Source organism: Crocodylus siamensis, chromosome 4 (genome assembly GCF_052110815.1).
Source record: "Crocodylus siamensis isolate JL-2025a chromosome 4, ASM5211081v1, whole genome shotgun sequence".
Classification (NCBI taxonomy): Eukaryota; Metazoa; Chordata; order Crocodylia; family Crocodylidae; genus Crocodylus; species Crocodylus siamensis.
In genome coordinates this window covers 37823935-37945830 of record NC_143398.1, presented here as the reverse complement: position 1 = coordinate 37945830, position 121896 = coordinate 37823935, and the positions used below count along the sequence as shown (strand labels likewise).

General features: G+C 42.9%; 1 protein-coding gene across 5 annotated transcripts; it reads left to right on the top strand.

Annotated features, from left to right (window-relative positions):
- The first annotated feature begins 408 nt into the window (after positions 1-408).
- On the top strand, positions 409-68561 carry IL17REL (interleukin 17 receptor E like). 5 transcript variants are annotated; one of them, XM_090042127.1, is made up of 18 exons: positions 409-3564; positions 28959-28992; positions 36705-36854; positions 37726-37835; positions 40162-40276; positions 41993-42037; positions 47233-47369; positions 48259-48330; positions 51754-51808; positions 56450-56613; positions 56893-56940; positions 59086-59143; positions 59532-59677; positions 61489-61554; positions 62618-62675; positions 65043-65159; positions 66483-66537; positions 67358-68561. In XM_090042127.1, the coding sequence occupies exons 1-18, from the start codon at positions 3463-3465 to the stop codon at positions 67395-67397; spliced, it is 1572 nt and encodes a 523-aa protein (XP_089898253.1). In that variant the 5' UTR covers positions 409-3462; the 3' UTR covers positions 67398-68561. The 5 variants fall into 5 exon arrangements, with proteins under 5 accessions (XP_089898253.1, XP_089898256.1, XP_089898254.1 ...); XM_090042128.1 differs by having other exon boundaries at positions 411-3564; positions 47230-47369; positions 65043-65086; XM_090042126.1 differs by having other exon boundaries at positions 411-3564; positions 47230-47369.
- The last annotated feature ends 53335 nt before the right edge of the window (positions 68562-121896 follow it).

The window sequence follows — 121896 nt, the reverse complement described above, 5'->3', positions numbered from 1 at the left end:
TCCTGGGGGCAGGGAGCAATCTCCCGCCCCCTGCTGCCCAGCTGCACATCTGCTTCTGGTCAAGCATCTATACATGTTCTACTGCACAGTTACTAATCATGAGTAAATTTGCTATTTGCATTTGTAGGTAGCAAATTTACTCACGATTGGACCCAGTTACTGTACAGTAAGCATCTGCACGTGTAGGTATGGACACTTACTGTGCAGTAATTAGCTTTACTGTGCAGTAAAGCATCTCATGTAGACTTGCCCAGTGTGAATGATCCTAACTGTAGCAAACACAGGCAGGGGGTTGGACTTGAAGATCTACAAGGTCCCTTCCGACCCTACTTCTATGAAACACAGAATTATAAAGTCACCTGATATCAAAAGAGATGTGTATATCAATTACATTAGTGCAAATAAAGATGATATTCTTTCTACTAGAATTCAAGTTTGACATATGATGAGTAAGAGTTCAGTCAGAATGGCTCTAGATATGATTGAGTAGTATTAAAATGTGTTCTAAACACATGCTGTCTTTATTTGAGATGAGACCCTCACTACTGTCCACCCAGAACTGTTCAGAATATTACAAAATTGGGAGGGTTTAAAACCACTTTATTTTCCCCTTCCCTTTGCTTCAAGCTACTTGGTGCCTGGTATCTCATTTGTAATACTTCTGGTGTTCAGTCAATGCTGCAATTCTGTTTTTGGTGGATGTATTCTCACATGTGTAAACATAAAGACTGTTGGAAATACAGAAGTATAAACCTACTACCAAAGAAAAATGCACAAAAGTCATACCTATAAGACTATTAATAGAGCTGGCCTCCTAGGCAACTGAGGAGAGAGACACACTGAGTCAGGAGCAATAGAGCAAGCCAGAAAGTGAGTGCCTTGGTGATAGGGACGTTACTTAATCTCTGATGTGGGGGACTTGAACACTGTCTGAGAAGCAGGGGAGATAGGTTCTAGGACATCTTGTGACTGAGAACCTGGGTCTCCTGCTTCTAGTGTGAGTACTCCAGCCACTGGGATATTGGGCGACAACATTGTGGCATGGCTCAGTTGTTGTCTACCAATCACTAATTTGTTTGTCATGTACATGAAAAAGTGTCCTGGGAGATCCTATTTTGGTAGTGGGTAAAATAGAATTGTAAACTGTACAAGTGCCAAAAATAGCACGTATATTCTGGGTAACTGCCATTTAAGCACATAAAGTGAAATAGGATAAAACGCTAATAGACTTATGAAGTGTATAGCAAAGCAAAGAAAAGAACCAAACCTAGATCTCCCAAGCTACAGCCAGCTCCAGACTACTGGATCATCCTTCCTCTGTAGCCGCACCTCATATTAGACTAGGGTAGGACCATTTATGAACTATTTGAGCTTGTCTTGTGGGGTAGGTACTTGACTGCAAGAAAGGCATTTAGGAATTAACCTCCCCTTTGGATGCAGAGACCAGTGGTCCACAACATGAGGGATGATGCTGACTGCTAATGAGTCCTCTGACAAAGCTCAGACTGTGTGTGTTTGATGGGTCATGGCTTCTTCAATTACTAGTCCCCTTAGGGGGAGTGTGGAGGTGCACAGGGATGTGGTATATGTATTTGTCTCCATGCTGCATCTTGTGTTCACCTGGTGTTAGAAAAGTCCTCTAGCTGTTATACCCTAGTAATAGCCACTGCCATCCTGATTCCGTTCATCCTGCTTCCGTTCAGGTGACAGTGCATGTTTAGCTGGAGGGAGCACACAATTAGGTAACTTTTTCTTGGCAGGATGTGCTGAAGCTTTCTGTGCAGGGAAGGAGGATAATGAGGTGACTTGTGTAGAGACCAGTGTCAACTCCAGTGCAGCAGTCATCTGTTTTAGTTCAGAAAATTCTCTATTAGCTCTGGCAGATTTTCATAGAGGGAGTGTGGTATTTGTCAAAGGTAGTACAGATAGGGCTACCAAGTATGGAGATGACCAGGACATCCCTTCATGGATGATTTCTGGAGTACTCTCCCAGTATGGAGTAGAAATACCAGAGAACTTCCTGGCAAATAGGAGGGCTTTGTTGGTGCCTCCTGCCAAAATGCCTCTTATACAGACAATTTCTTGTTGAGTGACCTATTACACCATGTCATTGGCATTACACATCACTTCCTAGATTGTTTTTGGGACATGGCCCAGGGCAGAGTTCCCATGTTCTGGGGGGACAATTAAAGATGTCCCAGTGGTGAAGCAACATGACTTTGCCCATAAGAGAGATGAGTGCACAGATAAAAGCAGTGCTGGCACAGAGTCCTGGTGTTCTGCTTTTAAAGTAAACTAAGATTTATGCTTTGAGAAGTTCTCACTGGTGTGTCTCATGGTGGAATATGGGAGTCCCCCCTCAGTTCGCTAATTGAGTCTTTCCCTTTGATGTCCAAGTTCTAGGGGAAACATCTTTAGGCAGATATGACACTATGACAGCATTTCTATTTCCAGGTGGAGGGTTCAACACATGATGTGATCAACCTCTTGCTGCTGTGAAGCAAGCCAGCTGTGTACCTTGTTTCCTGGCTTCAGGTAGAGTAGTGAGTGTGCCAGTCTTTGAGCTACTGGGGCTGTGTAGCATGCTCTCAATGTAAGATAGTTCCAAGAAGGGCATTCCAGTTCCCTTTATGTTAGAGAAGTAGTCAGACTTTGTGACTCAGCTCAAGCCTGAGCTGGTTGATTTTGGTGTCTTTAGGAAGGCACATACACTTTCTGACTTGGTTGAAAATCTAATAGAATGAAAAGGCTTCTAATCAGAGCAAATAAAGTGCAATTAAATTCTAGACTAACATATTCTTGATAAAAAAAATCTGCCTTCTGTACTGAAGGAAAACACGAGCCAATATTGTAAAGCCATCGGTCCATTACAGCTACATCACTTGTGGACTCAGACTATTGAAAGTAGCTCTTTAGTTTCAGTGGCTTGCCTGTCCGAACATAAGAAAAGCACTCCTGTTTCTCCAGGTTTTATACATTGCAATCTCTGTTCATAGGAAACCTAGGAACAAAACAGCAGATCAGGATGCAATTACATTGTTACTGATTTTGCATAGTGCTTTTCTATATTCTGCTTGACAGTAGGTATTGTTAGTTCTTAATTTTCATGACAATTGTATTTACACACAAATTCAACAAAAGAAATTTGCTAAGACTTGTATAAGATGATGAAATCCAAAAGGAAATATTTTACTATGATTGTGCAGATCTGAAAGCATTCTTTACTATCTTGTACACAGGAGCATATGTTTTGAATTGTGAGTAAAGCTTGCTTCATAGCCCAGACAATCAGCATACTTCTCAGCACTGGTAACAAACTTGTAGTAAGAGGAGGAGCCTAGCTCAGAGGTAGTGTGGGTGGGACTAATACATATTAAAGTTTTGGCATGAGAGAAAGAGTTGCCAGAGTTGAAGGTCTATTTCTAAAAGATTAATCCAAAGCTGTGATTTTTAAAATTTAAGATGCTAAGAGTTAATGTTCAGATTTTTATTATAATAATTTTGGGGACCTCTGATTGCCAGATAATTCCCCGGATTGAAGAATGTGGACTTGCCTGCTCTCAGGTAAACTGTATCTGCTATTAATATATGCTACTAAAATATTTGTAAATATCTATATGGTTTGTCTGCCTTAAATACCATCCTTAAACTTGCTGTAATTTTGAAGTGCAAAAAATTTATGTATGAAAATTAAGTATGAAAAGTTGACATCATCCAGGAATAACTCATTAAGAAACTTTAATGTACAGCATTACAATTTTTCCCTTCAGTCTATTATGTATTATGGGGATAGTGATAAAAAAGTATTTAATACCTTTTAATTACTTTGGTAACACAATTCTTATAACTAGGCTAGTTTAATGGGTACTGAATTTTCAAAGGTGGAATTTTCAAATGTGCCTAAATGTTTTATGAGTACAAATCCCATTCATTTGCACAAGAATAAAGAATTAGAGTTGAACTGTTAAATCTCTTCTTTGTTGGGAGAAGTGCAATGTCACTTCTATTGATTTTAATGAGTTACATTGTGATTGAAAGAAAGCATGTATTCCTTGTAATAGCTTTTCATTTTGTATTGTTTCCCTGTATGCCCACATGGGGGCAGTATAAAGATGTCCTGATTTTATAGATTCCAAAAAAAGTAGTACTAAAAATTCTAAAATTAAACACAAAATGATTAGATGATTGAAATTAAAATAGGATGCAATGATAAGGAAATTGTGCTTAACTATACTTGTCATGTTGACATTAACAATTCAGTTGTTATTGAGAAGACACAATTTGGTGCCATGAAACCAGCATTGAATTGTATGAACAGAGGTCCTGACTGAAAGTGTCATGGTGTTGTGAACCATCTAGGGGTGGGACTAAGACATACATTAACAAGCTTCATCAATATGGTTTAGTGATAAAGAATGATGAATATTAAATATATGCTAATTTGCCTCTTGTTTTACACAAGACAATATACAAGTGCCAGTAAGATAAAGCACTATGAGAACCCACTACCATATTTACATTTTTTGTTTGTGATTCTGAATCAAAATTGTATGTGTTCCTTACCTGGTCATATATTATGTTATCACTGCATTTTATTCATGTGAAAAGAGGGTTTTTTCAGAAATAACTGTATATTTTACAACTATAACATGTATTTTTAAAACTTTTACACCTATGTCCATTTTTGGCTTCCTTTATCCTGCCAAACTGGGAATAATAATCACTGCTGGCATGTAAAACAATGATAGTATTATGTCTTTAAAGTATTGCCTCAGAACTTTTTCTGACTAATACTGAAGTCTAGGATGATTTTAAAAATAAATCATATATTTTTGTTTAGATACATTGGAAGTGGTTTACCAGAATAGTGAGTGGTATCAGTTTAAAGGTATCTGAAATGGTTAAACAGCATGATTCAGTACATTTGCTGAAGGTAGTTTTTTCTGCTGGTTTCATTCTGTAGTATTCTGAATTCATTTTTTGCTTTTAAGACAAACATATTTTCTTACTAAGACAATCACTCCTCTTGGAGTTGGGACAAATTGGCTCAGGCTTTCTCTCACTTGGTCAGCACTGCCAAGATAACATTTGCAACTTGGTGCATGGCATTAGAGCTATATGACCAGGGATCTAGGCTTTCCATTTCCCATGGTAAAATGGAGAAAACTGCAGATTTTCCCCTTTACCTGAGGAAAATGTGGATTTTTCATTTAACAGGAAAAACTACAGATTTTGCACTTTTGCAAAGAGCTCTCTGCAGGCTGGCAGAGTTCCAGCCTGCAAGAGGCTGGGTGGGAGTGGGAGGAGGGCGGTCAGGCAGGGGGCACTGTATGCATGTATATGCACACAGCTGCCCGGCAGCCTGAAAAGCAGCTCCAGCAGGTAAGTCTGGGCAGGGGAATTGAGGCCCCATAGGGAGGGAGGAAGTTTGGTAGGGCTGGGGCTGCTGCCTAGCTGGGGGGTGCATGGGGCTTTGGACCTGGGGCTGGAATGTGGGGAGCAGGATGGGGCCATAGGCAGCTCATCTGGGAGGTGGGGCTGGCTCCCTGCTGCTGTGTGCCAGGGGGCAGGGGGAACGTGTGCACGGGGTAGGGGCAGGGCTCAGCATAGGCTGCCTGCTGTAGCTTGGGCTCCCTGCCCTGCTGCCCTCCCCTGGGGCCTCTGTAGCACAGCGGGTGTGACTGTTTGGCACGGCAGAGCAGGGCCATGTGAGGAAGCTTGTTGCTGCTGCAAACTGCACACTGGCCTGGCGACACATCCCCCGCGCGCCTTGCAGAAGCAGGGGCATTAGCATGGGGTTGTGTTCCTTGCTGCTGCTGTGTGGGCAGGGGATGCATTGCCAGAGCAGCATGGAGCTTGCATTGGCAAGGACCTTCCCTGCATGGTCCCACTCTACCCTGCAGTGCCGGGTCACGCCCACTGGACTGTGGAAGCCCCAAGAGAGGGCAACAGGGCATGGAGCCTGAGCCTGCAGTGGGCAGCCTGCACCCATCCCTGGCAGCTGGGGGCCCCCTCTAGTAGGGCTGAGGGGCAGGGGGCCCTGGATGGGGGATGAGGGGCACCATCAGGGCCAGGGTGCTGTGGGGCAGAGTGAGGGGCACCAGCAGGATTGGGGGGGCGGGGAGAAGTGAAGGGCACCAGCAGGGCTGGTGGGCTGTGGCTTGGGAGTGAAGGGCCTGGACCTGCAACTGTGAGCTAAGGAGGCAGGGGGAGCTCTGGTTTTCCATGATAAAAAACCCAAAATCAAATACCAAAATTTATAGGTATTTAGAATTTATTTTATTATAGTGATTGAGGCACTGGTAGGCTTCCAAATTGCTTTAAAATTGTAAATATTTCAGGAAAACATTGTGTTCAACTGATACCTATATACAGGTTTTCCTCGATTTATGCTGTACATGTTCCTGGAGAACGGCGTATATAAATTGAATTCACATAAGGCGAACCCACTTTACAATGTAACAAATAGAGATAGGTTCCCATGGCAGTGAGGGAGGGAAGGGGGGAGGGAGTGAGGCTGGGACTAGAGAAGGGGTGGGGGGAGGGCTGCTACTCCTGGGGCTGCATAAGGCAGCAAAGTAGAGGGAACATAGCGGCACTCACCCCAGCCCCGGCTGCAGCAGCCCTGGGAGCGGCCGGTGCCAGCTGCCTGCAGCTGCTGGGCTGCACCATGCTTTGCCTGTCCCCACTCACCTCTGCTCCTGGGCTGCGCCATGCCCTGGTGCAGGCAGCTGGTGTCAGCTGCTCCTGGAGCCACTGTAGCCAGGACTGGAGTGAGTGCTGCACCTCGTGCTGCCCAGGGCTTTGCTCATTTTCATCCCCCCCAGCCCATGCTGGAGTGGCCCCAGGAGCAGCCGACATAAGCTGCCTGCACCATGGCACAGTGCAGCCCAGGAGCTGGGATGAGCCCAGGCGTGGGGGACAGGTGGAGCATGGTGCAGCCTAGCAGCTGCAGGCAGCTGGCACCGACTGCTCCCAGGGCCACTCCAGCACAGACTGCGGTGAGTGGGGCCACAGCTCTTTCCCCTCCCCCCACAGACTTACCTGCTTGGGCGGGGGGGCATCTATGCTGATTGCATTAAAGCAAATTTACCTCGCATATAACAAATTATGGGTCTAAATATGCTCATTGCATAAGAGCGAATTCACATATAATCCACATAAATCAAGGGAAACCTGTATATAGTGGACTTTTATTTTAATCATGGATTTGGGGGTTTTAATCAGAGAATTAGCAATTTTTTATCAGGGAAACCAGGGATCCCTGTATGAGACACTTGCTGATCTGGAGAATTCCAGAGGATGCTTTTAGACCAAATCCTCTTTTTCTTTGAAAGCTTTCTCAGTGTTTTCTCCTCTATATCCCCACATGTTGTGACCCTTTTCCCACTGCCATTGCAACAGCTTCAAGTAGAAACAACCTATCTTGTGTAACTGTCTTTACATGGGGGCACATGTAACCACTGAACTGTTCCAAAATATCAGTGATTGGGAATGAGTTAAAAATTGTCACAGGCTTGTGCAGGCTTCAGGTGTGTCCCAGCCCCCTCTGGCAGCTAATCATGCCACAAATTAGTGAGGCTGAAGGGGGGATTTAATAGCAGCCTTCAAGGACCTGAAAGGTGGTTACAAACAGGATGGAGCAAGACTGTTCCCAGTGGTGGCAGATGACAGAACAAGGAGAAATGGTCTCAAGTTGTAGCAAGGGAGGTTTAGGTTGGATATGAGGAAAATCTCTCATGAGGAAGGTAGTGAAACACTGGAACAGGTTACCCACAGAGATTGTAGAATCTCCATCCTTGGAGGTTTTTAAGACCCAGCTAGACAAAGCCTTGTGTGGGATGATATACTTGGGGATGGTCCTGCTTTGAGCAGGGATTTGGATTAGATGACCTCCTGAGGTTCCTTGCTACCTTAACTTTCTATGAGTTAAAAAATGGTTGTTCAACTTCTGGCCCTCAGCTGTGCCCTGCATAGGTGCACACTGTGCCTAATATACTATCGAGGCCCCATGCCCTGCACACTATGCAACCTGGAGAAACCATGTGTCCCCCTGCTGCACTGTGTCAATGCCCCTGCACTGTGTGGGGTCCTTGGGTCCCCTTGGAGCCCCAGGGCCATGGGCTCCTTTAGGGCTGCTCCACCCTGTCAGGGATAGGAGTACAGGAAGTGGAAGCTGGAAAAGGGAGGGAGAACCTGGAGACCCCATAAATGGTGGGAGTAGTGCAAAGATTAGGAGCTCAGGGTCCTTAGGTTAACCCCGTGGTGGCTAAGTGCATCTCACACGCAACCAGTTGGACAGCCCTGAGTCAAAAGAAAATCAGTATGAGGGAGTCTTGGCTTTTGAGGTTAGCAGTTTACAGGATCAGGCTCTTAATTGGATACTAGCAACTTAAAATTCATGTTTCTGTCTAAATCTTTTTGAACCTGCTTTTTTTTAAATAGCCTCCAAAATGATGAAATTGTAGAGAAATGTTGTTTTTGTCAGAGTGCGTTCAATACCACTGACTGACTACGCAGGCATTAATCTTCCTCTCTGGCTGAATAGCTCTTTTAGAAAAGCAACAGAAAAGTGTAAAGGATTTGGCAAAACCAAGAAAACTGGAAAGCAAACTTAGAGTGCCTAAAACTACTTTCAATTTAATTTGGACTTCATAGATTTCATAGACATTAGGGCTGGAAGGGACCTCGGGAGATCATCGAGTCCAGCCCCCTGCCCAAAGGGCAGGAAGTCAGCTGGGGTCATAGGATCCCAGCAAGATAAGCATCCAATTTACTCTTGAAGGTGTTCAATGTAGGCGCTTGAACCACCTCCGCTGGCAGACTGTTCCAGACCTTGGGGGCTCGGACAGGAAAGAAATTCTTCCTTATGTCCAGCCGGAAACGGTCTTGCAGGAGTTTGTGACCGTTCGACCTCGTCATCCCTTGGGGCGCTCTGGTGAACAGATGTTCCCCCAGATCCTGGGGTCACCCCTGATAAACTTATAGGTGGCCATCAGATCACCCCTGAGCCTGCGCTTTTCTAGGCTAAAGAGTCCCATGGCTCTCAGCCTGTCATCGTAAGATCTGTTTTCCTGACCTCTGATCATGCGCGTGGCTCTCCTCTGGACTCTCTCAAGCTTCTCCACATCCTTTTTGAATTGTGGAGCCCAAAACTGGACACAGTACTCCAGCTGCGGCCTCACCAAGGCCGAGTACAAGGGGAGAATGACGTCCCAGGATTTGCTCGAGAAGCTTCTATGGATGCAAACCAGCATTTTGGTCGCTTTACTAGCCGCAGCATCGCATTGCAGGCTCATGTTCATCTTGTGGTCAATGATGACCCCCAAGTCTCTTACTTCTGTAGTGCTATCCAACGTAGCACTGCCGAGCCTATAAGGAAGCTGCAGGTTTTTCCTCCCAAGGTGGAGAACCTTGCATTTTTCGGTGTTAAACACCATCAGGTTCTTGTCTGCCCATTTGCTGAGCTTGTCCAGGTCAGCATCACCCGCCTATCTTCTGGCGTGGATGCTTTGCCCCAAAGTTTGGTGTCATCGGCGAACTTGGCCAGTCCACTCCTGACTCCAATGTCCACATCGTTAATGAAGAAGTTGAATAGTATGGGTCCCAGGACAGAGCCTTGAGGGACCCCACTGGTCACAGGGCACCACGATGAGTGACTGCCATCAATCACAACCCTTTGGGTCCGACCACGGAGCCAGTTTCCCAGCCAGCGGATCATGGTGGAGCCAAGGCCACAACTGGCCAGTTTGGCCAAGAGGTGATCATGGGATACCAGATCAGAAGCTTTTTTGAAGTCAAGATATATGACATCAATCTCTTCTCCCTTGTCCAGGTGAAGGTCACCTGGTCGTAGAAGGAAATGAGATTGGTCAAACAAGACCTACCCACAACAAACCCATGCTGGGTATCCCTTAGAATGTTACCCTGGGCCAGTCCATCAAGGATGGCCTCCTTAATAAACTTTTCTAAGATCTTCCCCAGGATAGAAGTCAGGCTAATGGGCCTGTAGTTAGCCGGATCCACTCTCCTCCCTTTCTTGAAGATTGGCACCACATTGGCCTTCTTCCAGTCTTCGGGCACTACACCAGAGCGCCAGGAGTTTTCAAAGATCCATGCCAGGGGCTGGGCTATGACGCTCGCCAGCTCCTTGAGTACCCTGAGGTGCAGATTGTCAGGGCCGGCTGACTTGAAGGTATCCAGCTTCTCAAGGTGTTCCTTCACGAGGTCAGCATTTATGGAGGGTAGGGGATCCCCATCACCCGGATCTCCCTGTCCCATAGCAGGCATGGGCGCCCCATGGGACTGATGAAAGACTGACACAAAGTACCTATTTAATAGGTTGGCTTTTTCCTGGGCGTCAGTTATCAGTTGTCCCATCTGGTTTAGCAGGGGTCCAACGTTGCCCTTGCTTTTCCTCCGGCTCCCCACATATCTGAAAAAGGACTTTTTGTTGTCCTTGATGCTTGAAGCTAGTTGGAGTTCAGTTGCAGCCTTGGCTTTCCTGGTTTGCTCCCTGCAGGACTGGACCAGTGCAGAATAATTCTCCTTGGAGGTGAATCCCGTCCTCCATCCTTTGTAGGCTTTCCTTTTTAGCCGCAGGAGGTCCGCTAGGTCCCTAGAGAGCCAGGAGGGCTGCTGTGCCTTCTTGCTGCCTTTCCTCCGTGTTGGAATAGATTTAGCTTGTGCATTGAGGGTCGCTTCCGTGAGAAGCAACCACTCTTCTTGAACTCCCATCTCCCTGGGGTCATGGTCCCTGAGGGCCTGACTGACAAGCCTCTTGAGCTTGTCAAAGTCGGCTTTTCTGAAGTCAAGGACTTCTGTGTTGCTGACTGACTTGCCAGCTTTACGGCGGATGGTGAAGGTGATCAGCTCATGGTCGCTGTCACCCAGCTTCCCATCGATCACTAGGTTGCCAATTAGGTCGTCCCCCGTAGCCAGTACCAGGTCGAGCAGCGCTTTGCCTCTCGTTGGCCCATAGACTTCTTGAGTCAGGTAGAGGTCATCCACGCACGAGAGAAAGCTTTGCGACTGCTCGGATTTTGCTGAGTGATCTTCCCACGAGATGTCCGGGTAATTGAAGTCACCCATGACAACCAAGGTCCTGGAGCAAGCGGGACTTACTGACAAAATGTTAGAGTGGCTGTGTTCCTTGAATATTTGCAGTCTGCTACGAGTGCCTTTGGAAAATGAGGTGGAAGTGTAAAGTATTGGTGCTGCTTCTAAAGAGGGATGTGGGTATTATCTGTTATGAGGCACATGACACTGGGTGCATCTACATGAGATGTTTACTGTGGAGCTGCCTAATTAGCTCAACAGTAAATGTCTCAGTGTCTACACATGTATTAGACCACAATAAACGAATAAACCCCATTGCAGATTAGTACTTGTAAATTCAACTACTATCCTGCCGCAGAGTTTTTCAGTGCACAGCAGTGCACAAGTAGATGCTGACCCAGCTGTCTGGAGCATGAGGGTTCTTCCGTGTTGGGGTTGCCTGCTGGCTAACCACACACTGAAGCATGCTTGTGTCCCAGCCAGCCCCCCTGCAACATGTTGAACACAGTCTGAGCAGCCCTGGGCTGGCAGGTTGACCCCCTGGGTGCCCTGACAGCTGGGGCCAGTCCAACCCAGTTCAACATGCTGTGGCACCCAGTTCAAAAGTGATGCCCTGGGGCAATAAAGTCTAGCGTGATATGCACTGGAGTTTATTGCTGCTAATTAATTGTGCATGTAGATGTACCCACTGAAAACAAAAGTAGGGACCATTTAGATTTTAAATTTCACTACCACTTAATAAACCACTTGTAGTTTACCATCCAGCAAGCATCTACTATTATGTATTTTTCATATTTCATTACTATTATAATGTGTCAAAATTGCCAACTTCCAGATGGATCTAGGAAGTACAGAGACAAATGATATTTAATATTCTTAAAAGAAAATATTTAAAACATCTTGAAAATGTTCAGCTGGAGAGCAGATTAGCAGTCTTATTGTATATTATGAATAATTTCTCCTCCCTTGTTTTAAAGGCCTTGGCTTCTGAGCTCACTTTCATATCTCTGCAAACATTGTTATCTAACACACTTCACCCGTAAACACCACCGGGGATTCCCAGGCTGTGATTGTAACTGAGTCCATGTCCCACCATCCATATTGCCTACAAGCTGTGCAGAAAGAACTAGGTGTTTGTCAAACTCTGCTCTACAGCTGGTAAAAAGCAGGAACATTACACAAAAACATTTATAAAGCTGAAAAGTATGAGGTCATATCAGTACTATCTTCAGTTAGATTCAGAATGCCTGAGTAGGAGGGATAAAAGAGGAAGCTTTAAATAAGAGTTTGGGATTTCCATGTAGTGATAAAGGTTATCAGGTAATGCCTTTCTGGGGAATTCTCTCTCTCTCTCTGATGCTGCTGCAGTGTGTTAATATTATGCATGGCTCACTTCATTAACCTTTGTGTTCCTCCTTCCAACACTCAAACTGTTGGAAGGAACTACTTTAATCAAATACTACATGCTGCTGTCAATATTGTAATGCCCTTTGGTCAGATACATACTTAGTGTAAGTTTGTATAGCTTCGTTCTTTGCTACAGTAAGTAATGAACATTTTATAAAAGCTTTTAAATCTTTAACTTGTAAATGGAATTGCTGAGTAAAGGGAAATGGAAAGGAGAAGTTAAAACAATGAATGTAAAGGTGCTAATGCCTTGATGGTTCATTTGTTTTCCACAATTGAGGGAAGCTGAGAGATCTTTCAGTGTATGAAAATTGACATATATGGAAAATAAAAATGTGAACCATCATCAGAGATGTGGTTTTGCAAGAGACTTACGTCAGCTTGGAGTGAAAGAGGAACATGGGGACTACTAGGTATGTACTATTTTGTGTGAGTGCACTGAAATCCATTGTTTGGAGGAATTATTTCACTTAAAATATTTTCTTTGCTGAACTCTTCTGGGATACAGCATAATTCAGGGAACAGCATGAGTGATTAGCGCTCAGGAGACCTGGATTCTGTTATCAGCTTTGTCATTGATGTACTTCTGTGACAGTGGTCATATCATTTCACCTCACTTTGTCTCATGCATAAAAAAAGATAATAATACTGACACATATGTGTGAAGTGCCTTAATGAGGTATGTTAAGTGTTTTAATGAAATAATCACCTACCAAAGGGTGCACACCTAAGATGATCAGTCATCTAACCTCACTAGCTCATGTGTCAGCTGCCTCAGTTTCCCTTCTTATTGGTACTTCACAATCACTTTCAGCCGTGTTGGTGTAAGGACATACTGAAAGAACCTTTTCTGCCTAACAGCTGGAATTTATTAACGAACGAATCTAGCTGACCTGGCCTCCTAGCCACAGACTAAAATTCTCCATTTTGGGGATTGAAAACAGTTCACTGAGACAACTCTATGCCTGCCTTACAACTCAAAAGTTTGTCCACAAACTTGACAAACAGTGCTTCTTTTAGTAGAACAACAGAATCAGTCATTGTGTTTCCTTATGAAACATTTTGATTTTGTTACTTAATATTGCTTTAGTTTAAGAATAAAATGTCTTTAAGAAAACCAAGAAGTCTTTGGTGAAACAAAAATCTTTTGTGAAATCTTACACTTAGTGAAAAATAACTTTCTTTTCATATGTGTTTCACTGGAAAACTTTTTTTCTAGATCTAGTGGATATTGAGTTTAACTCAGTACTCTATAATAATGGAAACTTTGGTAGGGTTCTATATAGATTTAGTCATGTCTCTGGAGGTATCAAGGTTTTTCATAGTTTAATGCACTTCAGTGAAATAAAGTGATGTCCAAAACAAAAGCTGTGAAATATTGAGGACATTCCAATCTGAGCATGCTCTTTGTGGCTAAGGCTTAGCATCAAAGTGATAAAATGATACATATTGGGATATGGCAGTGACCTCTCCATTGATATCATGGCCCTAACCCTGGCTTTGTGCCAATGTTTGTCTATTAGGACATTCTCTCTAAGGAGTAATTTTAAAAGGGCTGGAAATTCAGCTTAATTGTCCACCTGGAGACTTCGTGTGACTACTTAGATGGTAATTCAAAACAAGACTTAGTCTACTCTAAATTATATCAATAAGGACAAGGCTTTAGCTCCCAGTATTTCATATTGTGACCTTTCAGCATGTAGGCTAAAGAGTGAGTGCTATAAGATGTATGGGAGTTATGTCTTCACATAAAACAAACCACCCCCTTCCCCACTTTAGGGCCCAATTTATGCTTTACAGATGATCCACAGTGATATAACCTAAAGGGGAATATTCTGATCTGGTTGCCTTGAACTTTATGTGGTAAACTTCAATGAGTTCTTGGAAAACAAAATCATTTGGATTTGCCTTAACTTGCTTGTACACCTCCAAAATGTATGAGTCACAGACAATATTATACAGGACTGTATGCACATTCATTGTGTTCTCTTGGAAAAGTGTTCAGGAAGTAGAATCTGTTTCAGTAAATGCATTTTACTGTCTTCAATTTCATTCTTCCCTTTAGTCCCTAATATGCAAACTTCCTTAATTTCCTCCCCTCAACAACTTCCTCTTTTACCTGAGCAGCTGTTCCTATTCCTGCAATTTTGTGTCTCTCTCTAAATTCTTAATCTGTGGGTTGCAACACTATTTTTAAATTGTGGCTTCCTTCTGTTGTAAAACTCTTTCTTAGTCTATTTTATAGTTTTTATTTTAGTGTTAGATGGGAATGAGTTCTTGATGCTTTGTGTGTGTGTGTACTAAAACTTTCCAATAAGTTTATGGTACCCTTATTTAATTTGAGACTCTGAAAAATAAGATAAAACCTTCTTTTGCAGGATGGACCATTAGCACTGCAGACACCTAGTGCAGAATGTAGTGGACCAGCTATAAAATCCATGTTTCTGTGTTTGGCAGTGGCACTATTTAAAAAGAAAAATCTGGTTCCATCTGTCCACAACTTCTGTGTATTCTGCTTTGTGGAAAGGGAGACATTAGGGATTTTAGATATTCTGATATTACAAGTATTTATAAAACCACAACTAGGAAAAAGCTCTATCTTTGTGAAACTACAATGTATGTAAACACAAAGCAATAGCTTTTAACTAGTTGCATTCTGCAGGACTTTGCTTTTTAGCTTTAAAGGGGGGATATTAGAATATTTTGTATATCTGCGAACCTAATTTAATCCCTATCCTGCTCCTGTTAAAGAGGCAATATTGATTTCCATGTGAATTTTACAAGATTTGGCCCTTAAAACTTTCTCTAAATTAGTTTTATTTGGGAAGTCAGATATTTCTGAATAGTAAATAGGAAAGCTTATATCTGCAGGCAAAAGTGTAGCATCATCACAAGGTTCAGATGTAGGTAAGAACACCTAGAAGAAAACTAATAATAAATAAGACCCAAGACAGATTTTTCAACAACTAATCATATCAAACCAACTTGATTTCCTTCTGTGATAATAGGCCTTGTGGATAGGAAAGAAATAATAGATGTGATGTATCTGGATTTAGTCCAGATAATGACTTCTGATATTCTCTCACATTACATTCTCATAAGCAAGCTGAGAAAATGGGGTCTACATTAATCTTCTATGATGGATGCAAAGCTGGTTGGAAAACTACTCAAAGAATAGTTATCAGTGGCTCATTTTCAAAGTGAAAGGAGGTATCAAATAGGTATCTGCATTGGGTTTGTCATAGGCCTGATTCGAATTAATGTTTTCATTAATGATCTGGATGATAGTATAGAAAATACACATACTAACTTTACAGATTATACTACACTGGGAAAGTTTGCAAGTACTTTGAAGGATAGGGTTAGAATTCAAAATGATCTTGACTAATTGAGTATATTATTCAAAATCTCTTTAATGCACCTCAGTTAGAAAAGTGCAAAACACTGTAAATCAACTACACTGATATCAAATGGGAACAATTGTCTAGGTAGCAGTTCTGTGGAGAAGAATCTGGAGGTTACAGTGAATCACAAACTGAATGCGAGGCAACAGTGTCATACTGTTGTTTAAAAAAAGAATACTTATACTGGGATGTATAAACAGTAATGTTCTATGTAAGACACGGGAATTAATCTTTCCTAACAACTCAGTCCTTAGTTTGAATACCGAGTCCATTGTTATACCACATTACAAGAGAGACATGAACTAGTTAGAAGATTCCAAAACCACAGCAGCAAGGATTATCAGGGATCAATAAATTATGATCTTGAGAAAAGATTCAAAGCATAGGGTTTATTTAGCGTATAGAAGAGAAAACTGAGGTGCGACATGATAACAGCCTTCACATATGTTAAAGGTTACTGTAAATAAATAGGAAGTTAATAAATGGTTTTCCATGTTTACTTGAGCTAGGACAAGAAGAAATCATCTCGAATTCAAAAAGATACATTTAGATTAGGAAAAACATTTCAACTCTAAACCTAATTAAAGATTGGAATAGGTTCTCTACCATTTTTGAAGGCTTTTAAGAACAAATAAGATAAATATCCATCATAATTGGTTTCAGGTGGGGGAAGGGGGAGGAGCAGTGGAACAGCACAGTTGCACCCTTTTTTGGTCTATGTTATAGGAGCAGTGCCAGGGACTTTTTTTAAGACTCTGCAGCAGGTCAGAATTTCTCCTCCCATTCTCTTCTGTGCTCAGCAGCACTTCTCCTTTCCTCTCTCTGCTGCTGCTTTCCCCTGCTGACCCTGAAGGTATGGTGTGCTCCAGAGTGGCTCCTTCCCCACTTCAGCTGTGTTGTGCAAGAAGCCAGACCTCCTGCTTTACACAAATAATTACAACATCTTAGGGATAACGGAGACCTGGTGGGACACCATGGGTCTAGATGGCTATATCCTGTGCAGGAGAGATTGAGTAGATAAAAGGGGTGGGGGTGTAGCTCTCTTATGTTAAGGAAAGCTACACATCCCTGCAAGCTGATATTGGTGACCAGGGTGGATGACTGGAGACCATCTGGGTTAAAATCCATGGGGAACATGGCACAGGGGCCACAACGGTGGGAGTCTACTACAGACCTCCCACACAAAGACAAGAGCTTGACCAGGAGTTCACCTGGGAACCGGCTGAGGCCGCATGCTCCAGGACCATGGTTGTTATGGGAGACTTCAATGACCCAGATATCTTGTGGGAGGATCACTCAGCAAAATCTGAGCGGTCGCAAAGCTTTCTCTCATGTGTGGATGACCATTACCAGACTCAAGAAGTCTATGGGCCAATGAGAGGTAAAGCACTGCTCAACCTGGTACTGGCAACTGGAGATGACCTAATTGGTGGCCTATGATAGATGGAAAGCTGGGTGACAGTGACCATGAGCTGATCACCTTCCCCATCTGCCATAAAGCTGGCAAGTCAGTCAGAAACACTGAAGTCCTTGACTTCAGGAAAGCCAACTTTGACAAGCTCAGGAGGCTTGTCAGTGAGGCCCTAAGGGACTAAGACTCCAGAGGGAGGGGAGTTCAGGTAGAGTGGTTGCTCCTCAAGGGATCCTCAATGCACAAGCTAATTTTATTCCATCTTGGAAGAAAGGCAGCCCCCCTGGCTCTCCAGGGATCTAGAAGACCTCCTGAGGCTAAAAAGAAAGGCCTACAAAGGATGGAGGATGGGATTCACCTCCAAGGAGGAATATTCTGCACTGGTTTGGTCCTGCAGGGAGAAAACCAGCCAAGGTCTGGAATAGCCTGCCATCAGAGGTGGTTCAAGCACCTACGTTGAACACCTTCAAGATGCTTATATTGCTGGGATCTTATGACCCCAGCTGACTTCCTGCCCCTCAGGACTCAATGATCTTCTGAGGTCCCTTCCAGCCCTAATCTCTATTAAATCCATGAAACTTAATTGGTCCTTTTTTGCCCCTGTTCTCCAGGGCCAGGTGCAGTTCATTTCCTTATTAGCCATCTGATCTCTGGTCCTTTACCTAATCAAGCCCTCCTGGTAACAGGGGCACAGGTTCCCTGTTATAATGTACAGTCTTCATTTTCCATGTGCATCCTCTTTCAAGGGACATTCACTTCTTGAGGAGTTTCCTTGCACCAGATATTGTAGATCAACACATTCAGAAATTATATGGATCCAAGAAAGGTTGCTAATCAAAGAAGGCCTGTTGGAGAAGATATTTGCAGTCCTGTTACATGGAGAAAGGGTATATCTTGAATGCTTCTTCAGTTTTGTGCATGTTGGGGAAAGGGGAAATAGATTCGCTGTTGGGTTGTCCCATGTCAACTTTAGAGATCATGCCAAATTCCACCTGGAAAGTCCCAGGCAGCCAGTTCAGTAGAGCCTCATGCAAGGCCTGTGGGACTAAATGCAGACAAAGGTACTAATCAACCTAATTAGGCAGAATTATGTCCTTAAACCTAGAAACTTTATTTTCTGCTCTGTGCTAGGTAAAATTTCAGTTTGTTATCCCATGAAAAGTCTTAGGGAGGTTCTGTGACTGAAGCTCTCCCTCCCTCCCTCCCTGATTTTCCCTTGCTTTACAGAGAGAAATTTCCAAGAAGTCTTTATAGAATATAGCTTATTTTCTCCAAAACAGTACATCTACAACATCTCTGCCCACCTGCATGTGATGGGGACCAGTGGCCCTGCTAAACCTACCTTTAATCCTTGTTCTGGATTAGCAATCTGGGTGGGCCATAAAATGGGACTGTTATACTTCATATTGCTCCTCTTTACAGCAATATACAGGGAAATGGCAACCCTGTCGTTGGGTAGCTCTTCAATACGTAAAACTCCCAAAGGGGAAAAAAACAAAACCATAAGTTAGAGCAGTTCCCAGCAGGAAGAACTGTTGCTGTCAGTGATGGTTCAAAGGTTATCGACAGTGTTTGATTTGTTGTTCCCTGTCTAAGGCTGCAGAGTATGTATGAAGTAAAGGACTATAATATTTGCTTGAGTCATGATTAGCAGATGCATCTGCTGTGTAGGTTTCCCTGCTCAGTTATCCCAATGTATCTCACCCAGTGATGCAGCATCTCTGGTAATTTTGACTGAGGAGCAGCAGCTGACAAATATTCTTGTGATCCCAGATTTTGGTATGGTTTTGTGATAAGCACCAGAAAAGCTCGCATGAGTCCAGACAATTCATCTTCACTTGTGAATCAAGTCAGGACTTGCAATTAGGTCTCCAAACATAAATCCCTACAGTAGTGATCCACTGCACTATCCAGATCCATCAATTTATCAGGTTCTTCTCTCTCTTTCTCTCTCTCTCTGTGTGAAATTACCCACTGTTTAAATTCAAAATGATTTATCTCAATATACTTCTAGATTCCTTTGGTTATATAAATACAGGGACACTATTACTGTTTTCTTTCCATTCTGGCCTACAGATTTGTGAAGAAATCTGATAAAAGACATAGCCACCAGAACATTCAGCACCTTAATGCTTGACAAGGGTCAAGCACCAGTCCCCAAGGGTGGAGTATGTGAGCTGGTTGTGCCTTCTGCCAACTGTTTTTGAGCAAGTCACAGCCATACCTCTTCTAGGGCTCAAAAAAGGCAGGTTCTTCATTTGGAGTCTTTCTTTAAGGCCAGGTACAGACATTACACTTTTACCAACATAAGTGATGGGAAACCAGTCTATACCCATAACAGAACAGAAGTCCAGCACACACGGACTGGTTTAAAAATGGTGGAACCCAGTCTAAGACTTGTCTCATGCACCAAAGAGTGAATGTGTGTTCTATTAGCTACACACCAAGTTCATGCCCCACCACCCTCAACAAAGGAAACCAAAATAAAATAACCTTGCCTCTTTTGGTGCAGACCATAAAGGTACTCCAATTTCTCCCAGGAGCAAGAGCCTTCTTCAGCCTCTCCTTCCCTTTTTAGAGCTAGGGCCCTTTTTAAATGCTCCCAGCTGGAAATCTGTCCAAGGATCTGATTCCCTCACAAATTGCACTTCAATGCAAAACAGGGCTAGCAGCTCCTTATGAATCCTTAAACGGTCTTTGCACCCTGTCAAACCCAGAGTTAAGCATTAGATTATCATAGGGAGAAATAGGTGACCCAGGAAAATGTACCCCCTCCTTCTCCCTGCATACTTAGTAGGGGTCCGCTTAGAATTTGGTCACAGGAAATGTTAGGCGTGGAGTTATGTTTGAACTTTTGCCACCCATCTGGAGTTTACACACTTGAATTGCTGCATCTCAGAAGTGTTTCCATCCCCCAGGATCCAGAGCCCAGACTCCTCACCTGGGAGTAGGTATCTACAGCTATTTTTTCAAAGACCAGAGCAGAGTTCTCTCTCTCTTTAAAAATAAATACATAAAAAACCAAAAACCCCAGCCACTGGTGAATGAAAAGAAGGGCCCACTTGGTATACAATCGTGCAGTGCAGTGGTTTTCAGCCTTTTTTTACAATTCAGCCTCCCCGCAATAATATTTCTGAATTTATAATCACCCAATTTCAAAAATGTATTTCATTCAATTATTGCCTGTGGAAAAATAAAGCAACTATTCTGTTCCAAAGAACTCAGAGGGTGCATCTACATGTGCAATACATTTGAAGCAATAAACTCTGGAGGAGTTTGAACCAGAGTAAGTTACACCTGAGTGCAGCATCTACATGTATGCCTGGGACAGCAGCAATTTGAGCTGGGGCAGAGCAGTTTATGCCAGGGCTGGGAGCATGTGGGGGTTGGGGTGGGGGTTGGGGTTGGGCAGGGTCAGCCCTGTGTTCTGGGTGGCAGTGTTGGGTGATGTCAGAGCTGGCTGGGGCACTAGAGTGCTGTGTCTATATATGCATTTAATTGCAGTTAATTACCCCATTATAAGACAGTACTGTCCCCAACCATACTACCTTATGGCAGCTTTAATTAATTTACCGCAGCCTAATAGCATCACACATGTAGACAGTGAGTACTTACTCCATAGCTAATTAGTCTACTCCAGGTAAGTGCACATGTAGATGCAACCAGTAAGGCTACAAGAAATTGGAATGTTTTTGACACACTGAATTTCTATTTGAAATCTCTGGGTTTATCTTGTGAATCATGCATTGGTGTTTTACACCTAACTGCTAATATTGCCATAACACACTGATTAAAAATCACTGGCTTAATGGTTAGACTATCCACTGAAGACACACAAGACTTGAATTCAACACTCTCTTCATTTTAAGCATTGAGGCTCACAACTTTCATCTCTCAGAATAATGCCCTAATCACTGTGGATAGTCTGGTGTGAGGAAACTCTCTTCTCCCTTAGTTGAAGCTGCATTGCCATGGTGAAAAGACTTGTAAAATTCTTGGAACTAGAAAGAAAGTAAGCAAACAAACTGAATGTCACAACTTCAACAGGTGACACGAAGAAGGCCACTCAGACCAGCTTTTATAATTTGGAGGTTTGAATCCCTTAGGCTGGTAAGGGCATTTAAACTAAATCTTCCACTTCTGGGTGAGTGCTCTAAGCTCTATACCAGTATATACAAGATATCTGATGGCACTGTTTCATTCAGTCAGGTACAAGTACCTGATACTGAAGGATCAGATCCTTTCAGTATGTGTAGTATGTGTGCTCAGGGCACATACACTGGCTTGGGCCTTTTTTTGAAAACTTGTTTGTGGTTCTCAAGGGCACATAGGCAGGAACCACTGTTCAGCTTGGGGTAGTTCTGGGTATTTGCAGAAAGAACTGCAGGTATCTAGGGAACTCTCAGATAAAACAGGAATGCACCTAGTAAATGTAGATGTCTCATGGGTTAGGTGGCTGCTGAGCGGGACTGTTTGTGGATCGGTTTTAAACTTAGAGAGCTAAAGTCTATTCCCGTTCTGCTTTAGGTCCCTAAATCCTTTTTTGGATCCGGTCCCTAGACCTGACATAAATCATACTTTGCAATTGACCACAAATTTTGGCTTTACATTTAGCATTTCACAATCTCCCAAACCCGAGGAATGTAATAGTAAATGCACATACAAAATTTGCCTTACTTGGAAATGTCATTAATAACTGTTTGTATAGTTTAAGTCACATAGGCAAGAAGCAAGTTCTGCATTCTAGGCTTATTTGGAGTCCTCTGATGTTAGCAGAAATAATTCCACTGACTCAGTTTGGGACTAAAGCTATAGTCTCCCGTTTAGGAATGAATGAAAACAACATGACACTTGTTTCATACAAAGAGTAAACCACCCCATGTAATAGGCTGTAACCTGGGAGAATTTTACAAGGTTTGTCCTCCTGGTAGAGCAACTTACCCAAAGCCATGTGTACAGATGTCACAACCTCAGCTAGGCACTGTGAGTATCCCTCCATTCACTGGGATGGCCCCCCCCCCCAACTCACCTGCCATGACTTGATGGAATTTTAACTGAAAAGGAGGGGTTCAGTGGTGTTCAAAACCTGGACCCGTGGGCGGGTGGTACTCACTGCCTTGTCACAGTTGGTCCTGAGGCTCTTCCTCCGCTACACTCCATCCACTCGCCAACTGTCAATGTTGGCATGCCGCTGTGTCAGCCTGCGGTCCCAGCTTCTCTTCTTCAGTTGAGGGACCCTAGTCTCTTTGGTCCTGGTTCACAGTGCAGGCTCGTGGTTGCAGCCTGCTCTTTGCTCCAGATCCTCAATCCTACCTGATCCCAGTGCAGGGCTTGTACTTGTGGTGACCTCCACAGGCTCAGGGTTGAATAAACCCTGCCTGTGCATTAAGGATGGTGAGGAACTCCAACTCACTCTTGGGGAGCGTGGGATTGACAAGACTTACCTGGTTCCTGGACACTGCCCTTGCCTCCTCCCTGCAGGACAGGGTGCTTTGTAATTGCTGCTTGCCCGGGTCATACCCCAGCAAGCTTGTCTCCTTGCTTCCTGCCTACTTTCTCCCTACCAGCTTCTGCCAGTGTTTTTAAATCCCCTGCAGCTGCCGCCAAGCTTGGTTGAAAGCTGCTTGAAAAGCTTGTGCAGCACCAGCTTGCATGACCTGCATGATGACCTCTCAGGTAAATTTTTGGGGCTAGAGTCCTTGGGTCTATCTCCCAGAACATTGGGATTTGTCCCAGCCACTTCCAGTCCCCAGGAGTGGCTCCTGCTGCCACAACAGACATTCAAATTCTGAGGCCCTGAAGAGTGCTGACACTGTGCAGCTGGGGAAGGTGGGATGGGGGGCTGGGCATACATCTCAGTGTGCTCTGCAGGCTTCTTTAGTCTGCCTGGCCACAGATGGTAGCAATGCATAAAGCAGCTCTGATTGGCTAACCCTGACCTCCCATGGTCAGCTTGTGTTTCCCTGCAGCACAATGTGGGAATTGTGAAAGGGGTGCACTCTGCTCCCTGCTGGAGCAGCAGAGTGTAGCAAGCAACATACTATCTCCTTGGAGAGGAGGGAGTAAAGGGGGATGTTGGAGGACTCTCTTCTGAGACAAGCAATGGCATGTACAGGCATTTGCTGTCCCAGGAAAAATAGCAGACATGTTTACCCTGAGGCAGCCATTTTTGCCCTGAGAGAAAAAATCCTGAACATCTGTATGCTTGTGGTTTCTCTCCCTGTACGAGGCCATAGAACTTTGTATCCTTTTGTTTGGAACAGATTTCATCATTACATAGTAGATGTCTTTGTTGTGAGGGATCTTCAGTCACTTACAGTATAAAGTGCTCATCTCACGAATATAAAGGTGATGTTTAGGGAGACTTGTTACACCTTCAAAAAGAGAAAACAGTTGAACTGGTCAGAATTTTTGATATTCCAGTTGTAGAGTCATGCAGGTTATCTGGCCTATTCTGTATAGAATTAGTTTAGTTTAATTTTATCTATTATATATGATTCTATTTAATCATTTCTTACTCAGTGGTTCTTGATCTCATGTTTCCTAAGGTATCAGTACAAATATTTGTTGCGGAATGCTGTTACTGGAGGTAGAGTTTTTCTCCAGAATCCAGCATTGATGTATGTAACAGAATGTGTTGGATCCTTGCTCAAAATTAGCATCACTCCAGCTGGTCCAATGCAACTAAGAAAATGTGGCTGCCATCAGTTCTTTTTTGTGTTTATAATCACAACACAATTATTATATATATTCCATTGTTATTACTCTTGACTGTGATACCTAAAAGCAACATTGTTTTGACCAGCATTTCATTTGTGAGATGAAAGCGTGTTGCAGTAAAAAATTTCCAGATGTGAATTTATTGCAATGTTGTACTCTTTCACAGGATCTTGTCTCCTAGAATATATATATATAGTCACTGTTGTGTTTAGAGGAGGTACTAGGCAGGCTATGCACAGTATGTAAGGGACTGGGTTGTAAGCAGTTTGACCTAGTGGCTAGGCTCCTGAGGGAAGGCAGGAGCCAGGGGTATAGTCTAAAATATGAGATGAGTCCTGATTTGGGAGCAGGTTATCAGATTCAAGGAGAGAACCCTGGGGCAGAGAGCAAAACACAAACTGTGTTAATGTTTAGGAGGCTGAGATCACGTTACCAGGTCCAGAGAGAAATCCAGGGGCAGAGTCCAAAACACAGGCAGGGTCACAATCTGGAAACTGGATACTGAGTTACCAGATCCAAAGAAAAATCCACAAGTCAAAGTCCAAGAAAAGAGCCAAGCAGAGTCAGGAACCTGGAAAGCCAGAGAAGTTTACCAAAGCAGACCTGAATCAGAATTGTTGGCTGGCATGGAGCCTGTTGGCACAGCTGGAGATGAATGAAGAAGCTGCTCTTCTAGCAGCCAATCACAAGGCCCAGCCAGTGACCAGCTGGAGTCATTAACTGGTCTAGGGCTTCCAGTCAATGCCCCAGATATGTGTGGCTCACTAGGCAGTTAGTCCAGGCAGGGCTGCCTGTTAGGCCCCTGACATAGTATAGCAATACAAAGGAATTCTGATCCCATAATATCAAGATAGCACTAACGGGAAGTGCTCCCTATCTCTGAAGAATACTCCATTTGGAATGGGGGAAAACTGATTGGGCTAGGAATGCTCAGTGCTTGGCCCACAGGCCAGATCTGGCTCCCAGTGCCATGCTGTTCAGTCCACAAGCTGTGGAGAGCCCCAAGGGCTGTGGCTTTGTGGGCTAGATAGGGTGGGGTGGACTGAGGTCTGATCCCAGCACGCAGGGGCCAGCTGAGGTGTGGATCCTGATCTGGCCACACACACCTCATCTTGGTGCATGGGATCCGGTCTGACCTGTCAACGGGCCCTATATGACTCTTCTGGCCCACAAAGTCAGAACGTTGAGTAGCACTGGGCTAGGAAGTTTCATTTTTGGCCAGAGGGATGTGACATGCAGGGGTGCCATAAATTCCTTTTAAGGGTTCTGCAGGGTACTATGCAATATTAGCACTGGTGGGTGTGCAAACACCAACACGATTCACAAGTTGAATCCAGACATTTCAAATAGAAATGTTTTTGTGTTTCTACTTTTTGCTCTCTGTGAATCTCCCTGTCTCTACAGTGAGGATTAGCCTAGGCTAAATGCATAACTCTATGCCTCGTTCTGACCACTGCTGGCGGTAACTAGTCTGTTTTCCTCTGCCAGTTTACTGCCTTGCTGGCAGTAAATCAGGAATCAAATCTCTAATTTTAACATTCTGATAAAAAAACAAACCCTGCAACATCTTAGAGTGGCTTGTAGAAACAGCAATGTGGAGTTAGGATTTTGCTATACCTTTAAGGGCACCTGTCCATGTTGCTTGGCCCACAGCCCATGAACTAACATCACCTGTTGCTTAACTTGGCCCTGTTATATACTTTGTTTTCTAGTATCTGATTGCTTCCATGATATTTAGCAATAAAAGCAGTACACCTTACTGGGATGTCAAAAGAAAATGGTCAATCAGTAAAGTAATAAAATCTCATGCAAACAGACGCCCCAACCCCTTCTTCCTACCGGAAAAAACCTTAAAGAAAGTTTTTTGAAGTCATTACGTCAATTGCAGAAACTATAAATCCTTTAGCATTTTGTACTACGTATGTTAACCAGTGCAATCTGTCTGGATCCCAATAAATATCTTCACAATTTGTTTTACTGCCTGTTGTTTTCCTTAGATTTATTATTTTCTAGTTTCTATTGCATACCTTTTATCTTCATATGTTTAACAATTTCTTGCAGGACAGGTTTCATTATGATATCCCTGGGTTTCCTTTGGTCCAGTTTCCTTACATTTGGTGACATAAACCACATATTGAATTTCCACACCACTTTGGATCCGGAATTGGAGCAATCTTGGCAGGCCCCAAACATATTGTTATTGCACTGAATGTGGAAAGAGCAAATTAATATTGGTCACAGTCTTCCTTAAACTATGGTCTTTAAAAAAAAAAATCTATCTTTTCCTGCACACAGCTGTCCTCCTTCACTTGGATCTGCTCACAGCCCTATAGGTACCACCTTCTTTGGAGTGCCAGGTGCACCTTTTAGCAAGGCCAAAGTTACATGTGGAGCATGCAGCTCAGTCTTACTGTGACCTCCTGGCATTTGTCATGTGACAAACAGGGCGTTTTGTGTTGTTCCAGTTTTTCTCTTGCCCCAACTCCTGTGGTTGTTGGGAAATATGGGGATATTTTTTCTGTCACCACAAAAAGTCCAAGCATTCTTCTGCTAATCCCACTTTCCCTTCTGTACTCCTCCCCCACTGCAAACACAATTAAAAGATATTACACCTCTCAATAGTTGCTAGGTTAGCTAAAATGCTGCCAGCTGGCACCACCTAGTATTCAAGACACTGCAAGTTAGCTGTATCTATTCAGATAACCTTCAGCTACAATTGGGTAATATTGTAGATGGGGGAAACCCTAGAGAAACAGGAAAATCCCTAACTGTTTCTTCACTGTTTGCTTGGGCACTCTGCCACAGTAGTGGTGAATCAGAGACACTATGCACATATAAGAACAGCAAAATGTAGCAGTGCATAGGTACTTCCTTTTGCATAAAGAGAGACCCAAAGTATTTGTGGAAGAGGAAAAGTTTCTTATTTGGGGTTATTATTTTAAATTGGAGTCAGTTTAGATACGTTCTCAAAACAAAGACACCAGAAAATGGGAGACAGGTAATTTATCTGAATGCTCCTTTCGTGAATTCTCTTTCTCCACTCTCTGGCAAAATGATTGTAAAGGAAAAAGCTCAGGAAAGGTAATGAAAACAAATTACTTTTTAATACCAGAAATTTGCTTTTAACCAAGTGCCCAACTCTCCCTCCCCATTGTCAGGTGTTTGTGTAAATTCTATTGATTAGCTAAGTAAACTTCCTCAAAGAAAAACAAATTTACGTTCCACACAAAAGCAAGAAACTTCACTGGACAAACTTCTCTCCTGAGGGAAAGGCTAACACTTGCCAGACGTTAGTCACATTGCATATAAACTACTTAAAGGTGCTGAGCTATTCTTCCTAATGACCACAATATAAGAACTGATGCAGATTTCAGTACAATAGATGTATTGTGAGGAGCTCTGCACCTGCATGGGGATGATACCAACACCTCTGCAAACTATTCTTAATTGCCATTTGGGTAGACTGAGTTGGGAATCTGAGTCTGCAAAATGCCAGGTTGTTCGAGCATTTTCTTTATAAGAAAATATAAATATTTTTATAGAATGCATTACAGTAGATCCAGTCTTGCACATAAAATGTCCCACGTTCTAACACTTGCATTACGTCTAATCTCCAGTAAAAACTGAGTCACTGCTTTCTGACCAACCACCATGCTTAGTGACTTGATTGGGGGTTCAGCACTTCTGAAAATACTTGACTTAAAAATATTAAGTGTAGTGTAACAATTGTATAAAGTAAGGTTGATTTTTTCTTTAGGTTGTCTTTCCTAGGCAGAGTTGTAGTCAGCAGTGTAGGGATGCAGCCAGGCACCCAAAGCAAAGTGGAAACAATGACTTCCAGCTACTGTTGCAATTGCAAACCTGAACATGCAGCTGTCAGCAGCAGTGGCTTTTTTTCCCCTTTCCCCCATCAAGTTGGCGCCTCCGGGGGTTGCCCCTGTCTTGCCCCTGCTTGTCACTGGTTGTAGTTATATAAAGGTAACAACAGTCTCAACATGTAACTTTCAGCAAACAGGCCCCTCACGTCCAAAATACATTTATCAGCAGTATCATTGTGTGTGAAAGTTTGATGAAATCTTTATTCCATAAAAGCATGTGGCTTTATGTATTTGTTAATATAAAAGAAAGGTTTTTTTACATCATCGTTCTGGCACATCTGACTTTTATAGTGGATTTTTGACACACTACCAATAGCAGCACTCAGAAAGTAAAGAATAGGTAGGAGGGAATGAGAAATAAAAAAGACTAAAAATCACCCACTGTTTTGTTAGAAATTTTCTAACCTCTGAAAACAGCCATTCCTAACTCAAAAGCTGCACTGGTGATTAGGAAAAATGGGGAATGTAACAGAATGAGGCATAATATTGTCTCAGCTTCCTCCATCCCATTAGACAATCTTTTTCAAATATCTTCGCAATTTCATTATCAAGCCTTAGTTCTTGACCTAGACTTGATTGATTTTAATACTGATTCTTCATAGATGTAGGTGCTCTTTACAAATTTTTGCATAGCATGAATAATGTTGTTATTTATCTCCAAAAGTGTATTAAGCACCTTCGAAGCAAATTCATTGGGGTTGCCTGCTCATTGATGATGTGCAATTGAAATCCAACTAGTCCATAGTAAAATTTATTCTAATACTAAATTGCATCACCTATTTACCAATTCATAGTTCTGTGTTTTGAAGGGATTGCTATCATTCTTATAAGGAACATTATTAGAAAGTTAATACCAAGTTTAGAAGTTGATCCTGGACCCACTGAATCAGTGGGAGTAGGATGTGGCTATTATATGGTAGTGTGTGGTTGAAGACTTGTTTCTGTAAAAATAATTTTGTAATCAATTTTGATGAAGCTGACTTGTTAAAATCTGTTTCTGTTTGTGTGCGTATACTCACTCACCAATATCTTTTATCCTTTAAAACGGTTATTTTAAATGTCCCTTATTTTTATTTTCAGGGCATTCATTGTAAAAGCAAACCTGCCAGTGAATGTAAGTCAACCATACTTTTACTATTCTTCAAATCCTTGTATGTTATACATTCTTTTTCCAAATCATATCAAGGCTGTGTTGTTATTTGACATAGTATACTTACAGCCAGTTTCCAATAAAGTTTCTTTGAAATAAAACATTTTAGAATTGCTGAGTAGAGTAAATTACTACAATACTAATAATTTCTTGACCTCTGTGCATTTTGCTCTGTAATTTTACTTTTCCTGTACAGCTGTTGCTAGAATTTCTCAAGCCAACTTACTTGGGTATGACTTTACCAAGAGACATTATTATTAGCCATAATGAGAAATGTTATATGAGGGTGGGTGAAAAGATTCCACAAAGTTTTGGAAAGAATAAGTTTAACACACCCAGTGACTACTGTACCATGCTGTTGCTAGCATGAGTGAAGTCCCAAGTGCTTGTGAGACACCTTCCAACATCTTTGCTATTTGTGTTAGGTATCTGAAAAGGGAATTGTATGAACTGGTAAAAGAAATTGCAAGGAAAGGGGACTGCAGATGGTAGGAGAATTGGTGATTTGATTCCCTATTCTGCCTGAGCAGTACTGGCTGAGGAAGCCTTTGGGCACTGGAGTTAATGCCTCACAGGGTAGGATGTCTGTAAAGCTGCTTGTACATATGATTATGTTACAATATACATGCAAGGAACATTTCCCTTTGTGGGGCTTAATGGAGTCACACTTTACATGTATGCAAGATTTTGGGGTTTTAAATGAGTTTGCATCATGACAAACTAAAGTACATCCCAATGAAGTTTAGTTTGCAGCATTGCAACTTGGAATGTTGCATCTCTTAATCTGTCAGCTTGGCCCCTGGCTGTGGGAGAGGCAGGCAAGCTCCGCTGCAAAAAAGGGTCAGGTGCCTTACTGCTTCTGCCTTCAGCAGGTGCCTGTAGCCACGAGAACACCTGATGCCACCTGGGAATGGGCTGGTTTGCCCCAGGGCCAGAGTGAGGGGTGCAGGGCCAGCAGAAGGGCTGCTCAGTTTGCTACCAGCTTGCCCTCTGGCTGTGAGAGAGGCAGGCCACCTCCACTGGGAAAAAAAAAAAGAGGTTCAGGTCCCTCACCACTTTGGCCTTCAGTGGGAGCCTGAGGCTGCTGGGACAATACCAGGTAATCAGTAACAGAAAAATAAAACACATCATTTCAATTAAAAACTCACCAGTTCAATTTAGGGGGCATAGAATGCAGTCCTGAAGGACTTAACTCTTGTCATGTGTACAAGCACCTTAAGAGCTGCTAGGTACCAGAGTTAGAACTGGAGACCATCTTCTACTGGTTCGTGTACAAGTACAGAGATATACACCGTCCATTTGCTGAGGAACTAGCAGTCCAATGATCCTAATCCTATCAGCATATCTACATGAGTACAAAGTGCCACCCATGCAGAGATAACTGCAGGATTGTGCTGCTGTTTGAACATTTTAATGGTTTTTATTACCAGATCTGAAAGAAGTTATAAAAAGCATTTTTTTCTTCATTCTGTCTCACTTGTACATCTGAGAACGCAGCCATTCCACGCACAGTGATCTCCATAATTCTACTTCTGTAGTCACAGATCTATTTTTATTGTATATTGTTTGTACTATACAAGTCCTTAAAAGTGTCAATGCTCTATGTACTGATTTCTATATGTAGTCAAAAGATGGGCAGCACCGCTCAAAATTTCCAATCTGGAATCCCAGTACTGGAAATACTTGAATATCCCATTGCTTTCATAGACTTTCCATAGGAGTATGTTTTAAGTAGACATGTAAAAGCTTTAGGACTGAAGCAGTGATTTCCATCTTTTTGTGTGGGTCCTTTGCACAGCAGTATGAGAGAGAAAATAGTATTAATCAATAGGTAATTGTGATTATAAACCCCATTCGCCACCAAAAATTGGTACGTAAAGAACATAAAGCAATTTTAGTAGTTGAAACGTCTTTTAATTAAAGGAAGGAAGGAAAGACAGAAAGAAAGTGTTGAGATTTCAGGTTATTGGTATCCTTTTAATAATACAACATAAAATGTGAACTTGTAACAAAATTTTTGTCTCGTTTGATAATTATTCATCCCTCAGTGTATGACTACACTGATAATTAATTAGGGTTGACTATTAAGGCTAATACCCACTGGACACATCTACACAAGATGCTTAACTGCGCAGTAGCGTGGTTTACTGCTCAGTAAATGTGCACATCTACATGTGAGCATGCTTACTGCACAGTAAAAAGCCTTCATTGAAGCCTGCAAATGCAGGTATCAAATTTACTCATGATTAATTAATGTGCAGTAATGCACATGTAGATGTAGATGGGACTTAGGAGCAAATCTGCTCCCAAGTCAGCCCTGCTGACTAGGGGGCTGGCATGAGGCTAGGCCCAGGGTGCTGGGCTGGGAGCCTCTCCTGCTCTAGGGCTGGGCTGCCTCTATAGCAGCCCCTGCCTCAGGCCTTTAAAAGCCTGCAGGCATTTTGAGCCCTAGGGCACACTAGCAAGGAGGCTGAGAGTACTCCAGGCCCTGTGTCCTCCTGGACAGGCTGCAGGCCAGCTGCCTCAGCCTGGCGATGCTGCCTGGCACTGTAGTACAGTGCCTTCCAGGCCCACACTGTCCAGGCCTGCAGGCTTCTGCAGGCTGCTGTAGGCTCCAGCCAGGCCTGCCAGCCCACAGGCCCAGTTGCAGGCAGCTTCTAGCTGCAGGGGCCAGCTCCAGCTGCCTGCAGCCCACCCCCAGCAGCTTGCCCTGAGCCTGCAGGTACTGTGGAGCATTGCCTTTGCTGTGCAGCTGCCAGTCCCACGCCAGGCCCCTGCGCTGGGGCCTGCAAGCAGCTGTCCAGTCCTGGCAGCACAGGGACAGCCACATGGAGGCCCAGGAGCTCTGGTAGCATCTGCCTCGCTGATGCCTATGCCCAGGTGCATGCCCACCATTCGGTCACAGGAGGAGAGTGGCAACCTCATGGTGCTGTGGGGCAAGGTGGAAGTGCAGCACCACCTTGAGCAGGGTGGGTGCTCCCACACCCAAGTCTATAAGGGGCTGTCAGCTTGGATGTGGGAGTGCAGGCACAACCAGTCAGCATGGCAGTACCGCATAAAGGTTAAGGCCTTGTGGGCACTCGTATGTATGAAGGCCCCACTCAGCTGACACTCAGATGTATGAAGGCCCCGGGGTGGTCCACAACGGGCTGCAGCACCATGGAGTGAAGCCCCTCTGGCTGTTATAGGGGTGGTCTCCATGGAGTAGGCAGGTGATGGGGATGTGGGTTGTATCCAGGGCCCTGATGCACTGGGGGAATCCCAGGGCAAAGAACCCCTTCACTACCACCAGGGGGGTCATGTATGCAGAGTACAGTGTCCCCAGCATATGGCCCCCTCTGTGGTGACCTTGCCCACTCCAAACAGGTGGCCGATGTACTGTAGCATGGCAGGTGTGGCCAGCTTGAACAGGGCAAGGGCCAGGAGGGTGTTCATAGGGAAGGGCAGCCACATGCTGGTGTCCTGCTGCTCCAGGTGTGGGTAGAACTGCTCCAGGAGGTCCTGGAAGGTTGCCTGGGTCATTCTGAAGGCCTCCAGACACTGCTCGTTGTCCCAGGTGTGCTGGACAACATGCAGCTACCAGCTGTGGCTGGCCTGGTGGGGCTGGAGGTCCAAGAATGCGATGGTGGCAGGGCAGTAGCATCCTGGAGTCTGTCACTGGACTGCTGGGGTCTGGTCAGGCTGATGAGGTTGAGGGGGAAGATGCATGGCAGTGGCCCTGGCACGGTGCACAGTGGGTGGTCAGGCATTCACTGCTTGTGGGGAAGCTGGGAGGGGCAAGACAAATGTGACAGGAGCTATCTCACAAATCCCTGTTCCTGACTTCTGGTTCTTCCGCATCCTATTTTCTATCTCTGCTACCCCTATATAGAGACATGCCTGGAAGGAAAGACAAGTAGTTCAAGGACCAATTCCTAGAAGGGCTGCATTTGAAGAATAGGAAGAACAGTGTGCTGTGCAGCAAGCCACAAAATAAACTATAGATAGGTATAGGCAGATCATATGACTCAGACTGAGAGCCTACAGGTTGACTCCAAATGTCTGTCTGTGTTACCTTATCTGACCCATTCTACCCAAAAGTTTAAAACAGCGTATAAAAATATTAATTGAAACCCCTTCTGAATTAATTATGTGGCAGAATCTATTTTAAAAGGACATTGCCAATTTGAAATCTAGTCAATTTTGAAACTGGTGTATATAGCAAGTACATGTCGTTCCCCATTAAAACATGTTAAACATAAGTTATCTTGTGAAAGCAATAATAAGTTGGTTTAAAAGTGATGAATCATCATAATGCATCAATCCAGGAGATGCTATGATAAATGAAATGCAAACTGCCTTTGAATACCATAATGGTAAAGTAAAGCAGTACTATTGGATATACCTACAGATACTTTAGGTATCTTTAGTACACCTTTCATAAGGGAGAAATTTCAAGAGCTGCTCTTGGATATCAGGAGGGAGCTAGAAAGTAATACATTTGTTCTGTAAGAGATTATTATTGTTTCTCCAAACTGAACTTCTTGCCCAAGGCATCAGATTAGTCCAATAATAAATTTCCAGTGTTTTTTCATTTCACAACTATACATTTTTCAATCCAAGTATACAAGAGGTTGAGGTGAGTTGTCCAGTGTTTCTGATTTGCTTACTGCATCATCAGATAACAGAGACTCAGCTGTGCCTGGTCTGATGGGTAGAACACAAGAAAACTATCAACATCTAGAAAAGCAAGACCTTGCTATTGTATAGATGACCACAGAACTGTCTGTTTTCATAATTAGCAAGCTTTTATTAGCCTAATACTGACAGTGAGGATTTGCAACTGTAATCCAGTTATATTTCATAAGCATAACACTCAGGCCAGATATATGTAGCTGGCACACTGTGAAGAAAAGAGTATCTTTCAGATACAGGCAGTCCTCGACTTAAGACATTTTGAGTTGCAACGAATCGCACTTACCCTGTTTATAAGTTGACACCCTGTTTCGACTTTTTGATATGTTTTGACTTTACGACGCTTGATCTGATTGCAACCCCACGCCAGCGAACAAGTGCGCTGCGTTGCCCATCTCCCTGGAGAACATCTGTCCAAACTTCCTTGGACATTTTCTTTAAGAAAGCAGACAAGACTTTAGAAAAACTTGCAGTCAAAACTCCTGAGAAGACGCCAGCCAAGAACCCTTCAAAAAGTCCAGCAAAGTTACCTCAGAGAAGTCCTTCCAAATCAATATGATTGCTATTTACAATATAAATACATTAATGTAACAATATTACTCATTTATAATTGAGTACAAAATTCTGGGTTATTTTTTGGTGAAAACAGGGTATTGGGTCTTGCTTTAGGAACCAATCTCCCATTTATTACATTGTTCCTATGGGAAAATCAGTTCCGAGTTACAATGTTTGGACTTAAGAGGCAGTTTTTAGGAACCAATTGTGTTGTAAGTCCGGGGACTGCCTGTATCTGGTGGTGCAGGTGAAATCACCAATCAGAAGTGTAAAGCTAGTGTCCCCTCTAAAGTCACATCTACTTGTCTATACCTTGATCTACTCTGAAGTAAGTTGTACTCAGATGTGCAAAAAACCAGTATTATACATAGGAGAAAAGTGTTGCATTATAGTTACTATGGAGTCTGGCTGCTAGTCTTGAAGAGCTAATGTAGACTTTATTGCTTTTTGGAACCATTTATTTTTGGTTGAAAGCATTAGAGCCTGGTTGCTTTGAACTGGTGTGCCAGAATGTACAGGAATTTATATTGCACAGTGCAGTGCAAGAAGATGTCTCTAGATTGTATAGGAATTATATTCTAGTTTCAGCAAAAAAATGGAATGCCCCTTGAATATTCATCCTGCTATGGATAACTCTGAAATATGCTGACATAAGACAAAATGAGGTTAAAAAGCCTGATTGTTCCACTGGTTTTACGTCAGTCTTTCTCTGTTGACTTCAAGAAAGTTCTATTGGCCTAAAACCTGCAAGGGATTGGGGCATGGGCAGTCTGCCTAACAGTTAGATCACAGGAAAAAAAACAGGGGCCTGGGATTGACTCAGAGGATGGGGGCCATAATACCCAACACAGGGGAGAATCTAGCAGCAGAGTCCACAATGCATAGGCCGAGTACCAGTCTGAGGGATAATCCACAGAGCAAAGTCCAAGACCAGAACCTAGCTGTGGTTAGGAGCCAGGAAGCAGAGCCACAGAGAAATCCAAAGCTGAAGTCCAGAAATAAACCAAAGCCAGGGTCCAAAACCAGGAGAACCAGAGTGCACAAACCAGGAGGCTTGCTACAGGAGAATTAGATCGAAGCTGGCAACTGGTCTGCACACCCAGGATCCCTGCTGGCATTAAATCAGGGGTGGGCAAAATATGGGCTGCAGGCTGGATCTGGCCCTCTAAGGGATTTTATCTGGCCCACAGAAGGTCCCTCAGCCCCATACGGCCCAGGCGTGGGAGGCAGCCTTGGCTGTGGCAAATGCTGCTGGTCCTGCTGTCCCTGGGTGCGCAGTAGGGTTGGGGCAGCGTGGCACAGCGGCCAGACTCAGCTTCCCAGCAGCCCTGGTGCTGCGGGCCCCAGCCCCACTGCCAAGCACCCTGGCCTGTGCGCCCCATGCTCACCACTGGGGGTGACAGATGGAGCAGGCAGATGGGCAGACTGCCCTCATGGAGATTGGCCTAGGACCTCTGTGGGCAAGGCACATGTGGCCAGGCAGATGGGATGGGGCTATGGGTGGGAGGGAGGTAGTGTTTGGGAGTGGGATGGATAGGCAGGGCTGGGGTAAGATCACAGGGTGGTGACAGCATGGGGCTGGGGCCCATGGCAGAACCATGATCTGCTCCCCTCATTCTTGCTGTGCCCCTGGCCCTGGTCCTGGCCCCATACTGTCATCACATGATCCTGGCCCCAGTCCTGGCCACCCATCCCACTCACAGATGCTGTTCCCCACCTGCCTGCAGCCCCATCCCATTCACCCATCTGAGTGCCCCCTACCACCAGGAGTCCCAGGCCAGTCTCCATGGAGACCCCATTTGCCCACCCACCCACTCCATCTGGTACCCCCAGCAGTGGGTGTGTGCTGGATATGATCAATTGCCCCCTCCTGCTCCTCCTTCTGCTTTTCCCGTTCCCCACACCTAGTCAGCATCACCGAATCACAACGCTGCACTGGTTCAGCATCCCCCTGCCCTGGCCCACAACAGCTTGCTAACACTCCCTAAGTGGCCCTCCAGCCCAAATAATTAAAGCCCAATTAAAACAGAGATGGCCAACCTGCGGCATAGACAGCAGGCACGGAAAGCCTCTGTGGCACGTGGCACATTGACAGTTAAGGCAAGAAGCAGAAATCAAAGCAGCAAATATAAGGTAGGGAGTGCAAAGGAGGAATCAGAAAGTAGAGCAGCAGATCATACAGGAGAAGGGGATCCAAGTGGCATTTCGGGAGGGTGTGGAGCTAATTTGTGGCATGCCTGCCAAAACGGTTGGCCCCCACTGAGTTCAAGTGTTCTTCTGTTCAGGCAGCTGCTTTGGGGTGAATTCCTGATTCAGCTGAAGTTAATAGTAACATTTCCACATAATAGAATCAAGATTTCCTCTTTGAAGTTATTGGATTCATTTGTATCCTTCAAAATGGCATATGGCCAGTGAGATTTATATATGTATGTTTTTAATATTCACAGCTGATATTTTTAACAGTTTCTGCCGAGTTGCTCCAACCACTTCATCTGCTACTGCACTGAAAAGCATGAAGCTCTCGACAGTAATGAAGTGTGTAAAGGGAAGTCAATGCTTCCTTCACTTAAATGTTAAAGGAACACTCAGTCTCAATGGTAAGACAACTGAGTTGTTACTGGATTATTTTGTTTTTGTTTATTTTGTTTTACTTTTTGTTTTTGGCCCAATTTCATTCTATTAGTTTGGGTATAAGCCAAATTGAATTAATCGTATCAGTCAGGTTCTGTGGAATAGCTTATGCATGCTTTTACAAAAACCCTACGGTGAAATTCTGGTCCCAGTGATATCAGCAGGATTTTTGCCACTGACTTCAGTGGAGCCAAGACTTAACTCCAGATATGTTGTACCCAATAATTTCCCTTATCCAACAAAATCATGGGCCTTTCTATCTTGTGCCTAGCAGCAGTGGGGGGCAGTGGCATGGAGTTGTGTCCCCTGCTGCTGCCCGGTGGGCATGATGTGCCTTGCCATGGTGGCATGGCTGGTGTGGGGCTCCTGGGTGGAGGGCAGGAGGATGGGCAGGCTGCATCCTCCTCTGTCCCCCCCCAGGGTCCACTCAGCTGTGTTCGAGCCATGAATGAGTGAATGAGTTGTATACCATAACCATTTTGAATTAATTTAATCATTGATCTAATCTTCATATTTTGTTAATGGACCTATGTAGACCAAATCTTTCAAACTTCTATCTATTCTATTTATAAGCTTAACTTGAAGTGAATATATGCTACTCATAGGCTTAAAGTAAAGCATATGCCTAAAGGTTTGCAAGATCAGCCCATTCATTTCTAACAATTTATGTTCTGTCTGATATAATTATAAATACTTACGTTTTACATTCAGATGAAGTATATGCATCTTAAATGTAGAATAAAAGACTCTGAATGTACTGTACTTGTTTGCTTTATCTTTTGTTTTTTAAAGACGGTGCAAGTAGACTTTTAAAATCAATTTTATGATTAATTTCAGAAAATATTCGTGGGCTGGAAATTTGTTATCTCTCACTGGACACACAGCAGACCAGTTGCATGAATGTGAGGTTTTCTCGAAAAAAAACCCAGCAGCCTCTTGGAAGGAAGGTAGACTGTGTTTCAGTTGTGTATAAAAATGTTATAAGCCTTTAAGGAAACCCCCCAATGTTCATTATAAACTTATATTTTCTATATCAGACCAGGTGTAGAAAACTGAACATGAAATTTAAATTTCTATAAAGATACAGGAAAACCTGCTTATAGCAAAATATAATTCAAATCTTATCACTTTTTTAACATGTAAACTCTCTTTACCATTTCTTTATCACGGTGGATGAGGTACTACACTCTATAAAGACTAAGTTTATGATCATGCTCTATATATTTTTTTCTTTTGTGCAAGCAATATTGTGGGTGAAATTTTGCACCTTCAGTTATCTACAGGGCACAATGTTATTTGGGCCTATGAGTATGATTTTATGAGTTACTTATTTTTTTCCTTTAGGGTGATTGCAACTGCAAATAAATTATAATGTAAAACTGCTCTTTTAAGTATTTGCACTTACAATTTGCAAGCACCAAAAGCTAGGCTTTAAATCTTTAAGTATATGTTACACTTTATGAAAAACGAGAGATGAATTTTGTCTTTAGTCATTGGTAGGTAGCTAGGTTATTAATACCACAAAAGGGGTTGTTTTTTGTGCCTGTATACAGACCATTTTGGTCACATATAAGAAATGAGGTCTTTTTCTTCTAAATGGTATTTGGCCACTAACACTCCAATAGCATCCTTTGAACATATGCATCTTAGTGCAACACAGAGCTGCTAAACAGCCAGAAATATTGAACTTGGGATAGATTGTAAGTATATCCTTCTGAAAACATATTTATGGATTTTTGGGGGGAAAATTACTTGGAAAATTATGGAATCCTTTTGAATCCACTAGGTAGAGTAGTTACCTCAAGTGATTTTATTTCTCTTGTCTTGGCTCCTACATTATTAACTTACAGAAGAAATTTACATGATTACTGTAAACATCTATTATTAATCCTTATGCTAAAGATTAACATTTAATGAACAAATAATGACCTTTGGGTGATTTCTGATGGAAAAGTCATAATTCATACTGTTGTATGTTTAGCAACCTATCCTAAAAATATATATAGCCAACATAAAGACTTTTCTAGAAGGGAATGTGGGAATTGTTGGCATCAGTGAGCCAAATGGCAAATAAAATGGCATCAGGGAGCAATGGCCATAAACTATTAGAGGATGGTTTCAGGTTGGATGTAAGGAAGGACTTTTTTTATGGTAAGGGTGACCAGAATCTGGAATAGACTTCGCAAGGAGGTGGTGAAGTCCCCAACCTTGGAAGTCTTCAAGAGGAGACTGGACAGGCACCTTGTTGGTATCATTTGATCTCAGCAGTATTTCTGCCCAGAGCAGTGGGGTTGAGCTTGATGATCTTCTGAGGTCCCTTTGAGCCCTTCATTTTTATAATTCTATAGAGCTGGGGTAAAGCTTTTGAAGATACCTAAATGGCTTTGCAGTTTGGCCTCCTAAGTTGCAGAATCATTATGAAAAAGTTAGCACTGGTCATGAAAATAAAAAGTAAAAGGTGTTTCATAGACTCTATCATCAGGGTATTTCTTCCTAACTAAGCATTAGCTTTACTAGGGCTTATAAAATGCAATTTAAATTGGGATTTTTAAAGAGGTCTAATAGAATGGAGGTATCCACTCCCCACTGAAATTCCAAAGGTGATTCCAATCTCAGCCTTAATATTTATCTTCATTTAGCTTTTAAAAGCATTTGATAATTCATGGATATTTGTATCCAGATGAGTGTGGCCATGCAATATGTGGTGCCGCAGACCTGTCTGGTGCCATGCACTGCACATTCAGGTGTTCTCTGTACTGTAAGGTAGCAGGGAGATCCCATGATCAAAAAAAACCATGTGGAAAAAAAAGCGGGATGGCGCATGTGCAGGCAGTGCATGCTGCCCAAAACTGCCATGCTCCAGCTACTGACCAGACTCTGAGCAGCAGTGTAGCCCTGGCTGCAGCTACCTGAGGTCCCCAGGACCCCAGATAAGGCTACTGGCCTCAGACTCCCTTACCCAACCTGGGGTAACCTGCTGTGTGCCAGAAGGTATGTGGCATAGGCGTTCCCTGGGGACAACTTGCCCCCAGGGAAACAAATGTCCATGCTCTTGTGGATGCAGGCATATAAGTGCAACAGTTGATCATTTCTTCAATCAGAAATTGATACTCTTGAAAATCCTTTCTGAAAAAATTCTCTTTGTCATATTGTTTGTCATCAGAAGCTAGTGTAAACCAAAGAGAACCCATGTTTAATCCTGTAATATTCTGTAGTTTGCATGCCTTCTGAAAGTCATACATAAACTTGATTTTACATACATGTTTTGAACAGGTACAAGTACAGTTTAATTGCTTTGAAGTCAAAGCAGCGCAGCACATCTATGTGACTATGAAAACAATACCAAATTACTGTGAAGTAAAGCTGAGTCAGGAATACTATGTTGAAGGTAGGATATTGTCCATAACATGATGTTTTGGTGGTGGGAAAACATTGAGGCCAGGTCCTGTTGTGGGATAAATTCACCTAAATGAAGCCACACCAGTTCAGATATACCCTTTTTATATAAGCTGAAGTTCAATCTGGTCTTTGTGAAACCCAAGATTGATACATGAAAGGGTGTGAAAATCCAGAACTAAAACTGTACCTTCATAACTGCACTTATACCTCTGGCAGCTTGAATGCACAGGTTCAGTCAGGAATCCACTTTTACCTAACTGTTTTGCATATAATTATGCATATAAATTGGAGACTCTAGCACCACATGAGAATTTGGCTTAAAGTCATTTTTTGAGATTCCAACTGAATTCCAATATATGCTTTCAAGGGTAGAATTAGACCTTGGGGGAAACTTTACTGAGAAATTCCAAACAAACATGAAAGCTTTTCTTTACAATTAATTTGTCTTCTACCACTTGCTCCAGTGTATTTGGGTATTATAGTAACAGTTCCAGACTCCCAAATATTTACTATTTTAAAATTTGATAGATGGTATTGCATGGATTAAATTATATGCTGTTACATCTTACTGCGTATGTAAACTCTGGAGTATTCAGCAAGTATTTCAACATCTTATTAAATTACCACATTTGTCATTGTGGCCAGATTTAGACAGTACTCTTTTACTAGTATAAGTGATTGGAAATCAGCCTATCAGAAACAGAAGTTCAGCACACAAAGACTTGTTTAAAAATGGCAGAACCCAGTCTACGATTTGCTCCCACCACCGAAGGGTGAACGTGCTCTGTTCACTACCAATCTACACTATACTGCTTACAGAAAATCTTGTAACTTGGATTGATTCTGCCTCAGGCATTTTAAATATCCGTACCTAGCCTATATGTAAAGTGTACTTTGTGAACTTAAATGGAAAAAAATCCCCCAGCTTTTAGAAAACTTAATATAAAAACACTTTATATGGAAGAAGGAACAAAGAAATACACTGAAGAATTGCTACTGGCAGTATATGGGAAAAAAGAAAACAAAATATGGTTCTAATATTGATTTAGGCACAAAGAGAGGGGAAAATTAAGATTAGGAAACAGATTTGTAATTGTATGGATTAGGTTTAGTCCTCTTTTGAATCAAGCTTTAAAGCACTGAGTTCTGTGTACTTGTTATCTGCCAGGAATTTAACTGGCCTTTATTCCTGGCTAACTTCCTAGCCATTAAATAACATATTATTAAAATAAGCTTGGGGTGGGAGAAATTAACATGGGAAAAGTTCTGAATTACTTATTTCAGATAAATTAATCTGGAAAGCTGTTGGAGATTTATTCAAGGGAGGAATGACTAAAATTATTAATGTGTACGCTGCCTAAAGGGGGTCAGGGTGTGGTTTAGTAGCCCAAATTAGAAATTTATTTAAAGTTTTGATTAGGATATATAGTGGGAAAAAGCTAAACCACTGAGACATCTGCATTACTTCCTGTGAGGTGATCAGTGTATGGGAAAGAAGTATTTGCTGTATGCTGTTTTCCTCTCTGAATTTTTACCGGGTGTAAATCTGTCTTTCAAAACTAGTGAGATGATCCTCAGGAGTACTAGATAAATTTTCTGTTGGGAGGTACTTGGGTATTATGGTGTTGGAAGCTGTAGAGGTAGCTTGTAGAAACATAAATATCTTGTAGGTATATAAATAAATATTCTGTTTTGTATTTTGCAGACTGCAGAAACAATGATGTGGGAAAACATATTCCATCTTGTTCGGGTGAGTTCAACTCCATTGATTTTGTATATTTATGTAGTCTAACAATGCAGGAGAAATATATAGCTTAGAGCTGTCAGTACTTCAAGTAGCTTGTACGCTGATATATTTCCATAGTTCCATAACAGATATGAATAGATACATAAAAATATAAAGATAAAATGAATATATATATCACTATTGCCAGTGCAGTTATTACAGAATTGGCAGAGCTTTGGATATGGTGGAAAACGTAAGTGTTTATGAATACTCGTTTGGAAGGTTTAGCTAACAGATGAAGTAGTTAGTGCCCTGTTTAATATTTAAACTTATAAACACATACATGTAGGTTAGGTCCTATCCATGCATTCTGAGATACTTGTTGCAGCCTGTGTGCATTTCATGAATAATCCTGTAGAAATCAGTCAAATGAACAGGGGCTATTATTGGACTGCTCAAATGTATAAGGCCTACAGGAAAGATTTATATTGAAAGGGACATAGACAACTTAACATACTGTGTTTTCTTTTTAGTAGTTTTTTCATTGCCAACTATTGTTATGAGTAACATCGAAATTATTTAAAACCAAATGAGATTAGGAAACGTTGGCATGTCTTTGTGTTTTCCACCTACTTTTTCAGTTTGAGATCTTAACAGCATTGCAGAGTCAGTTCCTTAATCTGAGTTTTCTTTAATCAGTCTGTTAAGCAACATCCTTTCCTGTTGTCAGTATGAGTCTTTAAACAGCCGGGGGTTTGAGGGGGGGAGGCAATACTGCTCCTCCCCTTGAAGTCTTAAAATAGGTCCATATGATGAGAAAATCTCTTGCATGTTTACATATGATGATGTGCTACATCATTCTATGTTTTTATCTTGGTTACTGCATATTTATAACATAACATTATTATTCCCTGTCTGACATAACCTTTTGTCAGCATAAGTAGATTCAGGATCAGCACCGTACCTAGACTCTTGGCAGCCCTCAGCAAACTTTTAGTATTGGGCCCCCCTTGATAATGATGATGATAATAATAATAATAAAAAAAAATTAAAAATACCATTTTGGGGCCCCCTTTCTGTCCAGGACTCAAGCAGCCACCCAGTTCACCCATGCCTGTGTCTCGTCCTGTCCAGGATTTAGTAAAAGGGAGTGCGGGAGCAGTGACCAACACTGCAGGGATGGTTGTAACTCCACTCCCTGCTTCTCCCCTCCTCTGGCATTGGGCAGACTACTCTGTGGGAGCAGCAGATTGGGACTTGTAAGTTCCTAAAACACCTAAGAATTCCCCTCCTTCTCTTCCATGCTCAGCACCACATCCCTTTCCCTCCCCTCCCATTGTCCCTTCTCCTCCCCCGCCATTGTCTCCATTGTCCCAGGCTGATGCAGGGGTGGGAGCTTCAGAGCTGTGCCTACCCTGCTTCAGGCAGGATCAGCTGAGGATTACATCAGTGATGGTGGCAGGCAGGTTCCCTTTCTCTGAGCCTGCACCAGACTCATGGGGAACACCTGGGGGCACTGGGCAGGGAGGAGGAACCTTCCCACCACTGCTGCTGTCCACAGCTGGAGCAAGGCAGGAGCAGCGATGAAGCTCCTTCTGCTCCCACATCAGCTGGGGACAACAGGAACAGCAGTAGTGGTGAGCCAGGGGGCAAGGGAGATTGGGAATGGTATGTGTTGCTGAGTATGGAGGGAAGCTGCTTTCATGAAGTAGTCTAAACGGAGGGTTAAGTTGCACCCCCACACCTGATCTGCTCCTTCATGTCAGGTTCTGTAAGATCATGGAATCAAAGAATTTATCGTAGTGCCTTTGTCCACTAATGGAGGGACAAGACTTGTAGATAGGCTTACTTCTTATATCACAATGGAAAATTAGTTACATATGGCCAAGTAAATAAAATTGAATACAGATTTAATACAAATTAAGAGTGTCCATTTTTAAGAGTGTCCATTTACCTTATACTTACCTTACTTACCCAGCATGTAATATTTCATGTATGCCTTAAAAAGATAGCGATGGATTTATAAACTGAGTATAATGAGAACAGTCCTGTTTTGAAATCCTTTCTTCTGGAATCTGCCTATTTATTTTCTTCCTTCATGACTCTAAAGGGGAAAAAACAAACCAAAACCAGACCTGCCCTAAGAAATAAAAAGTGTAAACAAACAAACAGCCTGCCCTCCCCCTGCAAATGGAAAACTTGAGTGCTTCTGTGGAGAACATCAATATATTTTAAAATAGTGGCAGCTTTGTAGAGAATGTTTAAGGGGCAGGCAGAATGGATGGATGCCTAACACTGGAAGAACAAGGCTGTAACTTCATGTTTAATAATATAATACAGCAAGGCAGAAAACAGGATAGAGTTACATCTTGGACTAACTAATTCAGAGGTGTATTAACTTTTGTAAGCAACAGTTCACTTCTCCAGGTGGTGTAAAAGGACTTCCAGGGAGCAGGCATTCAAATAGAAAGAGTGAATTAAAATGCAAAGGACAAGGAAAAGAGGGGAAAGGGGGAGGGCCACTTCTGAGAGAGGCAAACAGCAGTAAAGCCACAGGGATATAGGGGTCATACAAGATAATCCAGATAATACACTAAGAAACCATAGTCTCCATTTGGACTGTACTTAACACAATCTGTGGATGATCTCTTGTTCAGTAATTTCATGATCACTGTAGTTTTTAAAGCCTGATTGTTTAAAAACAGCTACTTCAAGGTCTGTGATAGAACATCCAGGAAGGCTGAAGAGTTCTGACACAGGCTTTCGGGAACTGACGTCAGATTGGTGTCCTGTCCATTCCTTCTTTTCATAGAATTGTAGAATCATAGAGAAGTAGGGCTGGAAGGGACCTCCAACCTTCTGTCTGAGGCAAGATCATCTGTATTCAAACCATTCTATACAAATCCTAACCTCTTAGCAAAACCACACAGTCAACTATGACACACAACCCAAGACATAACACCCTAGCCTGCCACGGGTAAAGCAGGGGAACCACAGCAGCCAACATCCTGCCACTATTAAGGCTGTTAAAAAATGTGCTCAAGAGATCTTAGGAAGAGGGCCATGCCCCCTGCTACAGAGAAAGGCAACCCCTCCCCCCGCCGTCCATACTGATTTGACCATATACTGTGATCAGTCTGACCCTGAGTGAAGGGACAAGTGCAGAAAGAAATCCTAGCTAAACCACTCTAGACCGATTTTACAGAAAAGGCCTGGACACATGATACATTTGCATTAGTACAAGTAACTGCTACTTAGACTGTCATATAAAAAGAAGTGGTCATTCACTGGACAACCCTACTCCTGTGTAACTTACTTGATTCTGGTGTAGATCTATTCTGAGAAAATCAGAAGTAGTACTACGCTAATGTTGGTTAAATTGATTTAATTGTTGTGTGTCCAGAGCTCACTCAAGATAGCCATTTGATAAGGGCAAACAGACTCTTATCTGTTCCCCTTCTACTTAGAGGCAAGACACTATCAGAGAACCTACAGCGATGAAGGGATAGGTTCACATTTATCTGCTTTAGTTACTGGTGGTAATTTAAAGTAATGTACAAAGTTGATGCAAGTTACATTGATGTAAAGGTGAAGTTACATGTTACACTTAGACCATAGTCAATCTATGGAATATTAAGTAGTGTTAAAGGAAGATGATACTGTGAGCAGTTGTACATTAAGGGTTAATACCTTTCCTTGCTTGCACAGTTCTGACTTGTTGCTAGAGGGCTGGTGAGCAGGAGTATGGCTAGGAGTCAGGGCACTTGGGGTCTGTCCCTGCTGTGGTTGGGGCGGGGGGACCTGGGAGCAGTGCATCTTGAGATGCTGGAGGACTACATAGTGCTCATTTTATCTCCGTGCAGTAGACTGAAGTTACCCTAACATGAACTAGGTAGCATGGCCCAGAGTTAACCCTGGCTTGAAGTGGTTTAATTTTGAGATGCTCAGAAGGCACTTAGAAAAGTTAATGAGTTTAACATGGAGACACTCACATTTTAAGGTCCCTCAGTATGGTGTAAGTGTAACTTCACCATAGTAAGTAGATACTATGAAGAAGTAAACTGGGGAATGGAGTGTTAACAAATTTGCCCAAAATGAAATTTTTCCAAGACCATGTAAGGTCTGGGGACAGAAATGAGAAATCTTAACTGTAACTCCCTCCCCCCATCCCACAATACTTCTGCTCTGGTAAGGTTAGTGTTACCTTATACTTACCTTATCTTATCAGTTTCTGTGCTTTTCTTTATGCAGGATCATTAATAAAAGCCGTGTGAAGTTACAGAAGTTGTTGAATCAAAGAGTGTAATCTATAACTTCACCCTTTATAAGTGTGCCATGTGTCTGGATCTTTAGATTGAAAATTAACCAGCCAAACAGTTAGCCATCCTGCTACCTGAATATTTGGCAATAAATGATAAAATCTGTTATTGGCCTAAGTGTTAACTGCACATATTTTCTATTAACACTTCTCACCACAGAATAATTAGTTTGGGGAACTAAGGTGAAAAACACTTACCTTGATTCTTCAAATTTTAGAAATTTGAGCCCTATTAAGTATAGTTAATATTGTCCTGTCTAAGAATTAAACTAGATACTTTTGTACTTATACTGAAGTTTCTTAAAGGAAGAAGATATTTATGTAGACATAACTGTGCATAGAATAAAATCAAATATCATACATGGGAATTTATAATATTGCAGAGATTAGGCCTTGAAATTCAGCTTTGTGGTATATCCGGTCATGATTATAGAAAATAAAGTAGTGATCATAATTAATCTGTATATTTCTACAATAACCATATCATAAATGTCAGCCTGGAAGAAGTAGTATGGTCTTGCAGCTGTGATGATCAAAGGGGTATACGAGGAGTAAGATTCGTGTGGGGAGGTAGAATCTTTTACTGGATCAAATTTGTAATCAGGTGACATGTTAGACAAGATTTCAGGCACAAAATACGCTCAGCTCTGGAAAAGGAGCAAATACTTCCCAATTCCTCATCTTTTTTATCAGCACGATGGGGTTAAACAAAAGCAATTGTTCTAACTATATTTAGGTTTGGCTGTCTGCCGAAGTTGGTAGGATAAAAGATATGACCTCACAATATGATAAAAGATAGGACTTCACGAGTCTCCCTTCTCACAGTGTTGATTCACAAAAGAAACAAAGAACCTTTAAAAATACAGTGAAATAATTCCATATTTTTTTCTTATCTCAGCAGGGAAGTTGGATTACAGTGTGGACAGGGCAAAGAAAGTCATATCTGTGAATATATCCCATTTTCCTGGAGACCAGGACTATTATGTTCGCTTATGTCACAAATGGTTTATTTGTGAAGATGCAGGGGCATTGGCTCGGGTAAGACATTTATTACAGGCTGAAAGAGTAGGTTGAATTCACTGAGTGACTCATAGTACTCTGGAGGGTAGGACTAGGATTTAGAATGACCTGAATAAACTGGGAAATGGTCTGCAATCAACCAGATGAAATTCAGCGAGGACAAGTGCAAAGTTCTGCACTTGAGACAAAATAATTGCATGCATAAATAATTACATGTACAAAGACAGATAGGGGAATTACTGGCTGGGCTGAGGTTGAAGATTTATGAGGAAACCTTGAAAGAGCTAGCATTATTTAGTCTGCATAAGACAAGACTGAGTGGGGATTTGATAATGGTCTTCATATACCTGAAAGGTGATTATAGAGAGGATGAAAATGGGTTTTTCTTTGTGGCCATAGGGGGCAGTATTAGGAGTAATGGCCTCAAGCTGCAGCAGAGGAAACTTAGGTTGGCGATTAAGAGGAATTTTCTCCCTATGAGGGTGCTCAAGCATGGGACCAGGCTGCCTAGAGAAGTTGTGGAATCTCCATCCTTAGAAATTTTCAGGAACAGGTGGGATAGACTCTTGGGTGGGATGATTCAGTCAGGGATGATCCTGCAGGGGGCTTGACTAGATGATATTGAGAGGTTCCTTCCAGCCCTACTTTCCTATGATTCAGAGGAGTAAAATTACTTAGGTGCCTGAGAAAAATAAGGGTTTTCTCTGCTGATTTTTTTGTTATTGAACCAACTATATAACTGGGAGAAATGTTAGACAAACTTTTGGGCACAAAGTGCCTTTCATTAGGCCAGGAAAGAGGCCTACTTTCAGATATGATTATTGGTTAAATACACCCCATAATTTTTATGCAATTTTGTTAATAGGTAGCAGATATACTGGCTTCACCAGCCTCTCTTTCATTTCAGATAAAAGGGAAGGAGTCTTTGAAATCAATTTCTTTGCAGTACTCCAAGTTACTGCCTTGTCTCTGCATTGAGGTAAAGTATTCTGATGCCTTTCAGCATACAGTTGGCTTAGAACAATTACGCCAAAGGTGCAGAAGGCGTCTGTGACTTGTTTTCTAAGTAGGAGTGCACCAATAGAGATTTTTGGGGCCAGTACCGATGGTTGATTTTTAACAAGCCATGTTGGCTGGTACTGATCTAATTCCAATATGCAGCTCCACAGCATGGAGAGTGGCATCTGGCTGGTAAGTCTATTCTGGGGGAGGGGGTAGGGGGAAGGAAGGGGCGTGGGAGGAGGCAAATAGAGTCCCCCATGGTGAGGAGGGAGTGGGGCTGGGTTGGGTGGGGCACAGGACAGAGCTGTGGCTCATCTGGGTGATGAAGGGGGGTGGCTCCTGCTGCTGTGTGCACACTGGGAGAGCTGGAGGTGGGGTATGTCCCCAGATCTGTGCATGGGGTGGGGCAGGCTGCCACTGTGGCCTGGGGCCACAGCTGTGCTGGGCTCTTCCCAGTGGGGGGGTTGGGCCAGGCTGTGCTTGGGGCAGGTGGTGGTGCTGCTGGGAGTGGGGGCTACGGTGAATTCTGGGGTGGCTGCAGCCTGCCCCACCTTCCCCTCCCAGTGCCACTGCTGCCTATCCCAAGTGCAGCCCAGCCCAGCCCCCCCCAGCCCCCCCACCAGGAAGAGCCTTGCACAGCCCTGACCCCAGCCCACAGTGGCAGGCGACCTTGCCCTGTGCATAAATCCAGGGGCACACCCCTCCCCATGCCCTCCCAGGGTGCGTGCAGCAGAGAGAGCTGGCCCCACCTCCCTGTGCCCCCTGGATGGAGTGTACACCACCCTACCCAGGCTGGGCAGCCCCAGCCCCAGCCCCAGCCCCACTCCCTCCCTCACTGCAGGGGCCTAGATCTGCCCCCCACACCCCTTTCCTCCCTCCTTGCCTCTTTACCCACAACAGACTTACCAGCCAGACCCAGCTGTTCTTGACACTGTGGGGCTGTGCTCCCCACTGATTGCAGATACTCTCAATTTTCCTCATATCGGTGTCAATCTAATATGGGACCAATGTATTGGTGCACCTCTAATTCTAAGCAATAGAGGAAACAAATGAGAGGGAAGGGCTTCAGATTTAACTGGATGAACAACTTCCATTAAAAAGAAAAAGCAGCAAACATACCAAATAAAAAAAAGATTGACCAGCAAACGAAGTTATGTCTTAGAGATCATGAAGTATAGAGGTAAAGTGAGAATTGCCAAAAGTCAAGCTGATTTACATCTTGCAAAGGAAGTTAAAACAAATGGGAAAAAGAAAAGGCCCTTCAGAACTATAAATAAAAGGAGAAGAATGAAAGAAATGTGAGCAAAGGGTAGAGTTTAAAGATAAACTCCCAGAAGTATGGCCTCAAAGTTAAATTAATTCTGTGCCTCACTTTTCAGTAAGGATAATGATGTTGAATGTGGTAGTAAAAGCAAGAGGGTTGATGAGAATTATGTGTGGACATAGGAACGACTGTCCAAATTGGAACCAACTTCCTGAGAGCCTAATGTACTCAGAGCTGGGGGGAATGGTATGTATCTATTTCAGAATATTTAAAGAACTGGCAGATGAAATGACTTGTCTGGTGGCAAGGTTTTTTTACTAAATCTATCTAGTTGGGGTTGGGGAGGGATGAGGCATGTACTGTACAACTGGAAAATGCCAAACCTTGAGATTAAGAAAGGGAAAAAAGAAGTAAGAAAAGGCCTGTTAGTCTGATCTCAGTAGTACATTAGACTTTAGAACAGATTTTGAGGTAAGGAAAATGAAAAGCTTGAAGAAAAATGAAAAATGGGATAAAATCCCATCAAGGGGAAATTGTGCCAGCCTACCCTAATATTCCAAGTAAGGGGAATATAGTTGTTCTAGTATATAAGATGTAGATGTCTGGATATCTAGAAATAAGTGATTTGATGGCATTTGGGAAGTTAATAGAGGAGATGGAAAAGATGGGGCTTAGAACAAAATACAATGGGTTGTAATTACAGAGGAAGAATTGGGCTGGAGAAAAGTTACTAGAGGCATTCCTGAAGGATTGTTCTTGGGACTGATCTTATGTAGTAATGAGGTATTATCAATACAGGAGAAAATTGAAGTATCACACAAGAAAGACTGGATAACTTGAGTACTAGGGTTATAGAAATGGGATAATATTTGCAACTATAAAGTGTGAAGTTGGCAGCTGGGGCAATATGAGGGCGTGTTGCTACAGTACTGCTCCCCTGAACTCCATCCCTTCTAGTCACCTGCTCCCAGCTTCTCAGAACCAGGCACAAGGGTTTTCTATCACCCAGTCTGCAAGCTTGCCTCTCTGTAGCCTGTCTCCCTACAAGCAGGCCCACAGCTCTGCTTCTCTATGAGCTGCCTGTCTGCACTGACTCAGCCCCTTATTTCTGCTGCCTAGCCCAGCTCTCGGTAACAGAGGCTACTGATTCTCCCAATTCATCAGCAGCCTGCTCAGCTCTGCTGCAGCTGTTATTTAACATCCTACTTGGAGCCCAGCCCTTGTAACCTATTTTTTTCTTCAGTTGCTCAAGGTAGTGACCTGTAGCTTCTCTGCAGCTTTGCTCTTTCTTTATTCAAGTACAGGGGTTAGGGACCCCACTTATAGGGGGTGAGCATTACTAATGGACAAGATCTAATTTATATTAAGAGCAATGTTAGCACAATAAAAATGAGTACACATGGTTATGAATAAATTTAGACTGGAATTTAGATGGGGGTTTCAGTGAGCACGCTTAGGGAACAGCCCATAAAAGAACCGGGGTAGAACAACCAGTTGTTAAATTGTGCTTAATAAATTTGTAAAAGAAATTATGATGCAGTGGTCTGCTGTAGCAGGGGACCAGATTTAGTGACCTTCTAATTACCTTAAGTCTTATGTCCTATGCTCCCATATCCCAGCCTGGGACGTAGGAGGACATAACAGCAACACTAGTTCTGTCAGTGTCTTTACAGTAAATTGTATAATGTGAGTGGCCAAAGCCTGAGGAGTGTTGAGCTAATCTATGGGAACTGGGACTGCTCCTGTTGGTGTTCAGTTTGAAGATTCTGAACCTGCTGCCTAAATAATGAAGCCATTGCCCTACTTAATGGCATCATCTTCAATGGAAAATGGACTGGCATTCAATATTTTAAAATCAATATTACACATTAGAAAAAATATTGTGTCATTCCAGGAATTTACAGATTGATACTATTGTAGTGAAATACAAATTATAATATCAAGTACACTCAATGAAAATCAAACACACAGTGATACATTATATAAAGGAAAATAGCCCAAAAAAAATCAACAGTTGTTTTTCATGGGGTGGTGGGTGCTGCGTGCTTTGTCTTTGGATCTTTCAGTGAGAAATTTAAAAAATAGCTGATGTGTGGGTGCCAATGACCTATCTAATGGTATCTCTTTGGGTTGTAGGGCTGGGAAGCAGTTCCAGATGCAAGGAGGATACAACTTTGCCCTTTTAAAAATGGCAAGTAGAATGTTTATGAGCCAGTTCTTGAAAAAATACTATCATCATATCTTATTTGAAATGTATTTATAGCTAAGATGAAACCATTCAGACTGCAATATTTCTGGAGGTTACTGCTTTTATTTGTAATGCAGAAAATCTTTTAATAAGGTTGTAATTCATTAACTTAATTAGAGCGTTACTAACATAAATACTTTTCATAAAATAATTCCTTACAGGCATTGTGTTTGCACCAGTACCAATGCAGTATAACTTTGCTGACATCAAATAATTTTTTTCTATTCAACTAATGGTTTTTCTTAATTCTAATGCAAGAAAGCCAGAAGAAAGCAATCCTATGAAGCTTGCCTTTCGAAGGGATTATGAAGGAATGGCAGTTAAAGCCAGACTTGAAGGAGGGGCCTGACAGAAAAAGGAGAAGGAGGTTGTTGCAAATTTAAAGAATTCACAAAGAAAGACAAGTAATTTTGTGTGCGAACTGCTGACAGGAAGGAATAGAGATTAGAGCTGGAATAGGAGATGAAATGAAAATGGAAGTGAACATGGGCAGCCTGAATCTCATGCAGTCATAAAAGGAAACCAGTGGAAACATCTGCAGACAGTGAGCTAGCTTGAAAACCTGTTATTTATTGGGCAGTTATTCACACAAGTGATTCCATCAAAGTCATAATCTGGCCTGAGGTGACAGATGAAAATGACATTTTGCACATTATGCAGATTTTCACTATCTGGTGTGATGAGAGGCATATCAAATAGATAGGCAGCAGTAAACCCCTCAGGTTTTTTTAATTGCATTTAGTTTAGGGTTGACCACACATCCTGGCCTGGCTGGGCAGTTCTGGATTTCATAGGCCATCCTGGTGTCCCAGCTAGTTGGCCAGAATTGAACCAAAAGTCCCAGATTGGTGGTGCTACCTGTCCTGCACGTGCCCAGCCCAGCTCCTCCAGAGCAGTGGCTGAAGGCTGGTGGGGACAGGCTGGGCTGAGCACTGCTCCTCCTGCCTGGGGTTGGGATCAGCTGGGGCAGGGTGAGGCTGGCTGGGGGAGGGGACTGGGGCTAGGGTCAAGGCCAGAACTAGGGCTTGGCACCTGCATGGAGTGAGCTGGGATGGTCACCCACAAGCAGCATCCTCATGCCCTGGTTCTGTGGCTGCTGCCAAGGCCTAGGCTGTGCATGGTGGCCCAAGGCGGCTGCTGGCGAAGAGTGGGCTGGTGGACCCTGGGGACACCCCACAGGGGTTGCTCCCAGCCATGTCCAGCCTCTGTGCATGGGGATGGAGCCTGGCTACGGTCTCCATGCTGTCCTGCCCCTCCCCATTCCACCATCAGGGTTCCTGGGAGCTGCAGGGTCACGGATGTATGTGTGTGTGCCTGTGCTTATGTTTGTGGCTGTGTGTGTCACAAGCCTGGGCATGCTGCAGCTCCTGCCCTCCATGGGTGCTGAGGAGCCCCAGCCCAGAGCTGTGTCTGTGTGGAGCGAGACATCATCCACCTTAGGGTGAGTGCCCTGTATTCAACTCCAGTGCTGCAGGGGGGAGGCCGAGTCTCTGTGGGTTGCTGCAGTGCATGGCTGCTTTCTGGGCATAGCCCGGTGGCCCTGGGAGCTTCATTAGGGCTCAGCCTCCACCCACCTCACTCCCTGCAGTGCCAACAGCTCCTTTCTGCAGGTACAGCTTATACAGTGCTTTGGGATTCCTGCCTTTTCTTGTAGTGACTGTGGGGGCGGGGGCGGGGGGGGGGGGGGGGGGAGGGAAGCTGGTGTGTGTGTGTTGCCTCCCATCCCAGATGTCCTTCAAAATAATATGGTCACCCTAATTCAACCCATGTCAGTAAGCCATCCTTTCACCTTGGGCCTTGGCAAAAAAATTCATTAAGGGATTCGAGAATTTATTTTTTAAAGAACAATGCAGGCAATTAGAAATGGCAACCGATAACAGTTTATCCAACTATTAAACTGACATATGTGCTCTCTTTGGAATTTATTTCATGCTATGGCTGGGCTGATATGTTAAAATAGAGGCAAGCGCTGTTCTAATTAGCCCTTTGAGTTCTGATTTATTCTGTTGTGGCTGAAACTAGCATTTGTAACACCACAATCACTTTTACAGCTGAGTGTGACATGACTAAAGGAAAAGGCAAGGAGGATGCCCTTTATAAAAGAGGTTTCATGTGAATACAGTTTTTAGAGCTTGATTTTCCCCTGAGGCTGCAAATAACAACTACAACCGATACCTTTGTATTAAGCCAGGCTGGAGAAGTGAATGCAGAATCTTTATTTTTTTTAAACACTAGTGTGTCACTTTTCCATCCCAGTCATCTCAGAACTCTTTAAACAGTAGCATAGGGCTGTGGAGTGAAAAGTATCGGTAGATTAGCATTGGCAGGTTCCAGGGCTTATTGAGGATTAAGCAAATTTGTTGTAAGCGTCAGATATTTTTTCCAACTGACAGTCCCATAAACTTAACCTGAGATTTGAGGTCAGACAATCCTTTCTGGCTCATACGTCATTGGGGTAATTTGCAGAGGTACAACTTAATGCAGTTTTGTTGGTTATATAATTGGAATTTAATTAACAGTTGTGTAGAGAATAGAAGCTCTCCCTTACCTGTGTTAGATCCACAGGATTGACAGGTTTAAAAAAAAAGAGGTTGTAGATACCTAGTTTGTGGCTGAAGTTAGTTGATGTCAGAAATTGCATGCGAATAGGAGATCATATGTGGAGCATAGAGGTACTTTTCTTTTCATTGTCATCCTACCGAGTGGAATCACACTGTAAAGATGCATTACAATTTCCCTGAAAAGTAATAAGTCAGCGGTGGAACCAGGAGTGGGTGAATGGGGCACAAGTCCTGACTGTTGCTGACTTAGTTGGGGTGCAAGAATGCAGCTACTGTCACTACTGGTCTGGCTGTCAGTCACACTGCCAATCTGTATGGGTGAAGTTGTACATTACATTTAAAACATACTAATTCTTTTGGAATGGTGTTAAAGGTAGAACATGCTGTTAACAATCGCACATTAAAGGTTAATACTGTTTGTTGCCTGCACAGCTCTGACTTGCCACTTTAGGGTTGGTGAGCAAGGGTGTGGCTAGGAGGCAGGACACCTAGGTTCTATCCATGCACTGGTTGTTGGGGAGAGACCTGGGAGCAATAAATCTTGGGATGCTGGAGGACTGCAAGTTGTTCATTTGATCTCTGTAGAGCAGACTGAAGTTACCCTACAACAAGCTAGGTAGCACAACCCAGAGTTAGCACAACCCTGGCCTGAAGCAGCATCTTCATTGTTGATGAACCCTCATGGTTGAGGATGATCACTCCCAGGGGTCAAGTGAAGTGGTGTAACTGAATCAGAACTCATGGTAGAGGTGATATCTTTTATTAGACCAACTAGATTTTTGCAAAAAAATTAATTCTTTAATTGCAAACTTTTGGGCACAAGCACTTCTTCAGGCATAGGAAAAAAGATTGTAAAGTTCTCCCAGGTAGAAATGAAAGTTCATGGCTATTTTTAAATGTGGAACACTATATACATGAGATGCTGTAGTGTTTTAATCCTTATACTTACCTTATTTTATCAAGTTCTCTGCCCTTCTTTATGCAGCATCATTAATAAAGGCTGTGTGAAGTTACAGAAGTTGTTGAATGAAGATGTTTGGCAGCCTTATTATTTCTTATATAAATATTACCTTTTATTAGACACTCAATTGTTGCATGGCATTGATTTTAAAAAAAGCATTCTTGCTCTGTCAGTAGTTTCAGTCTTTTGACACATTCAATATATTAAAAAAATTGCAAAATGATGAGGTTGGAAAGATTCTGATCAGAAAACAAAGTGTTTTGTGGCAGGTCAGCTGTGTGCACCACAAACCTTTTTGTGCCTCATTGGCATTGTAGTTTGTTTCTCACTTCCATTCTCTCCTTTTGTGAGACTCTTCAACAAAACTGCATTTCTCTCCAGGATGGGTATTATTTGTGTTCACTTGTACATGTTCAAGTAACTTGTACATTATTTGCCAACATATAGTTAATTGTAAACTTCCAAGTTGAAGTGTATTTTAAGTTTGCACACTGGAAATTTTCCGTCCTCATTTTATGAGGGAACAAAACCAATTCAAGACACTTAGATTGAGTAATCACCATTAAGCAAAACAGCTCCAGTTTTCAGCAATAGTTATTTAAAATTTACTCAGGATACAGTCTGCCATCTATACATAACAAAAAATCCCAACATAAATGTTGAATAAATCTGAAATCATAGTCTGCTTTGGTATTCATGGAATGGAGAAGGTACTATTTATACAGAACAAGGTATTTATTTTGAATTGTTCATGAAGCTCTGGTTATTATTAGGATCCCTCTGCATTTACCTACTAGTTTGAATGTATTTGATATAGCATAGATAAAAATACACATTAAATCTGATTCTCTAGTACCAGGCCTTTTGCATAGACACCCAGTTACAAAATGGATGTAAAACATAGCCATCCCAATTGAACCCAGTTTGCGTGGAAGGAAATAACAACAAAAATAGAATAGGGATTCAGCAATTAAGACCAAATGGATTGATATTTGAATAGTTTCTGGATTGTTGAGCTTCACTTTATTCACCCTGCATAATAATTCTACTGTTTATACCTAGATACCAAGGCAATATGGGATAACATTATGTATAATTCAGCCACACAAACACTAGCCTGGGAACCAGCCTGTCCTGTGGAAGTCAGAGTTAGCCTATGCGGGTTAATGAAGTCTAATTACCAGTGTGTGGATCTCCAAAACTCATCATATACAGTTCCAGAAAATGTGAGTATTATGTAGTTATTTTAGGATTGTGAGATCAATGGCTGTAACCAAAATCCAGTGCTTAACATAAGTAGCTAGAATATGGAATAATGAATTGGCCTGTTCTTAGTATTACTACCCTTTCCTGTGATTTAATAATTGAAATGTTGTTTAAAAGGAAGATGTTCTCTATTCCTTCCCAATGAATTATTTTTACAAAATGTACTCAGTTCATAGGTTTGTTCTTTCTGTGGATCCTGGGTTTTAAAGCTTACTAATTATGAACCGTCTTTCTTCAAGCACATAAGATATTCTCGTGTGGACAGCCATCCAGGACTTTGCATGAAGGTAAATAGATTGATTTTCTTGTAGATTCCATTTATGTCCATTCTCCTCCCTTTCTGAGTATCAGCTACAAAAAATGAACTGCCAGCAAGCTTTAGGATGAATACTTTTTCTCATCTAATTGACAAAAAGGAAATAGAAATGAAGGGAATTCAAAATGTGAGTATATGAGGAGGCTGTGTTAGGGAAGGCAGTTAAAATGATAGAGCTAACATGGGATCATATTTGCTCTTTTGTCCTGATGGTCTTTAAAGTGGATGGCACAAGACTGCTCAGGATTGGGTTTTCACAATAAAGGAAACTCAAGAACCAGATATAGCTATTCATTTACCATGTTTTTTTTGTATTTAAGATTCACTACAGCTGCTAATACTGAATAATCGTTCTGGGCCTGATTTTTCCACTGTTCCATGTACCACTGGGCACAACTCGTTTGCAGCTTAGTGATTCTGCTTAGGTGGTATTCTGTACCAACTTTGTTCAGTTATAAGGTGCCTGAAAGTGGCAAGCCAAGCCTTCAGAACTTAAGGATTATTTTACATTAGTTAAATTAGGGGGTAATTCCATGGAAATCAGTTGAGATCAATCCATGTAAAAGCTTTATGAGAGAGAGGAGAATCAGTCCTAGTACTGCAAGGCTCAATTGTAAGTAAAAGACTTGTATGCATATGGGGTTACTCAGCAATAGCTATTCAGAATAGCTGATTAACTCCATGTCTGGGCACTTATATTTTTGAATAACAGTATCTACAGTTGGTACATGTTTACATGGCACAATACAGTGCCCATGGCTGGTCTGAATGAGGTAACTCAGGTACCACAAGCCATGTGGCCACAGTTTTCTCATTGCAATTTCTGATACCTGAGCTAGCTGTAAATGGGGTATCTCTGCACCTAGCATACCTATGGCAGGTTGAGGGGGGTACCTGCCCCAGATGTTGACTATGATGGGTGCCAGAACTTCCCCCCACCTCATTCCCCTGCTGGGACTCCTTGCTGTGGCAGAGGAAGCCCTTCACAACCAATGCCCGGCCATAGGAGCTGGGCAGGGCAGAACCACACCAAGCATTGTATCGGAGGTCAGAGTGGGGGTGACTGGAACAAGTAGAATGGGCTTCTGCCCCCAAGGAGCCTCTCCAAGAGCAGGCATACCCTTGCTCTCAATATGTAATAATTGGTGAGGGGGGAGTGAATGGGGCATTAGGATCTGGGCAGCACCTGGACAAGTAAGTCTTCCCTTACCCTCTCCCATGCTGCCTTCACCCCTATTCCCCCTGTTCCCTCTACACTTTGGGGACTCAGTGAACTTGCAATGCCTCTGCAGCCCTTTGGTGTGCTGGGTAGATATAACTGTGGTATAATTGAGGTTGGCTATTGTACTTTAAACTCACTTGTAACTTAATATGAAAATGTAAATGTTCCATGCATAATGGAACATATTAGGGCTCCATGATGGGAACACTGATGCATGTTAAATGCCTTGAAAATAACAAGTGGTATTTGTGTTACATTTTATTGGATCAAATCTTGCTGCCCTTATTCAGGCAAAATGTCCAATGAAGGTTAGTAGTTAGCTCTTGATTATTGTTGTTTTATGCTATTAATCAATGGAAATGATTTAACACAGTGGGACTGCATAGATGTAGAAAGTTAAGCCCAAAAAGTAAATGTTTGCAGAATCGAGGTCTGAGTGTGTTTCATAGCTTGGAGTAGTAGGGAAGTTGTGGATAGTTCCATTGTTGCATTTGGTAATAGGGGGTTCCTATAAGCATGCAGCGAGGCTGCTCTGACGTGCTGTAAATCCAGTGCACCAGAGCAGGTTTGATTAACTGAGTCTGCTTGAAGAGTGGAAATTAACTCCCTCCATTGTCATGCATATCAGTGTCCCTGCCCTGAGAAATGGCAGCAGGGTGCTTTAAACTAAAGCTTGTTCGATGAGCTTCAGTTCAAAGTTCCCTGCCACTATTTTTCAGCAGAGGACGCTGATACATGAGATGCCTGGGTGCTTTTAATTAGCATGGCTCACTAATTAAAGTGCTCCCCACCTCCCAGAGCATGTCTATAAATGTTCTTGGTGACTATCTAGTCGTCTAGCCACAAATTCAAATAGCAAAATTCTGTTTTTCTAACCAACGTCTTTACTTGCAGTTTACCACCAAGCAGGGGTCATGGATTAGATGCCCATTTGCTCATGGAAAATTCCCAGGTAAATACCTGATTTATTTAAATTATATCAAAATTCCATTCCATTTTTAATTAAATAAGTCCCACAACTACTCCCTTTCCAGTAAGTAAAGCTTCCTCTTTAGCAAAATAATCATGTTCTTTTATCCTGTGAATTGTATCAGTGCTGTTTGACAGTGCACTCACTATACCATGTGTAAACTTCATAGTAAATTAAACATTGTCAAAATAAAACATAACCTGGTAAAATCAAGATAGTTAGTGGTATGATAGTTGATAACATTTGAACTGATATACAATTTTATTTTAAAAACAGTATGGACTCTAGTGCCCTGGTGTTGTAAAACAATAACTTATTCTTATGTACATGAGTAGGTATAAAAGTAACAGTTGTTCTCCTCTTATTTTAGTATGGAAAATGAGAATTTCTGGAACAGAAGAACAGATACAGGTCTCTTTCACATCACAAACCAAGGCACAATTGTCAGTGTTGGTGTGTAACCAGATGGAGCTGTCTTCCTGTGAATCTTTTGGGACACACTATTCAGTTTCTTTGGTTTGTAGATTTTATTTCTTAGCTGTTCCTGTTAATAAGGCTGCCTTATCATATTTCATCTGATTTATTCATTGTGCCATCTATGGCTCTGCTGCCTGAACGCATTTGTAAAACCCATGCTTATACATATTTCTGTCTTACATTAATTTTGAGATTATAACTGTACTGAAGTGAAATGAGTCACATCAGTGAAAAAAGACTTTGGAATGCTTAGTTTAGCAACCTTAATGCTTGTTAACATTGTTTTTGGGATGTAAAATATATATAGATATGTATTCCTGAATGGGTCATTAATGTAGTTAAGTCCAAGATTATAACTGCCTGTATTAGATTCATGCTGCTTCAGGGGCACACAGTGGGTCATCTTCCTTTGATGTTTTTGGTAAAGATGGTATCTGTGCTCTCCACTCCGCCAGTTAGGTGCATATATATTAGGATACAGATTTTAAGTGCATGACTACATACTGTACTATTTTTACTTCAGGACTCCTGCCTTATTTAGAGTATGGCATGGATGCATAAGTGGGCAGAATTAAAGTGGGGCAGGCAACTGTAAATCTGATATTTCCTAATATTCAAACACTTGCAACCTCAGTAGTGTTCTCTGAACATATTATTTTTTGTTTCTGATCTATCTTTCTGTTTATTTGAGCTCAGTAGCATTGTCACTAAGGGAATACAAAAGCCTCAGTTGTATAAAGTGGAAGAATTACTGTGTGCTGGATGCCACTTGACTTCAGTGGGTTTTTGTCTGAAGAACTACACAGTCCAGACTTGTTAGTCTTCAGGATGTTTAGGTGACAGAATAAAAGGAATAATTAAGTAATATTAGGTCATGGGCAGATATTGCAAAGTGTTTAGAAATGTCCATTATCTTTATTGCTCCTAAGGTACAGGACTGTTATGTTCTTTTTACGTTGGATGCGATGGTAGCCCACATAAATTACAAGCTGTCCCTACTGGAAGATTATGCACAGTTTCCACCAGAGTTTCAAGATGACTTAACCCTGAGCCATTGTTTCCCTAAACAATTATTCATAGTTTAAATAATAACATCTGTGCAGCAATACAGTGGTTAAGGTCACATTCATTTAATTTATTCCTGACTTCAACAGGAGTTTTGTCTAACTGAGGACAGAGTCTGTAGTTGTAATTGCCTGATTAAGCACAGGTCTGATTAATGTACTTTTTTGAACACAAGCCATAAACCACCAAATTTAAAAAGGCAGAACAATCTTTTAGGACAACTTTGCCCTCTGGGTAATCCTAGTCCTGGAGCACAGCCTCAATAGCTGGCTCTGTGACGAGGAGGTCTGCAAGAGCTGCAGTGTGGGGGACATTCCCTTCCAGTGCACCTAAGATGTGGTTGTAGAAGTGGAGGCATTGTGTGCTGCTGGTGTAGCCTTCCATCTGTAATGCCTGGGCTCTTTTCTCCCTTGCCTGGCATCTGGCCCTTCTGGGGAAAATGGAAGAAGAATCTTTCACAATCTTCTCTCTTGATCCACTGTTAAATTCACCTTGATCATCAAGGCACAATGCTTTGTTATGCAATGTTCTGGGTTAAGAGCCCTCTTCACAGGTTTCCCAAATCTCCTTCCTTCCCTTCTCCTGGCCCCCCACCTTGAATAGCAGAGCTGTTACAGTTGCATTGCGCCGTCGTCCTCCCCTGCTTGAACGAAAGACTTGACCACATGGTTTAATGCAGTAAATTACATAATATTTGTGACAAAGGCAAAGACCTGGGAAGAGTCGGTGCGTTTTCATTGCTTCCCAGATATGGAATTAACAGCTTTCCATTTTATTCCTGTCAGGGTGGCTCGGATTCTACATCTATCAATATTCCGGGTGAAATATGTAGCTCAAAGGTTTGCATTCAGGTAGGTTGTTTGATTTTGACACATACTTAGCACTAAACAAACAAGTTGGCAGGGAAATAAAAAACAGCAGGCAGTGCTTTGGCTGTCACTTCTCAGCCAAATCTGACCTGGGCACAGTTGCGACTTAATTCAAATAAATAATGCAAAGAGCATTGCTTTATAGTTTGAATAACCTGCCTCCACCTCCTGCTGAGCTGGTATGAATTATTTAAAACAAAGGCCATTCTCCTTTATCTCTTGGATTTGTAGATGGCAAACTGGGATATTAAGGGCAAACTACTATTAAATTAATCACTCCATACCTATGATTTTTCCTAGTTAAAAGATTCATCACAAGGACTCTGTGAATAACAGATAAATGTACCCAGAACTAGGAGCATAGCAGAATATATTAGAAAAAATAGGCATAAGCATGCCATATAAACAAGGGCATGCTGCACAGTAAGTATGATGTTACAGGTTAAACTTGTTATTCTTGCAAACAGAACTGGGAAGTATTTTCTGGTATTTTTTGTGAATTATTTGTGCAGCTGAATTTTACTAACACAAATAGAAACTGAATATGAGGCTCCAAGGTTTGATTTCCCCTAAGAAGCGAGTGTTCCAGGCAGGAGGTAGCACCTAGGGGGTGAGAGCTGGAGTGCTCTCGCTCTCCAGCAGCCAGCCTGAAAGGCTTTCATTGATTTTTCCTTCTTGTTTTAGGCAGAGAATGACAGCAAGAAAATGAAGTTAATTAGAGTCTTTTTGGCAAGAAGCATCATTTTGATTCTCCTCAAATTAAAAAAAAATTGGCAAAATTGTGCAAAAGTCAGTTTCTGTCAGGAAATCATTCTAAAATATCTTGACCAGCTCTATCCTTTATAAATCCCAAAGTAATTACCACTGACACAAATATAAGCCAGAGCAGAATTCTTCATATGACTATTTTAAACCAGGCTTTAAAATATATATATAGATACAGAAAATTCAGTAAATTAACCAACTGGTGTTTATTTTGTTAAAATGAATGGTCATTTACAATATTGTCAAAACAGAAATAACTTTCCTCCTTTCCTTTTACAAGGCCTGGAGGACAGACGTAGATTATTCTGTTCCACTACAAATCTGCGATATCCAGTGTGGTATGTACTGTTAATGTTCATTTACTTGCATTTTAAGAAGACCTTTGATACAGTATCTCATCCTATTCTCATAAATAAACTGAGAGGCTGTGACGTAGATGATTACATGGTCAGGTGGGTGGCAAATTGGCTTAGGGGTTGCACCCAGAGGGTGGTGGTGGATGGGTTGGTAATGACTTGGAAAGATGTGGGCAATGAAGTCCCACAAGGCTTGGTCCTTGGACCTATGCTGTTCAGTGTCTTCATCAGTGACTTGGATGAGGCTGTGGAAAGCACTCTGTCCAGATTCGCAGATGATACTAAATTACGGGATAAAGTTAACACACTAGAGGGTAGGGAACGAATCCAGGCAGATCTGGACAGGTTGGAAAAGTGGGCAGAACAGAATAGGATGCAGTTCAACAAAGACAAGAGCAAAGTGCTGCACCTTAGAAAGAAGAAATCATCGGCACACTTACAGGCTGGGGGAGGACCTGCTCAGCAGCAGAAAAGATCTCAGAATTATTGTTCACTCCAAGATGAACATGAGTTGTCAGTGTGATGAAGTGATCAGTAAAACTAACTGGACTTTATCATGCATTAGCAGGTGCATGATTAACAGGTCCAGGGAGGTGATACTTACCCTCGATGAGGCATTGGTCAGGCCTCATTTGGAGTATTGCATCCAGTTTTGGGTGCAGCACTTCAAGAGGGATGTGGACAACCTTGAGAGGGTTCAGAGGAGGGCCACTCATCTAGTTAGGGGCCAGCAGGCAAAGCCCTACAAGGAGAGATGGAGGGCCCTGGATCTCTTTAAGCTCTTCAAGAGAAGGCTGAGAAATGATCTTGTGACTGTCTATAAATTCGTGGGGGGAGGTTGGGTGGGGCAGCAAGGAATAGGAGATGCTCTGTTTACTAGGACACCTCTTGGAGTAACAAGGAACAATGGCCACAAACTGACAGAGAGCAGATGTAGGTTAGACATCAAAAAGAAGTTCTTTATGGTAAGGGTGGCCAGAATTTGGACTGGGTTTCCAAGGGAGGTGGTGCTTTCCTCTTCCTTGGGGGTCTTTAAGAGGAGGCTAGACATGCACCTGGCTGGGGTCGTCTGACCCCAGTGCTCTTTCCTGCCCAGTAGGACTCGATGATCTACTGAGGTCCCTTCTGACCCGAACATCTATGAATGTCAAAATGAAGAATTGAAATAGTGGAGAGGAATTTGCCAGCAAAATCAGAAGCCTCTGTTCCAGAGATTGACAGTCCACAAGGCCTTTCACTACTGCTCCTGCTGTCAGGACTGCTCATGCATTTTGCATCAGGCAGTCACTGATTACAAACCAGAATTAACTCTGTCAGCAGAGGCCACAGGGCAGATTTCCTGCTTCCAGAGGGCTATCCTCATTACTAGGTTAGAGTCATGCTTTTTTATTCTCCTTCTGGCCCTATGAGTATTATATCTTAGCTTCCTAGGAGCCCAAGTATTTAGGATTCTCTCATGGCAAGTGGGACATGAAGGTTTGAGTCCCACCAGGTCAAGACATTGCCTCAGGACTTTGTGGGGACCAAGAGTGAGTGGGTAGAATGTGCTTCATAGCAGTATTGTGAGACGTGGCAGGGAGGTGGACCTGACCTAAATGGAGAGCTCTGCTTAGACTCTGTCCATCCCATATTTATTTATCGGCAAAGGAAGTCCAGCCACAAGAAAAGAGTTATTGATGGCTTAACACCATAGACTGCTTATATGAACTGGTTAAAGCAGATGGAGAAACATGAAGCCTTTTGGAAATACAACTTTAGCTGCACAATTCCTAGAGAATGTACATAGGGCAAATCTATCCCTTTGTTTTTTAACATGAGAACTATTATGAAGGGACTTCCAATTAAATGAAAAGGTGAAAAATTCAAAACTCATGAAAGGACTTTTTTTCACGTGTGTGATTAAACTATGCTATTCACTGCTGCTGAAGATTCTGAAGCAAGGTATTCAAGGAATAAGAACTGAAGAACTGGAAATGTATATGCATATGAAGAACATCCCAAAATTATAAAAAAACAGTTTATGGAGGGATATCAATCTCATACTTCAGGGTTTAAACTAATGCCTACATTTCTGAGATCCTATATTGCGAGCATATTATCCCATATATGCCTGCTAAAGAGTTCTTACTTCTCCTTCTGGTTGGTGGTTGTCAGTGTCTGAGATAGGGGAATTTTATTACTTTAACACAGTATGGTCATTTCTGATCTTAATTATTGTTTGAAGTCATCAAGAATTCATTTTTGGGTTGACAGCAAAATGGTACATTTCTGATGGACAGAGTTACTGTGATGACATTTTTTGCTTAAGCATGCATTTTTGGTAACTACAAATATGTTTTTTTCCCCCAGCATTATCTTCACGGAGTCGAGATGAAGATGAAAACTCCTTAAAGGTTATATCTCTGACAGCAATAATTCTATTACTTGCAACTATTCTGACTGTTCTTGGACATAAATTTTTGACAGGTATAAATCCACATAGGGACAAGAGACTATTAATTAGAGATCAGGACACATATTTCTGAGATTTTGGTTCGTATAACATTTAAAAAACAAATTAGCAATAATCATATATTGTGAAAATCTATTTATCTCCCCTCAGACTCATTGGCTCCTAATTCCAAGGAGTCACTCATTCCTCTGTATAGGACAGGAGGAACGTGCGCAAGTTTTTCAGCACAGCCCAAGGGCTGCTAAATCTGGGTTCTGAAGGAACAAGGGAGAGGAATCATATGGCAAAATTCATGGCCTCTGGCTGACAGTGCTCTCCTGTTAGCTCCTTTCTTCTTAAACCAATGCACTGTTAACTGGAGCATCTGAGATGATCAGGGCAGCCATGGTATTGCACAAGGCAAAAGGCAATTTCTCACATACTTTTTATTTTGACATTTTGGTACTGCTTCGTACTGAAATCCTGAAAGGAATGAAAGAGGGCTATGTGTTTGCAAAGTACAAATAAAACTGTACAAAATACGTAGCGTAAGAACATGAATGCAGGTATCAGACTCTGCCCTTCAGCATTTTCATTTCAAGATAAAAATTAAGTGAAACAAGACTTTCTCTGTATTTCATCTAAATAATTTCTCTAAATGGGGGAAATAGCTGTAATGGCCAGAGTATGCACTGCTGGAGTTTTTGAAGAGGTGCAAACCATAAGAATACTTGACTGTAGTCAAGAGAGACACTTTATTCTTCCCTCATTATTGTTGCTCCTGTTATTGCTAGATTACAGATATGGCACTATGTTTCAAAGATGATTCATGTTACTGATATGAATTTCTCACCTTTTCTGAATCTAAATACTGTGAAAACAGTATTTGTTCAAGATTTTTTATAGTTTACTCTGGCTTGGTTTACTTGGGATTAAGAAAATAATTCTTTGTATATAATTATATGGCCAATTTATCATATATGCCTTTATAAAATATGCTTGTCATATACAACTGCAAAAGTGTTATGCTGCATCAGTCCTCCCCAAACAGCATTAAAGTTACTTTCACTGTACTTTACTGACACTCTAGGATCAAATGATTGCAAACCTGTATATACAAAGGGCATTCAGATAGTATTCAAGATGGTTCCTCTCTTTTCCAAGGCAAATAATGTTTTAAGACACATGGTTAATTACATTTTCCTATTGGTAACATGAGTTTGGAATCATCATTACATTTTCTGATATTATTTAAATTGTTAAAAAGTATCAGTCCTGAATAAATTAAGTATCCCATTCAGTTACTGTGAACATAAATATATAAAAATGGTATCCTGTATTTATGATTTCTTTTTTAGTTTTTCATCGAAGGACACATGAAGGCAGAAGTCCAGCACATATCATGAGGTGCAGGTACTTGACAATCCTTTTTAATGCACAGAATGTGATTCTTTTTAAAAGAGTGTTTGTGAAAGATATATCAGTAGCTATCTTCCATATAAGTCCTGAAGATGTATCAGTGGCCCTCTGTCCACAGAGCAGAGGTAATGGCGTGCAGGCTTTGTAACATCTGTTTTGGTAGGTGCATAAAAAGCTAGTGTTGTAGATCTCACTACACCCAGAAGCAAGCCCGGGCTCTTACTGTCATTAAAGAAGCACTATTCCCTGTTGCAACCAATTATTCCTCCCCTGTTGCCTGCACCTCAGTACAACAAGATGGTGTTAAAACTAGCTGGAACCTGCTGCTGGAGAAAGGATAGGACAACATAAAAAAAAAAGAGTGAGAGAAAGTGAACTCCTTTGCAGGGAGCTTGGAGGGAAGTTCTGGAGCATCCCCTAGGGCCCCTGTACTGCCAGGGGGAAGCTGAGAGCAGGCACTTCAAGCTTGGAAAAAGCTTATAAAGCTTACTTAAGAACATCTTCTCATCTTCTCATCTTACTTAAGAACATCTTCTCATTGTGCTTTAACTTGAAAAGATGTTCCTTGAGCTGAGAGAGTACAGCCTTCTTCACACTGAGCCCAGTATAAAGATTTAATTTTTTAGGTCTTCTTTTCTGTTTGTTTGTTTTGTTTTTCATTTGGACGCTTATACATTACTTGGGCTGTAGGAGTAAAACAAAGTCCTTAAGTTATTGATGAATGACTGGGAATGTTACAGGCCCTAATGATAGATTTTTGCAACAGACTGTTTCAAATGAGAAAAAAATGACAATCTTTTCTTTCTTTCTTTAGTTCATCCACTGGAATGAAGAGTACCCAACCCTGGCACTGATATTGGAGTTGAGTGAATCGAGCAGAACTCTTTCAAGATCCTTAGCAGCCTTTTCAATAACACCTTAATGGTACTTTATAATTGGAAATCTTTGCTCAAATATGTCATCCTCTCTCATGCAAAGAATTCCCATCACCTTCAGTGGAATTATTTCATAAGTGAAAGGCTTTGCATGTTCAGCCTACAATATGTTTTTTCTTTTTTTTTTAATAACTTCAAATGAAGGAGTATTATGCATTCTCTCTCTTCCAGGGTGTCAAAAACAGCAAGATCTGTTGTGGGTAGGAAATCAAGTTCACACTTTCCTGTTAAATTAATTGTTTCTTTAATATGCCAGAAGTGGGCAGCTTTGGTACCTCAACTGCATTAGTATGGGTATTTTAAGATTTGCACATTTCTGATCCTCCCATTCAAGCTATGAGCACAAATTGCTGGGAAATATGGACTGGAGGGGATTTAATTTAAACATTGTTAAATATAATTTATCTCTACAGAACTGTGCCTTTCTTTATTTTCTGAAACCTTTCTGATGTCTTTCTGATGTCTTTATCTGGGAAAATCCTGCCCTGGACAGGTTGATCTTCCTGAATTTCAGGAATCTCAAATTTCTTTGATAACCGAATTCAGTATTTTGTGTTGTATTCCTTGGACTTAGATGTATCTTTCCTGGTTTATTTTTCCCACTTTGTCAGAAAATAAATTTAGCAGCTTTGTTAAATAATTTGAAAGTTAAAGCAACAATGCACACTTTCTCTCTGGGCTGCTGGATTCTGCTCCCATTATAGTCAATGGGAAAATCCCAACTGACTTCAGTAAGAGGAGGATCAGGTCTTTATTTTTCAGGTATTTAAAACTCTTACATGGAAATATAGTCCTAAAAGAAAGTATTTTGTTAACGCAGTGAATTTAAGTGAACTGTTTTTGTTTTGTATAATGTTAATATTTATACTTAACAGTTAAGAATACAACCACATGCTGTAAAACTATAGTTTCTGTCTCTTATTTCATGTGATGTCCCCATCAAACATTCTTAAATCCTGTTGCATAACAGGGAAGTGAAAATAACCAAGAAATGAATAATGGTGATGTTGAAACCATGTGGGATTGCTTATGTGGGGTTGGGAGCAGGAGTGGGACTGAGTAGAACAAGTTGATCAATAAAAACATTTTCCATTGGTCTACATTTTTTCTTTAAGCGTTTCAAATGTTAGGGTTTTCTTTTTTCCTATTTTTTTTTAAAGAAAATAGGTGGTAAATTGAAAACATGTCTGTGAAGCTGAAACATGTTTTTTTAGAGGCCTAAGAGAATAAAAATAGCACTTTTCCTTTGATGTTAAAACCTGTGTACCTTTGTAGAATTTTCTGAGCGAGAAAGGTAAAGCCCTTTGCAGCCCTGGAGTCTGAGAAGGAGGGCTGTGCAGACAGCCTTTTAGAGCCCTTCAGGTATTTGAAAAAGTAGTGCTTTGCACTGTGAAACAGGTCATTAAGAGAGCTCCTGAGGTCATTTAGTTCAGTGTTTCTCAACCTGTGAGTTGTGAGCCAAAAGTGGGTTGCAAGAATATACGAAAGGGTTGTGAACAAACTTTAAAAATGGATTCTCTTTTAAAGGGGGAAGATGTGGGAAATGCAGGTTTCCCCTTGCAGGCTGGCAGAGTTCTAGCATGCAAAAGGCTGCTTGGGGGGAGTGGGAAGAGTGTGATCAGCCAGGGGGTGCCATATGCATGTGCGTGTGCACACATGCACATGGCAGCTGGGCAGAGTGGAGAGTAACTCCTGCAGCTCCATGAAGGTAAGTCTGAGGCTGGGTGGGGTGGGGCATAGATAACGCATTGCCTGGATGGTGGGGTGGGGCACAGGAGACATGTTGGGATGGTGTGGGGGGGGCACATGCCCCCTCCTCCAAATTTGTACACTTACAGCAGGCACAGGGCTACAGCAGCCTAGAAGGCAGGACCCAGGTATGGGAGGGCAGAGCAGGGCAGTGAGACTCATTGCTGCTGGCACCAGGACTCCCATGGCAGCTGTGATGCCAGCAGTGTGAGGAGTAATGGACTCATATTGCCAGCCACTTGTATGCTGGGATGTGGCTCTATCCTGCTGCCAAGGCCTGGCCACTGCTGACACTCTGCTCAGGCCAAGGCTCTATCCTGAAAGGTAGGTGGCGTAGCGGGCAGTGCAGGTGGACTGATAGGAGTGGCAGCAGTGGCTGGACCATGGAAGTGGGGTAGAGCTACAGCCCAGCATCCAAATGGCTGGTGGTAGAAGATGAGGGCAGCACAGCTCCCAATTTCCATCCATTACCCCTCATGCAGCTGGTGTGCGGTCCTAGCTGTGGCAGCAATGAGTCTTGCTGCCTGGTGCAGGGGGCAGCAGGTTGGGAGTGAAGGGTTGTTTTCTACTTAAACTATTTACTGGGTTGGGATTGGCCATGGCTGTTTACAGATGGATCCTGGTACAAAAAAGGTTGAGAAATATTGATCTAGTCCAGTCTCCTGTACGAAAGAAGGATCATCCATGTCTCAACCATTCCAGCCAAGTGTTTGTCTAATCTGCCCTTAAAACCTTCCAATGAGAGATCTCACAAACTCTATAGGGTCCAGTGCTGAAACACCCTCAGACTTAGAAAGTGCCTTGTAATGAAGGCAAGCTGATTAAGGTTGCACAGTATAGACATTCTATACATCTTTATCACATTGGTGCAAATCCTGCCTTGCATGCTCAACCTTTCGAATGATGTCCCTCACCCTTGGTATGTGTGAGCACTCTCTTCCTCTTCTTGCCAAAAGTGCCCCTATGCAAAGTCTATTGAGTGGGAACAGACAGTTTGGTCCAGAATACTCCTTACTGCATTAAAATCTACAGCCTGTATCTGTTGTTTGGCATGTGCCTAGGGCATGCAGAGCACCACTCTCTGGCTCTTAGTCTTTTGCATGCCTATTGTTGTGTTCCCAGTGTTGCTCTCGTAGGGTGTGTCCAGATAAGCACGCACGTGCGTCTTGCCCTGCCTCAAACCCCTTTGAGGCGGGGCAACTGGCACATGCGGGAACGAAAAAATGTTCCCCGCCTTGCAAGTTTGCAGCATGGGGAGAAAATTAGACCCCTGGATATCCAGGGGTCTAAAAAAATCAAAGTTTAATCAAGACAACCAGGGGCTGGGTCCTCCATGGAGATGCTCTGGCTGCCAAACCAGCTTTATGGTTGGCCCCTCGCCCTGGTGCTGAAACACACGGCCAGCCAGGCTGCATGTTTCAGCACCAGGGCTCTGGTGCTGGTGAGTAAGGGGTTGGGGCGGGGGCTGGAGGAGGGGGGAGGGGACAATGGAGGGGGATCTCCAATGGCCCCACCCACTCCCCTGGCCCCCCTGACCTGTGCTGTGGCCGGCCTTTCCCCCTGCCAGCCCCCCTGAAGCCCCCAACCCCTGCCACAGCCAGCCCTTTCCCCCACCAGCCCCCGCAAAGCCCCTTACCCCTGCTGCGGCCGGCCCTTCCCCCTGTCAGCCCCGGCAAGGCCCCCAACCCCTGCTGCGGCCGGCCCCTCCCCCCGCCAGCCCCCTAGGCCCTTGACCCCTACCCTGGCTGGCCCGATCCCTGCAAGCCCCCAGGATCCTGCCCAGGATACTTAAAAAAAAAACCAACAAAAAAACCCTGGCACTTACCAGGAGCTCGAGCTGCTGTCTAGCTGAATGGGGCTCCCAGTGCAGGGCAGGCTGGCAGCCCCAGCAGCCCCAGCCTGGGCCCTCCTGCCCGTTCTCTGCCCTGTGCTGCCTGGGGGGCTCTGCCATGAGGAGCTGAAGCCCCCCACTCCTGCTTCTAAGGTAAGCAGAGGCTTTTCTTTTCCAATTTTTTTTCTGTTCTTTTTCTGAGTTTTTTTTTAAAGTGACTGTGCCTGGGGTTGTGGGGCTAGCCATGGGGACCTGGGGGTGCAAGTTGGGGGGGGTGAGGCTGGGTGGGGCAGCCATTTGGGGGTCTAGGGGAGAAGGGGGTGGGGCTGGGTGGGGCAGCCATTGGCAGGGCTGCAGCAGCTGGTGGGGGATGGGACCAGGTAAGGGAGCTATCGGGGGGCTGGGGTGGGGCATGTGGGCCTTGTGGGGGGCTGGTGGTAGCCCCTGCAGGGGCCATTTGGCTCCCATTGGGGGACTGTATCCCTTGTGTGGGAGACAAAACCCCTGTTGCACTTGCAGCAGCTCAAATAGAAGTGCAAATTTGAGTTGGGGCTTTTTGCTTCGGTGCACATGCTCAGACATGCACCTTGGTGTGGAGCAAATTGTACCACTTGGGGCAAAATAACTCTGCCTGGCTCCTCCCAGATCTGCAGCCAGTGGGAGCTAGAGCCTGGGGCCAGCACCTGTGCTGGCTGTCCCCAGCAGTATAAAAAGCTGCCCTGTCCTGGCCTCAGCAGTATAAAAAGCCACCCTGGCAAGTAGCTCAGGCCTACTAGCTCTCAGGAGCTTCTGAGGCCTGGCCAATTTGTTCCTGGTGACACTACCCCTTGTGCCAGCTGGACTACTGAAGCAGCCCTGAGAGTTCCCTGCACCCTCTCCCCACTGCAGCAGTCTGGCAATGGGGACTGCTGCCTGGCTGTGACCTGCTGCACACCTGTCAGACCCAGATGGGGACTGCACAGTCAGTAGAGGCATCTGCCCCTCTGGGTCAGGGGCCAGTGGACTGTGGTTGCAGGGTTGGCCTCTGTGTGGCACCACTGCCATGTGTGCCTCCTGTCTGGCCATCTGGGCAGCTATCGCCTGGACGATGTTCCGGGTGTGGTGGCCTGCTCTGAACTGTCAAAGCCTGTTCTCCTGGCCCCAATTGGCCACGAGGTCAGCCATAGCCAGATGGTCCAAGGTGGCAGCTCTGAGCAAGCAGGGTCCTGCCACTGGCCTCTCTAGCAGGAATTCTGGTGTTCCCTATTGGAAAACTGAAGAAACCCTGATAAAAAGAATCCCAAAGTCTCTCTGTAAAATACCCCCAAATCCATGTTCCTCCACAAGTAAAACAAAAGACCACTATTAAGAGAGAGAAAGAGCAAGACAGAGACAGCAATCAGTTGGACAATGTTTTATTGATATATCTACAGTGTTAAAGCAAGTCTCTTATCATAATAATAAAGTGAACTCTAAATACATCTTCCATGAATTCATAAATACATATTTTGCTGCCCTCCCACAGGGCGATTGCCCCTACACAAGGGGTTTGGCCCCCCAATAGGGGATTTGCCCTCCAAACAATGGCTACGGCCCCCCAACAGGGAATTCAGCCCCCACACAAAGGGTTTGGCCCCCCAACAGGGGATTCGGTTCCCACACAAGGGATTCAGCCCTCCAATGGGGGTTCAGCCCCCACACAAGGGCTATGGCCCCCCCAACAGGGGATTTGGCCCCCACAGAGGGCTATGGCTCCCCAAAAGCTACTACCCTCCCTGCAAGGCCTACATGCTCCACCCCAGCCCCCCGATTGCTGCCCCACCTGGCCCCATCTCCCACCAGCTGCTGCAGCCCCTGCAATGGCTGCCCCACCCAGCCCCACCCCCACTCCCTTAGACTCCCAAATGGCTTCCCCACTCAGCCTCACCCCCTAACTTGCACCCCCAGGCCTCTAAGGCTACCTCCACAACCCCAGGCACCATCACTTAACCCCCCCCAGTAAAGGAACAAAAAAAAAGGAAAAAAGAGCACAGGGCAGAGGAGGTGCAACAGGGCCTGGGCTGGGGCTGCTGGGGCTGTCAGCCTGCCTGCCAGTGTGTGGGTGAGGCCCCAGTCAGGCAGACGGCAGTTGGAGCTGCAGGTAAGTGCCAGGGTTTTTTAAAATTATGGCATGGGGGGTAAGGATTGGGGGGGCTTGGGGGAGGGGCCAGCCAAGGCAGGTGTCAGGGGCCTCAGGAGGGCTGGCAGGGGGAAGGGCCAGCCACGGCAGGGGTTGGGGGGCTGGGGGAGTGGGCAGGGCTGTTGGGTCCCCCCATTGTCCCCTTCCACCTCCTCCAAGCCCCCTGACCCCTTACTCACCAGCACTGGAGCCCTGGTGCTGAAACTTGTGGCCTGGCTGGCCGCGTGTTTCAGCACCAGGGCAAGGGGCCAACTATAGAGGTGCTCTGGCAGCCAGAGCGTCTCCATGGAGGACCCAGTATCTGGTTGCCTCAGGGCATGGTCCAGGACCGTGCCCTGCTCTGCTTTTCAAACTTCGATTTTTTTAGACCACTAGGCCGGGGGTCTAATTTTCTCCCCGCGTTGCAAACTTGCAGTGTGGGGAACATTTTTTCATTCCCACACGTGCCTCAAAGGGGTTTGAGGAGGGGGAAGAGGCACGTGCACGCTCATCTGGATGCACCCATAATGACTGTTCTATTTTTTGGCATGTGACATACATAGAGCAGTGGTGGGTTGGCGGGATGTCTTTCGTGGCAGTTTCCAGGGCTGATGAGGAGGTGTTGACTTGCATTTGGGGCAATTTTTTTTACTACTGTCCATCATCTCTGCTCAAGTTGAAAGCAAATTGGGGTAATACAATGTGCATAAACATACGGCAGAATCTGTATTTTTTACTTGTTTTTATGTCTATGCAAATCTTCAGTGACTGCACTGACATCAGTGGACTTAGGTTCAATAAACATCTCAGTGACTAAAAAGAAAATTTAGCCTCCAGTTACTAGTCTCTGGTGGACACACCAAGCAGCAACACTGAACAGCACGGCTAATACAAAAGGTGGATGAGTCCTCCTTCAGCTTGTTACTTTTTGTGATTTAGTCTTAAGGCTAAGATAGTGGTGTGTTACAATGTTTTCCAGGGTCTTGAGCAGGGTGGAATCAGATCCCATTTAGGTGCGTAAGTTCTATAGGTGGAGTTGGTTTTGGCCATTTGGGTTCAGAGTTCCTACTGATTTTTTTTTCAGCAGAGACCCTGAGACTTGTGAAGAATTTATTCATTAGGATACCTGCTAGTGTCACAGCTTCTTTCTCTCGTATAGGGCCATATTTAAAAATAGCCTGTAGTTACATGCAAACTAGAGCAGACCAGAAAAATACAGCCCACATTTTGTTGATTGATTCCTAATAAGGAAGTATTTTGTATCAGTCTGAAGCTCCTTACTTATGTGTATAGCAAATCCACTAGAAACTCCATGACTCGCTCTCCTATCTCTTCTGATTTCTCTATACTTGTGCTTACTAGACCCACTGGTTCAAATTTTGTGGCTACAGTTTTCTCTCCACTAATTGGGGCTATCAGAAACATTCAGCAAATGAACAAGGATCAATTGCTGTTTCAGATCCATGGAAGTTCTAGCAGACAAGGTATAACTTCACAAGTCAGTGCTATATAGAGGTCACATAGTGCTCCACCTGTGTGACTAACCCTGCTTCTCTGCCTTGGGTCTCAAAATACATTTAAATCTCTCCTTATTTTTCTTTCCTGGAAAGCTTCTCTAACATGTAGCTAGTGTAATGGTTTCTGCCAGGAAGGCAGGAACAATTTGTTCACTGCAAGCCAATTGTCCGTTAGTCTCCCCTGGACCACTGCCTTAAAGGGGATTTCCACAGGCTGAATTTGCAAGGCACCTTTTCCTGGTGTTACTGACATAGCTATTAGCCATAACGAAACACAAAGTAATTATTACCTTATCCACCATCTCTGCTGGACAGTGGTACATATGAGCCAGTGCCTACCGTTCCCTTGTATTTCAGACATTGTATTACACATTCAATAGCCTAACGACTCTATTAGTTTTTTTTGCAAGTTTTCCCTCTCTCTAGCTTGGTGACCCCTACTTCTTAACATTTTCTTTAGGCACTTGTAATTCTGTGTGCTCTCCAGCCATTTATTTAGAGCAGTCCTCTTTTTTGTACTTTTATCCCAAATTGCCAATATTTCAATTAAAATTTTGTTTAATGCTTGCCTTACCATTGTTGCTTACAGGCAACATTTATAATGAATTATATTCATTCAGTACTTCCATGAACCACATCTGAACCCCCTTTTTCTCATGCATATTAGACGCGCACAGGTCACTGCAATCAGCTTCCTCACTAGCAGCTGCTGTCTGTTCTGGAGCCCTACCGGGAGGGAAACATCTAGCCCTATGGTAAATTATATGGCCCCTCCAAACACCTTTGCTTCTTTTCACTGTTCTTATTTGACACATCCATGTCCACCTGAGTGTCTGTAAATGATTTATTATCACTTTATCTTGGAAGACCTTGTTGGTATCTATGCTTGCCAGGAACATAGTAAACCTCAGGTTCTCTATTAGTTCTGATAAAGTTCCTACTTTTTTCTCTTCCTAAATCTTGCTGCATTGTGACTAGCTCAGATTGACAGTTGGCTCCAAACTGCAAGTCAAGATTTTCTATCAAGTCTGTATTAACCTAAGTCTGGGCCTCCAAAAATTGGCCATTTCTATCTGTCCTTTCAGTCATTTATTCTTTTGATTTTTGAAGTTGAATTGAGCCAAATAATTCTCCCAGAGGACTTTCCATTTAAAAAAAATAGTATTTTGTATTAACTGAACTGGGAATAGTCTGACCACTCTCCTTTGGGCCTCTGTGGATTGTAATCAGATTGGAAAACTGTGCTGAAAGTCTAGTCTCAACCATGTCTTCTGGTTTATGCTGCTCAGCTTGCTGGCTGCCTCATCAGCCTGTCTCAGCTTTCCAAACCAGGGGAGTTGCAGCTGAAATCCCAGCCTAGTAATCACCTGGGATCTGCTTATTTTTCCCTCCACTCCTTTCTGCTACATGTATTAGGTGTGAGTTTTTTTGAGACTTCCTCAGAGGCATTAGATGTTGACTGCAGCCAAGGCTGGGGGTTTTGACTGGGGTATGTGCTCCTGCTGGGATTTAAATTTGCAGGTTCGTGGCTAGACAGTCTTGCCACTCCACTCAGAGTCAGACCAGTTGCCATATTTGGGATCAGTAAGGAGATTTTACCCCTTTGTTAAATTGGTATGGACTGTTGGGTATACAGCAGGGGGTTTGGCACTCTACCTGGGATCTCTCATGTGTATCTTAACAGCCTTTTTCAGAAACAGGACATTGGCTGCCATGGGCCTCTTGCTTTACCTGTGACAGGACAGAGAGTTATCTCTGTGTTGTGTAAGGGTTGATGGTAGTTTTACTAAGAGGTTAGATTATGGAATTATATAGCATAGATTGCTTAGAGATGATCCTACCTCAGGCAGGAGGTTGGGTTAGATGACTCCTGGAAGTGCCTTTCAGCTCTACTTCTCTAGGACTTCTGTAGTTTCATTTTGGTCTTTATTTACTATTGGCCTCTTCTTTAGCTCCATTATTTGCTACATTTTGGTTCAGCAGCAATGCCAGCTCACAAGCTCTCTCCTTGGAAACTGCTTTGAGCCTAAGTGATTTATGCAAGTTCATACAGGAAATTTGTGGCAAAGCAAGGGACTAAACCTGGGTTTTGGTCTACATGTCCTAACTACTGAAATCTGTGCCTCCTTCTCCTACCCTGAGAGCAGAGCTCCAGCAAGGAAGGAAATCTATTCCTTCTTCTTTTCAGTAGGCCAGAGGTAGCCCCTTTGTCAGATTGAGATCTGACCTGATAAGAGTGAAGTGGCAATAACTATCCAGACTCGGGGTGGGACAGAGCCAAGGGTCAGTGAGGATCTAGCCAGGGAACTTCTGGAGGGACTGGATGTATTTAAATCAGCTGGTCCAGACAATCTCCACCCCAGAGTGCTGTGGGAATTAGCTGAGGTCATTGTGGGACCCCGGCACGGCTTTACGAGCACTCGTGGTGCTCTGGTGTGGTGCCAGAGGACTGGAAGAGGGCCAAAGTGGTTCCCATTTTCAAAAAAGGGAGGAAGGAGGACCTGGGGAACTATAGGCCAGTTATTCTTACCTCAATCCTGGGTAAGCTTTTTGAGAGAATTATCCTGGTGCATGTACACAAGGGCCCAGCAGGGGAGATTATGCTTAGGGGCAACCAACACGGGTTCATTAGAGGCAGGTCCTGTCAGACCAACCTGGTTGCCTTCTATGACCAGGTCACAAAATCCTTAGACACAGGGGTAGCAGTGGACGTAGTCTTTCTGGACTTTAGGAAGGCCTTTGACACTGTCTCTCACCCTATCCTTATTAAAAAACTGGGGGACTGTGGTGTCGACACCTACACAGCCAAATGAGTCACTAACTGGCTGGAGGGCCGCATCCGGAGAGTGGTGGTGGACAGGTCATTTTCGACCTGGAGGGATGTGGGCAGTGGGGTCCCCCAAGGCTCAGTCCTCGGGCCCGCACTGTTCAACATCTTCATCAGTGACCTGGATGAGGGGGTAAAAAGCACCCTGTTCAAATTTGCTGATGACACTAAGATGTAGGGGGATGTGGGCATGCTAGAAGGGAGGAATAAGCTGCAATTGGATTTAGACAGGTTACAGGGGTGGGCGGATGAGAATAGGATGGGATTCAACACTGACAAGTGCAAGGTGCTGCACCTGGGGAGGAAGAGCTAGCACCATACCTACAGGTTGGGGAACTCCCTTCTTGTCAGTACAGAGGCAGAAAAGGATCTTGGAGTCATCATTGATGCCAGGATGAACATGGGCCAGCAGTGTGGGGATGCAGTCAGGAAGTCCAACCGCACCTTCTCATGCATCCACAGATGCATCTCAAACAGGTCCAAGGAGGTGATCCTCCCCCTCTATGTGACACTGGTCAGGCCACAGCTGGAGTACTGTGTCCAGTTCTGGGCACCACACTTCAAGAGGGGTGCGGACAACATGGAGAGGGTCCAGAGGAGGGCCACTCGCATGATCTGGGGGCAGCAGGGCAGGCTCTACGAGGAGAGGCTACGGGACCTGAACCTGTTCAGCCTCCACAAGAGAAGGCTGAGGGGGATCTAGTGGCCTGGTACAAATTAGTCAGAGGGGACCAACAGGCATTGGGGGAGTCCCTGTTCCCCCGAGCACTACCAGGAGTGACTAGAAATAACAGTCACAAGCTGGCAGAGGGTAGATTTAGATTAGACATCAGGAGGCGCTACTTCACTGTCAGGGTGGCTAGGATCTGGAGCCAACTTCCAAGCAAAGTGATGCTGGCTCCTACCCTGGGGGTCTTTAAGACAAAGCTACACAATCACCTTGCTGGGGTCATTTGACCCCAGTCCTCTTTCCTGCCATGGCAGGGGGTCAGACTTGATAATCTGCTCAGGTCCCTTCCGACTCTACAAATTATGAAACTATGAAACTATGAAGTGTGAATGAACTGTTCACTTACTACTTCTCTCTCTTTCTCCTGTTCATCTGTGCACAGACTCAGAGGCTTTCTTTTTCTTTTGCCTTCCTACAAGATTCCTTACATACTTTCTTGTGTTCACTAAGAACAAAGTTGTCTTAAAGAAGGCAGCACTATCTCTGTATGGTCTACCTGTGGTTAACTCAAAGGAATCCCTTGGAGAGGGACAAACTCCAGAATGAGCTCCATTGTTAGCTAATGAGTTCCAGCTGCTACAAAATACTTAGCAGAAAACTTGCACTGAAACTAGGCTAAGGTCCAACATGTATTGATTCTCAGACCTTTGGGTTGGTTTAATAGTACCCTTGGCTTATGCTGAGGAGCCTCTCTAAGTGATGACACTGCCAGCTGGGTGCAGAGCAGCGGCTCATGTTCCTGTTAAAGTGAAAGTTTGCCACCCACTAAACTATGTAATGAAGGTCTAGAAAGACAATCAATCTGCAAGTCACCTGGGTAAGTTCATAATAATTTAACATATGGATTCAATCTCTGTACACACAGTACTTTGCTTAGCAGTTTGGGCACTAATATGTTTTTCTCCCTAAGGAAAAATTCTCTTACTGCTTATGACTTTGAATTGCACACTTCCAAGTAAGCTTTGGCTAGACATGTGTTGGTAATTATTTAATATATATTTTTGGTGTGGCAATATCAGAGAAGTGGGGCATAAGTGTGCAAGATAGGCTGCACGGTTGTTGGCTGTAGGTGTGCTGGTCTAAGGACATAGGCAAGCAAGGTTCTTTGGGTAGACGTGATATCTTTTATTAGACCAACTAAATAGTAGAAGAAAATCACGTCTACCCAAAGAACCTTGCTCGCCAAGATGCGCTGAGAATTCAAAGGGTCTATGAAGGCAGAGGCTACTACAATATGCAGGCCTTTGGATGGGTCTTCATGAACTTGCAGGCTCATATGATATCGTCTTTGACAATTCCCGTCACCGTGAAGGGATGGGGCCATAGCTTGGCCACATCATCTCTTGGCCCAGAGGGAATACTAGGTGAGACAACCTTGACTTTGTTATTTTCTCCTGCTGCTTCCCTACTTACTCTGCTTCCCTACCTAAGCTTGGCTTTGATCCGACAACTCAATCAGTTACTCTATTTATGCAAGTCTATCTATTTCTTTGTATATTTTATTGAAACTTTTTTTTGTTGTATTAATTCTCCATTTCCTCCTTCCTGACCATACCTTGCTGTGAGGAAACTAAAAGTTGGAATATATCACTGAATTGGAATTAGCCATTCTTTCCACAGTGTGCTCCAAAGGGAAGTGCTCAGGCCTTTTAATTCTTTCATATGTCTCTGGGTAATTATTTCCTTAGTGTATGCAAAACATTGTTTGCTTTGGATGACTTATTCCCTTTCACCTTTTGAGCCATGATTTTTATCAGGCCTCTTAACAGCTGTGTAGGTTTAGTATTTATTTGATTAAACATGAAAAACCTAATATTGCAACAAAACCCACCTAGAGCTGTGGGAGGTATTTGGAAAGTTGTGAACATAAAACATGCTGAGCTTGGGCTCAGAGTCTGCCCAGTGGAAGAAATTCGCTTTGTTGTAATTTACTTTCCCAATCAACCATTCTCTCTACTTGTTCCTTTCCAAGTTTTCTATTCTCATTTTTTTTCTTTCAGTTCCTGAAGTACACCAAAGCCAACCACCTCCCTTGTTCTCACTTTGCTTTTCATAAGGCATGTAGGCACCTCTTTTTGGTGGCTTTTGACCTCCATATTGTAAAGGCACTCAAGGGAGTTGGCTGAAGTAGCTTGACCAGCTTTCTTGTTACCAGATGAAGAAAGGAATAGGAAAACCTCTCTTGCTGCAGCTAATTCTTGGGAGATCTCACAGCAGGCTACCAATCTCTAGCTGTGCAGGTTTAGAAGCTATATATTAGGAACTGAAGCCACGTTATTGGTAACATGTACTCAAGTTTGTAAGCTATAGTATTAGACCTTGACTTGTGCCTGCAGGTACAAACGAGAACCAAATGCAGTGAAAGCAGTAGGGATTTCTAAAAGTGCTCACAAACCTCCTTAAAAACTTTTTTTGCTTGGGAGGGGGCAGAGGAGTGTGACCATACTTAATACTCCCTTCCCGAAGGTAATGTAGAAAACAGCCACTTGATGTTCTGTTAAAGAGCCAGAAGCAAGTGGGAGAAGGAAGATGAGGTGCTAGACATTCTCTTCAGAGATGACCGAGTATGCTGACTCGCAGGCAAGCTAGGAAAGGGCTGAACTGTGACCTACCTTTTGCAGACAGATTTATTCATGAATGCCCTTTGAAATGCCCATGGTCCTATCACTAAGATGTGTATAAGAGAGGAAGTCTTCCAACAACAGCTAACACAAACAATTGACTTTAGGGTCTTGTGTGTAAAGGAGGAATTGTATCTCCAAATGAGTGAATGATAATGCAGATGAGGAAGGGAAGGTGATCCTGTCTTATGGTATATACCATTAAAATCCTGGCATGTGGTAGATAATGTGAGGCCTGAGCCTACTTTTGATTTTGGAGATCCCACTGTGTGCCTGGAACAGGTTTCTGAGGAATTCTTCTTTGGGAATGGGATGGTGTGCAAGTGAACTCTTGTTGTAACATGTACTTCCTGAAACAAACAAGCACGTAGGGTGCCTGTACATAAGCTGGGAGGCTACTTCAATGCACTGTAATTGCAGCATGTCAGAGCAGACTTGACTGAAATTTGATTAATCGAGTCTGCCGAGCCATGGTAATTACCGCACTCTAGTCAGTCTTTGTGTCTCATATCAGTGTCCCTGTGCTTCAACATGGCAGTGGTGTTACTTTAACTAAAATTTGTTTGACAAGCTGTAGATAAAGCACCCCTGCCACCATTTTGAAGTGCAGGGACGCTGATGCATGAGGGGCTTCAGGCACTCTTATTAGAGCAGCTCTCACAACCATGCTAATTAAAGTGTCTCCACCCTCCCCTCTGCCCCGGAGCATGTGTAAAGATGCCTGTATACATCAATTAATAGATTAATTTCCTGGGGAAAGACCCAAGTGGGACATTTCACCTGGATTCTTATTGCCTCCAGATGACTGAATAATCATTCTGAGGTGAAGTTTCCTTGGAACCTGAGTTCCTTATTGCTTTATTTTTAGAAAAAGATAGGTTCATAAAGAATGAACAATTAAAAGTTAATTACAGATTAAATAGGCTATGACCTGAATTGGCTGCTGGTTAATTAAAGGCAGCAGGTATTTGCTTCTGATGCAGTGTCTGTGGTTAATTACTTTCTTTATGAAAGAGTCAAGGATTTTTATTTATTTTGGGTGATTATCTTTTATTGGACCAACTGCATGGGGTGGATCAAGTTAGACAAGCGTTTGAACTTGGCATTCTTCTTCCTCAGACCTGATTCATTTCATAGTCTATTTAACCTGCAGGACCCAAATTCAAAAGCTTGTCCAACTTGATCCTAACCATGCAGCTGGTCCAATGAGAGAGATCACCCAAAGATATCCTTTGCTCTTGAATAATTCCTGGACCATCATAGCTACAGAATCACTCCAGTAGCTATGATGGTCCAGGAAAAGCAGAGTCAGCCTTGTCTATAATAACTGAGAGACTTTACTGCACTCCTAAGCTGGTTTAGAACCTCTGACTTCAGAGATTTCAGAGGAAACACTCACCTGGGAGTGAATCTTTCTGAACATGTAGGTAGTACTCTGAAGAAATATGACATGATGAATAAGGTGTTTTTGAAGGTCTTATTTCTAGTGTTACTGGACACTTCAGCAGCATAAACTACAGTCAGTCTTTTGACTTAACCTGTTGACTCGATTCTTATCTCACAAATGTAGATCAATGAAGCGTATGGTTTTACACCAGCAGAGAAAAACAGGCCACCATTATTTTAAAGGTCTAGATACTGGTGCCTGTTGCTGATGGATACTGCTGGTTACCTTTCCACGGTACATAGCACTTCTTTGTAATGAGCCCCAAAACATTCTTCCAATCCTAGCATGGTGCCATATGCAAACCACTGGGTCCTCCAGCTGTCACTTAATTTCATAGCCTGTTTTGTTTGTAATTAACTATGAATTGTTACATTTTATGAACCTGTACTTATTTTTAAATACAGTGTAACAGGGAACCCCTACCCTGTTATCAGCTCCCCTACTGGCTTGCTCTTCTGTCAGTTTGCTGCAAACAGTCTGATGAAGCAGGGAGGGAGATTGAAAAGCTCTGTATCATCAACAGATGCATGCATTGCACACCTGCCCTTGGCTCAGAGTGCTAGCAAGGGTCTGGGGGTTGACAACTTTCCTGTCCCTTGAGTAGCCAACAGGGAAAAGCCTGGGACCATGCAGGCAGACCTCCCTAATGAGAAAGTCCCACAGGGGCCTGGCTACATGCCCCCCCTCCCCAGCTCAACTGTGTGCGAGGGAAGGGAGGGCTGCTCTAGTGCCCTCCCCACCCCCAGCTTCTAGCCTGAGCCACTGCAGGCATGTGCCTGAATTTCCTTAGTCCAGAGGGATTGTCTGTATGTTGGAAACTGGTTCAGCCTAGTCAGGTTAGATTAACCTGCAAAGGTTGAATCAATTTGGGCTCAGGCTTTTTGAATGTCTGTCCCTAGCCTAGGGGAGCAGCTCTGTAAGGGCCAAGGACCTGTGGACTGGATAAGCTGAGATAAAGACAGGACCAGGATGCATAGGGAATGGAATTAGAGCAATACCTGTGAAGGATGGATGTGGCTGTGGCTGTGGCTGTGGCTGTGGGGGCAGCTGAGGTCTGTGATTGCAGCAGAGAGCATCACAGGTGGAGCTGCTAGGGGGTCAGATGCTGGGGTTGGATTCCTGAGGCTGCTACATATAGTAATAGGGGAAAATCAGCAAGGAAAATCATTCCTCTTCATAGATATGAGCAGGATTGGGCAAATGAAAAATTACAGATCATCTTGCTGTGAAATCACAGTTCTACCTAGTTTATAATGAACACTAAATAGAAGCAGATACAGGAGGATGGCCTTCAAAGACCATATAAAGACCAGAGTCATGCGGCCTAAGAAAACAGAAATGTGTGAATTTCAGCTTGGGTTCTAAAAATGACTTGATTTTAGTGGCTCAGTTCTCCCATCTGCAATATGGAGACTGCCTGAGTTAGTAAAGCTACTTCCTTTGCGTGGAAATATATGCTCATCACTTTGCGGCAAGTACCTTCAGTCTTTTGAAAGTCCACTCACACTTTACACCGTTAACACTACCAATATCTATCCCTATGCTTTCTGCTGTTTCTCTCTTCTCCAATCCCAGGTTGTATTGAAAATAGCAGAGATTATTACATATGATTGCTATGATATGATACACTGTTGTTTCTATTGTAACTCTTTTCCCTTTATCTTGTCTGTGATTTTTCAATATTTGTTTTTTGTCTAATTTATCCTCTATACTTGGGGTTGGAAACTCGCTTTTTAAGGACCCTCTAAAGTGCATTCAAAGCCATGGCAATATGTAAATATTTTATATTATGTAGATTTTGCATTGCTTTCTTCAGACATTGTCAGTTTTGGTTTTGATCACTTCCTCCCCTCCACACCATTTCCAGGAAATTTCTCCCAGATCAGTGGTTCCCAATCTGTGGTACATGTACCCACCAGTGGTATGCAGACAACCTGCCAGTGGTACATGTTAACAGATTTATTATCATTACTTTATATGATAAAAATTTGCTAGTGGTATTTAAGGTTGTATCATTTTAAATTGGTGGTGCACAATCTGTCAGAGTTTGGGAACCACTGGTCCAGATAATTCGCCACTCTATGCTGAGGTGGCAGGGCCCAGTGGTGTTCAGTTTGCCTTCAATGTAGAATTCATTTCATTTAAAGTTACCTGATGGAGAAGATGTTCTGAATCATCTGATAAAAGATGAAAATAAGAGTTCAGGTGCATAATGCCCACAATTTACATTATTTTTCCTTAATTCTACACTAAAATTGTCTGGCACCTTTGTAAAAATTGTCTTGTCATCTGAGATTTATAGTTTATACTATTCATTTTCAGAAGTTGGATTAGGACCTTGTTCTAGAATTTGTTTTGAGCTGTGGAGATCTTTGACATCTAAGTCATTTAGTCAGTCACGTAAGGAAGATGTTTGATATGGTTTCAGATGGTCTTTCAAAATACAGCACATTATAAAGCAGTTCATTTGTGGACCTGAGGATTATTTCAAAGACTTATTACCACATTTACCTGAACCTAAGATGACTTTGAATTTAAGAAGTCTCTCCCTATAATTAGAATCAATAATGGGAAATTGTATAACTTTGTTATAATCTTCCATAAATAGAATCTAATTCTTGGACGGTCATCATACATCCATTCTTCCCCACTGATGCAGCAGGGCAAGCAACAGCAGGGGGATAGGTGGCGGGGGACTCAGGTGGCCTGATGCCTGCCACCCATGCCACTTGCTCTTTCCTGAGATGCCTGCACCGCTCCCTCCCCCCATTGCCACTTAGCCTTATTCATGGTTCCTGCCTTGCTTCAGCAGGGGCATGTAGCTCCAGTCTTTTCCTGGCCAGGTAGCTGTGTTTCCATCCACGGCAGGTCTGGCCCTGGCCCCAGCTATGAAAGCTTATGCCTCTCTGAATGAGTTTTTCTGAGGTGCCACTGTGTCTTGCCTTCTAAACAGAGAAGTAGCTAACTGTGTTCATCTGCAGTTAGCTTCTGATGGACACAACTAACTATTTCTCTTCAAAGTGAAAAAAATTCTGTTTACTAAGTGATACTGGAATTCAGCCCTATACAAGTAGCAATACTTCCTTTAATAAATCAGTCAGCCATCCAAGAGTGTTCACTACAATTTTCTTCATAAAAACAGATCAGCCAATGCTGAGAACCACTGCTAGCCTAAAACAGAAGACATTATATTGTGAATGATCTGTTCATAGTTAAGCCCATTTAACAAATGATTATGCAGGCCAGTTCTGTGAATATAGCAACATTTCCTGTAAAGCTATAAGCTAACTTATCCCCCATCTGAAAATGTTTCCCATGATCTTTTGATGATAAAAGCAGGCAGCTAATGCTGGGAACACCTGCCAGTCTAAAGCAGAACCAGAGAGTAACACAGCGTGACTCAAAGAAAAACTCAAACATGGCAAATGTCAGCATTGACAGTCATCCTTCATGTGGGTGTGTGAGGAAGTGCAACTTCCTCTTCCAGGCTGGTTATGGGTTTCCTTAGATTTATGAGAATGATATTGATAAAGCCCCTTAGAGTCTGTACAGATCATAGTGAACAGGTCACATTAGCTGACGGAATAATTCCATACAGCTCAAGAGAATCTGTATTAGTCCTGGGTATAATAGTTTAATACAGTGAGTCTGAAAGTATTTGTGTGTGTTACATTTTTTTAAAATCTAAAATTAAAAAAAAAATCATATGATTTTCTACTGCCATAGTTGGTATTCACATTTCTGAAGGGTCATCTCAGCACCAGTCATGGAAATGGACACAGAAAAAAACTGTAGGAAAAAACTGCACAGGAACAAAGAAAAATCAAGATGGTGATCTTCTTACCTTATTACCTGTATAGAGCAGTTAACTGTATGCTTATTTTATTCAGTACAGAATGAAGACGGTCTTTTGCTCTAGTTGCTAAGCTTAATACTGTACAGCACTGTAGTTCATACTGAGTTTACTGAGTGAAATTGGGAAAACACTTAACCTGAATGCGTAATAATCATGATGAGCATAAATAAATCAAAGGCGATAAGCAATGAAACTTCCTTTTTCAAGTGACCTTTCAGCTTTCATGTGTTCATTGAACATATTTTATAAACTTTGGGAGTAAAAGTGATATCAACTATTCAGGCAGGCTAGTGGGTTGTGTTGTACTTTGGGGGAAACAATTATAGTAATGTTCTGTAGTGAATGGTTAGGGTTATCTGACATTTCTTTTGTCTTTTTTCTGAAAAATTTTGGTGGAAAATAATGAATTTGTGGTATGACTTCCTGTTTTTTGAATTACTATGTTCAAAATATGGATCAAATTTTAATTTTGGGAGAGAGAATTACAAAAACACAATTGTTTAATTAAATGCTCACTTTTAGTAGGTGTGTTGACAAGGTGTAATACAGATAAACTAATCTGAAGAAATATTAAAGTCACCCAAGAGACATTTGCTATGATCTCTGCAAAAGGTTAAAGTTACCCTTGGACAGATAGCCAGGCCATGGTCTGAACATTGCTTGTATCCCATTTAAGGCAATTGGCTTTGGCTCACCCTCAGAGGGATGAACTTTAATTATGGGCCTGCTACATGGTAATTTTGGATGGCTCCTGGAGCTCTTAATCCCTGGATTGTTTGCATGTTAACACTTTTAGGTGGCCTAATGCAGCTCAAAGTTACGCCATTTCAGGGCCGGATTATCTCTCTACAGATGTGCAGGTGAAGTTGAAGGTGACTGCAAGCTAGTACTAAGCCGATTAACATTTGTGCAGCTCAGTGTAATGTATAACAAGGCCTTAAGAAAATTTTTACATAGAATGTAGGGAATGTGGCTTGCTTACACTATCCCCATGATGCACAGGGGAATGCTGCTGTGATGCTTGCCCCGCACTCTTACCCTTGTAGATTGTGCTCAGAAATGTGTTTGAGACAGGGAACCTATGAGTGGTGTTGCTTTAGAGAGTAGCTTCATTTTGCAATTTGTGGCATGAGCAGTGGGAGTGAGTGGGTGGGGTGCACCTCTCAGCAGCATGACTGGGCTTAGCATAGAGGCAGTTTAGCATGTTTAAAGTGATTATTTTTTCAGTTTTCATGGTCTTAGGCAGCAATTGAAGTGGTGCCAATTCAGCAACTGTTCGTACAAAACCTCTCTTTGTGCTGACACAGAAAGCAAGAAGCCTTTACAGAGCAGCCCTGATTGCTGTGGACTTGTTATTAGTGCCCTCTGCACTTGGGAGTAGTCAGAAGATTTGAAATACCAAGAGTGATGGAAGGATACTGCTATAATTTCCTTATCTATGATGATGACTCACTTCCATGATGGCGACTGATGAGGGATACTTTCCAGCTCCATGTCATCTGGTACTGATTCACTTCCCATGCTTATCTAACAAGGTCTACTCATGACACATTCAGCATAGCACGAGCAGTAGGTCCTCTTGTTCTATACAGCAAACATTGAGCAACTTTTATTTGTAAAGAAGAATAGATGCTTCTTGCCCAGGCAATACATTATAGCTATCATCTGCCATAGCTATAGAAAGTTCCTGGGAGAAGAGGAGGAGGGATTATTTTAGTGATGGTGGATTTAAATGATCCTTTAACACTACTTGTTTTGCCTTATTGACCTCGGTGACAACTTTGGGATACAGACTTTATCACTGTTATTTAAGAGGTGTTTCTTATTGCTTTGTTAGTACCCAAAATAATTAAAAGTAATAAGGTCATGATACACAGCTGTGCACCAGATGCATTTGTAGTGGCTCCTTCTCTTTACTTAGATTTGTTGCTTCCCCTCTCTTTTTGTATTTGTTGCTGTTTGCCTTTGTATGCAGTGTTGGAACTGAACTAATGCATCCTTTTCCTTTTTTTATGTTTAACACACAAGTGGATGTTTGCTCAATGTACAATGGTTAAAACAGAGTACATAAAAGCTTCCTAGGAACTATGTATGTTATGGGGGATATATAGTAATCTTGGTGGGGTAAGAGTATGCAGACTGAGGAGTCCATAGGGTTCTTAGGGCTGGGTGGCTCAATCTCTCTTGCTGAACACAGAAAACAGTTGTGCAACTACAGTGGTCAAGTGGAGCACCAGCCTCAGGTGCTGATGAGGTAGTAGCTGCCTATGCCACAGAAGTAGAAGTCTTTGCTGCAATAAGTGACAGCTGATGTCCTGCAAGACTCTGGTGCTCAAAATTCCCTCCCTTCTTCCTCTTGGGAATCTCTGCCAAGTGTGCCAAAGTTCCTAGACGCACACTGTACCTAGTTACACTCAATATCTTCATTAATGATCTGGAAGATGAGATGGATTGCACCATAACCAAGTTCATAGATGACACCAAACTGAGGGGAGGAGTAAATACGCTGAAGGGTAGGGCTAGGATTCAGAGCGACCTAGACAAACTGGAGGAATGGGCCAAAAGAAATATCATTAGGCTCAACAAGGACAAGTGCAGAATCCTGCACTTAAACGGAAGAATCCCATGCTCTGCTACAGGCTTGGGACCAACTGGCTAAGCAGCAGCTCTGCAGAAAAGGACCTGGGGGTTACAGTGGACAATAGGCTGGATGTGGGTCAACAGTGTGCCCTTGCTGGCAAGAAGGCTAACAGCATGCTGGCCTGCATTAGTGGGAGCATTGCCAAAAGATCAAGGGAAGTAATTATTCCCCTCTATTCTGCACTGCTGAGGCCACATCTGGAGTCCTGTGTACAGTTTTGCACCCTCCCCTCCACTGCAGAAAAGACATGGACAAACTGGAGAAAGTCCAGCAGAAGGCAATGAAAGTGGTGAGGGGACTGGGCTTATTTAGTCTGCAGAAGAGAGAACTGGGTGGTGGGGAGAGGGGATTTGATAGCAGCCTTCAACTATCTGAAAGGTGGTTTGAAAGAGGATGGAGCTAGACTGTTCTCAGTGGTGACAGATGACAGAACAAGAAACAGTGGTTTCAAGTTGCAGTAAGGAAGATTTAGGTTGGATATTAGGAAAAACTTTCTCACTAGGAGGGTGGTAAGGCACTGGAACAGGTTACCTAGTGAGGCTGTGGAATCTCCATCCTTGGAGGCTTTTAAGACCTGACTGAACAAAGCCCTGGCTGGAATTATGTAGTTGGGGTGGGTCCTGCTTAAAAGCAGGGGGTGGACTAGATGACCTCCTGAGGTCACTTACAACTCTAATTGTCTATGATTCTATAAATATTTATATGATTAAAACAGTGGTTTTCAACCTTTTTGGATTCGAGGTCTCCCCCATAATGGGTATCTCATCTAGGTATATACTTGATAACATAGGGCTGGGATGGCCAACCTGTGGCCCAAGTACCACAAGTGGCTTGGGCAGCCTCTCTGTGTGGTATGCAGCAGATTGGGAGTGAGCAGGAAGCAAAGAGGCAACTGGGCAGGAAGCAGAAAGCAGAGCAGCAAATCAGGTAGGAGAAGGAGATTACAGTGGCACCTGGGGAAGGTATAGGGTTAATTTGTGGCACTCTTGCCAAATATGTTGGCCTCCACTGACTATGTAGAAAAAACACATATTTGAGGAAAAAACTACTAGACCCTAAAAAACCCCAACTGAACATGAAGCCATGGAAAGACTGGATTCATCTTCCCTGAATCTATTGCTACAAACAAGAGGAAAAAGTGAATATCAATATAATATACTAGTACAGGACAGTTAAATTGTTATGTAGCAATAATTGTCTATTTATACAGTTAGGGTATGTACAGACATTTGTTGCACCCAGCCCATAATCACACAGCTTACTTTAAGATGCATGATCATAGATCAGAAGTTTGGTGCCAGGAGCTGCTCTGGGAACCTTATCGAAATAACTCGGGTTGAGGGGATGGGCGGGTAGGTCTGGAGAGGTTTTGTTGGGGCTGGGGACAGGGGTTGATGGGTATGTTGGGGCAGGGATTGGTGGTTCTTCAGGGGGGGTTGTCTACCTGTGGGTGAGGGAGGTGAGTTGGGGGCTAAAAATAGCTTGGTAGGAAGAACACAGCCCTGGAGCTGTGGTGAGCAGCTAAGCTTTGAATGTGGGGCTGTGCTCTGAATGTGTGTAGATGTGCAGTAGATCAGGCTAACCCATTCTCAATCTAACTTGGTTCACCTTCTGAGGTGTGAGCCAAATTAGATTGGGCTGCCCAATCTTTAACCCCCTCAAATGTCTGTACAAACTGGTACTTATGTTTAGATTAACCTAACTAGGTCAATCTAACATCTGCATGAACCCTCAGTTGAACTTGTGTCCATTCCTGGAAGCAGAAATGATTCATCTATTTTTGAGAAGGTATCAATTACTTGGAAGTGGAATGCATAGAAGAGCTATTTAAATTGGATTTAGAGATGCACATTTGAGTATCCAACTGTGGACAGTATGTGGCTGTTGTTTCCGGGGAACATTTCTTTCTGCTTCTCAAAACTATGTTCCCCAAAAAACGGGCTGCGAGGAAAAAAATCCTAGGTTTCTATGTTCATTTTTGTATCCAGTACTAGTTAATCATTCTGCATCCGGCAGTTGCCCATCAAGAATCTGTGGGAAGAAACTGTCTATATGCTCAGTGTATTTGGAGAGAGAGAAACCTTCCTTTCTTTCACAAGCGACCTTCCTTTCTTTCCCCACCCCCCAGTCTTCTCTTCTGCAGACTTGCTTTCTCCTCTCTCTGGGATCCCTCTTTTTTTCTCTCACATGAAGTTTTAGGCAAGATGGTTGGTGCATTTTTGCCTTCTGTCCAGCCAGATTTGTGGTTTTTGGAAAAAATGAAAATAGTTTAAAAAGAGAGAGAGAAAAAGAAAAACTGTTTCCATTTTGAAAACTCTATTGTTGAGTTGCTGAAAAACCAGCATTTTCAAACCAGCTCTAGTCAGTGTGATTTAGCTTAATAACAATGGAAAATAGATGGAGGAAGCGATGATAAAACTAAATCACACAGCTTCATCCAGGAAATATCTAAATAACTGTATGGGGTAATTTTCTTTGGGTATGTCTACATGTTCATTAAGGCCCTTTTCCTAATGTGCATTAAATTTAGTACCTCCACTATGAGATACCAAATAAATATGCATTAGGCTGTGCTGTTGCCAGTAGTGCAAGCACATGCTTTTTAGGTGATGCTTAAAGCTCAGCAGCCTATTCTATTGTGCATAAGTGTATTAGCATGGCTTTTTACTTGCCACTTTAATGTGCAGCAGTAGAATGGGCTACTGTGCATTAAAGTGCATGTGTAGATACATCCTCTGTGTATGTTTTGGGTTTTTTTATGGTGGTTGGGGGCTGTGAGTAGTGATGTGAGGGGAGTTGGGGTATGAGTTATCTATACAATATAAGATTTCCTGGTTATATTGTATGTTTAACCCCATCCTTCCATTTTTGGTTTTGCCTAATTAATCTCTATGAGAAACACTTTGCCTTAGTTTTTTAGTGTTTTTTCAAATCTAGTTTCAAGTGACTTTTGAGTAGGACAGTGACAATCCTCCAGACTTATTTTGATAACACATTTCTAACCATTATCTTTGAATGTTGGCCTACTTTGTAATAACTGAGCACGAGCTTATAAATCTAGCTTTTGGTCATATAAAGAGCCCAAAACATCTGAATAATTTTAATCTGTGCAACAGTGATATCCATTCACTTGGCTAACCCAGCAGGGGTTGAACTGGGGTTCTTCCACATGAAAAAGTATGGACTGCTACAATCTAGCTCATTTACCTGTGGAGCAAGGAGAGGTCTTGTAACATATATATACCATAACCCACTGGTGAGTATGATTAGGCAGTATCTGATATATAAAATGATGACATGCAGTAAATTCTTTTGCCCCTCATCTCTATCCAAAGGTAGAGATGGTCTTGAATTTCAGATGGCAGCCTTTGGACAAGCATGCTAGGGTATAAACACAAAAGGGGAAAGCGATTCCTCAGGGTGTTTCTCTGTAGCAATAAACCTTCAGCAATCATGTAGTTGACTTTTGAAAAGGGTGTTGATTACAGTTATAAGTGTTGCTTCAGGAAATGGGAATGTAATGTTTGTGTCTTGGCTGGAATCTGGACATTATGCACTAAAATGCACTAAAAAATCCAACTTGATTTCAGCTTTCCAGAGTACTTTTTCTTAATCTGAAAATATAGTTACATTGCACATGAGCTTTCTAATTTAAAAAATGACTGAAGTTAAATCAACGTAAGTCTTCAATTCTGCTGAAAAAATTAAACCTGGACCTCATTCTTATTTTATAGTTTATGCCTGAAGATAAATGTTATGGCCATGATAAGGAGTTTTGAAAGCAGACATTTATAAATCCTTTATTACAGTGGTTCTTTTCAGGGCACCATAGTAATGAAATCATATCTCTGTAAAGCAGATCATTGTGTCACCTAAAATGCAAATTCTGCCTGTTACCATGCAACAATATTGTTCCAAAGCTTAAAGCAGTAAACAGTTACGAAGTTGCCTGGCTCTTGATGCAACATGAAAGGTTCTCTGTTATCCTTTTCTACATATATTATTTGCTCATGGTCTCCAGAAGTTAGTGGTGATGTTAATAGAGATGAATTGAGGCAACTGTTTTTTGGTTTTTGCATATTCTCACTGATAAGGTTTTTATTTTATGGAGCCAGAATCAAGTATCGTTCAGATCTAGTCTGTTTGGTTTGGTGTTTCAAACCTTGAGGAATCCTGGTTTTATTTTGATTAGACCCTAACAAGTTTCTGGTGTGGTCAGAGCTCTAATGACTTATCTGATCTTTTTTTCCATTTTATAAACCACACAACTATTTGAATGCAGTGGATTGTTTTGAATCAGGATGCCCTGCAGGGACACCCCACTAAATTAATTTGTCATATAGTGGAAATAGGAGCAGCTGGATAAGGAATATTAGGTCCTGCTCAACAAGGAGGCATATTTTCATACCTGTTCAGTGCTATTACTTCTGGCTGTGCCAATGGTAAATGCTGTTCTGTTCTGGCAACAGTTTTCATCAAGAGGCAAGGACCCAAAGAGACTATATTCATTTTGTCATAACCAATCAAAAGTGCTCTAATCCCTGTACTCCTTGGATTCCAAGATCCGAAATCTGAATAAACTGGTTATTGTTTTTAGCTGTCCATGACAGAATATGTGTGTGGACAATCACTCAAAGGAGAGTAAAAAGTTACCTTACAGAAACTTGAATTCTTCAGGATTTATTGTCTGTATGTGCACTTTTCATCCCTTTTTGCTTAGAGTTCTATGTTCAGGATTTCCTAGCTGAGAAGAACCTGGTATGTGTATGTGTGTTGTGGGGAGAAGTGTTCTGTTCCTTATGGTTTTGCTGCCAAGTATGAGGAGCTACAGGGTATGTACTGCTGATTTTTAAAAAGCCTCAAAGCTCAGATGCATGAGTTGCCTAGAATCCTTGGTGGAATGTGCATATACATCACAGATTTCAAAGGGCTCCATTTACTGCAGGGGAATTAACTTCTCACTTTTTGTTTTAACTGGATTTGAAATAAATGGCTATATGGTCTTGTTTTTGATACTCAGATGCAGAATTGTATTGATGCTGAATTTATATGAAGCATGCAGGGCTAAACATATACTGTATTTACTGAAATAGAAGATGGCCCTGATTATAAGATGACACCCCCAATAAGTAGATTCTGTATATGGAAAATGAATAAATGTGTTTATAATTTTTCACGTATGGAATCTAATGATTGGGGGTTTGCCTTGGATTTGTCCCCCTCCCACTGCTACAACAGGGAAAATAAATCTGGGGGGTCAAATAGTCCTTTGCTCTCTGCTTCCCCTCAACATTTTCCCTTAGCCCCTTTGCCCACCCTCTACTGTAGACCCTGCTCTCCCTGAGAATGTGGAAGTAAGGAACACATTTGAAAACAATAACCTTGAAATTTAAACATGTCTGGGGCAATTTGCGTGTAGTACCTCTGCACTTAATTTATCCAAAATGAATGCATATTACCTTTTTTTGAAATTGCTGCAAATTTTAGTATAGCTATTTCATAAACACACTTTTAAGCAACACTTTTGGATCTACTTGTATCTAGTATAATCTGTGCATGGTATTAGTCCAAAGCCAAAGGCTCATGATTGGACCATATAATTCACTGGGCTGGGCCCTACCAGAGTCAACAGCATTTCAAGCCATGGTAAGCCATAACATTGCATACAGTTCACCCAGAATTCTGGTGTCATGTCCTCTCTCAAGCTGGTCCCTATGATTAGTGTGGCCCTGCTCTCTACAGTGACTCCAGAGCTCAGCACAGCTCAGTGTGTGTGTGTGTGTGTGTGTGTGTGTGTGTGTGCGCGTGCACTTCACATACCGCCCTCACAAAGGATCCGTGTCCTAATTAGTTTTCACTCATGACTGGAACCATGTATTCTTGTCACAAGTCCTCTGTTGCTTCAAAAATGTATGTGCAGATGAAGTGCAGGACAACCTGGTTCAGCTTTACCTCATGCAGGGTGGGGCCACACTAATCACATGTGCCAAGCTGAGAGAGGGCATAACAGAAGGATTCTGGATGAACTGTATGCAACATTGTGGCTTACCATGACTCTTGAAAAAGAGTTGGTGATGAGGAGGGCTGCACTAATGGGTACTAGCATATGTCTTATTCAGATATGCTGCAATACCCTACCTTTGTGGTAGGTTCCTGTTAGCATATCAAATATAGCATTTTTGGTACCAAAACGAGAGTGTCAGGGCTGGCTCTGGCACTCCCAATACTAGCCTGGTATTGCAGTATATCTAGGCCTGGTGCCAGTTTCCTGCAGAGGGAACACCTGTTGTGTTTTCAAGGGCCAAAAAACCCCACAAAGGTTCCTATCCCATCAGGTTTTTTGCACAATGTGGGCCATGAGTTTTATACTCATCATGCTCAGTGTTGGCTCCATTTATTCAGCCTTATAGTTGATTTTCATTGCTGGGCACATGCTGCCTTTTGGCAGCAGTTTAATACTAGACAATATATTTAGTGAGGTTTTGAGGCATGCAATTATAAGATGAGGACCTTTTTCCCTTTGCCAACTGGGGGAAAAAAACCTGGTCTTGTAATTGAGTAAACACGGTAAGTTCTAAACATGTAAACCTGTAAGACTGAGTCACACTAACGTGAGAGAGTAAACATGAAAAGTCATGGCATAATAGTCAAAACTAGTAGTAACAAAATGTAGAAGAATACTTAGTCACAACACTTCTTATATTTCATGTTAATTAAGAGAATAAGGTCACAGACCCCAAACTGCAGCAGACTATTTCCTCATTGGACAACCAAATGTGAAGTTTCAGATTCTCATGGTGAAGACCTTAGAGATTTTTTTACCTTGGGCAACCTACAAGTGTATGAGAAAAAATGTGATTCTTTAAGTATGGTAGGTATCAAGACACAGAGTAAAAGACCTGGGTCAAGCCAAGAATATTTTGATGGGAAGAAGGATGATAAAAAAATAACACAATATATTTTGAGAAAAAGAGAAGTTTGACTGATAAATTAGCTTCCCAAACTAACTTCTTCTTTCACTAGAAGTGATGAAGGCTAAACAAAGCATGAATAAATTATCATATGAACTATCTTTTAGACTAATCATATTCCATGGTAAAAAGTTTCCGAACTGTTATGCCATCCATCCAGTATAAGTGTAATGATGTTTGCCTGTTTTTCCAGCAATGGAAAAAAGACAACTCAACTTAATTTGCAATTCTAGATATCTTGGCACATGAAGAAGGAATCTGAAAGAGAATTTCAATCAGTGTTTGGGAGGTATTGGCAATAAATGGCAAGAATTTCACTTTTCCATCATTAGCACTGGTTACCTGTGCTTATTAAACAGTGATTATACAAATGCTTTCAGGCTAAGCTGCTCCCTCCCCACCTCTTCCCCAGGTCTTTGCTAAGGCAGAATATTTTTTCTGTTTCAAATTGAGATTTAATCAAGATGACTTGCCCAATTGTTCAGCTCACTCAGTGAAACAATGGAAGAATCCATGTAAAATGTTTGATGTCTAGGCTATTAAGAAAGTTGAAATGATAAATGCAATTGAAGAATACTCATTCAAATTCCTGATTGGTATGCACGGTCATAAGGAAATAGCAGGTGGTTGTTTATTGCACCTACTACAGAAGGCAGGAAATCTGAAACACATGCTAGTATGTAACTTGTATGTGATAACTGTTGATCAAAACTTTGCAGAATGATTATAGTAAACAGATACTAATTAGGGGAAAGTGCATTTTCTGAGGACCATGTCATCATAATTTACTTTGATAGGCAGAAGAGCAGGGGCTTTTGAGAATACCTATGGGTTTTACGTAACATATTTCTTTGACATTTTTTCCTATGCAATCTACATACATTATTTTACTGAGAAAAAGGAGCAGAAAACAAGTTAATGTGATACAAAAATTGTGAAGTTAAGAACTCCAGACTTGGGACATGCAAATGTTAAGGCCATATGTGAAAGGCTAAGGTGCAGGAATGATGGTAAAAAATGGCATTGCAAGGTACTATGGTTAAGTCTTAGTGGGAGTGCCTACACAAGAGTAGACTAATTAGGTCTGTAGTACACATCTCACATCTATATATGCAGCCCTATTAGGCCTCGGGAAACCAGTAAACTCCATACTACCCTGGTGTGGACTTTTTTACTCCACAGCAGTACATGTATAGACACTGACACAGCTAGCTGGGGCACTGGAGCATCCTCATGCCCCAGCCATCCCCTCTGCAGCACATTGAGCTAGGTCTGAGCAGCCCCACGCTGGCAGGCTCACTCTCCTGGGCCCTCTGCCTGCCAGGGCTGCTCTGACCTGGTTCAAAGTGCTGCTGTGCTGGACACATGTTCAAATGGCTAGCCTGGAAACAATACACACTGGTGTAATATGCAGTGGAGTTTGCTTTGTTATAATAGTATATGTATACATGCCTAGTGGGTACTTCTACATAAGACATTTACTGTAAGTTGCCTAATTAGCTCCACAGTAAAGTCTCAGTGTCTAAACATGTGGCTTTATTAGGCTGCAGTAAACTAATAAATGTGACTGTAGGTTAGTACTTGTCAACGCAAGTTACTTAGTGTACCACAATGCATGTGTAGACACTGACAGGGCTGGGTCACCCTTGTGCTCCAACTAGCCTCTCCATAGCACATTGAGCTGGGTCAGAGCAGCCTTGGGCTGGTAGGCTGACCCTCAGGGGGGTGGGGGGGGGAGCGGCCCTGGGCTGCTCCAACCCAACTTGGTGTGCTGCAGGCATGCCATAATCTTCTAGCTATTCAACACTGTCCCAGGGGCACTACCATGGGGGTCTAGAGACCCCTCCCTCAAGGGACCCCAAGATGGGAGTTACACACAAGAAAGAAAAGGATCACAAAAGGAATTACTTACCAAATACAGGAAAGCAGACACTGAGGGAACAAAAGACAGAGCCTGCATGGTTCATGAACCACACCTATATATAGCTGGGACCGGTGGGTGATGTCAGAGGCAATCAGCTACCAGCAAGGATAAAGGAGCCTGGCGAAGGCGAAAAGGGGAAAGCAGGGAAGGCGGTGGAGGCTCTCCATGCTGGTGGCAAACAACGCTGGTTGGAAGATGCAACCCAAAAGAGGAGTGTAGCGGTGGAGGCTGCAGAGACTCTCCAGGATGGCAGCGAGCCATCCTGGCTCATAAATACTAAACAGAGAACAGCAGTGGAAGCTGCTGAGCCATTCCAAGCTGGTGGCAGACAGCGCTGGGTTGGGAGCAGACGCCCGGATCAGAGAGCAGCAGCAGAGGCTGCAGAAGCTCTGTGTGCCGGCAATGAATGGTGCCTGGACAAAGAAGCTAGGTATGTTCAGGGCCAGGCACCCCGGGTCACAGAAGAAGAACCCTATGCTGGGGACAATTCACGTTGGTATCCGGGGAACAGCATCATCAAAGACGGAGTCACAATGGGTCCAGAAACAACGGAGACTTCACAATCCAGTAGGTCACAGGTACCAGACTGTGGAGATAGTCTCACCCAGGGAAGGGCAGAAGATAGATCCACAGAGGGTTAGAATGGAGCAGCTTTGAGGGGATGCCATCGGGTCACGACCCTGAGGCAGAAAGAGGGAGATGATGGCGTACTCTCGCCCTGTCCCTCTTTTTCTGTTCATCTTTTTCTCCTTTGTTCTAGATCCCTTTTGTTTTGGTTGTAGTCCACATTAATGTTCTTATATTTGTTGTCTTTTGTTGGAGTCTGGCCTTCTTGGTTTTCTTCTTCTTTGTGTGCTGCTGTGGTCAGGGTTGCCTCAAAGAGGTTCTGAAGTAGATCATATCATTAGAGTGACCCTCAGGCTCGATAAGCGGTCACCAACAATGGTGGTGGAAGGAAGGCAGAACGGGCACAACCAGTAGGCCCGTAGTTCATCACAGAAAGAAACCTGAGAAAATAATCCTGAAGAGGACATCAAGATCAGGAGTCATCTATACTGGAGGGTCATCCACCCCAAGATCTGGTAGCCCACTGGAGGTTGGTGTAAGGAAGGGATGTAGGGGAGGTGGAGCCCTATGAACATCTGTCGGGAAGAGTGACCGATCCTGAGAGACCGACAGAGGAGGAAAACCCCACTGAAGATGCAATCAAAGTCATGGCAGAATTTAGGGGCCTCCTCAGGGGTGACTTGAAGTCTCTCCCAGGGATCACATGAATCCCCTTGGTGCCCACTATTAGGCGCTCATACTAGGGTGGCGTGGGAACGGGTGTTCAAAGCCCAGTGGGCACAAACACCACCAACAAAGTCTTTTATGTTGAAATTTACCTGAGCCATCCCTTCATCTTTGTGCAGGGAGACATCAGAGTTGGTATGATAATGTGGCAATTTAGTTTGTATTTATGAGCATGGGAAACAATGTCTGCCTGTGAAGATGTGGCTTATGGACTGTATGAGCCAGCCCATGAGCCTAGACACTTACTCAGAGGCTGGATTCTGGGCTGCTGTAGCTTCACTGCAAATGATAGTTCAGCTACTTAGAGGCAAACTAACTTAGGTATATCCATATAGACTGCAGTCACACCTCTGATGGCAGTGCAGCTATACCCTATATCATTGCAGATCTCCTGATTTCTTACTTTGTGATTTTTTAATCTAATCAAACCTAGTACTGTATCAACCACTGCTTCTTGACCTAGCCAAAAAATGATACTCCTACCTCATGGGACAATATACACAGGTTTTTTATACATAATGGGTTACAGTCTCTCAAGTACACATATTCCTGGAATGAACAGGATTTGTATCTACTGGTCTGGCTCTAGGCATATTGTTCTTTCTGAGCTTGTATCTGCTGCGGTGAGAACTGCCAGTTCTCTCAAGTGTACTGGTATGACAATCCCCTCCCAAAAATTATTCCTTTTCATAGAAAAGTACTCTTTTTTTCCACCCCCCAGGATTGTGATGGCGTTCAAAGCAAGAGCTCTGTGCTGCACTTTCTGTGCTAGTACAATTCTGAGGAACTGATGTATGCAAAAACAGGAAGTTACATTGCAACACTGGGTGATTTCATAAAAGAACAATGAATATGTTTTATTTTATAGGACTGTTACGTCAGCCTTGTCTTTTCTTTAAATCAGGGGAAAAGTACAATATTCATTTCATTTGGGGCAGAAGGAAGTTTCTTTGCTCAACAACTTTTTTAGGAGGTCTCTGAAAGTGAAGTGCTTGAAAGGCTAATCAGGGCTCTGAGCCTTGTTTGATGATTATAGCAATGGAGATTTACATCCTTATGATTGGGTGTCCTGAAGAAGTACAACTGTACTCAAAGAACTGAGGGTGTGATAACTGTTAAACCAAGCAGGCAATCTTTAACTGAAAAGGGTTAGGAGTGCAATTATGATTTTTTTTATAGACCAACAAAATAAGCATATCCTGGTAAATAAATACGACTGAGAACTGGGATTAGGAGAATTAAATTCTCTTTCTTTCTTTGCCCATAATTTACCCTAGGATTTCAAATGATTCACTGAAGCTATCTGTGATTTCATTGCTTCATCTGCAGATTAATACACCAGGCTAATCTGCCCTTGCTTTGAGATCTAAGTTGTATGAATATGGTGGTGAACACTCCTTTGCAGCATGGGTCACTGTTTGAGAGAGTGGCTGAACCTGAAAAAATCATTTAAAATCAATTGTTCTGTTCATTGACATTTACAAACTTCTGCAGAAACTTTTGCTTTGAAGATGATCCTCTTCTGTTAGAACTTATCACCAGGGATCTCTTCTCTCTCTCTCTGTCTCTCTCTCTCTAGTGGTGTTTCATTTTAATCATGGGAAGATGTGGATTTTGAATTACTTTTTTTAATCAGAAAATTTGTTTGCTTGTTTGTTTTAATCAGAGAAAACCAGGATCCCTGCTCATCACTACAGTATGCTTGCTTAGTATCATTTGGCAACTGTATAAAACGGAGTTTCTAGGATTTCATCTGCACTTGCCAATGAGAATGAACAGAAGGAATCAGTACCAGAGATCAGGAAGTCACCTAACCTCCTTTGAATTTCTCTTTTCCTTCTCAAAGCTCCTTTTTGAGAAGATGGAGATGAGTACAATGATTACTACTGCAGTGACAGCTAATAACATTGCCTTAGTGAAGCTGCATAAAGTCTTTCCTGTGTTAACATTAATCCAGTAATTGAGACCAAATCGTTTATGAAAAGCCCCCTTGAAATCCAGTTTGGATGTCTAATTAGTATAGCATCAGGCAATTGCAAGCCAATTAATGGATCAGAGTCTGATTAGTTTTACACAAGTTGCTGGCACAGACACATGATTAGGCTAAATCCTGATTAGGTCTGAGGGCAGAAGCAGGCCCTGTGAATTAATTTTTTTGGCATGGGCCCATGGGATTTAGAAACTGCCTATTATTAAATGCATACTCCTTACAGCAGGAGTCCAGATATTTCCTGACTTGTTGCCCTGTTGGTGGGATTTGTGTTTTTCTGAAGACCTTTATGTTGACATTTATTATGCAGAACACTAATCTTTTTCAAATACATTTCTGTTTTAAAAGTAGGGCAAGCTATAACCAACTGAGGAAGAGAAAGCTCTATTAACAAAGTATACAAGTTTTGTTTTTTTTACTTTGTAGCAAGAGATGAGCATTAGGGTGAATAAATTTGGAATAGTCCAAAAATTGCAGCCCAGAGCTGCAAATGTCATTCAGTTTTCCAAGGGACAGTGGCCTGAATACATAGGGGAATTCTTGAGAAGACAGAGACGATTCTTACTAAATTAAACCTCCAACCAACCTTACAATTTGTAAGTAGCAAACAAATCTCTGTCAAGCCTATCAGTGCATTTCTAATGTTGAACCCTATTCTTGCCATTTCCTTACAATGATTTGATGGAAGAATTTCTAATTTTTATGTCCCCTTGTAATGGATCTAGAGAGTTTTATGATTTGAAGTGTTCCTCAGATCAGATGTCTCTGTGTTCTCCTCAAAGAGGAGTCTGAAATAAGTTTCTTTCACTAATTTACATGTTACTGAAAACTTGTCATTGGGGTCAATTGTATATTTCTGACTCTGTAGTCCCAAGCCATTATGTGGTCCTATCAGATGTAATTAAAAGGAGAAGTTGCCAAAAGTGGGAGTTACGAGTATCCGGCTTCTATTTCTGGTTTCTGAAGACCATGTAGGCCTGAGATGTAAAAATAGCACGCGGCACATCAGTGGGAGTTGATAATTCTCATGTTTTCATGGAAAGTATTCAGCACCTCCAACTGGGGTACTATATACTCACTACCACTACAAAATCTAAATATACTACTGCTGTTTGTGTCCAGTGTAGTAATTCTCATCCTTTTTAGACTTGGGCACCCCTCAGAAAATGCCAGCTCTTAATTTTGTCGTTTTTTTTGACTAGAGAAAAATAATAGAGCAATTCTTCTGTTGCAGAGAACTCAGAAAGACTACCATAGGTCATAATATTTTAACACCCTGGTCTCCTATTTGAAACTTCTGGGTTTAACATGTGAATGTCGTTTGCACACCTAACAGTGCTAACACTGTGTGGTAGTCTAGGATGCCCCTGAAGAAATCTGCAACAACCTGGTTGAGAATCATTGAGCTTGTGCCGCTGGGAAACATTTTTAGTGGAACTGAAAGCCCGCAAAATTGGTCTGGTATCAGAATTTGGTTGACTGCTAAATTGAAGAGCCCCATCAGCATCACTATGGTCCTGCTGCTCCAGCCCCTTCACTGATTGCTGAAATAAAACAGACACCAAACCAAAAAGAAAAAAAACCCCCTTATTATTAAAATTTGAAGGAAGATGGCACTTCTGTTACAATAACCTTGGGTGGTGGGCAGTGAGCATAGGCTGGTAACCTAATCGTCCATCCTGCTTTTCTAGAATTGAATTAATTTTCCCTGTGTCTCTCCCTCATAGCATATGGGATTTGATAGAAGTCTGATTCTATATATTACATGAAGATAATTTATAAGCAAGCCTTTGGAGAAATGTGCTTTCTCGAGGATATCCAATACAGTAACAATGCCCTGCCATCTAGTGGTGACACAGAATAATGCATTCAAGTGTTCAACATCTGAATTATTAGTTCGGTATTATGCTAGTAGAATTTATTTCAGTGGCAAACAGAGGCTTCAGTCAAGTTTAGACTCATATCTAGGCAGGAGAAGAGTAGGTCCAAGTCTACTGAATTTAAGTGATTCACTACTTTACTTTAATTGAATGAACTTGGAGGCATAAGTCGGGAAGATCAACCCTCTCAGAGTAGCTTCCACCAACTTAGCTAAGCCCACTAAGCATGTGCATACAGAAAACCCATATATATTTGCTGTGTAACAATAAGAATTGGAGCACATGAATATGAGTAAGGAGAAAATCTGAGGTTTGCTGGGTAAAATATTTCACTTGTCCACAGAAATATTCCAAATTAGGATATCTGAATTTTATCTCGTCTGCCAACTGATTAGTTTTTCTGCAATTGCTTTCAGAACCATAAACTACCTGTTGAGGACTTGATTTTGTGTATGATTTTTTCCTTGCTATCTTAAGCTTGTATCTTGAAGCTGCTTAGTATTACTGTATCTTAGCTTTGGACAGTATTTGTAGGGAAAAGACACCGAGGGGGAATTAAAGGGGGCAAGATATTCCAAGGCATTGAAACTTCTAACTCCTATTGATTTCTGTAAGAATTGGGCACCCATATACCTTGCTACTATTAGTCTTTATCTTGCAGTGACATCAAGACTGTGTACAAACATGACGGCTAGAAGTTTGTGGGGTGGGTGAGATTAGGTTAAAATGGCCCCATGATCTAACTTAATAATTAGACAGGTGTCAGGAACCTAATCTAAGGTAACTTGGGATAGAGGGAGGAACAGGTGGGGGGAGAAGGCTGACTGGTTTACGTGGGGGCTGTCCATTTGGGGTTGGCGGAGAGGTCAGGGGGCAAAAAATATTCTGGTGCTTGCGGGGGCCCAGTGCCATGGGCCTGTGCTCCGAATGTGTAAAGAAGTTCAGTTAAATTGGTTTACCTGTACCAAATCTAACTGGTGCACCTCTGAGGTAAATTAGTCATTTTGACTGGTTTAACCTTTCTGGCACTTCTGTACGCTTAGATTCCTGGTTAGGTGCAAAATGAGTGGTCTGCACATGGGCAATCTAAGTTAAATTGGGTGGCCAGTTTTAATGTAATGTAGCCTCCCTGAACATCTGTACATAATCCGAGAGGCTCTTTGATTTTTCTTGGGAGTTACAGACCTAAATATGTAGCTGTGGTCTTTCTTTTACGTACAACAGTTTGTCAAACATGAGAGATTTTCAAGTTTATGTCAATTTGAAGGAATCCAGGTGTAAAACCTTAGCCAGAAATTGGGGCAGGACCTTGCCATGCTGGCAATATAAAAGGGCAGAGGTGGATCCAGCGGGATGCAGCAGTGCAGTTGCATCCCTCTTTGATTTCTGGTCCATATGAAGTTTAAAACAAACTGCCTGGAAGTGGTAGCAACATTTCTATTCCTGCAGCTGTGAGGGAGTTGCTTGACTTCATGGCTCAGTTGAATCTATCTGATTCTTCTTAAACTTTTCATTCCACAGATATTAATACTCCCCTTTCCTTTTCAGCAATATTAATGTTACACTGATCATGCTATTCTTTACTCTCTGCTATTTTGCTCTCTGTTAGTTCTTCCTGGTAATGTAACTTCTAGCAAGGGGGAAGAGGCAATTCAGAAGCGCGTGACTAAGAATCTTCCCAGCAATGGAGAAGAGGGCAATGCCTCAGTAGTTCCCACACACTGACTTGTCCCCTTTTTTGAAGATGGTCACAATGCTGGCATTCTTTAAGTCAGGTGGAGCTTCCTCATTAACCCATGTTTTCATGAGAAGTTGGTGAAATTTTTCTGCTAGTGCTGTTTCACTAGGTTTGAAGACTTCTCCAGGAATGCCATGTGGTCCTGGTGCCTTACTGCTCTTAGTCTGAGTGATGGCATTCCAGACTTCCTTGAAGGATGTGGGATAAGCAAGAGATTCTGTTACTGGGTGTTGAGAGATGGACTTGATGGTGGCAGCTGAGATCTCAGATTTCATGGTTGAGTAGAACCATGCAGTTCTCCTTCCAGCATTGCTTGATGGATACATTATCTGTGAAAAGGGTGGAGCTGTGCTGGAATCACAGGGGGGTTGGGTCATTGGAACATGGCCCATGGGTGGCATTTATTGCTTGAAAGAAGCTTCTGACATCATGTTGATCAGTGAAACTCTGGATTTCTATGGACTTTGTTTGCCACCACTGGTTCTTGTTTGCCACCACTAGTAGCCTCCTCTGAACTACAGCTTTAAGCCTGTGGTAGTCCTCTTGTTTTTGCTGGTTGGAGGGTTTACCTGGCCAGCTACAGAATGTGGTTCTCTTCTGATGGATAAGTGGTAGGATTTCCTCGTTATTTTCAATGACCCAATCTTGGTGATGTAAGTGTAGTATCCAGTTGATTCAGTGCATGCCCTGTGGGTAACTTTAAGTTCCTTCCAATGTGCCTGGAGGTCCTTGATGCCATCAGGTAAGTAAGACAGCCTCTCAGTAAGACATTGCTGAAGAGCCTCATATCTAGCTTGGTCTTGGAGTGTCTTGATGTTAAATCTCTTCCACATTCCTTTTGGTTGTTAAGGGTGTTGTGGTGCAAGCTATAAGATATATCCTACTAAACAGTTGTCTGTCCAACAGTCATCTCAGGACTCGGGTGTTATGGACATTGGTATGATCACAGGCTCTGACAATAACATAGTCAAGAAGGTGCAAGTGGTTAGAGCTTAGGGGGTTTCCAAGCAGACCTCAAGGGTCAAACAAAGCCAGAATCTCAAACTAAACTGGGGACAAAACAGTCAAAATGCTATTGATAGTGGCAACGTTCTTAATTTTGTCTACACTTTGAACCAGATCTAGAGAAATGCCATCTAGGTATCAGATGCTACTTTTCTACTGTGCAGATATTTATGACTCTGGCCTATGGGGTAACAAGGATCAGGAGTAGATCAGTTTTTATGTGGTGTCCTGAAGCCCTAAGCCTTTACTGTAATGAGCAGTTATTATAATGACACTGCTGAAACATTTGGCAATGTCTTTATATGTACTGAGGGACTGAGTAGGGAAGAAAGCTGGAGGTGTACCTCTCTGTGAAGGAGCAGTACACCTCCTTGGAGGCTGACATTGGCTCCAAAGAAGAGTGACTTGAAACCCTCTGGGTCAAACTATGGTGGTGGTGGGGGGCACGGTGAGAGAGACCTAACTGTAGGTATACACTACAGACCACCAAACCAGGGGGAGGAGCTCAGTTTGGGGTTCTCTTGAGAGCTGGCAGAGACTGTACATTCATGGGACATGGTAGTCATGGGTAACTTCAATTATCCAGACATCTCTTGGTAGGAACAGTCAGCTAAGTTGAATCAGTTGTGTTGGCTATGGGGCAGTCCACCCAGTCTCCCCTGCCATGACTTCGCTGTTCTCAAAAATGGGTGGTAAACTGCAGGATACTGCCCATTACATGCTCTGATGCCAGGGGGCACTATCTGTGGCTCCAAACCTTCTCTACACTGCAGCTCATGCCTTGCAGATGGCATCCATGGTGTCATTATGCTCCCAGCCTAGAGCTGGGCCAAGCTTAGCCATCACTGTCAGGCCTCTTTCTTACACACATTCACTCTGTCCTCCTCTCACCAGGGCCTCTTGCACTCTGCCCCCTCTCACAGGGTCTCTTTCTCACATCAAATCACATGTCCTGCTCTGCTCTGTCTTGGAGCAGTTCCTGTAGGCCATAGGCTTTATTCAGATCACACCTTGGGTGGCAGACATACAGTTCCTTGGGCCTCTCCCATGATCCTCACCTGGGTAGTGACCAGCCAAGTTCCTGACCTGGGCCAAGCCTGCCCTGGCCCCTCTCAGGGTAGCTTTACATAAAGATACATAAACACACTCTAGGCCTCCGGCCCCATGCACTGGGCTCCCAGCCCTCTGTTCCCCCTCTCTGGGGCTCCACACTTCTTTCAACTTGCTCTCCAGGGGTTGGCCCATGTACCACCCTCCAGGCTGTCCTACTCAACCCTTTTCTGGGCCCTCACTACCGCCCCCTCCTTCGGCGGTCCAGGGTTTCCCTCCCCTGTGGAGGCTTAGGTGGCCGCAGCCATGCCTGGCCCCACCTGGGTCTTACTCCCTCTTTGGGCTCAGGTGGCCATAGCCATGCCTGCCTCCCTCGTACCCATAGTGTTGTGGAGGCTAGAGGTTAAGGCACCCCGACCCGCCTTTCACTGGGGTAGTAACTGGCCTGGCATTTCCTGGGGGCTTCCACACCTATCCCTGGCCACCTATCCCTGGCAGGGTGCAGTTTTACGTCATACCCAGGACCAAGAGCCTCTTAGCCATCCCCATAAATTCTTGCCCTTACCTCCTGGATGTTCCTGCTGCAGCTCAGCCAGGTGATGTTTCTGCCTGGCCTGGCAGCAGCAGACTGCAGCCTTTCTATACAAGATTCTCAAAATGGCTGCCACCATCAGGTACTTGCTGAATGCCTGACCCAGCCCTTAAAGTGGCAGGCATTGCAAGTGCTCTGCCACCGTATGTAGCACTGGAGGAAAACAAATGGAAGCATGGGGTCATTGTTTCCCAAATTGGGACAGCTGATTACTGACACTCAGGAGAAAACTGAATGACTACTTTCCCTTGGTGTTTCACCGGACTAAGGGGAAAATCATACTAGATAAGGTTCAGAATGGGCATGGTGGGAATGAATGCTTTCCTACTGTTGATGTTGGGCTGGTGTGTGATCAGTTAGAAAAGTTAGACATTTATAAGTCTGCAGGACCAGATGAATTTCATCTAAGAGTGCTGAAGGAGCTGGCTGAACTCATCATGGGACCTCTGGTGAATCTCTTCCAAAACTCATGGTGCTCAGGGGAGGTCCCTGAAGACTGGAAGAAGGCCAATGTTGTGCCCATCTTCAAGAAGGGGAGGAGAGATTTTTCCAGGGAAAATCCTGGAAATATTCATCAAGGAGTCTGTGTGATACACTTGCAGAAGGTAGGTTTCTAAATGACAGCCAGCATAGCTTTTTTGTAGGTAGGTCTTTTCTTACCAATCTCACCTAGAGCCAAGTAACTCGCCACCTGGATAAGAGAGAGGAGGTCAACACTGTATACCTAGACTTCCAAAAGGCCTTTGATATGGTATCCCATGATGTTCTCATGGAAAAATTGGAGGATTGTGGGCTTAACTGCTTGACAGTTAGGTGGGTAGGAAGCTGGTTGCAGGGTAGGACCCAGAGAGTCCTAATGAAAAGATCTTTGTTGTCCTGGTGAGAGGTGGCCAGTGGTGTCCCTCAGGGGTCTGTGCTTGGTTCTGTGCTTTTCAACATCCTTATAAATGATTTGGATGTGGGAGTGAAGAGCTCACTGGCCAAGATCATGGATGACACTAAGTTATGGGGAGCATGGTCACACTTGAAAATAGGTTGCAGATACAGGTGGACCTAGACAGCCTGGCAAGTTGGGTGGATTGAAACCAAATGAAGTTCAACCTTGAGAAGTGTAAAGTGCTTCATCTGGGGATGAACAATCCCCAACATACTTGGCTCAGTGGTGCCAAACTGACTAGCACCACAAATGAAAGGGACCTAGAGGTAATAATAGAACATAGTATGAGCATAAGCTGTCATTGCAATGCTGTAGCCAGTACCCTGGAAATCTTCAAGAGGAGACTGGACAGTCACCTCACTGGGGTCATCTGACCCCAAATGTCTTTCCTACCTAGTGCAGGGGAGCTGGACCCAATGATCTGGTGTGGTCCCTTCCAGATCCTAACAGTTTATGAATCTACTCTTTTTTTTTATAAACATTATTTTTGAAAATGGTTGATTGGTTCCCGGTCCCCCCTATTATGTCTTTTTTGTTTTGGTTCATTTAGCATGAGACTCCTTCAAGCAGAAACATTTTTTGTTTTGTTTGTTTGTTTTTTGTGCTTAAAACTATAGGTGAAAACAGGAACAAATAATAAATGGCCTAATCCTGTTCCATAGGAGAAAATGGGAATTTTGGCATTGAGCTAAAAAAGAACAGTATTTGGCACAAGTCTATATTGCAGCTAGTATCTGCATAAAGTTTTCTCAGTGGAAATTTTTCCCTGTAGGTATTTTTTGATAGTTTCATAGTTGGTAGGGTCATAAGGGACCTGAGCAGATCATCAAGTCTGACCCCCTGCCATGGCAGGAAAAAGTACTGGGGTCAAAAGACCCCAGCAAGGTGTTCATCTAACCTCCTCTTAAAGACCTCCAGGATAGGAGCCAGCACCACTTCTCTTGGAAGTTGGTTCCAGATCCTAGACGCCCTGACAGTGAAGGAGTGCCTCCTGATGTCTAATCTGAATTTACCCTCTGCAAGCTTGTGACCGTTATTTCTAGTCACTCCTGGTTGCACTTGGGGGAACAGGGATTCCCCCATTGCCTGATGGTCCCCCCTCACTAGTTTGTAAATGGCCAGTAGATCCCGCCTCAGCCTTCCCTTGTGGTGGTTGAACAGGTTCAGGTCCTATAGCCTCTCCTCGTAGGGCCTGCCCTGCTGCCCCCTGATCATGTGAGTGACCCTCCTCTGGACCCTCTCCATGTTGTCCACATCCCTCTTGAAGTGCGGTGCCCAGAACTGGATGCAGTACTCCAGCTGCGGCCTGTCCAGTGCTGCATAGAGGGGGAGGATCACCTCTTTGGACCTGCTTGAGATGCATCTGCGGATGCGTGACAAGATACAGTTGGCCTTCCTGACTGCATCCCCACACTGCCGGCCCATGATCATTTTGGCATCAATAATGACTCCAAGATCCTTTTCTGCCTCTGCACTTCTCCCCCCATCTTAGTGTTGTCTGTGAATTTGAACAGGGTGCTTTTTATCCCCTTGTCCAAGTTGCTGATGAAGATGATGAACAGTGCAGGCCTGAGGACCGAGCCCTGTGGAACCCCACTGCCCATATCCCTCCTGGTCGAGTAAGGCCCATCTACCATCACTCTCTGGGTGTGGCCCTCCAGCCAATTAGTGACTCATTTGACTGTGTAGGTGTCGATGCCTATGCAGTCAAATGAGAATGGGGTGAGAGACAGTGTCAAAGACCTTCCTAAAGTCCAGAAAGACTACATCCACTGCTACAGCTGCGTCTAAGGGTTTTGTGACCTGGTCACAGAAGGCCACCAGGTTTGTCTAACAGGACCTGCCTTGAATGAACCCATGTTGTTTGCCCCTAAGCATAATCTCTCCTGCTGGCCCCTCGTGGACATGTGCCAGGATAATTCTCTCAAAAAACTTACCCAGGATCGAGGTAAGACTGACTGGCCTATAGTTTCCTGGGTCCTCCTTCCTACTTTTTTTGAAAATGGGAACCACATTGGCCCTTTTCCAGTCCTCTGGCACCACACCAGAGCACCACAAGTGCTCGTAAAGCCATGCCAGGGGTCCTGCAATGCCCTCAGCTAATTCCCTCAGCATTCTGGGGTGGCGATCATCAGGATCAGCAGATTTAAATATGTCCAATCTATCTAGAAGTTCCCTGACTAGTTCCTCACTGACCCTAGGTCTGGGTGCACCTGTCCTGGGTCCTATGGGGGTCCCAGTGGGGTGGGTGACCTGGTACTTGCACAGAAAAATGGAGGCAAAGAAATTGTTAAATAGGTTAGCTTTGCTGTCTGGTGCAACAACCAGATTTCCTTTTTGCAGAGGCCCCACGTTACCTGGTACCTTCTTTTTACCCCCTGCATATTTAAAAAAGGACTTCTTGTTGTCCTTGATCCAGGTAGCTAGTCCCAGTTCCATCTCTGCCTTGGCCTTCCTGACCGCCCCCTACAGCCCTGAGCAACTGAGGTATAGTCCTCCCTGGTGATGGCCCCTCCCTTCCATTGGGTGTACGCCTCCTTTTTAGCTAGGAGATGTTCCTGTATGCTTTTGGTGAGTCATGGGGGCTTTTGCACCCTCTTGGCTCCTTTGATCTGTGTTGGGATTACCTCCCTTTGGGCTTTATTTTCAATGCAGAAAGCAGAATGTGTATGGACATTTTTATTCTAATAGACAGATAATGTAGAGAATTCTTATTGGGGACAGCTATGGAAAAATTGGACATTATTAAAGTATAGTGGTGAAGCATTTAGAAAAGGGGTGGGCAGTTATTTCAGGCAGAGGGCCATTTACTGAGTTTTTTGGCAAGCTGTCAAGGGCTTCACAGGTGCCCTGCCCCCTGGTCGCCATCTTGTGACTAGAAGTCCCATCCCCTAACCCTTGACCTTTGACACCAGAAGTCCCTCCTCTTGCCCCCAGCAGTACTTTCAGCAAGGGGGTTTGTCATCTTGGAACCAGAAAAATACCATATTATATTCTAAAAAGCAAACATGTAAAACATTCATTCGATTTCTAAACTATTTTTGTCTCATTTACATGCGTTTGTGTAGTGTATATGGAGGTGAATGTGTATAATAGCTTCAAATGAAGCCTTACTCTTGTATGTAATGGGGGTAGGTATAGGGTTTGTTGGGAGGCTGTGTGTAGGGGGGGAGGGTGGCTGAGTTGTGTGAGGTGATGTGCTGGTCTGTGTGTATGGCAGTACAAGGGGATGTGTGAGTGCATATGTATGGTGGGGTGTGCATGACACATGCACACACACCTGGGGTACTGGTATATGCCCCGTGCTCCCACAATGCAGCCAGGAACCACCTGGTGCTGGAGCAGTGTGGGGTCAGGAAGGTAGGGAAATGGGAGGTGGTGGGGCGGGGCTGGACTGCTGCATCCTGCTGACAGCTCCCCTTGGGTCCTACTGCCCTGGCAGGCAGCCAGGAGAAGATAAATATTTTCTAAAATTTTTAGTGTCCCCACAGGCCAGATAAAATGGCCTGGCTGGCCAAATCTGGCCCCTGGGCCATATTTTGCCCACCCGGATTCAGAATATTTTGCAAAATATTCAGACTCACTAAAAATGGTACTTGTAGCTTGTAAGCTCTTGAAGCATAAATATTTTGTATTATTCCCATTTTAAGAACATCACTTTAATTATTGTACCATTATTGATACATATTTAAAATATCAAAAATACCAAAAATCCATAAAGGAAGAATAGCTCCAACTAGTCTTTAATTACATGATCACCTACTGTATGTGAGTTTTCTCAACTTACATGAATTTGTGCAAACTCACACATGCTCTCTATAATTGTAAAATTTCTCCTCCTCTGACGTAGATTTCCTTCTGTGCAGGATAAATGCCTTTGATCAGTTAGTTTCTGTAACTTCTTAAAACAGACTGCCTCTTCAAAGATGGAACAATTTTGGGTGGACAGGCCTAAGTATTGCATTATAAGAACCCAAGATGTTAAAGGTAGATCCGCTGGAGTGAATGAGCATATGGGGATGAACAGTACAGTGCACTGGTGTTATGTACATCCAAATTGTTTATGCATGAAAGACTAAAATGAAGTGGATTTTTTCATGTGATACAGATAAAGACAGGGATCCTATATTTTCTTTTAAGGCAGGTATCTTCTTGGACACGGGAATTCACTGTCTCTTGAAGATTAGCTATTTTTTCCTCCTATGACTAATGCACTTAAGTCTTATACTGACAATATGTAATCCTGTAATTTCCAAGTGAGAAGCTTTCATTTGCACTTTTACTTAGTTATCACCTGGCAGCAGTAGCATAACCAGGGGTGGGCAAGGAGTAAGAGACTTGGGTGGTGATGAAAGGAAATGCTAGAATGGAGGCAATAGGAATCAATGTAGTTACACTGCTGCTCCAGCTGTATGGTCCTGCATGAAGGCAGGGGGCTCTAGAGTCCCAGCAACTATAGGTTCTGGCTTCATGGAGGGAGGAGGAGTAAAGGGATGAAGGCAGGGAGGTCTCTGCCCGCCTTGCTGCCAAATCTTTGCTCAGGCCATGGTGGTGCCTTCAGGGGAAGGCGAGCAATCCACCCCTTGGATTCTGGCCAGCAGACAGTCTGTAGCTACCCAGGGCCCAAACCCTACTAAGGATGGTTGCCAGGCAGAAGCATACTTCATTATTTTGAAAACTAATCTGTCACTTTGTTTCAGAGGCAATATCAAGAACTGGGAGAGTTGGAGGTGGAAGGTATGATTATCTTTTAATACTATTTAAAATATATTACTGTGCTGATGCATATTTAGGTTTAATTATATAAATATCACATCTTACCTTGTCTTTACTTTATTTGTCCTTGTCATGAGATAAGCTTTTATTTTAAAGGTAATTTTGGCCCTTTGGACACAGGTATTCTGGGTCTTCTAAGCCCTGTCTACAGTACCCCAGTTCACTGTTTTTGCCTACACTGACATGCAGAGCAACTGATTTGCATGCAGTCTCCCCAGCTGGAAGTATTGTAGCTGGCTTAGTGCAGTGCTGGGTGTCACAAATCTACAATATTTTGAGGAATTCATGGGATTGTCATGCGTGTTTTCCTGAGCTTGTTTTAGTGATGTGGCATGTGCATTCTCTATGTATACATAGCATCAAGCTGTGTTCAGCCTTGTTGTCCTTGACTGCCAAAACCCATGCTTGGAGGTTGAGAGAGGGGATTTTTAATGAGGGCAGTTCCCCGCACTTCAATTAGAGTGGATAGCCGCTCTAATGACAGTGGCTCATGGTAACATGTATTAAGCCCCAACATGTTTCAAAATGGTCGTGGGATGCTTTATCGTAAGCTCATTCAATGAGGTTTAGGTAGAGCGCTATTGTGGCCATTTTGAAACATTCGGGGGCTTAATACATGTGGCAGTGAGATGACACTGAAGCATTCTAATTAGAACATGGAGCAGACTCAATTAATTGAGTGTGTTTCAATGTATTTTAATTAGAAAGTGAATGAGCATGTCTGTAAGCACCCCTTATGTTTATAGAAATTGTAATATTTGATATAAATATAATTTTGAGAGATTGTTATTGCCAGTAAGTGCAATGTATCTCATCCCCCTTTACATAAGCCACTGCCCACTTCATTATTTTCACCTGCCATGGTTTGATGAAAACAAATGAAGGGAAGCTAAATGATGAAACAAGAGGGAACATCGTCCTCTCAGTGAAAGGGATACATTCACTTTGCAGGACTCTGCCTTCCCTACACCCTGCACTTACTACACCTGCTGGATGGACCTATGACATTTCAACCACATGCACATCACTGGAATGGTGTTTTGGCCAGTTGCTCGACTCCACCTCAGGCTTTCCACAGCCACGATGTTTCCAAGGCACAATTTTTCTGACTACTCCTCATTGTCATTGATGTAGGCCCTCAATCAACTCCAGAACAGGGTCCCCTTATTTGAGACTGCTCCTCACAAGGGGTCATCATCAATTGCATCACCCCTAGCTCCCCTCAACTTAGGGACCCCATCTCAATCAATTTAGTCCCCTTTGTGAGACCTATCAATTTTGTCCATCTTTCCCTTGGCTGTAGCATGTCCATGACTTCCTGGGTGGCATCTTTCTGACCGGCAACCCCCATCACCAGTTCATCAGTTTGGTATTTGACTCTGAGAGAGTTACCCTCACAGGTACTCCTCCTGCTCACAGGTTTACCCCATGTCTCAAGCCTGATACCATTGGGTTGTTTGGATCAGCATTCTTCTGCTGTCTATTCTTTGTCAGCATACTCAAATCCCAAGGCTTGTCCCAGGCTTGCACCAGGTCCATATTGCTCCCAGTCTTCTCTGTGCCTCTGCACAGATGGGCACTGCTCACTTCCTCTGAACCAGTGCATTTCCCTCTCTGGTGGTATGAGACTGCAGCATGCTCATATTTGAGTCTGCTGGGCCCCTAACAGGCCAATTGTGTCTGGCTCCCTGGTCACGTGAGGGAACACAGCTAGGGACTGTTGGAGGTAAGGGCCTGCAGGTACTTCTGGGTTTACTCCTGGGCATGCTGACAGTGGAGACTCAGTGCAGCTCCCAGGTTGAGTACAGTGGCAGCCCCGGTTTCCCCTTGGGTCCCGCTCATAACGGAAGCCGGGAGGTGGCTTCCTCTTACAATTATATTTTAGCCAAAGATGTTCAGTGAAATGGTGACTAGCTCAAGTGTTCTTCATCTATCACAATCGGGAGAAATAATTGCTGAGAATTAGCATTTGACATGAATTTGTTTACTCATCACCAATAACCCTTGCCACCCTCGCTGAAGGCTGTGACCTCAGAAACATGAGCCCTGCCCTTCCACACTAAGAAATTTACATTGTAAAAGGGGAGACCCTAGCAGGAATGTTATCTGCAACCAGGCTACCCAAAGAAAGGTATTCCTCAGCATGGGGAAATTTAAGTGAGAGACTTTATTCTTTAATATGTCTGAAAGGATGCAAATATTCTCCTGGTCATACTTAGTTTAAGAAAGACTTTTAGTCTTTTGTAAATATAAACCTTTGTCAGGGTAGCATACAAAATAAATTCTATGAACAGTCTAGGAACACATGACTGGAAGGGATTTCTGGGTCACCAAGTCCAGTTCCTTGTGTCTCCATATCCTGTAAGTTTCTAACTTGATTTTAAAAATAATATATAGCGGGGTTTGGTGCTTAAAGTATATTGATTTTTCAGTTGGAAATAAGAGCTTAATCTGTTTTTGGACTTTTAAAAATCTAGATCTTTAATCTCATGGGGTTTTCGAAGTCATTTTAGTGCCTAACTCCTATAGAAATTAGTGAGAACTATAAATACTCCAAAAATATCTGGTTTCAGGAGGTTATCTGCACCTATAGGTGCAAAAATACCTTTGTAAATGTGGTCCTAGTTAGCACAGAAGCTGTCAGCCACGTTGCTTAGGAGGGAAAGTGGAAATAAAAGTCAGAGTCTGGTTAAGCTTTTATATGAAAACTCATTTTTTGGAACTCCTGAATCTGCATTCTTTGTGTGTACACAGCTCTCCTTGAAGCCAGTAGGATTTTGGATAAACAAGGAAGATGGGATCAGGCCCACATTTTTTTTATCTTGGTCTAAAAAAGATGTTTAAATGCAATGATTTCCTGCCTATAGCCTATAAAAGAAGTTTCGTAGATGTTAAACCATAAACACCTTTTGGAATAGAGTCATAAATGTGCACTATACATATTTATAATTCTAATGTGTAAGACCCATATATTAAACCTATATCTCTGGTCTCCTGCTGTCAGAAAGCAGTAGATTGGCTTTAAATCATGGGTTGGTTTGTATATGAGAATAGGTCTAGAGTCAGCAGCAGTATGTTTTATTGTTGGCATCCTGTTGTGCATGGCATGGATTTTTAGTACTATCCCAGCACTTTATGTGCTCATGATTTTGTAGAAAGATTGACAACAAAAATTCACTGAGGTAGATGGGGCATTAAAACAATAACACAGGGTTTGCCTACCTGTCAGTAAGTCCACTAGATGTCCCTACAGCTCTTTACATGATTATCCATGGTTGTTCTCCTCAAGCCAAGCACACCTTGTTGCAGGTTAAATGCTGCAGTCTTGCATACAGAGATCTTTTCAGACGCCTAAATATATTATAACACTACAAGTCTAACATAATTATTTGACAAAAGTAATGATGAATTGAATCTGAGCTGGGGAAGCTATAGAATTTTTCAGCTACTTTTTTTGCCCTGTGATTATTTTTTTGCATCAGAATTCCTTACTGTATTGATGACAGACTAATGGTGAGCAAGAAGAATTTACTGAAGAGGTGAATCCTTTACTGTTTGATTACTGTGTCTTCTGTGAAACCAAAGGTTAGATAACCTTCTAATACTTAACAGTGAGAGATTGGTTTAAACTCTGGCGCATACAGTTTGTCTTCCAAAATATTGTTTTGGCTTTAATCACTGTGGGTGCCTGTACATGACCACAGAGGCTGCTCCAATGCGCTCTACTCAATTAATTGACTCTGCTGGAGCGTGGTAATTATTACACTCCAGCAGTCTCCTGCATCTCATGTATTAGCATCCCTGTATTTCAAAATGGTGGTGGGGGCACTTGAACTAAAGCTTCTTAACCAAGCTGTAATTAAAGCATAGCCCCTCCCCCCCTTGGGGCATGTATAAAATTGCCCTATAACTCCAGATATTCTTGTTCCCAATATAAGTTATTTTGAATTTTGCTGAGTTCTTGTTTCTGTGACATCTTGGCACAGGAATTGTTACTGTCTGACTTGATGCCATGTGAAATTACCACTCCATTTTGATTGAACATCCCCTTGTTGTAAAGCTGAAAAGAGAAAAGCAAAAAAATTCTTATCTTCTGCCATAAAGAAGAACTGTTCTTCCCTGCTGCAGAGGGCAGGATTCCAAGCACAGACTTTATCTTGTAGCCAATTAAATTTAGATTTGATATTGGGGAAAATTACTTCCTCACTGTTAGAATAGTGAGACAGTGGAATAGACTGGGAAGTTGTAGAATCTCTTTCATTGGAGGTTTTCTAGAGAGAAGGCTTAGATAAGCATTGGATAGGGATGATCTAGGAGTAACATTCATGCAGGAAGATAAACTAGAGGACTCTTGAGGTCTTCTTCAACACTGATTCACCCCTTTCTTATACTGTTGCTTATAAGCCTTCATAAAATATCCTATTTGTTTCCTTTCTAAGGTAAATAATCCTTGAATTTTTGCATGTTCCTAAAGATTTTCATTAGCTTTCTTTGAAACACGCATACAGGTTTTTTACTTTTGGGCTGGGTTGACTTATCTGGTACACAGAATTCTACGTAAGAGAGACTACTGAGCCTGAGTTAAAGTCCAGCTCACAGTTCAAAAATTATCTTTCTGTCTTGTCAACAATGCAGTTTTAGTAGTACACCAGAAACCTTAAAAGGAGATGGAATAAAATAAATTATATATCACTCCATTCACATAAGGTAACTTCATGTGTAGATTTTTAATAAGGAGTCAAGGTTGTTTTTATTATTAAACTGGTTGAAAACAGAGGGTGTTTCTTGTAATGGAGAGACAGGAGAGGTAAGTCTCTTTCTCAGTGGAGGTGCTGGTTATCTACTGCGTGTTGAAAGTAGCATTAACTCTTTTATATATTTATTTATTTATTTATTAAAAGGAACACAGTATACCTTCACCTGGGTTTTTTATGCTGACTTACTCATTGAAGATCTGGTTCAGAACTGCATACCTGTGAACAGACTTAGGGAATTTTAATTTTATTTCATGAAATGGAGGGCAATATTTCCACATCTGAATTTAATGATTAAATTATCCCCCCCCTCCCCATCTCTAGTTGAAAAAACAGTGTTTCTTTTTTTTCATAGTTTCATAGCTAGTAGGGTTGGAAGGGACCTGAGCAGATCATCAAGTCCGACCCCCTGCCATGGCAGGAAAGAGTACTGGGGTCAAACAACCCCAGCAAGACGATTGTCTAGCCTTGTCTTAAAGGCCCCTGAGGTAGGAGCCAGCACCGCTTTGCTTGGAAGTTCGTTCCAGATCCTAGTCGCCCTGACAGTCAAGTAGCGCCTCCTGATGTCTAATCTGAATTTACCCTCTGCCAGCTTGTGACCGTTATTTCTAGTCACTCCTGGTAGTGCTCGGGGGTACCGGGACTCCCCCAGTGCCTGCTGGTCCCCTCTGACTAGTTTGTAACAGGCCACTAGATCCCTCCTCAGTCTTCTCTTCTGGGGGCTGAACAGGTTCAGGTCCCGTAGCCTCTCGTAGGGCCTGCCCTGCTGTCCCCTGATCATGTGAGTGGCCCTCCTTTGGACTCTCTCGATGCTGCCACATCCCTCTTGAAGTGTGGCGCCCAGAACTGGACGCAGTACTCCCACTGCGGCCTGACCAGTGCCGCATAGAGGGGGAGGATCACCTCCTTGGACCTACTCAAGATGCATCTATGAATGCATGACAAGGTGCGGTTGGACTTCCTTGACTGCATCCCCACACTGCCGGCCCATGTTCATCTTGGCATCAGTGATGACTTCAAAATCCTTTTCTGCCTCTGCACTGACGAGAAGGGAGTTTCCCAGCCTGTAGGTATGCTGCTGGTTCTTCCTCCCCAGGTGCAGCACCTTGCACTTGTCGGTGTTGAATCCCATCCTGTTCTCATCTGCCCACCCCTGTAACCTGTCTAAATCTGATTGCAGCCTATTCTTCCCTTCTAGCATGCCCACATCCCCCCACATCTTACTGTCATCTACGAATTTGAACAGTGTGCTTTTCACTCCCTCGTCCAAGTCACTGATGAAGATGTTGAACAGTGCAGGCCCGAGGACCGAGCCCTGGGGGACCCCACTGCCCACATCCCCTTGTGTCGAAAATGACCCATCCACCACCACTCTCTGGGTGCGGCCCTCCAGCCAGCTGGCGACCCATTTGGCTGTGTAGGTGTCGACACCACAGTCCCCCAGTTTTTTAATGAGAATGGGGTGATTGCATGCACATGGGCATTTTAGAAAATGATAGTTAATTCATTGGTGGAGTAATAATACAAATCACAGGTATTCCATGGGGGACAGAAAATTGGAAAGGTCATCAGCAAGAGAAATATGGAAAGTGTTCTTGTGAGTCATCTTTGTATGTGTGTGGGGAAAGGCTGGCAGAATTTGTATTATGTCAGCCAAGAGGCTAGCACCCATATGCTAGACACCAAGCACAAATGCAGTACATAGTCTACCATGAGCAGTTTACAATATAGATGGGTGTCTTCATCATGAAGATGCTAAAATCTTTGCTTTTTCTAGAAGAGGGGTTCTTAGATTTAGGCCCTCATGATATATTGATTGCCCTGGATATGGCAGTCTTCTGGTTTCCTGGTTAATTTGGGTATCTGTCTGTTTAGGTTTTTATATTGTGTCTATCCTGATACAATGGTGGCTGGTATCCAAAATAACTTGTGGCAGTACAGGTCACAAACTCCCCTTGCTGTTTCCATTTCTGCTCATTTCTTATTGCCTGTAGGCTGATAATATTTCCTGAAGTGAAAAGGGGTAAGGGCTGTTAGAAGGGTGATAGATTAGGGAGATAGTAAAGAAGCTCTCTTCCCATCCTTTTCTCCTTTCAGAATAAAAAGTTGTGACACCTTACACTAAAAGGCCTGCTGAGAGAAAAGAGTATTGCCCTGTCTTCATTTTTTTTCGTTTTCCCCACTTCAGATCTAGATTTCTTGCTATCATCTTTACCTATTTTTTCATGCCACAACAGTTTGCTCACATCTTTGTTTGCTTACTACTCTGCATGGATTACTGCTAAGAGACAGCAAATAGTTAACAAAAAAAAAAAAAAAAGAGAGAAATATTTGGGGAAGAGCTGTTTTTTAAATTTTATGCTATGGACACCTGGGATTTATTTTTTACATGGTTCTTATTGATGCCCCCAGGAGTCCATGTGAACACAGATTTCAGGGCCAGGTCATTGTTACATCAATTGGTTCATGTCATACAAATGGAAAGTTTGGTGCATATGATTTTATTTTCCACTTCGGGTCAGGGATACTAGTTGCTGTATTCATGACACATTAAGAATGCTGTTTACTACCCCAGACACACAAAGATAGATGCATAAACTTCTGACCTTGTATTACTTTGTAAGAAAAACTACACTACTGATTCTTGTCTGGACAGATGGCCGTCATTTATCATGGAGAAAGAAGCATCGAAGTATGAAGGATTCCTCTTGTGATAGTTTACAGGGTGATTTCTACAAGGAAATAATTCACTTTTATTTATTTAGGAAATGGTTCTTAATAAATCCTTGTCTGTTAAATCTTTTGGTGTGTGTCCTTTTGCAAAATATAAGACCAGGAGCAACTAAGCAGAGCTAATAGTGTGTGTATGACATTTTTCCAATGAAAAAATTATTTTAGACCAACAGCCTAGTCATCCTCTTTCCTCCACCCTCCCTTCTTACTGGTGTTCAAAAAAGAAATGAAAATAGGGAAACATTATAATGCAAAATTAGGGGACAAGCTTCACTTTAACTTCTTATATAGCAGTCTCTTGAATCCCTTCTAGCTATAGAAATAAAGAAAGCTCAAGCAAAGACTTTTCTTTATTACTGTCATGTATGGTAACTTTTCAATGATCAACATTCTACTACAGTTGAAACTGCTTTAAGCTGCTTCCCAGCAGCTGGTATTTCAGTCTGTGTGTATTTTCAATACATCGAAATAACACAAAACTAACTGACAAGTTAAGTATAAGAAGTGTCTCTGGCTAAAAACAGAAGTTCTCTGTAGGACAAAGCCTTGTATATCTCTAGGCTCCCAGAATAAAAACCCATTGCCCCACTTCTCCCACTGAGAAATATCCAAGATAACACTTTTTTTTCCAGGATGGTCATGGCTAATTTGAGTTGATCTTTATTTATTCCAGGGACAAGCTACATGTGTAAAGGACAATGCTATTTCTAGGTTCAGTCAGAATCGCCTCAAACATGACATCTGCTTTTAGCCTTTATTTGAAGCCCATTGGTAAAAAGAAGTGCCAATGTTAATAGTTTGGGTCCCAAAACTGTTCCTTAGTAAATGTTATCTGTTGCCGGCTGGTGAGAGATTATTGATTGCTTACAGTACTGCCATTTAAAGAACACTAATGAGGATAACATTGGTAGACTGGAGGCCAAGTTTTCTGAAGCTGGTTGTCTGGTTTTGGAAAATATGAAGGGGGTGGGAGAAAAGGAAAGACTGGCCTTACAGAATGGTTTTACAACAGAGACCAAGTGGATCTAGTAACAGATTATAATGTCCAAGGATCATTTACCTGCTCTTCTACCAACATCATACATGCCATTACCTGCTTGCAGTGTGCTTTTGCTGTCTACGTTGGACAGATGGAGTGATCCTTATGTGACAGAAATCATTTGCAGACTAGATTATTTTAAGTATTGTCTAAACAGGGACCATATATTATTATCCTAATAATAAAACCTGGATTAGTTTCTATGTTCCTATGAGTTTATTGCTTTATTGTTCTCTCCAACCTCTTCTGCCTTTCTCAACACTGTATTCTCTCTTTCCTTCCTCCTTTTGTATTTAAATTGGTGCTTCCAGTTGACTGACTGGATATCCTTCCATAGCGTCTGATGAAGTGAGCCCTGGATCATGAAAGCTTATGCATTT

What these genes read in the sequence shown, in the direction of transcription:
- IL17REL (XM_090042126.1), top strand. Translation starts at nt 3,463, where the DNA reads ATGCTAAGAGTTAATGTTCAGATTTTTATTATAATAATTTTGGGGACC. An exon ending in AATCTGCGATATCCAGTGTG is followed by an intron (nt 62,676 to 65,042) that starts GTATGTACTGTT and finishes TTTTTCCCCCAG; the next exon opens with CATTATCTTCACGGAGTCGA. An exon ending in GCACATATCATGAGGTGCAG is followed by an intron (nt 66,538 to 67,357) that starts GTACTTGACAAT and finishes TTCTTTCTTTAG; the next exon opens with TTCATCCACTGGAATGAAGA.